Consider the following 127,872-nt stretch of genomic DNA (forward strand, 5'->3'; position numbering starts at 1 on the left):
GCGGGTGTCTACCTAGCACAGCTTCCTGGTGTGGGCGGGCAAATGTGTCTCTGTGCCCCTTACCCCCCACTCCCAGGCACTAACCTTGTGCTTCCATTGGCCATGATTATGGCTGACATGAGCAGTTCTCTGCACTGCCATTCTCAGCTGGGGAGAAGGGGAAAGGAAAGTGTGCAGAGCCACTTTCTCCCCAGCCAGGCGGAGCCTATTGGCCAGATCTGGACCACAGCTTGCCTGGAACCATCCTGAAAGGCTCAGGGCTCCTCTCCCACCCACATAGTGGGAGGCCAGTGCTGGCACGCCAGCCAACTCAGAAGGGGTTACAGGGTTGGAGTACTAGCCAGCAAAGGCTGTCTGAGGCAGGGTTGGGGGAGCCCCAAACCTCTGGCCTACAGGCCTTAGGTCCCCCACCCCATGTAAAACTTTCAGGCTGTGTCTACACAGGAGCCCATCCTCGAAAGAGTAAAGTCAAAAGCCAGAAATCGATATACCGGCTTTCAAAAGAACACGACCACACGGCAAAGGCGGATCGCAGTTCCGACCCACTCTTTCAAAGGCCCTGTCCGGTTATTTTGAAAGACAGCGTCCACATGTGTACGACCGCCCTTTTGAAAGAAGGGAGGCGGAGATGCTGCGGACCGGGTTGCATGGCCACTAAGCCAAGCCAGCTGCCACCTTAAAGGGCCCCCTCTCCAGTTCCCTCGCCCCGCACTAGTGGAGGCCTGCCGAGCTGCCAGGAGCAACACGGGACCCCAGCGCAGCAGCACCATGGCCGATGACACCCTGCTTCTCGCACTAGATGCAGACATCATGGGCACCATTGCCCACGTTGTCTGCACAGTCGCTGCAGCTGCCCCCCCACCCCGCCCTTGGGAGACAGAACATCTACCCTGAGGACATGGAGCCCACTCAGCCTGCACCCCGCACCCTGGCACCCCAGCGCCTGTGGAGCCACCCCAGCAGCATGGACTGCTGGGAGCGAATGGTTCTGGGGCATGGGATGATGCCACTTGGCTCCAGAACTTTCATATGAGTTGGGACACCTTCCAGGAGCTAAGTATCGGAGGGGTAGCCGTGTTAGTCTGGATCTGTAACAGCAACGAAGGGTCCTGTGGCACCTTATAGACCAACAGAAAAGTTGTGTCACTGGCTGGCACCTGCACTGAGGCATCAGGACACCGCCATGCAGCCTGCACTCCCCCTTGAGAAGCGAGTCGCAATTGCAGTATGAAAACTGGCCACCCCAGCCTCCTACCACTCAGTGGACCACCAGTTCGGGGTGGGCAAGGCCACTGTTGGAGTGGTGCTCATAGAGGTAAGCTGGGCCCAGGGCACACTCCCACCACAGGAAGGGGGCCCATGGGCACAGGGACCCCTCGGGGGTTGCCGGCCTGGGGGGGCCGGGTGGGGGTCGCTGGCTGGGAATACCCTGCCACACCCTCATGAGAGCACATGTCTTCCCTCCCATGCAGGTTGTTCGTGCCCTGAACACCGTGCTCCTGCACTGGGTCATCTGTGTTGGGGACCTGGATGCCATCATCAATGGTTTCTCCTCATTGGGGTTCCCAAACTTCTTTGCTGCCCTGGATGGGATGCACATCCCCATTTGTACCTCACCACCCAGCGCCGTCTGCTACATCAACCAGAAGGGCTACACTCGGTAGTCCTCCAGGCCCTGGTGGACCACAAAGGCTAGTGGGCTGGTTGAGGCAAACCCATGACACCAGGGTCTTCTGCAATTCCAACCTGTGCCAGTGTATGGAGGCCGGCACCTTCATCCCCCAGCGGGAGATGCCAGTTGGGGACACCACCATGCTGCTATGCATAGTTGCAGTTGCTGCATACCCCCTACTGCCGTGGCTGATGCGGCCCTATACTGGCCACCTCAACCCCAGGTCATCCAGCCGGGCCACGGGGAGCCGGGCGTCCCTGGAGATCGTCGAGATCCCCTCCAGTAAGTGCACAGCAGGGCCAGCACCCCAGCGGGCAGGACAGGGGGTGACAGTAGGCACCCACCACTTGTGGGACATTGTGCACCCCCACCTCGAGGCAGCAAGAAGGCACCGCCACTGCCCCTTGAAGCACCTGATGGCCCACTCGACCATGTGCCGGGCCTGGTTGAGGTGGGTGTTGAAGGTGGGAAGATGACCCCCCTCTTTCTCCCCCCATGCATCCACCCCCCTTCCATGTGCACCTCCACCACCACCACACCCATGCCTCACCCCCATGGGACCACGGGACACAATAAACTGTCCACGGGTCTGGGTGCTGGGTGGCGCAGACGGGTGCAGATGGGGTGTTCAGGACTGTGGCCAGCTGGGGTGTCTGGACCTAGGCCTCCAGGCCAGTGCCCAGTCCACTTGCAGGGGTGCCACCCCCTGTCCTGCCCGCCAGGGTGCTGGCCCTGCTGTGTACTTACTGGAGGGGATCTCGACGATCTCCGGGGACGCCTGGCTCCCCATGGCCCAGCTGGATGACCGTGAGGGGAAGTCAATGACGAGGTTGCCCTCCTTGCTGGACCAGTCCCAGGAGGTGTCTGCTCCATGGCTCGGGCTGGCTGGTCCTTGCTCTTGCAGCTCCTCTGGCTCACGCTGGTCTGCTGAGCTGTCCAGGATTGCTGTGGGTGGGGAGCTGTCCAGGGGCCCCAGGATGTGGCGTAGCTCCCGATAGTAGGGGTAGGTGGAGGGGGCTGCCCCTGAGCGCCTTCCCTCTTCCCGGACCCGGGCATAGCCCTTCTGGAGCTCCTTCACTTTGGTCTAGACTTGCTCCAGAGTTCACTCTGGGTGGCCTTGGCTGGTCAGTTCGCAGGCCAGGCGGGCAAAGGCAGCAGCATTCCTCTGCTTTACCCCATCTCCTGGAGGACCTCCTCCTCTTTCCAGAGGCCCAGGAGGTCCCGAAGGTCACAGTCCATCCAGGAGGGGCCCCTTTTCTTTTTTTCAGGGACGGACCCCTGGGAGCCCTGTGGGGACTTGGAGATGGGGCCCTGGGGCTTGGGAGACTGCCGGATGCTGGCCATGTGCCTGCTGGTGTCGTCAGGGGTGGCTGAGAGGGCGTGCTGCTTGGGGCTTGTGCTTTCACAGCTTGGCTGCTCTCAGCTTCCTGCCACAGGGTTTCTGGGTCCATGCGGCTGTGGAAGTATAAGATGTGACATTGTACATAAAAGAGTTACATTGTAAAGAGAAATTAAGTCACACTGATACAATGTTGCTTCTAAGCTCAAGAAGGGGAGGTTATGCTAATTTAAACAGAGCCTGGTGTGCCTGGAAAAGCAGGAACCAGAGCATTAGGTGCTAAACGGCAATTAATTAAGGTAACTAAGGAGTCATTGGCAGGGGATTGCTGAGGGTGATATGAAAATGAAGGTATGTAACTGGTCTCAGGGACTATATGGGGTGGGTGTGTGTCTGTTTTTTTTTCTTTTTTCCTTTGTCTATTAACTTGCCTTCTTGATCTGTATAAATTAAAAGACCTGAGCCCTGGGAGGGGGCTCACTTTTCTAAATGTATTAGCAGAGCAGCTTTGCTAATAAACAGAGTGGTCTGACAAATAATGAGTCTTGAGTCTAACTTTGACACGGCTTTAAGAGTGACTGGATGCGCGGGTCACAGAGCTCTGCCTGGGAGGACAGGGCACCTCCGCTCTTGGGCTGGGCACCATCGTGGAGGACTTCTCTTTCAAAAGAGCGGGCCATGGAGCGTCTACACGTGCCTTCTTTTGATGTTGTTTTTCGATGGGTGGTGCTATTCCTGTATGGGGTCGGGGTCCAGCTTTTGATGTCTGGGCTGTGTTCCTTCAATTTCAAATCGAAAGAGTGCATGGCACATGTAGACGTGCCCTTCGTTCTTTCGAAAAAGGGGCCGGTCTTTTCGAAATACTGTGCACGTGTAGACACACCCTCAGTCTTATTTCTCGTTCAGCCAAGCACTCAGATAAATGACTGATTACAATTTACAAGAGATAGTGCTGCCAGCTTTGTCAACTCAATGTGAGAACAGGCATGTGCATTTCACTGTTGTAGCCAGCATTACAAGATATTTAAGTTCCAGATGTGTGAAACATGAATGTGTCCATTCATGCTTCAACCACCATTCTAGAGCTCATGCAGCCATACTGATGACAGAATCTGCTTGATAAGAATCTAAGGCAGACTAGACTGATGCATGTTCATTTTCATTATCTAAATCATATACCACCACCACTTGATTTTATTTTTTGGTGGTTCAGGTGTTGCAATTTCCATATCGGAGCATGGCTGTTTTAAGACTTCTGAAAGTGTGCTACACACTTTGACCCTCTCAGATTTTGGATCTCTTTTCAGATTCTTAAAGCTTGGGTATTAAATGTTACAGGTATAGGTATTTTTAGGAATATCACATTGGTACCTTCTTCACGTTTTGTCAATTATGTAGTGAAGGTGTTCTTGGTATTGGACCATCATCCGAGACACTTATAACATGAAATATCTGGCAGAATGCAAGGTAAAAGAACAGGAGTCACAGTTTTCCCCTCGAGGAAAACAGTCACAAGTTTAATTAACTCTGACCTATGACTGCTCTTTCTCTACTGCTAACTTGCATGCAACAGTTGTATGGGGAAGGTTGAACAGATGGTGGATTATTTTACACAAATGCTGCATCCATGCAAGAGCAGTGGCTTTCCATGTATAGTGAGTTGAAGACCTCATGTTTGACCTGTATTTTTCTGAGTAACTTAGACAAGTGGATAAGTTTTTTATTTCTTGTAATGTCATCAATTTACTATACAGGGATTTTTGCAAATGTTTCACAAAATCAAATATGAAGTCTGTCCTAAACCAAACTGTAGAATTTTTTGTGTCTGCTTAGAAGGTAGCTTCAACAATATGATTATTGCTTTCCTGTCCCACTGTACAAACAAAATAAGTGCATTATAATTTCTTAGACAGACAGATTTTTAGAATATCGGTTTTTTAAATTTCTCAACAGATGTAAGAAACATGAGTGCAAGGAATCATCAAATGTTCATTACAACTGAAAGGACGAGTGACACAGGTATATCTATTGGCATTTTTATTCTGAGTGAACAGTTCTATCACAGTCTATAATATAACAATATTTATTATCTACTGTCAACAATTAAATACAAATGAATGCCAGTTTGAAATTCTGGTCTTTTATATTAAAAACACTTCATGATAGAAGGTATCATTTTGGAGTCACTTTAGAAGCCACAGATTTTTATTAATTTCACAAGTTATTTAATATGGTCCTTTTCCAGCTGTAATGTGTCAATGTCATAATCCCTGAATTGTTAGTAGGTAAACAATGTTCATAAAATTATTTGTATTGCCTTAGCATCTAGAAGCCCCATTGTGCTAGATCAGGGTGTGTAATAAGCAGTTCATGGCTGGGCTATGAAAAGCTTAATACTTGTGCATCCTCTTGCAGGTCCTGTTGGCTGCTGTCCCCTCTCCATTTGTCCCACTGCCACCATGGCCAGCTGGGCAGTCCTATCCCAGCCCCACTGCTGCCTCCAGCTGGACAGGTGGGCCAGCGGAGGCAACAGCTGGGTAACCAGCCACCCCAGCCCTGCAGAAACTGACCCTGCTCTGCTGGCCCCAGCTGGGTGGCCACTAGTGAAGCAGGTGCAGGTTATCCAAATTCCAGATAACCTGGCTTTTACTGTAGCAAGCTTTGCCTCATAAGGTAACCTAGTGTTTTGAGTCTTTTCAATCTCTCAAGCAAGCCCTCCTTACAAGGAACTCTAATTGAAGTCAATGGGAGACCTGTTTATTGAAGCCTGGCAGAATTGTGCCAGAAGTCTAAGCAGTTTCAATTGCATTTTAAATATTTGTCAGCTTTGAATTTAGCAAAAAATTATTGTATCAAATAATATATTTTTAGTAATCATCTACTTGTATTTTATACCTGCTCATTTGTAGTTTTTCAGGTACCTTATTTTAAGTACTGTAAAGTGTCAGAGATGTACATAATTTTTTTTACCACACCAATAAAGTTTGTGTTACTGCTGCAAATACCTCATAATCCAAGCTGTGACTCTGTGTTGAAAGCTAGACAACTCCTTTTGACTTCAGGATCCTCCTTGAAGGAGTGAATTTTTGAAAAGTGATTAAAATGAGAGGGTGGAGACTGAGTTCAGAAGGGGGTTCCAGGCATAGGCTACACGAAAGAAAGCACAAAGGAAGGTGTAGAAGAAGGGTATGAATAACACAAGTTCCTTGGGGTAAGCACTGTTATTCTGGTCCTTTACTGTGCACATGAAAAAACACATTTATACAGAAAATTCCCAGGATAATGGAGGCTTATTACTTGGCAAGAACGTAAAATTTTGTTGCTTTATTCCCTCCTGCAATACTACTGTAGTAAAAGTAATATATTGATAGAGCCATCTCTTGAAGAAAATGTTGAACTGAAAGCATGAGTCTTGCTAAATTCATTTAGGGTATTAGAATATAACTCACTAAAATGGGTAACATTGGTAATGGAACAAATATTTCTTTCAGGTTTTTAGTGTAGATGATGCTAAGTAATCAATTCATGAGTGGCAGAAGTCTATGGACCTCTGTATGTTTACTTAGTGGTCTCTTTTAATATATCTTCCTTGTCTGAAAGGAATCACTGTTAAAAGTTCAAGTTCAAAAAATGAGTATACCCATTTCTCCTCTCTCCCTTCTTTATCTTCTCCCTTTTCTGCCTGTCTGTTAGGTCTCTCCATGAACTCACTTTTTGTTCTTTTTCATCTGATCCTCCACATTCATTATTGCTTCCCTTGCTATTTTCTCCCCTTTTACTTACCCTCTTATACTGTCCTCATCCCCTATACAAAGAAATGAGAGAGACCCTGAAGGGAGGGTATTAGTGCATTGAAGTTGAGTTGTAGCAGGATGTGGTTGTGCATTCAGAGTCTAAAATTGATTTGCAGTACCATAATGTAACAGGCTGTGGCTGGGATTTTCAAAGGAGCCTAAGAAAGTTGGGTACTTAATTGTCTTAAACGTCCACCTCCCACAAGCTCATTTGAAAATCTCCATCTTTTACAAAGTGAAAGTAGAAATCCAGGAATGACATTTTATAGCCTGTGTTGTGTGCAATAGGAACTAATTCTGTTGTCCTTGAATTAAGATGGCTTCCCTGATAATCAAACTGTGTTTACTTCCACATGCTTTAAGCCAATATACCTCATAATGATGAATTAAATATAGCAGAAAACGTTTTCTGTTCTTGTGTTGGAAATTCAGTCTGACATATAACTGAATAACTGATTTCTACAATTCATCCCGTTCATATATAATGCATAACGGTTCACCTGACATCTTAGCGATGATACTGTTTCCTTAATTCATGGTTCATGACAAATATGCCTGAGTAGCTATGATTCAGGAATAACTAAAAGTACGCTGTAGCCTTTGTTTTTCTCTTAGAATTTATTAATATTCTAGCAAACTCAGTTTAAATTGAATATTATTTATGGCTCTGCAGTTTCTTAGTAGAGTCTAGGAACTGCAGTTATGGCTCTGTCCCCTGCAGTTCCTAAGTGGAGCTTAGGAGCTGCAGTCATGAACCAGAACTCCATTGTGATCCTTGTGTTAATTTTTGGTGTTGTCAATATCCTCGATTGACCAAGCAAGTTGTGAAATACACATATTGTAAAACTGTTTATGATGTCATTTGTAGCCATTCAGATCTCAGTTTATTTCAGTAGTTACTTCTGATTTTACACTAAATGAATGAAAATCAGATCCACTGAACAGAAGTTATTTTTAATGTTTGGCTATTTTCCTAATGTCTTCATAGCAAAATCATATGATTAAGCACAATACATATAGTCACCCTATGAATTAAGCTTTAGTTTTTGTGTCTAACTTATTAAAAATGTTTTTACACAGCTTGAAATTACTTTTTTATGTTAAAAATAGATAAACTGGTAGTTCATATGAAAAATGGTGTTTTCAGCCGGAAGTACAAACCTGTTGACTATAAACAACTACATTCACTTACTGAAGAAAAGAAAAAAGCATCTGTTAATATACAATTAAAGGTAAGCTATTTTTTATTTCTTATAGAATTCATTTTATAGGTATAATAATCTTCTATTAGCTGCTTCAGTTTGGGGCCCATTGTTAAGCACCAGGGCTGGTGACAGACTTTGCCAAACCCAGGGCAAACTGGGTGGGAGAAGCCAGGTCTTCAGCGGAAGAGATGGATTAGGGGCTAGCCCTCAGTGCTGTCTGGATCACACTGTGTGGAGCTCTAGAGGTGGTTTATAGGGTCCAGAGCTCTGGCTGCTGCTGCTGCTGCTGCTGCTGTAGTAGAGGTGGTAGCAGCCCAGAGTGTCAGGCCCTTTTTAAATCGCTGGACCCTAGGGCATCTGTCACCTTTGCCTCTCCCAAGAAGAGCTCTGTTAAGCACCACACACTGATATACTGATTTTCTGATTTGTCAACCTTGATTACTATTTTTGGTTCTCTGTGCCTTAAATATTGAGTATGTTCTGGTATGGCTATGATCTGAAGAAGTGAGTCTGTCCCATGAAAGCTCATCACCTAATAAATTATTTTGTAAGTCTTTAAAGTGCTACTGGACTGCTCTTTCTGACAAGAAGGCCTCTGACCCAACAAGCCTCCAGTCTATGGTGAGGGACAAAAAATGAATGGGAGGAGGAAAAAGGTTAACAGCCTGTTGTTGTTATCAGTGGTCACAGCACACTGAATTTGAAGGAGAACAATATGCTGATTTTGACGCATGAGGAAGGTTTTCATAAAAATCCTTCAAGTTCTGCATGGGAGAAATACAAAGGGTCTTAAGAAAGGTTGGGTTGTTGGGTAATAAAGGCTGGTGTCATTGTCAGAGCAGAGGTGAGGGCTGGCTACTTGATATCTAGATGTTCAGTAGACACAAATCATGAAAAATCTTTAAAAGTGAAAAGAAATACCTGTGTTTGTGGTGGAAATGCAGGCACTCATGGAGGGATACAAAGAAAAAGAGGTAGATAACTGTGATGAACCAAGTATTTGAGAATTCTAGCAGGGTTTTAAGTGGTTTTAAGAGTCAGATGGCATTTGATAAGACCAGAAAAGAGGCAGTGACCTTGTGTTTACTGCAATCAGAACCTGGGCCTAAATTTTAGCTTTCAGATGGAGAGTAAATATGAGCGATGTTCTTTGTGTAGGAAGAAGTGGCAATACTTTCACAAGACTGGATGTATCTAATTCCAGAATAATCACTCAGATGATGTGGTGATGAGGCATATGTAACATACAGGGGCTACGTCTACACGAGATGCTTTTCTCAGCAAAACTGGGCTTTTCTCGGGATAAACCGTGGAGCATCTTCACATAAATGTACATCGCCAGCAGCATTTTACCTGAATTGGGAGAGGTGTAATGCCTGTCTCGATAGTGTTCTGTCAACAAAACAGCCATGTAGATGCTGCGTGGCCCTTTTGTTAACAGAGTGGTCTTCTGGTTCACTAGGCAGCCCTGTTTGCAGAGCTTCTGGTCAGCCATTCTGTCAACAGAGGGCTGGGCAGTCTGGCTGCTCTCTGTCAACAGAGGGGATTGCTCTTTTGATCTGCTTTCATGGGTAGACGCAATCTGTCGACAGAAGATTTGCTGGGAAATCCCTTCTGACAGTGACTTGTGTCGACAGAGTCTTCTCATGTAGATGTAGCCAGGGAGGGCAGAGATTTGGTGAAAGGTTTTTGAGGACTTGTATATACTCTACTTAAACTTATCATGTAAGTGGGTAAGTGGTTTCTCTGAATTTGAAAACAGCATCAGCTGCTGTTAAACAAGGTTCATGTATAAATAAATAGCAATATCTTACTTTAAGACATATCTAGACAAACTAGGAATTCTGGCAAGTATGAAAAACATAAAAAAGAGAAAGTTAAACAAAATGTACTAGATATCAATATAGGATCATTTTCCCCAAAAAACCTAAAGTGGGTGTTTGGTACCATGTGTTTTGAGTGTCCTGTATGTTCTTTTCTTTTCTTTTTATTTTCTCTTTTTTATCTTTTTTACTTCCCATTCCTTTTCCTGAAATTTTTCCCCATCTCTACCTTAATGTGGTACTAAAATCAATAATTTAGTGTACAGCCCTACTCTGAAGAATGACTTTGTAAAAATCTTACTTTAAGACAGGTGTGGGAGTGTATATTTTAAATGTACTTTTCACAAAAATAAGATATTACTCTGAATACATAGCAGGCTGATCTGTAGATCAGGTAGATGCCGATGTTTTCAGTGGGTAAACTAAATTCTAATTCAATTGTGCAATCATAGTATGGTTTATTCTGGCTTCTGTTGTTAGGTCTGAATCATCTTATAAAGAGGATAAAAATGTAGATGAGTCCCTAGACCTCTTCCTTAACTGAAGCATTTCTTACAAATGCACTTGCCAAGTGGTTTGGTCTTTTCTATGGAGGGTCTACTAAGCCATACTATGTAACTGCTAAGCCACAATAAAACTTAAACATTGTTACATTTGGGTTCGTAAGGTTGATGAGACATAGATATTCTCTTGCACTGTGTTGTGCTTAATTTTGAATGTCTTTTTTGGTATTCAAGCTATTTGAAAATATTCTTGGTTTAATGAAATAAAGACTGTCCAGATGTACCCGGTTGGATTTTTTTTGCTTGCAAAAAACTTTGCATAAAAGGAAAAACTGTGCTGAAGAAAATATAGCAGACTCCATAATGTTTTTTTTTTTAAATCACCTTTTAAGAAAAGGACTTTTAATCTTGGAGAGAGGATATAGATACAGGTTGAACTTCTGTAATCCAGAACGCTCTCATCTGGCAACATCCACAATCCAGCATGATTTTACTTTACCTGACAACCATTTATCGTGTGTAGCCAAGTTTTATGTGGTTCCCATAAAGCTTAACAGCTACCAGTCCTGGCTCACAGTGTTCTGTGCTGCTATTTAGCTCTAATTTACCTCTAAATGTCTTATAAGTGCCCATTAAACAGTGGAAGTGTTGGTAATGTGCTAGATAATATTGATCTCCCATGGTCTGACAAATTCTCTTGTCTGGCACCAGTCAGGTCCCAAGAGTGCCAGCTGAGAGAGATTCAACCTGTACTATGGAGGACTCCTGTCTGCCATTCAAGCAAAAATGCTGCTAGTATTGTATGGGTTTCTCTTCTTTCTTTTTCAGTTGGTAATAGATTCTTTGGTACGAATAAGAGTGTAAGCTACAGAAAAACGTGGAAGTTAAACTTCCTTCTAAGAGTGTGGCTGATCTTTGTTTATAGGAGTTTTTACTGATTACCAGTAGGTGTGAAAATATCAAGGTAATGAATTAACAAATTTCAAAAGAAACAGACATCAATCATTCACTGTGATAGTTTGTTCCTGGTTAGACTATCATTACGTAGAGCACAAAAGAAAACTAAATCATAAAATAGATTACCCTCCCCTCCCACAAGAACATCCTGGCTGGGTCTACACATGCCCCTTCCTTTCAAAAGGGGCATGTTAATGAGCAGGTTGGAAATACGCTAATGAGGCACTGCAATGAATATGCAGCGCCTCATTAGCATAATGGTGGCCGCAGCGATTCGAAAGTGTGGCTTTTCGAATTGCACGCCATCTGTGTAGATGGGACCTTCCGAAAGGACCCCCAGTTTTCGAAAGGCCAATTGGAAGAAGGGCTTTCGAAAAGTGGGGGGGGTCCTTTCAGAAGGTCCCATCTCCACAGGTGGCGCGTGATTCGAAAAGCCTCACTTTTGAATCGCTGCGGCCGCCATTATGCTAATGAGACGCTGCATATTCATTGCAATGCCTCATTAGCATATTTCGAACCTGCTCATTGACATGCCCCTTTTGAAAGGAAGGGTCATGTGTAGAGCCAGCCCCTATGTTTTATATTGTTTTCTCATTTAACTGCAAGTCCAGTGGAAGGACAGTATGTCCCTTGTTTTCATCCCTCCTAACGTGGCCTGCTCATTGTCTGCCGAGACCTCACTCTCTACTCTGGATAAATCCCAATGTCCTGGAGGACCTTCCCTAGAGCTTCTGTGTGGGAGGGATGTGCCCAAGTGAGTGGATCTTGTCTGGCCATGCCTTTTCATGTTTAGCAAACGCAATGCCTGATTCTTCCTTGAGTGTCCCCGTGGGTGCTCCACGATAGGGGTCGGGCTCGCCCCGGCGCCGCAGGTTGGATCTTTTCAGCAGTTCCTGCTGGACCGCGCATGCGCCGGCGCGCACCGCTCCCTTGTGCGCTCCCGGCCGCGTGCGCGATCCGGTCCCCGCCAGTTCCTCTTTAACCGCCATCGGCTGCAGACGGAATCCACTCAGGCTACAGCCAGAGTTAGCGTATTTAATGTTTTTAAAGTGTTTAGAGCTTCTTTTTCAGTCTTTAGCTTAAGTTAGCTTGTTATTGTTTTCAAAAAAAAAAAAAAAAGTTTTACAGCCTTAGTAGCAAGCGGCGCAGCAGAGGCCCGGGGACGTAAGGCCATTAGGCCTCCTGCCGCGGCAGGCTGAGTCCAAGAGGGAAACAGGCACAGAGAAGGTGCTTAGTACCCTATTAACAACTCAAAGACTCACCACAATGTCCTCTTCAGGATTCAAAAAGTGTGAGTCATGCCGTGAAGCGATGCCTGCCTCCGATGGGCACAGAAATGCTCCTTCTGCGCAAAGCTCACAGCCAGAGCAAGGAAGGACGGAGAGATGCGGCTGAAAATGCTGCTCTTTGACAAGGCCCTCCAGCCAGACACGCCGGAGCGGCCTCAGCAGGAGGGACCCGCAGGGGCCCATAAAAGGAAAGCTGCTTCCCTAACCCCATCAGCGCAAAAACGGAGGAAGCTTTCACCAACCCGATCCCTGCCAGCAGCCACAGCGAGCGGGACGGGTGGAGCGCATAGCCCCCAGCCGCAGTCACAGCTGAGCGGCGGCAGTGCGGAGACGCACGTGGCAGAGGCTGAGCCTCCGATAATCAAACAGCCGCCCCGCACCATGGGCAGTGAGGCGGCCAGGCAAGCGCCGGAACCGGCGGCACCGCAGCTAGCGGCACCGACCCCCGGGGAACCGGCGGTGCAGAGCTTGCAGGCACGCGGCCTGCAGGCACCGGGGGAGACCACCCACGCGGCACCGCAGCGGAGTGTGCTGAGTGCGGCGCAGACAGCGGGGCCGAGATCCCCGACGCGGAACGGGGCAGAGCCAGCCCCACAGGGGAGGGGAAAAGCAGCACAGAAAACCTGGCACCGCAGCCCTTCTCCAGACAGGGCTGCAGGGCTACTCGCTCTAAGCCCTCCACTTATGCTGCGGACTCCAACGAGGCGGCAGGGGTCACCTCCAGTATACCTTGAGCCCTCATCCCCGTTCCTACAGCCAGCATCACCATGGCTCGGACCACCATCGCCCTTCCTGGGCTTTGAACCCCTGAAGTACTGCCACAAATCAGTCTCTCCATTATCTCAATCACCCAGACGATCTCGCTCCCCCAGACGCAGGGGGTATGCGCCTCCAGAGTGGTCCAGGTCTCCATCTCCGGAACAGTGCCCGTGTTGCCATGGTCGCCCCTATCATGCGGGGCATAGACACCATAGGCATACTCCCAGGAACAGATCCCCCAAGACGGTTCAATATCCCCGAGGGCAATCGCGGACGGGGACGGAAACGCAGATATCTCAGGGGGAGTTGATTCTGGACCCCCGAGATTTTCCCTCGCAAGTATCTAGCGAGAGGATGTATCACCGTCAACAGGATCCAGAGGGGTCCAGAGAGGCTTACCCTAGCGGTTCCTTGCTATCTTCCCGTGACGAGGCCACGGCCCCAGGGGATGTCCATGCTCTGGACGATCTCAAACAGTTCCAAGAGCTGTTTAAAAGGGTGGCCTTCATGCAAGGCATCCAAACAGCAGAGGTGCAGGAGAAACACCATAAGCTCCTTAAAAACCTGAGACCTCCGGCCTCTTCCAAAATAGCTATTCCACTGATGAAGCAATCATGGAGTCCGCCACCACAATATGGCAGACCCCTGCGTCCACTCCGCCTATAAACAAGAGAGCGGATAAGAAGTACCTCGTCCCGACGAAGGGTATGGAGTTCCTGTTCAGCCACCTGCAATCAAATTCTCTGGTGGTGGAATCGTCTCAACAGAGGTCGAAAACTTCTCAGTACAAGACAGGGGGAATGGACAAGATGCCAAGAAACTAGAGTTGTTCGGCAGAAAGGTCTACTCCTCTTCTACCCTACTGTTGAGAACGGCAAATTACGCAGCGCATCTAGCGAACCATAATTTTGACAACTACTCCAGGCTGACTTCCCTCATGGACTTGCTTCCAGAGGACACGAAGCCAGTGGTCAAGGCCATCGTGCAGGAAGGCTATGCAGCCTCAAGGACAGGAGTTCAGATCGCCCTAGACGTAGCGGATACGGCAGCATGCTCAACAGCTACGGCACTGGTCATGCGCAGGGAGTCCTGGCTCCAGACATCAGGTATCCCGAGGGATCTGCAGGCGAAGATTGTTGATCTCCTGTTTGACACGCAGAAGCTGTTTGCAGTATCAACCACAGCGTCCCCAGTACCACAGGGGCTACAAGCAAGGGCGACATCAACAGCACCAACAGTACAGAACTCCCAGGTGACGTTCTCAACAGAGCCGTGCGTCCTCGGGGCAGGGCCAAAGGCCACAAGTTTGACACACAGATGGAGGGCTGCACCATCACTACCATCGCGCAATGTCATCCGAAGCTACTATTCCACCATCGCCTCCGACCATTTTACGACCAGTGGCAAAAGATCACCACAGACAAATGGGTACTGGAGATCATAGCCACGGCTTACACGATTCCCTTCCAGTCGCTCCCACCGCCACGACCTCCACCCAGACCCCACCTAAAGGATGCCTCCCGCGAAGCGAGACTCAAGCAGGAGGTAGACCATCTTATGCTTATAGGGGCAGTGGAAAGAGTGCCAGAGCAACTTCGAGGGAAAGGGTTCTACTCAAGATACTTCCTCACAGAGAAAAAGACAGGAGGCTGGAGGCCCATCCTAGATCTTCGAGGCCTCAACCGGTACTTGCGCAAGCAACGCTTTCGGATGATCACAGTCGCCTCTATACTTATGGCACTGGACGATGGAGATTGGTTCACAGCCCTCGACTTACAAGACGCGTATTTCCACATAACTATTCACCCGGCTCACAGGCGTTTTCTCCGGTTTATGGTAGGCAAAGAACATTTTCAGTACAAGGTTCTGCCGTTCAGCCTCTCCTCGGCCCCCAGAGTCTTCACCAAGACCTTGGCAGTGGTGTCAGCCTACCTGCACAGACAGGGGGTGTTTATATTCCCATATCTGGAAAAAAAAAACAAAAACGACTGCCTACTGAAAGGGGCCTCAAAGGAGGAGGTACTTCGCATGATACGTGTCACAGCAGACACGTTGTCTTCGCTGGGCCTGGTCATCAATCTGGCAAAATCAAAGATAGAACCCGCACAGGACATAGAGTTCATAGGGGCACGTATAAATTCCATCACAGCAAGGGTTTATCTACCAGATGCCCGCTTTCGTGCCATTGGTTCCCTCGTGCAAGTCATCACCTTCAGCCCTACGGTGCCGGTTCTGACGTGCTTACAGCTGCTGGGCCACATGGCAGCAGTAACGTTTGTGGTACAGAACGCCCGATTGCATATGCGCAGCATGCAGCACTGTCTGGTGAGCGTCTACAAACCGGCAGCACACACCATCCACAGCGTGGTGTCGCCCACGACAGAGGTGTGCAGATCCCTGCAATGGTGGGTGAACCCCAAGAACATGCTAACAGGGGTGCCCTTTTCACCAACCACAAATATCTGTTCTTCTCACTACCGATGCCTCCCACACAGGGTGGGGAGCACACATGGGCGAAAAGGTGATGCAAGGACTGTGGTCCTCCATGGAACAGTCACTGCACATAAATATACTGGAGCTCAGAGCAGTGTTCAACGCCTGCAAACACTTTCGAGACCATATACAAGGCAAGTAGTCGGGATCAGTACAGACCATACCTCCACCATGTTTTATATAAATCAGCAAGGAGGAGCTCAGTCCCGTGCCTTATGTGCGGAAGCAGTCCAATTGTGTAACTGGTGCATCGTCAACAATATAACCTTGAAAGCCTTGTATTTACCAGGTGCTCACAATGCGAAGGCAGACCAGCTGAGCAGGCGCTTCGCACTCACACATGGGTGGCAGATCCGTTCCGATCTGCTACGACCGATTTTTCACGCATGGGGATTTCCCCAGATAGACCTGTTTGCCACTCAACACAATAAGAAGTGCCCACAATACTGCTCCAGGGCAGGACTGGGACGTGGGTCTCTGGGGGACGCATTCGCAATCTCGTGGAGGGGCCCCCTGCTCTGCGCCTGTACTCCCACAGTGCTTATCCACAAAGTCTTGCAGAAAGCCAGGAGAGAGAAAGCCCAAATGATCCTAGTAGTCCCAACGTGGGATCGAGAGCAGTGGTTCCACTTACTCCTGCGCATGTCGGACCATCCACCGATGCCCCTCCCGGTGGCGCCGGATCTGCTCACGCAAGCCCAGGGGTCCATAGTGCATCCACACCCCCGAGGCCTGTGACTGCAAGCATGGTTAATCCATGGCTCAGCTCCCTAGAGAGCACGTGTACGAAGGGAGTGCAACGAGTCCTAGAAAGTAGCAGGAGGACTTCCACCAGGAAGCCCTATAAGCAAAAATGGACTCGATTCACTGCATGGTGTTCTACCAAGAAATTAGCCCCCCTTGCTGCGCCTATACCTGTAATATTAGAGTATTTACTGGACCTCAAGAGAGGCGGACTCTCGCTATCCTCGTTGAAGGTCCACCTTGCCACTATATCGGCTTTCAGACATGAAGAGGAAGGGCACACGGTGTTTGCCCATCCCATGGTTACCAGGTTCCTCAAAGGGCTGGTAAACCTACACCCCCCTCGGAAACCGCTTCCACCTTCGTGGAGCTTGGACCTGGTGCTTAATGCGCTAACGGGACCACCGTTTGAACCCTTAGCCACAGTTTCCCTCCGTCTCCTTACGATAAAGATGACCTTCCTTCTTGCAATCACGTCAGCTTGCAGGGTGAGCGAGCTTGCGGCAGTTATGGGTACGCCACCCTGCACAGTAATTTCCAAGGAGGCGGTAACCTTATGGCTGCATCCAGCCTTTGTTCCCAAAGTTTCTTCAGAGTTTCATATTAACGAACCTATAGTTTTACCCTCGTTTATCCAAAGCCTCATAACTCCAACAAAGAGGCGCCCCTACAGCTCCTGGACGTGAGGAGGGCGCTGGCTTTCTATATAGACAGGACTAAGTCCTTCCAGAAAACGGATAGACTCCTAGTCTCTCTTGTTCCCAAATCAAAAGGAGAAGGTCTCTCTTCGCAGAGAATCTCGAAGCACATCGTATCCTGCATAAAAATGTGCTATGAACTTAGAAAGACTCCTTTACTGGCCCCGCCTAGGGCTCACTCCACTAGGGCGGTGGCGGCATCAACAGCCCTTTTGAAGGGCATTGCGCTAAAAGGCATTTGCAGAGCGGCGACCTGGGCATCCTATGACACCTTCGCCAAGCATTATGCCCTTCACAGGGTATTCCAAGAGGATACCCATCTCTCGACAGCGGTCCTCTCGGGGACAAGCTGCACATAAACCAATTACCCACCTCCTATCTTGGGTTACTGCTGGGTAGTCACCTATCGTGGAGCACCCACGGGGACACTCGAGGAAGAAAAAGAAGTTACTCACCGTGGTAATGATGGTTCTTCGAGATGTGTCCCTGTGGGTGCTCCACCACCCGCCCATCCTCCCCACTTCGGATCTCTGTTTAGTATTTTTCAGGAGCATCCGAGGCGGTTGGTTAAGGAACTGGCGGGGACCGGATCGCACACGCGGCCAGGAGCGCGCAAGGGAGCGGCGCGCGCCGGCGCATGTGCAGTCCGGCAGAAACTGCTGAAAAGATCCGACCTGGAGCGCCGGGGCGAGCCCGACACCTATCGTGGAGCACCCACGGGGACACATCTCGAAGAACCATCGTTACTACTGTGAGTAACTTCTCTTTTTGAGTCCTTAGGTGGTCAAACCCCCAAGGAATTCAATGGGAAATTTCCTCTAAGGATTGTAGGATCAGTCCCAAAATCCTGCTTAGAAGCTTCAGGATTTCTTTTTGTTTACAGTTCAGCATTTCAGTGAACAATCTCGATAATTGTGATACATTACTTAGAAAACTTTAAGCTCTTCTTTGAGTGTCCCCATGAGTGCTCCACCTTTGCGTGAGTCAGTGCTGCTGCGTCACTGACCATAGATTTGTAGGTAACAGTGTCCCTCTCTCGGCTTCCCACACGCACAGGACATAGGCATGAGATGCCTGTGACACTTACTGTGCACATGCTGACAGCCAGGTCCTCAGTTCTTCTCTGATCACGGTCGGCTTCGGTCGCAACAGCAGTCGCTCCCTCAGTTACCTGAAGAAAAAAGAAAAAGAAAAATTGTCAAATCAAATGAATAACATAACCTTCAAAGAGGAGGAAATAGCAGAGAAAAGCTGCAGATGTGGTTTCTCCCAACTGGCTGCAGTGTGGCTCTGCTACATAGTGCAGCCACCCTAATCAATTTCACTATGCTGACTCCCCAGGTTTTAAAAGTGTCACTTGTTGACTGTCATTTTCAGTTGCAGACTGAAACAACTACCTAAAACAAGCAGACAATGAGTGAAAGCCACGGAGGCAGCTTTCCCAAGCGGCTCCAGCCACCCTTAGCAGCTCCATTCCACAGCGCAGCCAGGCTAGTCAGTTTCACTCATGCCCAGCTTGCGGAGTTTTTGAAAAGTGCAGGAAGAAGGTCAAAGTAAGCCTGCAAAGTTTTGATTGAATTTGGATTTAGATTAAAGTTTAAATTGGAATTTAGCATCCCAGGCCTGCAAATATAAAGGGCATCCATTATGAAAAAATCCCTTTGCCGATTGTATCGCACCACATCGGTGGCCATCGTGCCACATCGGTAGCAATTATTGGTATCCCTGTACTGCAATCAAGAGCACTGAGGGTAGAGATCTGACTAGCACTTCTCAGGCTTGCAAGAGAGCCACAGCTTGGGCCCACCAGGAGATTCTTGATCTCGCTGCCATATGGGGAAACCAATCGGTGGCAAAGAAACTTTGGGTGGCCAAGAGAAACACGGCCATCTATAATCAGATGGTGTGCGAGATGGCCACCCGAGCTTACTCCCAAGACTCTAGGCAATGCTGGGTGAAGGTTAAAGAACTCCTTCAGGCCTATCAAAAAGTTTGGGAAGCCAACCAGCAGTCAGGGGTGGTTCCATGGACCTGCTGCTATTATCAACAGCTGCAAATGCTTATGGGGAGTGACCCTGGCATGGAGCCCAGACTGAATTATGACACTTGTGGAGGCCCTGGTGTGGAGTTTGGGGTGAGCCCGGAAAAGCAGGATGGTCTGAAGGAAGAGGGCAATGGAGAGGAAGAAAGGAGCAATGAGTAGAGGACAGAGGAAATTGTTCCAGACAGCCCAGGGCTCTTCACCATTGACCTGAAACCGGTCCCCTCCACAGTGGGCCCCTCCATGGCATTCCCTTCCAAACTGGGACCCTCCATGTGAGTGCCATCCATGCTGCTCACCTCCACGCTGGTCCCAGAGCCCCCTGGAGCAAGCAGTTCAGGTGAGTATTTATTCTGAATGCTCAGGTTGGGGGTGGGTATATCTATAGGGTTGTGCATAGGTACAGGTTTGCTAGCTGTGCCCCCCTGCCCCTCAGAACAGTGTGTTAGTGTTTCTTGGGGTGGAGCACATCCCCGTTTTTGGAGATCTCCTCGAAGGCCTATCCAGGCACTCTTGTATTTTTTTCATGAGGTTTTTGGGCAGAACTCACTTGTTGCAGCTTCCATGGTAGCACACCTTGCCACACCAGGCAACCAGATAGTGATCTGGTGTCCAGGCACCGCACAGCTTTTTAGCAAATTTTCCAGGCTTTTGGTCACACAGAAGGAGTAGCTGCTCTTTCTGCGTATCTGCTAGTTTTAGGAGGGTGATGTCTTCTTTGGCAATCTGCAGAAGCATGGGAATTCGTATCTGTGTTTTTTTTTTAACATGCTTCCTGCCCCCTATACATTTGCCTGCGGCAGCTGGCGAGTGCTCCGTTCCCCACTCTACAATGTGGTTTGCATGCTCTGTGGTGGGTCCCCTCCACCATGTCCCTCTCCAATCAGCATTTCTTTTCATTTTTCATGACTCCCCTGCACCACGCTGCTGCCGGGCTCTGCTGTGCTTTTCCCATCCTTTCTCCCTTTCCCCAGCATTTCTTTTCCACCATGTCTTTGTATTTTCCAGGACTACCTAGCACCATGTGGTTGCCGGGCTCTGCTGGGCATTTCTCGTCTCATGTTGTTAGCCGGTGGCCACACATGTCCCTTTCCCCCACCATTTCTTTGCATTTTCCAGGACTCCCCAGTGCCACACGCCTGCCATGCTCTGCTGCGTGTTTCCCCTCCCATGTCCCTTTCTAAGAACTATTTCTTTTCAGTTTTCAGGAATCCCCCAGGCCCTGCAGGGGATTCCTCTGCTGTGCTTTTCCCCTTCTATGTCCCTTTACATCCAGCCTTTCTTTGGATAATTTTTTTCTTTACATTATTTTTATTGTGCATCGAACCATGCTCCCCCATGCCCCTTCACCCCAGTCATCCATTTTTCACTGCCACAGGATGCCCAGCCAGGACACCTGGTGGCTGCCCCTGCTTTCCAGGCCTTCTCGTTCCCACCTAAAGAGGACAACTGCTTATAATTTACCATGTCCACAAAGCAGTGTGATGGATAAGTGATGGCAAGTGAAGTATTGTAAAATGCATGGTTACTGCCCCATCTTAATAACCCATGTGTCCTTCAAAAGTATACTTTCAGTGTTAGTACACAGAGGCCCATTCCTTGCACTTCAAAGCACATTATGTGAATTGTATCATAAATTTTGACCTTCATTTTCCAGACCTAGTACCCAGCATTGCAGAGAAGACCAGAAGATGTAAGAAATGCAAACAAGATCTGATCCTGCAGCACATGGAAAACACTGAGGGAGAGCACAAGAACCTGAGAAAGGATACTGCTCATTGATGTCACAGTACAGCTGTGTGGTGTCAGAGTCAAGTAAACTTTAACAAGAGAGTGCTTGACCTTCAGCAGCAGCAACAATCAAAGCAGACTGAGGTTGCATCAAAGCAGACTGAGGTCACAGTAAAGCAGACTGAGGTAGCAGCAAAAGCTCGTAATGGCTATTGCTGCGCAGACAGAGGTGCTGCACTCCCTGCTTCAGCTGCAGAGGGACTCCTAACCCAGCAGGGCAGCAGCTGATACCCACAGGCTGGAATTCCCTGAGGAGAGGTCACCCACCCACTGTTGTTGCAGTCCCTGCATGCAGGGAGGAAGGGCAAGGCTACCCTGCTCCTCCAGTCCCAAAGGCCACTGCAAATGACTCTTCAAGCACCCTTGAGAATCCTTCTTTTCCCAGCCACTTAAACCTCTCCTCCCCCCAAAATAAAATCATACCTTTGGGCTTGGTGTAATTTCTTGTCCTGCAGGAGTGGGGGGGGCGGGGAACTCCAAATAAAAGCAAGTGGGTTGGGGGAGGGTGGCCAGCGATACTCCCTGATCCACAGCAGACACGTAGCTGAGGGAACCGGGCAGATGGGGGGAAGGTGAGAGCCGCTGAAGGCACAAGTGGTTAATGATGCTCCCTGGTCCACAGCAGACACATGGCTGAGGAAACTGAGCAGATTGGGGGAGGGGGCACTGAAGACACAGTTGCCAGCCACATGCATTCTATTTACTGCAGCTTAACCCCTTCCCAACAAGTAAAAGCATTCATTCAGTATGGCATGGTATGATTTACTGGCATTATGGCAGAGAAATACATAGGTAGCATGTGTGCTACAGATCAGTCATAAAGCAGTTTTTTAAAGTGTCCCATATTGCTGCAGTCTGAGCGTGGCTACTAGCGGATGGCAGTGTAGACAGCTGTGAGTAAGCCCTGCCTATTGCCTCCGCTTCAGAATTCCAGAAAGACAGGAAAGTCTCCTGTCTTGATTCACATATGTTGTGCAGAATAGCACATGCCATAGTAACAGTAGGGACATTAGCTTCACAAACATCCAAACGGGTGAATAAGCATTTGAACCTTGCTTTTAAACTTCCAAATACTCATTCCACGATCGTTGTGCACCTGCTCAATCTGTGACTAAAGTTTTCCTTTCTGGGGACCAGGGCTCCTGCGTAGGGTTTCATCAGGCAGGGAAGCAGAGGGTAAGCAGGGTCACCCAATATAACAATGGGCATCTCCACATCTCCGATTTTGATTTTATGATCAGGGAAAAAAGTCCCATCCATGAGCTTTTGGTACAGTCCTGAATTTTGGAATATGTAAGCATCATGAACCCTCCCTGACCAACCAACATTGATGTTGGTAAAACAACCTTTATGATCTACCAACCTCTGCATCACCATGGAGAAGCACCTCTTTCAATTAATATACTCCAAGGCCAGGTGGGCTGGGGTCATGATGTGAATGTGCATGCCATCTATTGCCCCACTGCAGTTGGGAAAGCCCTGGGCAGCAAAGCCATCCATTATGGCCTGTGTATCTCCCAGGGTCACAGTCTTACTGAGGAGATGCCAACAGATTGCATGGGCCACCTCCATCACCGCAGACCCCACTGTAGATCTGCCCACCCTGAACTGATTTTCCATTAACCGGTAACTGTCGGGGATTGCAAACTTCCAAAGTGCCATCTTGCTTCTGAACCGTTAAAGCCTGCCTCATTTTGGTGGTGTTGTGCTTCAGGGCAGGCACCAGTGTATGACAAAGTTCCATAAAGGTGGACTTGTGCATGCAAAAGTTCCACACACACTGATGGTCGTCCCAGGACTCCAAAATGATGTGGTCCCACCAGTGTGTGCTGGTCTCTCGAGTCCAGAACAGCTGCTCCACAGTCAACAATGCAGTCATGGCAGCAAGCAGCTCTGAGTTCTTGGACCACAGTCGAGAGATTTGCTCCTCCAAACTATCCTCTTCATCATCATCATCCACAGCAGCAGCACCACCACCAGTAGGATAGCCAAGCATCATTGAGCTTTGGAATTGAAGGACAAATTGCATGACAGCCACTGTGGTTACCAAAACGATCTGTGCTATGAGTTGGGGCATTTGTGGATCTATGCTTGCACTGGAATGCTGCAGCCGGAAATGCCACGATCTCCAGTTCTTTTTTTGCTCGGTTAGTGATGCAGTGAGTTCTGTGACAGTGCTTGGAATTCTGCTATTCCAATGTGAAATGCCCACCAGCAACTGGGGCTAAGGCACTGTGTGATAAGTACCCACAATGCACTGCTCAAGCTGTTGAACTTGCATGGGGCAATGGAGACGTGGAGATTCATCACAGAAAAAAGTTGGGTCGAATTTCAGGAAGCTTCGTGGACACTTTATTCGAATTCATAATATTGAGGATAAATATTCAAATTTTATTAAATATCAAATTCCTGTCATAGTGTAGAGCTGGCTGCCCTCTCTGGGTCTGTTATAGGAGTAGGGGTTGGGACTGACAGAAGAAAGAAATACAAGCTCCAGTGATGGTAACTCACAAGATTGCCAAATTGTCTGTCTTGACAAAGGGGCCTTTGCTTTGAGCAGCCATGGCTGGAACAGTGGAACAGATATGTCATCTGACAAGTTGATCCTGTCTCAAGAATGTCAGCACTGTTGTACTGAAGTTAAGGATGGAAATAACAGATATAGTCCGCAGTCTCAGGGTTTAGATCATACTCTCAAGTTACAGACTTCACCCTGTAGTGTCTTACTGTCTAGCTTTCTGACCTCAATGGATGCAGAATTTTAATTACAATCTTATGCTTTCCTGACCAGCAGAGAACACAACACATACTTTGTCTGAGCATATAGCTCTATTCTGAATATTTTCTTATATTGTTCAGATTGTATTAAATAGCATATTAAATAAATTAATTGTGACCCAGTCCAGCAAAGCATTTGGAGAATATGAGCAATCATGTCATCCAAAGTCAATGGGTTGCTCAGTGTTAAACTGGAGGATGTAAAAAGTAGGGTACCTCAGGGGTCTGTCCTTGGTCTGTTACTAGACAATGTTTTCATTAACGTATTTGGATATTGGAGTAGAGGGGGCATTTATAAAATATGTGGATGACACCAACCTGAGTGGAGTGTGGTGCACTTTGGAGGACGGGATTAGAATTTGAAAGAAGCCTGATAAGTAGGAGAATGTGTCTAAAATCGACAATGTGAAATGCAATAGAAAAGTGGAATGTACTACACTTGGAGGCGAAAGTTAAATGCACAAATACAAAATGTGGAATAAATGGCTACATGGTGGCACTTCAGAAAAGGATCTAAGGACTAAAATGGTGCAGAGAAAAGCACTGTGTAGACAAGCCTTGCATGCATTAAATTAGTGCAATTCTCATTACAGGTTGAAACTCTTTTTTCCAGCATCCTTGCAACTTGGCCAGCCTCAAACTAGGGAATTTGCCAGACTGGGTGTGGTCATTGCTAGCCTCTGCTGCTGCTGCTGACTTTGGGGCTTTGCTCCAGCAGTAGCAGATTATATGAATTGACAGAGCAGGGGTGGAATGGTGCTCAGGGGACGTAGCACTTTAGAATTGTAGCACTGTAGAATCTGGCATTCTATGAGATTAAGGTAACTTCAGGTGTGTCTACACAGCAGCTTTATTTCAAAATAAGATATTCTGGAAAAACTATTATAGAATAGCTTATTTCAAATTAATGCAGCTACACACAAAAATGCATTTTGAAATAGCACTTAGGTATTTCAAAATACAGCATCTGCACACAGAGGACCTGTTGGGCTTTTACTTTTATCTATCACTGGATAGATACATTTTGTACTAGTTAAAAAGGGCAAAATTATATCTTACATTATCTTCCCTTGAAAAGAGCAATGAGGTTATAAATGACTTCCCTCCTCCCTCATGTGGACTCTTGTATCATTGGTCCAGTTGTGTACACAGGGAAGGAGAAGGAGAACAAGCACCTTATAGCAGGGATCTCAAACTCAGTTTACCTCAGGGCCAGTGCCAGTCCTCAAATCCTCCTAGTGGGCCAGCTGGCACTCCATTCTATCAGGGCCCTGGGGGTGGGGAGGGGCAGGGGTTTGCATGAATTTCCCCACCTCCACGCATATCCTGGCCTTTCCTGCTTCCCACACTCCAATGGCCTCAACCACCACAATTGGAAGCACAGCGGGACTAGAGCAGCTTCCAGCTGCTGGCCCCTTGCTGCTGCCTGAACATCCTTGTGGCCTAGGAAGATGTGTGAAGAGCCGTTCAGTCCATAGGATGGTTTGGGGCAGCCACCCCAGGCCCTGCAGTAGTTGTCCCAACTGTCCTGTGGACTGGACAGTCCCTCATACTCAGGTTACCTTGCTGGGCCCTGGGTGGAAGGGGACTGGCAGCAGGGTAGGGCAGTGGAAGCATTGGGGAAGCAGAGCAGCACAGCAGTCTCTGCTACATTCCACCACCATCTCCCAAGCCAACCCAGTCTCTCCGCTTCTCCATGGCGGGGTGAAGTAGAGTGCCCGAACCCCCTCCTGTTGTGGAGTGGAGCACAGTGAGCTTGGACATTCCACTTCTTCACGATGAAGTGGACTGATCAGGCTGGCCTAGGAGGTGGTAGCAGTCTGGAACAGAGGCTGCTTTGTTGCTCTGTTCTGCCATGGTGAGTTCATGGTGCAGGGGGGATGACCTCTGCCTCTACCCTGCACCTTTGATAATTCCTGAGGCTGTGTTCCTAAGGGAAGGGGGCTTAGGAGAAGGCATATAATGGGGGAAGAGGACAGAGCAGGGGCAGAAGGAGGCAGGGTGGGAGTTGAACAGAGGAAGTGCCCAGGGGACCCCCTCCAGGGCCAAAGAGACTCACTTTCCAGCCCACATGTAGGTTGGATTGTAGAACTGTTCAGGCGATAGACTGCCAATGGGCAGTGAGTTTGAGATCCCTGCCTTAGAACTTTTATTTCTCACTCTCATCCAAGTGGATTCTGAGTGGGTGAAATGAGCAGATCTCCACCCTACCTCATGTTTACCAGCTAGCATAACTGAACTAGACTCTTGCTAGTTGCAGATGAAGTTCAACTGGACAAGCGCGGGACCAGAGAAGGAACTGAAACCTGAAGTGGTATTTTCTTCCCTGGATTGTTCCTGTCACAATTATTGTTAATCTCTTACTAGGAAGTAGAGGCAATTTCTCAATTTAGATCAAAATGTTTCTCACTAGAGTTAATTGAAGAATGGAACTATTTTTTGTGAAAATTCTAAATAGTTATCTTTTTTGTTTTCCATATTTCCAATAGAAATGATTTTTCATTTATCAAAATTCTTTTAAAATTTTGAAGTAAAAAAAAATATTTTACAATGGCCAGGGCTGTGTGTCAACTTCCTATCTTCCTTCTTTTCTCTCTTTTCCTCCCTTCCCCCCACTTTTTCTTTTTTTTCATTCATTTGCCACTGAAAAAGGGGAGCATGAACTGAAAGGTTGGGTAGGGGAGTTCTTTTATTTAAAGGACTGACTTTTTTTATTTTCCTTTCTTTAATTTTCATCAAAAGAAAAAAAAGGGTGGGGGGAAACTAAATTAAAACATTCATGAAAATTTCCAAAGCCATTTTTTATAAGAAAAATTTGTTGAAATTTTAGTCAGCTTTATTCTTCAGAAAAATGTGCTCACAGAAGCATAAAGGTTCCTACAACCTAGTAGAAAAAGTGTATTTGGGAAGCCATTTTGTAAATATACAAAACTCATGTGAATACTAGTAAGAGTTTTTTTCTTTTTGGCTTTTCGCATAGGTAAAGAAAATAGAACAAACCTCAAAAACTAATAAAGAACAAATGCTTCTGAAACAGCATCATCAGATATGGTGGCAAGAGCACAAACGACTGAGTGAGAACTGGTAAGAACAGGTGAACTTCAGAAATTATAAAATAAATAAATGGGTAGTAAAAATGTTGGAATATACTGCTTGATTGAAAGGAAAAGATAAAATAATCACATTGTAGTAACAAATTTGAAAAGAGTGGGAGAACGTAACTACCCATATCTAAACTGAGGCTTTGTCTACACTTGCAATTGATCAGTAACACCTTTGTTGCTCACTGGTGCTTAAATCTCCCTCCCTCTTCCCAAACAACAAAAGTTTTGCCATGGCAAGTGCAAGTGTAAATGCTGCTTTGCCAGCAGGAGTGCTTTGTTGCTGAGAAAGCAAAAGCTGCTCGGAGGAAATGAGGAGGGGGTAAGAAGTATTTTGTTGGCAAAAATTCTGACAAACAGCACCCTCACCAACTTTTAGCAACAGAGCTGTGTCAGCACGGCCTTGTCACTAAAAACTGTGTAGTGTTGACATAATATTAGTGAGTTTGTAGATGATAAGAAGATAGCTGAAGGGGAGTTGTTCTGTCCTAGACTCATACTCACTGCCAAATATTAAGTTGTCAGTCAATAGCTGAGAGGCCTGAAACCTGCTAGAATATTGGCAAAACTTCATCCTAAAGCCTCGTATTATTAATTCTTTATAAATGGTTATATCCTGTCCTGAGATATGTTATGCAATTCACAAGTAGTTTGAAAAGGCTGGTAAGCTCATGTCTTATATCTGAAGGCAGATTTGGTCCTGATTAATAATTCTGAATAAGCTTTTTGTTCATGCTGCACCGCTAATGTACTGCAGAAGCTGTTTCTTCATTTTGTTGAGGTAAAATTCAAAAATATTATGTTTTTTCCCTTGAAATTACATATTTGATGCCTGCTAGATTTTGGATCTTTTTTTCCAAAAGTGTATAGACAACTTGAAGCCTGATCCTGCAAGCACTTTGTATACAATACTCAAGTAGAAATGGGCCCTTTAATGTTCTGAGGGGCTGCATGGACAGCCACCTTCTACTGATCAGTCATAGCACTCTTCTGTCCATGGGATGGTAGTTTCCATAGCCAACATCAGATCAGTTTTTAATCCTGCAAATCTCTTGCAGGAGAGCATAGGTTCACAATAGCTTCCCCTGCATCCCATGTTGAATGCAAAAGCGACTTTTTCCTATTTTTCTCTTGTTGAGCACCCTAAAGATAAGGCATCCTGCTGCAGTTACAGAACACTTTCAGTTTTGCCTTCCAAGGTTGCTAGAACTTTCTGTGACTGAATGATGAGTCGGAGTGGGGGGGTCTTACTAGGGATCCTAGAGAATCAGTGGGAGATGCCATGTCATCTGCAGAGAGACAACATACCTCCTGTACAATTCTGTGTGCCCAAGCCTTGCCCTCATCACTTACCAACAGGGAATTCCCACTGAGTTGCTGTGTCAGGGATCCCTCCCAACTGGGCTATCTCCAGGCATCGTCACCCCAGAAGAAAATCCAGAAGGCAAGTTGTCTTTTCTTTGACATAGCTATGGTGCCAGAGGGCCTGTTACATACCCTATGTTCTGCTGACTTGCCTAGTCTCAGTACCAATTCACCTATGCCATTCGATACAGAATCTTCCCCCATTTTAATGATGACATTAATTGTGTGTAGGGTTGTGGTTATTTTCCATCTTTATTTATATTAGTAAGAAGCTAGATTTTGCATAAGTCCCAATTATATATTTCAGGCACAAAGTGGATGCCGAAATTCAAACGTTCCTTGATGAAGGGAGCCTTGACTGTGAATTTTTTCTGGATATGTGGGACTTGGGTAAGAATTTTCATGTGATTTCTTGATTAATTTATGTGGCTTTTTAAAAAATGAATGTATACACCATTTCAGATAAAGATATATTATAGAAAAATGTAGCAATATTTTTCTTTTTTGAGAACGTTTTCTGTTTAATTGGCTACAGCACATACATTATCAAAGGAACGGGATGCATTTCAAACAAATACAGTAGAACCCATCTGGCAGCTGAGAGAGGATTTAAAATACAGACTGTACGAAATGCAGTGCTACCCTTCTCCAAAATCCTGCATGCAATATGAGTTTATTCCAGTCAAGGTGTTAGAGCAGGTTAGTAATTTCACTTTTGGCTATGTTTACACTAGCCAAAAACTTCAAAATGGCCATGCAAATGGCCAATTCAAAGTTTACTAATGAAGTGCTGAAATACATATTCAGCGCCTCATTAGCATGCGGGTGGCCACGGCACTTTGAAATTGACACGGCTCGCCGCCGTGTGGCTCATCCAGACGGGGCTCCTTTTCGAAAGGTCCCTGCCTACTTCCAAGTCCCCTTATTCCTATGAGCAGATGGGAATAAGGGGGCTTGGAAGTAGGTGGGGTCCTTTCAAAAAGGAGCCCCGTCTGGATGAGTCCCGCGGTGGTGAGCCGCATCAATTTTGAAGTTCCGCAGCCGCCTGCATGCTAATGAGGCGCCGAATATGTATTTCAGCACTTCATTGGTAAACTTCGAAATGGCCATTTGCATGGCCATTTCGAAGTTTTTGGTTAGTGTAGGCACGGCCTTTTGTGTTTCATTCTCATTTTGAATTTTACCTTTTCTTTTGCTTATTTTTTGGGGGAGGGAAATAAAATTTTCAAAACCTTTTAAAAGAAGTGTGAAATGTAACCTTAAGATGAATATTACTACCAGAAAAATTTGGCACCTATTCATTTTTGAGGCTATAGTCAACCTCAGTACTCCTGAGTACACTCACACTTATACCAGTGTAAATGTGGATTAATTCCAGGAAAGCTATACCTGTGTAAAACTGGTATATGGGAGGAGAAAATCAGGCTTTGTTTCTACATAAAAGTTGTGATATGAAGAATAAATCTTAACTGTTACTATTTTATAAATCTAGGTAGACTTTGTGAAGAAACAGCAGAAAACCATTTTAGAATTACTTAATCAAGAAAAAATGGCTTTGGAACAAGAACTTGAAGACTGTAAGGCTAAAGTAAGAGAGTGGTCACATTTCCAAATTTAATTAAAAGAACTCCACAAAATTAAAAAATTATTAGACCGCTAATAACTTGTTTTTTTGTCTAACAGCTATTAATATACTCTTTTGAAGAGAAAACTGGCTTTTTTCATGAAGTTCCTACACAGTTACTAGCCTTGGAATGCCCATACCCTGATTTGAAGTCTTCAATCCTTAATGAATTCCATAAGTTTGCTGATGAATATTGGTCTAGACTTCAAGAGATTGATAATCAGTTAGCAGCAATATCCAGGTAACAAAATCAGTTCTGATTCATTTTTGAGGGCAGGATAATGAACTGTGCTCTATTCTGTCATTTCCAGAGACTGTGATTGCTTTTAGCAAGAGCTTTATTTCCTTTGTTGAGTACAATATGAAGTTGACTCACTATTCAGTTCCATGGGATTAAATAGTCGATGACTGTTTGCACAGTTGAGAGACTTTCAGTTCTTTTCAAAAGAACTTGCCTGAAACGATAAGCAAAAGTCTTTATGGATTAATGAACCAACAGTATGACGTATAGCAAAAGTCATCTTCAGAGACTTTCCCCTAATATGGCTAGAAAGTCCTTTGAATATTTTATTTTGTATGGTAATTACTTCACGTTAGGGAAAAAAATTCACTTTCTTCCTTGGGAAATCTAAAGTATAAACCCTCATACATACAGCAGAGTCCAAATCTTTTCATGTAGTACAGATTATTGCATTGTGACTGAGTGACCATGAACACATATTATAAAAGCTATTTATAGTTTTAGTTTAGAATTATTTTACATAGCCCATTAAAAAAGAGTTACCATAGAATCAGCTGCCCCCCAAGAATAAGACTTTTTTAAGACTATCTTTTTGTTTTTGTGTTTGTACAGCACCTAGCTTGGTGGAGTCCTGGTCCATGGCTAAAAGTTATACAGGGTATGGTGTCACTAGAGGAGGTTTTGGAACTGATTGATAAACTTAACAGTAACAAGTCATTGGGACCTGATGGCATTCACCCAAGAGTTCTGAAAGATCTCAGATGTGAAATTGCAGAAATGTTAACTGCGGTTTGTAACCTATCCTTTAAATCAGCTTATGTACCCAGTGACTGGAAGATAGGTAATGTAATGGCAATATTTAAAAAGGGCTGTAGAGGTGATACGGGCAGTTGCAGGCCAATAAGTCTAATGTCTGTACCGGCAAATTAGTTGAAACTATAGTAAAGAGTAAAATTGTCGGACACATAGAAGAACATAATTTGTTGGGCAAAAGTCAATATGGTTTCTGTAATGAGAAATCTTATCTTACTATCTATTAGAGTTCTTTGAAGGGGCCAATAAACATGTGGCTAAGGGAGATCCAGTAGATACAGTGTACTTGACTTTCCAGAAAGCCTTTGACATGGTCCCTCACCAAAGTTGTCATGGGATAAGAGAGGAGATCCTTTCATGGATTGAGAACTGGTTAAAGGGGAGGAAACAGAGAGAGTAGGAATAAATAGTAAATTTGGAGAGGGGTAACTAGTGGTGTTCCCTAAGTCCTAGGACCAGTCCTATTCAACTTATTCTTAAATGATCTGGAGAAAGGGGTAAACTGTGAGGTGGCAAAGTTTGCAGATGATACTAAACTGCTCATGGTAGTTAAGACCAAAGCAGATTGTGAAGAACTTCAAAAAGATCTCACAAAACTGAGTGATTGGGCAACAAAATGGCAAATGAAATTTAATGTGGATAAATGTAAAGTAATGCACATGGGGGAAAAAATAGCCCCAACTATACATACAGTATGATGGGGGCTACTTTAGCTACAGCTAATCAGGAAAGAGATCTTGGAGTCATTGTGGATAGTTCTCTGAAAACATCCACACTGTTCAGCGGCAGTCAAAAAAAGCAAGCACGATGTTAGGAATCATTAAAAAGGGATAGAGAATAAGATGGAGAACATCTTATTGCCCTTATATATGCGTACAGATGTGGTCACCTCATCTCAAAAAAGATATATTGGCATTAGAGAAGGTTCAGAAAAGGGCTACTAAAATGATTAGGAGTTTGGAATTTTGGAATGGGTGTCGTATGAAAAGAGATTAAAGAGACTAGGATTTTTAGATTAGAAAAGAAGTGACTAAGGGGGGATATGATACAAGTATATAAAATTGAGTGGTGTGGAGAAAGTGAACAAGGAAAAAATATTTACTTGTTCCCATAATATCAGAACTAGAGGACACCAACTAAAATCAATGGGCAGCAGGTTTAAAACAAATAAAAGGAAATTCTTTACACAGAGTGCAGCCAACCTGTGGAACTCCTTGTCAGAGGAGGCTGTGAAGGCTAGGACTATAACAGAGTTTAGAAAAGAGTCAGATAAATTAATGAAGTTTATGTCCGTTAATGACTATTAGCCAGGATGGGTAAGGAATGGGGTCCCTAGTCTCTGTTTGTCAGAAACTGGAGATGGATGGCAGGGGCAAGATTGCTTGTTTGTTACCTGTTCAGTCCACTCCCTCTGGGCACCTGGCATTGGCCGCTATCGGCAAACAGTATACTAGCCTGGATGGACCTTTGGTCTAACCCATCATGGCAGTTCTTGTGTTCTTAGGTTTTTTACAGGCTACAGTAATAAAAATAGTAACAAAAATGGTGAGAATTGGCAAATATTGGTATTGTATAACTTTTATTAGAAATATTATTTTATGGGTAGTAAAAACACACTGTTTAATTACAATGCTCTAATTTTGTTTCAGACTTCCGACAACTATAAAACACTTTAGAAAGGTATTGCATACATGAACAATTACTGTGGTAAACTGGTGCATGAATCTAACCAGTGCTCTCATGCCAGGCTTTCCCACTGTTCATATGCATTCGGCTCATATGCCTTAATAGTTCGTTTGAACTAGTCCTGTTTCAGCAGGCTGCGTGTGAACAGTTAGAACACAGCAGGCTAGTGCACAGTAGGCTCAGACAGCAGCTTGCCATGGTCTTACTGTTGGTGTAGAGAAGCCCTAAGTTTACTGTCCTCTGACTTTGAGAACCCTGAAATACACTTACTGATTCTTAAAGTGTAGTTACCTGTTCATTCCAAACATAGTTCAGAACTACGTGTGGTCCCTCTTTTTTTATATAATATAGTGTGTGTGCACATGCATACTCACTCATGTATTTTGTATTTAGTTGTTTGCAGCCTCCAAGGAAAGGATAAAAGCTATCTGTCAGTAGATGGGTGAAAGAAATCTGTAAAAGGTAAATTGAGGCTCAGATGGCAACATGGCCATTATTCCTTTTATTGGTACAGTTAGAATACATGAGTGTTTATTCATGGTTTGGATCCTTAAGAAATTAAAAAATAAGCAAATTATTACAGATAATGCAAACTACCAAATTGCATAGTTGGAGAAATGGCGAATTATGAAATTGAGGCTACTGTAAATAGGTAGCATTTTGAACTTGAGACACAGGATTATGAGTTTTGTTAAATTCAACCCCCATTTTTACTGCTGCTGGAATATATTCTTTGTTGTAGAAAATCATAAAATAGGCCACAATTGGACTGCTGAGTTTGTAAATACCTTTTTACCTCAGCTTCTAGAGATAGAGTCAAATGTCTAAATTATCTAAATAACTGAAAAAAACCCCTGAGCTATTGAACTAGTGTATTTGCATATTCAAAACATGTGTCTTGTGCAGTGTCCTTTCAAATGAATAAAGTATCAAAGTATGTGAAGTAATTCTCTAGCCCAATTGCATAAGCCCATTAGTTGCATGTTTCTGGTACAACAATCAGCAATAATATGGTCTACGTGCTGGGCAAGTTGACATTTCATTCAGTGGTGTTGTTGCTGTCTATCTGTCTGCAGATTCAACAGTGCATGCAGTTTACATTGTCCTGAGTATTGTAAAGGGGGAGTATTGTAATCTGGGGATTATGAGTTAGACAGGGTAACTTCCCTTATGAGATATTTGTTTATGGTTTTTACAAGACATAAAGCTAGGGATTAACTCTTGGTAAATCTATTTCAGAGGAAGCTGCTGCCCGAGAGGACTTAAATACAGGACAATCGCTATATTTCAGTTCTGAAACACAATGGCCGTGTCTACACTAGCCAAAAACTTCGAAATGGCCATGCAAATTGCCATTTCGAAGTTTACCAATGAAACTAATGAAGTTTACTTATGAGCAGGTAGGAATAAAGGGACTTCGAAGTAGCCGGGGTCCTTTAGAAAAGGAGCCCCGTTTGGAAGAGCCGCGCGGCGGCGAGCCACGTCAATTTCGAAGTGCCACAGCTGCCCACATGCTAATGACGCGCTGAATATGTATTTCAGTGCTTCATTAGTAAACTTCAAAATGGCCATTTGCATGGCCATTTCGAAGTTTTTGGCTAGTGTAGACGTAGCCAATAATGGTTATAGACATTTATAGTGGAAGAATGATGTATATGGATCGAGCCCCACCCTTAAAATCTGGGTCAAGTTTTCACAGTGGTGAAAGTGTGTCTGATCTTGGCATCTGAGAGACATGGTATCTGGTTAACTATTATCTGTAGTGTACTTCTAACTCTCACATTTTAGGTGATAGCTTTGATTTTATGGAAGCTAGACGAAAACTATATGTTCCAGGTTATCCTGCCTGACTGTGCGCAACACACCTGGTTATGTCTACACTAGAATTTTGTAGACAAAACTGGGGTTTTGTCATCAAAACTTGTGGAGTATCTACACACAAAATGTGTGGTACTGACAGAAACTGTCAACAAAAAAGATGTGTAGATGCTCTGGGGGGCCCTTCTGACGACCGAGTGAATGAAAAGATCAGCCTGCTTTTATGTGTAGACGTGATGTGTCGCCAATAGTTTTTTGTCGGAACATCTCTGTAGACAGATACTTCTAGCGTAGATGTAGCCCTCACATATGTGAAAGGAAAATTATGAATCCCCAGGAGGCTGAATCATGTTTTCTCTGATGGTTTTTATATGAGACTATGAGGAACCTTGGCATTGAGCTGAGGAACTGGCAGATTTTAAAGTCTGTCTTTACCAAGAATGTACATGAATCTTTGTTTTTTGTTGGTTTTTTTTCTTCCTCTTCCTGCAAAATTGTTCTCTTAGCACTGTAAATTGTCAATTTATTCAATTATAGTAGCCTACAAATGCAGAATAATGTGAACAAGTACCTGTAGGAAAGTATGAAAGTATGAAAAGCTTTCTTTGTCTCCATTTTATGATGGCTTATTACTAGGGTTCAGATTGTTTCCAAACATGATTACAGCTATCATGATGGAAACACTTTGAGTCTATTAAAGATGGGCAAACTAATTGTAGCAAACAATTTTCTGATTAATTTGCCCTTTTTACTCTTTGAAATTTGACAAATACATGGTAGGATTGCAGATAAGTTGCAAACATTGTAGTAGAAATGCTTGTAGCCTATAGTTTTGCAAAATATTTGCCTAAAATATAGCATAAACTGGATATACTTCAAACAATATTATTTCTAGTCCCAGGCTTAATGGCTGTATTACTGTAAACGGGTGAGATCACTTAAGCTACGTCTACACAGCTGTGTCTACATGTGCACGCTACTTCGAAGTAGCAGCACGAACTTCGAAATAGCGCCCGTCGCAGCTACACGCGTCGGGCGCTATTTCGAAGTTAACTTCGACGTTAGGCAGCGAGACGTCGAAGTCGCTAACCTCATGAGGGGATCGGAATAGCGCCCTACTTCGACGTTGAACATCGAAGTAGGGACTGTGTAGACGATCCGCGTCCCGCAACGTCGAAATTGCCGGGTCCTCCATGGCGGCCGTCAGCTGGGGGGTTGAGAGATGCTGTCTCTCCAGCCCCTGCGGGGCTCTATGGTCACCGTGGGCAGCAGCCCTTAGCCCAGGGCTTCTGGCTGCTGCTGCGGCAGCTGGGGATCCATGCTGCAGGCATAGGGTCTGCAACCAGTTGTCAGCTCTGTGTATCTTGTGTTGTTTAGTGCAACTGTGTCTGGGAGGGGCCCTTTAAGGGAGCGGCTTGCTGTTGAGTCTGCCCTGTGACCCTGTCTGCAGCTGTGCCTGGCACCCTTATTTCGATGTGTGCTACTTTGGCGTGTAGACGTACCCTCGCAGCGCCTATTTCGATGTGGTGCCGTGCAACGTCGAAGTTGAACATCGACGTTGCCAGCCCTGGAGGACGTGTAGACGTTATTCATCGAAATAGCCTATTTCGATGTTGCTACATCTAAATAAGCTATTTCAATGTTGGCTTCACGTCTAGACGTAGCCCACGTGAACGCTACATCGAAGTAGCTTATTTCGATGTAGCAACATCAAAAAAGGCTATTTCGGTGAATAACGTCTACACGTCCTCCAGGGCTGGCAACGTCGAAGTTCAACGTTGACGTTGCGCAGCACCACATCGAAATAGGCGCTGCGAGGGAACGTCTACGCGCCAAAGTAGCACACATCAAAATAAGGGTGCCAGGAACAGCTGCAGACAGGGTCACAGGGCGGACTAGTGCTTCCGGGGCAACAGCTAGCCGCTCCCTTAAAGGGCCCCTTCCAGACACACGCAGCCTGCACAGCACGCGGTCTGCAGAGCCATAGGCACGCACACCTCGAGCGACGCGGTCATGGACCCCCAGCAGCAGCCAGAGGTCCACACAGCTGCCCCTGCAGGAGCAGTGCTCGCCCTGCTCGATGCCATGCAGGAGGCAGCTGAGCACCTCCTTGCCACAGAGGAGGAGCTGCCCGCAGGGGAGGAGGACTCAACCCCCAACCTTCAGCACCCCGCCACCCCCCCCGCCGCACACGCCACCGGCTGTGGAGCTACCCCACGAGCACCGACTGGTGGGAGCGGCTGGTGCTCGGAGAGTGGGACGACGACCGCTGGTTCCAGAACTTTCGGATGAGCCGGCAGACATTTCTGGAGCTATGCCAGTGGCTCACCCCCACACTCAGGCACCAGGACACCGCCATGTGGCGTGCCCTCAGCGTCGAGAAACGGGTCGGCATTGCTGTCTGGAAGCTGGCCACTCCAGACAGCTACTGATCCATGGGCCAGCAGTTTGGCGTCGGCAAGGCCGCCGTTGGGGCTGTCCTCATGGAGGTAAGAGGACCCACGGGGGGAGGGGGCGGGAGGCAGCCCTGGCAGGGGAGGGGAGGGGAGGGCCGCACACACCCTGCACACCCCTCATTGGTGCTCTCCCATGTGCTTCCCCTGCAGGTCGTCCACGCCATCAATGTCCTGCTCCTCCACAGGCTGATGAGACTTGGGGACCCAGATGCTGCCATCACAGGCTTTTCCACCCTGGGCTTCCCCAGTTGCTTTGGGGCTCTGGATGGGACTCACATCCCCATCCGCGCCCCGCAACACAGTGGAGGATGCTACATAAACCGGAAGGGCTACCACTCAGTGGTCCTCCAGGCCTTGGTGGACAACTGGGGCCATTTCCTGGACATTTATGTGGGCTGGCCTGGCACCACCCACGACGCCTGGGTATTCCGGAACTCGGGCCTGTGCTGCTGGCTGGAGGCAGGGACCTACATCCCCCAGTGGGAGATCCCTGTGGGGGACACCACCATGCCCCTCTGCGTCATCGCAGATGCGGCATACCCCTCCGGCCTTGGCTCATGCACCCGTACACGGGCCATCTGTCTGCCAACCAGGAGCGCTTCAACCAGCGCCTGAACCACGCGCGCCAGGTGGTGGAGCACACATTTGGGCGCCTCAAAGGGCGCTGGAGGTGTCTCCTCACCCGCCTTGATGCGGGCCTCACCAACATCCCCCAGATTATGGGTGCGTGCAGCGCCCTACACAAGCTGGTGGAGAGCAAGGGGGAGGCCTTCTTTCACGGCTGGGCTGTGGAGGCTGGCAGGGCTGATGTGCAGCCACCCGCTGCCCCCAGTCGCCAGGTGGACCCCAAAGGGACCCGGGTCCGGGAGGCCCTGCAGGCCCAGTTCGATGAGGCCGCGGGGTGAACACTGGCAGGCCCCCTACTGCACCCCCCCATCCTCCACAACACTCCCTGCCCCTACGCCCACACCACAGAGCACCCAAGAGCACCCCCCCCACTTTTCTTTTAAAAATAAAAGCAGACAGTGGTTTGTCAAATCAAACATCTTTACTACAACTCGTATTATTATTATTATTATTATTACTATTATAAATATTCTGAACAAGGCAAACTATGTACAGGGGAAATCAAACTGATAGGTATATATACATTATAAAAATCGGGATAACATGAAAGGGGAAGACAAGGAAGGGGAGAACTATTTACATGGGGGGGTAAGGATCAGCATAGTAATGGGTCACAAATACAAACTATTTACAAGAAAAGAACAATAAACTGGGGGGAATATATACAAAGGTGGGGGCCACGTCCTGGGCCCCACGCCCCTACAGTCCAGCACTGGGGGTGGGCGGCTGGGATCCCCGCCTTGGCCGCAGACCTGGCGGGGGCTGGCTGGGGGCCGGGTGGACCAGGAGATACGGCTGGCGAGTGTCAGCTGGCCCCAGGTCCCCCTCAGTGGAATGGCCCTCGGTGGCGGGTGGCGGTGCGACGGCGGACGGCGCAGCGGCTGGAGCAGTGGGTGGAGCCGGCAGGGCGGGCGCTGCGGCGGACGGCGCGGCCTGGGGGGCCAGGGAGTCCGCGATGCGGTTGAGGGTCCGCATTTAGGCCCCCCATGCCTCCTGGCGCCAGGCCAGCGCCCACTCCTGCAGGTGGAGGCAGCGTTCCTCCACCCGTAGCTGCTGCTCGGCGACCTCCAGCTGCTGACGGTGGAGGGCCAGCGGCTGGGGGTCCATCGCCGTCAGCTGGTGGTGCTGCGTCCGCCATCTTCCCTGCTGTGGGGCCGGTCAGTGCTCCGCCGAGGGACTGGCCTGGAGTGATGGCCCCGGAGGGCTTTCCGGGACCACTGACGCCTCGCCGGCGCTCTCCGGTCCTTCCGGTGGTGCAGCTGCAGAACACAGGAGGAGGGAAGAAAAGTGGAGACAGCCGTTTGTGTGGGCCCCGAGCTGTGGCCCTTGTCCCCCCACCCCTCTGCTGCAGGTTCCCCATCCTCGTCCCCGGGAGATGCTGCTGTGATGGGGTTCTGGGGTCCCCCTGCACTGCACCCCGTCCTCTGGCAGGAGTGACTCTCACTCAGCAGGTATGACAGGAGGTTTATTAGGCAACAGATGCCCAGTTTCTCACAGAAGTGACAGTACAGCAGTCAGAGACAGTCCTTCCAACCCGTCCTGGGGAGAAGACCCTGAGGGGTGCCCTTCTGGGGTGTAGCTTTCCCCCTCCTCAGGCTGGCTGCCTCCTAGCTCTCCCTTCCCCTAGCCTCTAACTGCCACCCCTGATTCAAAGCCAGCTCGGCTCCTCCCTCCTCTTTGTTCAGGGCAGAGGTGTAACCTGCCAGTTGTAGCCCCAGGATCATCCTTAGCCACTGGGAGCTATTCAGCTTGTTGCTCATATCTAGCCTGAGTCTCGCATTTGCACTTCCCCCCACTCCATCACATGCTGCTGCTGCTGCTGGGTGTCCGACCCCCTCCCCCCGGGGGACCCTAGAGGTTCTGCTCCCCCCAGCCCCGGGGATGGGGCATGGCACTGTCGTGCTGGGGGGGCAGGAGCTGATGCACTCCTGTGAGGGACATGCCACTGCTGTCCTTGGGGCCATGGTCATCTGGGCATGTGGAGGGCCCTGGTCATATCTATTACTCCCACCCCTCAACCCCGGGGGTGTGCACCGGGGGGGGTACATAACTGACAGTCCACTCCCACGGTCGGGGGACACCCGGGGGGTGGACGCCCAGCTGGAGCTCCTGGATGGGAGGATGATGTGGAGGCTGGCGTCACTGGAGGAGGAGTCCCTCTCCTCCTCCTCCTCCTCCGGTGCCCCGGGGGTGGTCTCCTGGGGGGGCCCCTGGGGTGCAGGGCTTGCCTCCGGGGCGGAGTCCGCCTCCGGGGCCTGCTGGGGCTCCTCGGCTGAGGTATCAAGAGTAGCCGGAGGGGAGGAGGTATGCCGGGGGCCCAGGATGGCCCTGAGCTCCCTGTAAAAGGGGCAAGTGACGGGGGCGGCCCCAGATCGGCCAGCCGCATCCCGGGCCCGGGCGTAACCCTGCCGCAGCTCCTTCACTTTACTCCGGACATGATCCAGAGTGTGGGCAGGGTGACCCCCAGCGGCCAGGCCCTCGGCCAGCCGAGCGAATGCATCCGCGTTCTGTCTCTTGCTCCCCATTACCTGGAGCACCTCCTCCTCGCTCCAGAGCCCCAGCAGGTCCCGAAGCTCAGCCTCCGTCCAGGAGGGGCCCCGCTGCCGCTTCCCCACCTGGCTGCTGGGCTGTGAGCCCTGGCTCCCCTTGGGGGGGTCCCCTGGGGGCGCTGGGGGCAGCCATCATGGCGAGTGGGGGTGTGTGTGGCTGCAGAGGAGCGTGCAGGCTAGCCACGTGTTACTGCTGCTGCCTGCACACTCTCTCAGCTTCCTGCACAGGAAGGAAGGCGGCGGGGAGCCTTAAGGGGCCGCTCCACGTGGCCACCATTGAGTTCAGGGGCTGGAGAGAGCGTCTCTCAACCCCTCAGCTGATGGCCTCCATGGAGGACCCCGCAATTTCGATGTTGCGGGACGCGCAACGACTACACGTTCCGTACTTCGACGTTGAACGTCGAAGTAGGGCGCTATTCCCATCCCCTCATGGGGTTAGCGACTTCAATGTCTCGCCGCCAAACGTCGATGTTAACTTCGAAATAGCGCCCAACACGTGTAGCCGTGACGGGCGCTATTTTGAAGTTGGTGCTGCTACTTCGAAGTAGCGTGCATGTATAGACGCGGCTTTACTGTGTTAGTCTTGGGCAGATACTCAAATTTGTGTATGAATATGAATATTCAAATCCAAAATCGCCACAAATCTTCCTGTGATGAAAACCCAGTATCTGAGGGAAAGTGAACAAAAAGGTCAAGAATGAACAGCAGTTTTTAAGGTTGACAAACAAGTGTTTTGCCTAGTTCTAGTGTAGCTCTATTGCTACACTATTGCAACCATGGTACAATCATAATTAGAGACGTGTACTACTGTTTCTACACAGCCATTTTTAATGTTCTAGTGCACTAGAAAATGCTCCTGTTATATAGGAGGGAAAATCAGGAAAGAAAAGCTGAACAAAAGCAACTTTTAGCCATTGGTCTTCATCCACTAGGGATGATTAAAACAATAAAATTCCCCATTCTGCTTCAAGTAATGTACCTTTGGGTTCTCTGCTTCAGGTGTGCGTGTCTTTGAGAGAGACTTTTTAGTAGCAGTGCCTGTTGGTCTGTGAGCCCTGGCTGTCTATATTGGAATAAAATGCCCGCAGTGTTATGCTTGTAAGATGCATGGACAATCTTTTTCATGGAAAAAGACAGTATGACATGTTTATTGAGAATACAATGTACAAAGCAGACGCATCATTCTCACTCACACACTCAGTGTTGTTTAAAGGTACCAGTTTGTGGCTTAGACTAATCTGATGGCCAGTTAGATTGGGCCTTAGGTGGGAAGCCAAGTTCTGTCATGATTCTGTTTCTCTGAGTCTGTTGCTTGTCAAGACAAACCCAAAGTACCATGCATGACAAGCCATCTTGTATAAGAATCCCTTCTTACGCAGACCTGTGGATGTTGCTGCATCTTGTAATCAACCACTTGGCAACATAATTAGTTACTTTGCAAACATATGTATATCTGGGGATTGTTTTCATTCTTATTTAACATCAGTCTACTGATGACTTTTCTGGATTCTGCCTGACCTTGTTTTCAAAAGGATGTCTTATCTTCACACACTGGGGCTATGCCTACACTACAGAGATCTTCTGAAATAAGCCTTTCCAGAAAATCTCTTCTGAAATAACTTTTTTAGAAAGAGAGCATCCACACACAAAAAAGTGGCTCGCGATCCACTCTTTCAAAAGAGAGCATCCACATAGCCTCTGCTCTCTTGAAAGAACAAGCCATGGAGCAAAAACTCAGGTGCCATGAGGACTGCTCTTTCTGAAGAAGGGCCCTGCAGAGCATCTGCACAAATATATATACTTTTTTCAAAAGAAGCTTTCGAAAAAAGGTCTTTCTGAAACGGGGAAGGAAGAACGATTTAGAAAGGAGTGCCAGGTTCTTTCGATTTACTTCCGAAAGAACACTTTTTGTGTGTAGGTGCTCTTTGGGATCTTTCAAAAGAGCCCCCGTCTTTCGAAAAATCTTCTTCTGAAAGAACTTGCTAGTGTAGATGCAGCCTGGGAGGGCTTACTTCTAACTTCAGGGTTGTCCATCTGCCCCTCACCCATCACCAAATACAATGGGCACAAATGGTAGTTCCTTAGCACTTCCAAGTCTCCAGCCCCTCCTCTGACTGTCTGGATGCTGTGCTTGCCTTCAGGCTAATCTCTTTCTAAACACTCACATTCTTCATTCACACAAACAAAAATTACGTAGTTGATTCACTCAAACAAGGATTACATGGATGCTTTTGTAAGAATAGATCTAATATAAATATTCTCAAGATTAAAGTAACTACTATGATTGCAAGTTTTCCATAATAAAAAATTCTTATGGAAAAGAGTAATCATAAGGGTAAAAGAATGGACCTCTAGAGGTACCTTCCAGCTGTATGAGCTACATATGTATATTTGTATATGTATGAACATCGTGAGTCTCATGGATCCTTCTGTTTTGTTCCTGCCTTGATGTCAATGACAGACACAGACACCTGCTTAATACAATTTTACCAACAGCACTAGGCTGCTCCTTCCTGCTAATCAGAAATGGTGGTTAGATGTTATCAGTAACCTAGTCTATATAATATAAGAACATAGCTACATCTACACTAGTCCAAATCTTCTAAATGGCAATGCAGATGGCCATTTTGAAGTTTACTACTAAAGCACTGAAATACATATTCAGCGCCTCATTAGAATGCCAGCAGCCATGGCACTTCGAAATTGGCGCGGCTCGTCCAGACGGGACTCATTTTCGAAAGGATCCCGGTAACTTCAAAATCTCCTTATTCCTCCCAGCAGGTAGGAATAAGGGGATTTCAAAGTTGCTGGGGTCCTTTCGAAAAGGAGCCCTGTCTGGATGAGCCATGCCAATTGCAAAGTGCCGTGACTGCCAGCGTTCTAATGAGGCGCTGAATATCTATTTCAGTGCTTCATTAGTAAACTTTGAAATGGCCATTTGCATAGCCATTTTGAAGTTTTGAGCTAGTGTAGACACGGCCCATATGAATGGCCATATTGGGTCATATAAAAGGCCCATCAAGCTCATTAACCTGTTTTCTACTCTGGCTGATTCCAGATGCCCCAGATGGAGTGAACAGAACAGGTAGTCATTGAATGATGCCTCTCCTGTCATCCATTTCTAGCCTCTGACAGAGTTTAGAAACACCGTTCCTGCCGATCCTGGCTAGTAGGTCTTGATGGACCTAACCTCCATGAATTTATCTAGCTCTTTTTTTGAACCTGTTAAAGCCCTGGTCTTCACAACATCCTCTGGCATGGAGTTCCACAGGCCTACCATGCACTTCATGAAGAAAATGTCCCTTTAGTTTGATTTAAATTTGCTACTCATAAATTTCATTTGGAGATTCCTAGTTCTTATGGGAACAAAAAAATAACTTTTCTGTATTAACTTTTTATATACCTGTCAAGATTTTATAGATCTCTATCATATCCCTGCTTAGTCACCTCTTTCTAAGCTGAAAAATCCCAGTCTTTTTAATCTTTCTTCTTATGGCAATATAACATGGATTATATTTGAGCATTTTGGGTCATAAAAGTTCATTTGTCTGTTTTTTCCTAAACTATTCTTACATCCTGACTGGCTAACAATTGCTTCATTTTGTTTTTATCATTCATGTGAGTATATCTTGAGCACATAAACTTCTCTGTTGCTGACTAGTTTTGTTACTGCTTTTCAGGTTTTCTTGCAGAAAACAGTGGAGTAGTCAAATCAGTGTTTCACAGTGCAGTAGAATTTCTGTTGTTTGTTTTAGGTCCTTGCATAGCATTAAATAAAATAATCATGCTCATTGAACATGCTTAGTGTACTGAGGACTGTTGTACCAGCCTATGTGGCCACAGTTGAGGACATCATCCTAATAGGCCGTGACTACACTAGCACCCCGCTTTTGAAAGGGGAATGCCAATGAGCCACTTCAGTAGATGTTAATGAGGCGCTGCCACGCATATTCAGTGCCTCATTAACATAATGGCAGTGGCGCGTGTTTCGAAAGTGCCACTTTCGAAACACACACCACCAGTGTAGATGGGGCCTTTTGAAAGGACCCTCCAGATTTTGAAAGCCCCTTCTTCCCAAAACCAAATGGGAAGGGGCTTTCTAAATCCGTGGGTCCTTTTGAAAGGCCCTGTGTACACTGGCGGCGTGCGTTTTGAAAGTGGCACTTTCAAAATGCATGCTGCCACTATTATGCTAATGATGTGCTGCATATGCCTGGCAGCTCCTCATTAACATCTACTGAACTAGCTTATTAGCATCCCCGTTTTGAAAGGGGGGTGCTCGTGTAGCTATGACCATGCTGTATATATGTAATTGGTAGTAAACATTCTGTTTAGCTTTTAGTTTTATCTTCCAAGTACTGATGGAGAGGGAGCAATCTGCATAATCATGGGTTGTTTGAAAGATATATTGAAATATAAATCCATTAAATTCAGTGAGGAGGCAAAAATGGACTTGAGGTCAGTGATATTTGTTCATGGCACACTTATTTTGAAACACATTTCTACATTATATTATCATTTCATGTGTTTCTGAATTACTTGTTAATGTAGACACTAAATTTACACTAATTAATACAGTAAGGTAATATATAAGTGGTGTTAGAATTTTATGGCATTAAATGTACTTTATACAAAGCAAGATGTGTTGTTTTCTAGTGTTTTGATTCCAAAACCTCTAATAACTCTTGGCACTTCCTTTGTTATGGAAGCATTAGCCTTAATTGGGTGAGTGATCATTAAATGCAAATATATCAAAGTTGTCATAGCAGATTTTTTTTTCTTTTCTGTTTTGAAAATGTTGTTTTCAATCTCTAATGGAGTATAAGAAAATTAAACAGCCATCTGTCACATTGCATGTTATTTTTTTAATTCACCTTAATACCTTTATTTTTATTAATGCATCTCCATATGACACATAAGCAATTAGTAACCCTATATACAAAATCAAAACAAAAAGCGGTCAAGTAGCACTTTAAAGACTAGCAAAATAGTATATTAGGTGATCTTCCGTGGGACAGATCCACTTCTTCAGACCATAGACAGACCAGAACAGACTCAATATTTAAGGCACAGAGAACCAAAAACAGTAAGCAAGGAGGACAAATCAGAAAAAGATAATCAAGGTGAGCAAATCAGAGAGTGGAGGGGTGCGGGGGGAGATCAAGAGTTAGATTAAGCCAAGTAAGCAGATGAGCTCCTATAGTGACTCAGAAAGTTCCCGTCCCGGTTTAAACCACATGTTAATGTGCCAAATTTGAATTTAAAAGCCAGCTCGGCTGTTACTCTTTGAAGAACTGTGCGAAAGTTCTTTTTCAGTAACACACATACATTTAGGTCATTAATAGAATGCCCCATTCCATTAAAATGTTGACTAACTGGTTTGTGGATCTGGAGTGTCTTTATGTCTGTTTTGTGCCCATTGACCCTTTGTCTAAGGGAGTTAGAAGTCTGTCCAATATACAAAGCATCTGGGCATTGTTGGCACATGATGGCATATATGATGTTAGCAGAGGAGCATGAGAAAGTGCCCGTGATTCTGTGAGTAACCTGGTTAGGTCCAGTGATAGTATTTTCAGAGAAGATATGTAGAGAAAGCTGGCAGCGGGCTTTGTTGCAAGGAAAGGTTCCAGGACTGGTATTCCTGGGATATAGACTGTGGCTGTTAGTGAGGATCCTCATAAGGTTGGGAGGTTGTCTGTAGGAGAGAACAGGCATGTCACCCAGGGCCTTCTGGAGTGTGGCATCCTGATTAAGGATAGGTTGTAGGTCTTTAATAATTCGGTGCAGTGGTCTGAGTTGGGGGCTGTAGGTGACGAGCAGTGGTGTTCTGTTCTTGGCTTTTTTGGGCCAATCTTGGAATAGCTGGTCTCTGGGTATTCGTCTGGCCCTGTTGATATTTGTTTTTTTACTTCTCCTGGTGCGTAATTCAGGTTTATGAATATTTGGTAAAGATCTTGTAGTTTTTGGTCTCTGTCAGTTGGATCAGAGCAAATGCAATTGTATCTAAGAGACTGACTGTAAACAATGGATCTAGTTATGCGTGCAGGATGCAAGCTAGAAGGGTGTCGGTAAGTATAGCGATCAGTAGGTTTTCGGTACAGTGTGGTACTGATCAGGCCATCCTTGATTAGTACTGTAGTGTCCAGGAAATGTATCTCTTGCATGTTGTAATCGAGGCATAAGTTGATGGTGGGGTGTAGATTGTTAAAGTCTCTGTGGAATTCTTTTAGAATCTCTGTACCATGGGTCCAAATCATAAAGATGTCCTCAATGTATCTTAAGTAGAGGAGGGGTAATAGGAGATGAGAGCTGAGGAATCGTTGTTCCAGGTCAGCCATAAATATATTAGCATATTGTGGGGCCATGCGGGTGCCCATAGCAGTTCCACTAATCTGGAGGTATAAATTGTCCTCACATCGGAAATGATTGTGTGTGAGAACAAAGTTACAGAGGTCAGACACCAGATTGGCTGTGGTGGCATCAGGAATGGTATTCCTGATTGCTTGTAATCCGTCATTATGTGGAATATTAGTGTACAGAGCCTCTACATCCATTGTGGCAAGGATGGCGTTATCAGGAACTTTTCTGATGTTTTGTAATTTCTTCAGGAGGTCAGTGGTATCTTGGATATAGCTGGGAGTATTGGGCTACGTCTACACTAGCCCCAAACTTCGAAATGGCCACGCAAATGGCCATTTCGAAGTTTACTAATGAAGCGCTGAAATACATATTCAGCGCTTCATTAGCATGTGGGCGGCCGCGGCACTTCGAAATTGACCCTCCTCGCTGCCGCATGCCTCGCCCCGATGGGGCTCCTTTTCAAAAGGACCCCACCTACTTCGAAGTCTCCTTATTCCCGGGAATAAGGGGACTTTGAAGTAGGCAGGGTCCTTTCGAAAAGGAGCCCTGTTGGGACGAGCCGCGCGGCGGTGAGAAGCGTCAATTTCGAAGTGCCGCGGCCGCATGCATGCTAATGAAGCGCTGAATATGTATTTCAGCGCTTCATTAGTAAACTTCGAAATGGCCATTTGAATGGCCATTTCGAAGTTTGAGGCTAGTGTAGACATGGCCTTGGTGGCATAGCGTTTGAGGAGGGAGTCCACGTAACTAGATAGTCCGCTGGTAAGGGTGCCAATACTCAAAATGATAGGGCGTCCAGGGTTTCCAAGTTTGTGGATTTTGGGAAGTAAATAGAATACTCCAGGCTGCGGCTCAGATGGTGTGTCTGAGTGAATGAGGTCCTGAGTAGCAGCAGGGCGTTCCTTCAGTAGTTCTTGTAATTTCCTTTAGAATTCCAAAGTGGGATCAACGGAGAGAGGTCTGTAAAATGTGGAGTTGGAGAGTTGTCTGGCTGCCTCCTGTTCATAGTCTGACTTATTCAGGATGACAACAGCACCCCCTTTGTCAGCTGGTTTGATTATGATGTCTGGGTTATTTTTGAGACTGTGGAGAGCATGGCGTTCAGCATAGTTGAGATTGTGTCTCATTTGGCATTGTTTGTGTATAATGTCAGACTGGGCACGGTTGCGGAAGCACTGTACGTAGAAATCCAGACGTTCACGACGACTATCAGGGGGAGTCCACAGAGTTCTTCTTCTTTTGTTGTTGGTGGGGGGGGGTCAAGAGAGTCAGACTGTTGTTCATCGGTGTGCTGGAAAAATTCCTTTAGACGGAGGCAGCCAAAGAAGGCTTCAAGGTCACCACAGAATTGTATTAAGTTCGTGGAGGAGGTAGGGCAGAAGGAAAGACCCCGGGATTAGTTATACAAAAATATTTTGTTTCTAATTCCATGCTCCCTTGCACCCTATATAATCAATTATATCTTTAAAAAGTAGGTATAAAATGCTATCAAGCAGAAACCTCACTCATGCTAACGTTGGTGTTTTTACACCAGTTTTGTTGTCACTGTCAGTCATCACTGGGTTTAAGTCTTGTAACTTTCTGTAAGATTTGTTTTGTCGCAGCTACTAGGTCTATATTGTTAGTATATAAGTTAATAAGAAATTGTTTACAGATACTATAAGTCTGTAAGAAATCCTGGTTGTTCCTTTGTAAAAGAAATTGCTGTCTCTGAAATCAGCTTTCCTTTGTGTGAGTGAGGAAAGTGTGAATGTGGTTATGTATGCAAATCAATCAGTTCCCAAAGCCAGTCTGTTTGGATAAGCAGCTACCAGCAGCACCTGGCCAGAGAATAGGAGCTGAGTCCTATGAAGAACCCACCTAAGAATGAGAAGAGGCTCTGTCAAGAGACAACCGAAGTCCCATCTGCTGTTAGCTGATGACTCATGGTCATAGGGCATCCTGGGGCAGTGGGACAGGACAAGAGGACTGAAACATATAAAAGGATCTGTGCAAAGCTATAAGGGAGTTCTTGCCATCCCCACTCTCCAGATTATTCTTGGCTGGTTGGGGAGGCAGGAGGAGACTCAGAGCCCTGTCCCTTTGCCCCTCCCATTCTGCTTAGTATGGATGGTACTAACTTGAGTACTATGCTGACAAGAGAAAGCAAGCTGACAGGAGGGTCATGTAATCAGCTCGCTGCCCTCGATTCATGACTGCAGCCATACACTGAGCTCACTATTCCTTGGCTTCCTTCACTGTCTCTATTTAACGCTTCACCTATATGAGTTTGCCTGCATAAGTGTATGAGTGCAGGGGTGTATGAGTGTATGTGGTTGTGTGCTTCAAAGCTAGTAACGCTCTTTCCTTTAATTCAACAGTGGCATTTAATAAAATTCATATGAGTGTAAATGAAAGTAAGGTAACAGGCCCCTTCAGCTGCCTGAGGTCAGCTGTATCAGTGCTCAAAGCCATTTTTAAATAGAGCTAGAAATGTACTGCCAGGTGTACAAGAACTCCATTCTAGCCCCTAAAGGAAAATGTTTGAATTGTGTTTCTTCCCGACTCAGTGGCTGTGTCTACACTAGCCCCAAACTTCGAAATGGCCACGTAAATGGCCATTTCGAAGTTTACTAATGAAGCGCTGAAATACATATTCAGTGCTTCATTAGCATGCGGGCAGCCGCGGTACTTCGAAATTGACGCGCCTCACCGCTGCGCGGCTTGTCCTGACGGGGCTCCTTTTCGAAAGGACCCCACCTACTTCGAAGTCCCCTTATTCCCATCAGCTCATGGGAATAAAGGGACTTCAAAATAGGCAGGGTCCTTTCGAAAAGGAGCCCCGTCAGGACAAGCCGCGCAGCGGTGAGGCGCGTCAATTTCGAAGTACCGCGGCTGCCCGCATGCTAATGAAGCGCTGAATATGTATTTCAGCGCTTCATTAGTAAACTTCGAAATGGCCATTTGTGTGGCCATTTCGAAGTTTGGGGCTTGTGTAGACGTAGCCAATAGGTGCCACAAATTGCATAGGCTGTGGCCACAGTTGGCCAAAACTTCAAAATGGCCATGCAAATAGCCATTTTGAAGATTACTAATGAGGCGCTGAATTGAATATTCAGCGCCTCATTAGCATTAGGACACTTCTGGCCATGGCACTTGGAAAGCACTGCTTGCGAAAGCGCGTGGCTTGGCGCAGCTACTACACGGGGGTCCTTTTCGAAAGGACCCTGCTCCTTTCGAAATCCCCTTATTCCGGATTTCGAAAGGAGCGGGGTCCTTTTGAAAAGGACCCCCATGGAGCCGCGCGCTATTGAAAGTGGTGCTTTCGAAGTGCCATGTCCGGAAGTGTCCTAATGCTAATGAGGTGCTGAATATTTAATTCAGCGCCTCATTAGTAATCTTCAAAATGGCCATTTGCATGGCTATTTTGGAGCTTTGGCCAAGTGTGGCCACAGCCACAGAGTCATGGAGAGGCAACAGAGTGCATCTACACAAAAAAGCAGATTGACAGAGCAATCCACTCTGTTGACAGACAGCAGCCACATTGCCCTGCCCTCTGTCGACAGAACGGCTGACTTGACTTTTTGAGGGATATCTCTGTGGAGACAAAAGCAGAGTTTTGTCGAGATTCTGTTGACAGAAGGCTTTATGAATGTAGACCAATGGTTCCCAAACTTTTTGGCATCACGCCCCACTTTTGATTACTGAGAAACCCTCATGTCCCGTCCCCCCCTTATCACAGGCCAGCCACCCCAGCTGCCTGTGAGCCACCTGCCTGAGCCCCTCCCCTCCCCAAAAGCCAGACACCACCAGCCCCTCATCTAACTCCATCCTCCTCCTCCCCCCACAACCTACACTCGCTCACCTTTGCAGGAGGCAGCTAGCTCCACGTGGGCCTTTGCCGGCTGCCTGCTTTTTATAGCGGCTGCGCCAGGTCGCCCATTGGAAATGGCAGGGGCTGAGAGCCAGAAGCAAAGGCCAGCTTTTTCTTTGGCTGGGGGGCACAAGTGAGGGGGGGCTGGGGAACCATGGTGTAAATGTTCCCAGAGTTCTTTTGACAGAAGGCCCCTTCTGTCGACAGAACTCTCCAGTGTAGACATAGCCATGGTGATTAAATTTGTGGTGGTACTAAGACTGCTATCAATTCTTATTTAGTTTTTTATTTTGTGTGTTACTGTCATGTCCAGATGCCGTAGTCGTGGATCAGAAGCCCACTGTGCAAGGCACTGTACACGACAAAAAATTAAAAAGCTCCTCACAGTGCATCCATTTTACATGTTTCACTTTGTCTCATTGATGCCTTACAACTCTTTCTCTGCATTGGGCATGCAAAGTCTTTATCCAAAAAACGATGAGAGTTTAAGGAGTCATAATAGGTTTATGCTATGTTTTGCACATAATATTCCAGAGTTTGAATAAACCACACGCCTTTTTGCCAAGTCGCATGTTTCTATGTGCATAATTGCTTTCATTGTCATCTCTCTTCCCCTGCCACCCTGCCATTTTCTTTCTTTCTTTTTTTTTTTTAATTTAAATTAGAATCTGTCTGCTAGTTCATTTCATACTCAGTTAAATTTTGCCGACTGGGGCTAGTTATGAATTCAGGTATTCTAAACTGTCTCAGAAATCATGCGATAAACATGTCTGGCCCTTTTAAAAAAAACCATACTTTTCTTTACTAGCGAAAACTATCTCAGACACCTCAGCTTAGTGAATGGAGATAAAATATTGCTACAACCGTCATTGTAGAGGAAATAACAGCTAGAAGTAGCATTTTTGAACAAATTATATTTCACTTGGAATCTTTTACATAATGTCATTTCTTAGGTTCTTTCACACACTTTAGCAACGAGTCTTCTTTCTCTCACAGTCATATTTTCTTTCTCTCTGTAATAGGCCTTTGGGATGCTGGAGGGACCCCTTAGGATCAGCACTACCCTATTCCAGAAAAATATCTTTGGAACAGAAAAATTTTCTCACTGAGAAAAAGGCTTTGGGGAAGCACTTTAGGGATTGGGGATATTAATAGGACCAAAACCAGAGGGACTAAAACCAGAGCTCTGGGAGCAAGATAGGGTTGACTGTTGGATACATTTTCTCAGTATCAGACCTTTTCTGAGAGCTGTTCTGGGAAATATGAAGGGTGCTTGGTACACACTGTCAGCTCTCCACAGATATGGACTCAGGATCATTCTAGACATCTTATGGTTTTTTTGCACCTCAGATGTGGCAATCCTAAAGCAATGAAGGCTGAAACGCTGCCTGCTTCTGTAGTGTCAGCTGGGTCCTTTATGTTTCTGGATACACTCTTGCTCTTCCATGAGGCCAACAGAACACAACAGGCTGGAAATTGGGATCTCCAGGGCAGCCAGAAGTGTAGTTCAGGTTACTGGTGAAGACTTTTGAGGAAAGACTCCAAATGTATGGGAACCCCAGCCCCTTCCACCAGAAAGGGATTGATATGGAAGAAGATAGGAGTGCTGACTGCTCGCCGCAGGGTTTGAGCATATAACCATCTGCTGTGTGTTTTTCTTCTTTGTTTATCTGTGTTTTTTGTTGCCTTACAAGCTTGAGATTGGGCAGCGGTTGAACTCGTTAAAGGAGGACCAAGACAAAGTCCAGAACAAAAAAACCCCCAAAAGTGTTTTTGTTTTGTTTTTTTCCCCCAAGAACAATTCACAGGCTTTGTTTCTTTTGTTTTGTTTATCTTAGTACACACTATTTCCTTTTTCTTATAAATCTAGTCATACCTAACCTCTGTATGAGCAACATTTTTGTACCTTCTGTGCACCTCAGCTGAGCATAATCTGACCGTGAAGGCAGAATTTGATTAGTATGTCATCCTGGTTTAAAAGATTGTAAATTACTATGTCTCACTGACTCTTTTTGTACCTTGGTCATGCCATTTTGGCCATGAAAGTTTATAAAATCAGTTGAAGTATGGCCTTAAACCATACTTAGATACTATAAATTCAGCTCATTGGTGCACAGATACAAAGTTAATGAATGTTGTAAGAGAACCAAGAGGGATACAAGTTCTTTCCTTCGTTTTCCCATATCGTTTCCCCATATTTTCCATCTGTTGTATATTATATTATGTTTTATTTTATATTTATATTATTGTAATGACTACAAGAAGAAGCAATATAGTTTTGTACTCTTTCACCATAGAGTGAAGTTAGAAAAAAAAAAAGTTCACTTTTACAAAGACGTGAGAGAGAGCCATATTTAGGAATGTCACTTAGGCTATGTCTACATTACAAAGATCTTTTGAAAGAAGCTCTTCTGGAAGATCTTTTCTGAAAGAACTTCTTTCGAAAGTCTACATCCACATGCAAAAAAGCACATCAGAAGGGTCATCTGCTCTTTCGAAAGCGTGTGTCCACACAGCCCCTCCTCTTTCTAAAGAACAGGCCAGGGATCAAAAAATCAGGTGCCATGAGGACTTCTCTTATGAAAAAAGGGCCCCGTGGAGTGTTTATACATGTTTTCTTCTGAAAGAAGGTTTTGAAAGGGGGCACTCTTCTTGAAATGGGAGTGGAAGAGAGCTTTTGAAAGGAGTGCCTCATTCTTTTGATTTACTTTCGAAAGAGTGCTTTTTGTGTGTAGACACTGTAGGATCTTTCGAAAGAACTTGCTGGTGTAGACTCAACCTGTCTGTAATTAAGATAATTTATGTACCTGTTTCCTCACCCTGCAGTGAGTTCCAGGAGGGAAGACCTCATTATCAGTGCATTATTCCTTTGATGTTAATAGGACTGCACTCAGGTGCAGAGGTATGCTCATTAGCCTACTGCAGTCAGGTCTTAGAAAAAGAAATCAACTGCAAATGTTACTATTTTCATATGTAATCAATTTAAAATTTAAAATTTATGCTTCATTTGATTGCTTACAGGGACTTTGGATGGAGTGAAGAAGATCACTGGGTTTATCAGACTGTTGTAAATCAGTATCCAAGTGACCTTCAGAGCAGAAGAACTCTGTACTTGGATATGCTACAAAGACATCTGCCTCACAAATCTAGGCATGATCTGGTCAGTGCTACTGCATATGCTAGACGGTTTCTTTTTAAAAATTGATTTAACAGAATAGTAAACGAACGCACTTTTATTACCAAGACTTAAGAGAAAATTTACTCATATTTTGTAATTAATTCAACTTATGGTTATAAATACAGTCAAGACTGAGCATCTGAGTTCATGCTTTATTTGCTCAGTTACCTGTAAATGAATTCTGAAAAAATGTATCACCTCTGCAAAACAAGAGATGTGGCATTTTTCTAAATCCATCTGCTCTTCTGGACAATGCAACGACAAATCTAGCATGTTAGGATAGTTTGTGCTTAAAGGTGTTTACGTGCACACCAAACTATCATGGCTCTTGCCTCCCTGTTCTCTTCTTATGAGTAGACACAATGGCTGTGTCTACACTAGCAAGTTATTTCAAAAGATTTTTCAAAAGAAGAGGGCTCTTTTGAAAGATTCAGCGGAGTATCTACATGCAGAAAGCATTATTTTGAAAATAAATCAAAAGAATGCGGCACTCCTTTCGAATTCGCTCTTCCTTTTCTGTTTCAGGAAGAGCTCCACCTTTCGAAAGCTTCTTTCCAAACATGTAGACACTCTGCAGGCCCTTTTTATCCCCGAAAGAGCAATCTTCACGGTGTGTGATTTTTCGATCCCTGGCTTGTTCTTTCGAAAGAGCAGGGGCAGTGTGGACACTCTCTTTCGAAAGAGCAGATCGCTTTTTTGATCCACTCTTGTGTGCGGATGCCCTCTTTGAAAGAAGTTCTTTCAGAAGATCTCTGTAGTGCAGACATAGCCCATATGTATTGTTACAGTGTCAGGGACCAATCATTCTAACTATTCCAAGGCATGCAGTTGAGGGGGAAAAGAGAGAAGGTTACCCTGAACCTTGAAAAGGGTATGTTTTACTGAAAACAGATGCTGCTGAAAGTGCCTTCAATAAGTAAACATAATTCCTTACAAATGGATTGCTGGGAAGTTTTGTATTGTATAGTGTGGCAGGGACAGGGTGAAGGGCCCCTCAGAAGGAGCCCAAACAAGCAGAAGGGCCTGCAGCGCAATGACAGGCAGCTGGGTGGGAGATGGCTCAGCCTAATTAAAGGCAGCTGGCCCCAATGACTGGGCCATAAGAGGCCTTTAAAACCCTTCACAGAGGGAAGGACAAAGAGAGAGAGAGAGAGAGGTGAGCAGAAAGATGCAAGGAGACAGGAGCAGAGAGAGAGAGAGAGAGAGAGAGAGAGAACGAGAACGAGAACGAGAACGAGAACGAGAACGAACAGGTTTGAGAAGAGCAGAGGAGAGCAGCAGGAACACCAGAAATCACAGAGTGAGAGCTGGAGCTTCCACAGATCAAGAGTGAGGACTCGTGACTGCTATGGCCTGGAGAAGGTACCGGGGGGCATTGTCTGGGGAAGTGGCCCAGGGAGAAGAGCTGCTGTGCCAGGGGCTAAGGGAGTTAGCTCCTCCCACTGGCAGCTGCACAGGGTCCCTGGGCTGGAACCCAGCATGAGTGGGTGGGGGCTGGGTTCCCCCCAGACCAACCCTTGCCAAAGGGCAACAGGACCCTTAAGTGATCCTAATGGACTGAACAGAGGCCAGAGACCCAGGAATAGGACTGACTTTGTCACAATACCAGTTCACGGAATCCTGTAAATCTTTTCAGGGCACAGTGCAAAATGTGCAAAAAGTGAGCCTCTTTTTTTACCCCTGCATGTTCTTGGGCAGCGAAACAGAAGGATGCTCAATCCATCTAAGAATCTGTTGTGAATTTTCAAAGCTTCTCCTGCTCCTAGGAACTGAGCTTGAAGATACAAGGAGAGAGCATGGGCCTTGTGTCAAATAAATCAAAATAAAATGTTTGTCTGGTTTTAGGCCTCCCATTCTTGAAAGTCTCAATTTTTAACAAATCCAAAACTACTGGATTATAATCCAGTTTGGATTCATTATGGTCTTAACCAACTATATTTCACCATTCTAAATATAGAAATGTTACAACAGTATTAAAACTAATTCTTAAAATAGTTACATAATATTAGCATAACTAAACGGGGTTTATTTAATACCTGCATTAATGATTGGCAGCCTATTTTAGAAGGTTGTATATTTTTTCTTTTTTGAATGTTTGGCAGGTGTGAAATTGGCATAAATTAAGCTTTATGAAACACAGCTAAGTAACAGTAAAATTAGATAGAAGGGTGTGAATAATGAACTAAAATATGGTTGGTTTTAACATATTGGAGCTTTCAGATCCTTATTTTTTAATTTGTTGAATGTTTTCCTTTTTCTTCCTAAGAGTTGGTGCCTGGTTTGGTACTTGTATCTACTTTCAAATGGGAATGCTTATCAAATATTATGTCATTGTGTGGATAAATGTGAAGCATTAGTATTATTTACATGATTGTTCTTAGAGATCTTGAGAGATATGGGGTCCTATTATTGTAGGAATGGAATATACGCAGAGTAAGATATGGCCCCTCTCCCAGAAGATTTTACAATCTGAGGATCTGATTCCATTAGTCATCGTCACACCATTACGCCTTAATACGATAGTAGTCCTGTTGATTTTAATGGGTTTTTGTGAAATAAGGCCCTGATCCTGTTCACATTAAAGTCTCTCAATTTGCCTCATCTATTCAAGGCTACAGTGGGTGAAAAGATGTAATGGGACTGTTTGTATACTCTTTGAGGAGATTTAAGACTCATCTTCTCTTTTTTTACATAGATTGTTGGCAGTGGGAGAACCAGAATGTATTCTTACTATTTTATGGATTGAGTTAAAACATGTGGAAACGAACAGCTTCCCTTCTTTTGGATTAAATGTAAAAGAGTTAAGCTCCTTTATGGAACCAGATAGCTGAAACAGCAGCTTCCAAGGGCTCGTATCTGCAGAGGGGTTTTGCTGGCATTGTTTGTGAAGATGTGGTGTCAGTGGAAGATGAGCATTAAGACCAGGGAAGCATAGCTAGAAATGGAGGGGAAAGCCAAGGATATAGACTAAATAAATGCTGAGAGCATAGCCTGGAGAAAAGCCTAAGGAAAATCCCTATGGCTGGATGCTCACAGTTCAAAGCCTTTTTCATCATAAAAAAACCCCAAAACTGTACCCTATTTGTTCGATTCCTTTTGCGTTCAGAGAATCAGGATTTTGTACACTTTTGTAAATAAAAGGGATTACATCTGTTACTTGTCTCATCGTCAATTTCTCCTTCTCATCAAAACAGTCTGCAGGACCCTGAATTTTGGCTAACAGCAGAGGTCAAAATAGGGTAATAGTAGATTTCACATTAGAAGAAATAGTGAGGCAAATTAAAATCTCTTTTCTACTACATTATTGCAACTCTGTTGACTTCAGGGGAGCTATTATACCACAAAGGAGAACAAAATTTTTTTTTAACTAAGGGCCTAATCTTGCAAGCTGTTGAGTACCTCCTGTGAAGTCATGTGCATACTCAAATTCTGTTGAAGTTAGGAAAATTGAGGGTACTGATTACCTTCATCACCTTCCAAAATCAGAACCTCCATTTTCAAGTCCATGGGAATATCATTAATTTACTTCAAACCTCACAAGTCATTAATATTGTCTAGAATTATTTGTTGTTTTATCTATTGTTTTACATTTTTTTGAAATGTTACTTTTTAGGTTGTTCATGAAAAAGCTTGGGACCGGTATCGTTTTGCTAGGAATCAACACAGAGCTTTGATTCTAAACTGGGCTCAGGCAAGAAAAGCCTTTTTACTGAAAGCGGTAATGACTGTTGCAGAAGCCTGTGCTGCTCATGAGACAGAAATGATGTTGGCTAATAATAGAAGAAAGCAACAGGAAGTCTGTGCTGATCTGAAAGGAAAGGTAGGTTCAGTTATAAGACCACACATGAGTATTTTGGTAGGAGTATTCTTGTCTGTTCAAAATTAACCCCCAAACAAAAAATCTTGCTTAAGGTATAGTAGTTTTCGGAGAAAAAAAAATCCAAAATGGAGATTGATTTGTCATATTCTTGTTCTTAATAGTCTGATTTAGTCCTTCCGGGGAGCATTTTATTATAAGAAAAATATGTACCTGTATGTGAGTGAAGAAGAATGTGATATTTTGACAGATATTTGTAATTTTTTTTATCTCTCTATTCTTCTTTCGCGAGCCTTGAACTGCAAGTGACTTTGAGGTTACTGGTTTATACCTGAGTTCCTGTTTGACTTCTTTGGAACTCATGAATGCTTGAACAGCTTTGCAAAGTTATTTGTCCTGCTAAATGTTACTTAAAAATACATATTGAGCACCTTAGCTATTTTAAGTCAGATCTGGCCCTTCAAGACTAGGTACATATCAGTAATAACCTTAAAATGAACAAAGATGAAAGTTTTCATGTCAGAACTTCACCTTCCTTTCCTAAGTGTCTTTTTTTTGCTATTGCCGTACTTCATTATTACAGTAAACTCTTTCGTATCTGGCATTGTATTATCTGGAATGCTAAAATAACCAGCATTTTAACCATAAATAAATTTTAGTTATGATTCCGTAAGTACAGTATAATGAAAGTAAATACAAATAAATACAGCAAATACAAGTTTACAGCGACAATACTGCTGTAGTTGACAAATAATGTACTCTGCATACATTTTTGTTTGTTTCATAATATCTACTCTTGTTTTTCTTTAGTGTTATGCATTGTTAGGTATACCTTTTTACTATACAGAATATTTGAATGTCTGGCACCTCCTGATCCTGGGGCTGTCAGGTATGAAAGAGTTTATTGTATAACTTTAAAGCTGTATCTACACTAGCAATGTGAATTGCTTAATAAGATTGAGAGATTAGATAAGATGATTTAACGTACAAAGGGGCTACAAGTGGGAATACTTGGAGCCAGGTTGAGAACAAATGGGTTAAGATTATAGGAAAAACCTAGAATAATAGCCATGTGGGGAGAAATAAAATGGTTATAGGATCAAACATCCCAAAGACACAGGAGGCTATTCAGGAAACCCATGGCCTTGGAGCCACCACACTGGCTTTTATACTCCTTAACCTTGAGGATAGGATAAGAAGCAATGGGTTTAAATTGCAACAAGGGAGGTTTAGGCTGGACATTAGGAAAGCTTCCTGTCAGGGATGTTGAGCACTGGAATAAAATGCCGAGGTAGATTGTGGAGATTAAGAGCAGGTTAAACAAAAACCTGTCAGGGATGGTCTAGGTCAGGGATGGGCAATACACTGGAGATGTTTTGCCAGAATAGGCCTTGGCAGGTAGGGTTGCCACATTTTTGGGCAGTGTTTGCAGGGATCCTCAGCTGAAGGGGGACAGGGAGAGGAAAACCAGCAGCCCTGTGGCCGGGAGGCTGCCACAATTGGGATCACTGGGTGGCGGAGAAGGGAAAAAAACCAGAAGCACCACAGCTGGGAAGCTGCTCCACTGGGAGGCTATTGCCGGGCTGGGGCACCCTGCATCCCAGCTGGCTCCTAACTGCAGGGCTGCCGGGTTTCCCCCACTCCCACAGCTGGGGTGTCTGTGGCTCAGGCTGATGTCAGGGCTCTGTGCCTCAGCTACAGAGCTGCCAGGGTTCCCCTCTCCCCCTGCTGAGGTTCCTGTGGCTGGGAGTCATCTGGGGCACAGAACCCCACTGACAGCCCCAGCCTCAAGAAACCTGTCTGGGGCAGGGAATTTCTGTGACAAGTTCTGCAGTGGGACGTCTGGCAACCCTATTGGCAGCCACCGGCACTTTATTTACTTGTGTGTCCACAGGTACTGCCGCTTGCAGCTCCTGCTGGCCAAGGATCACTGTTCCTGGCCAATGGGAGCTGTGGGAAGTGTACAGACTAGGCACCATTTCTCACAGCTTCCATTGGTTGGGAATGGCGATCTGTGAAAGAAGGAGCTGCCAGCAGCTGAACTTGTTCACACACTGGTAAATAAACTACTGGCAGCCTACCTAGGGCTAATCTTGGTAAGCTACATACAACCCCATGGCCACTTATTGCTCACCACTGGTCTAGATGGTGCCTGGTCCTGTCATTACAGCAGGAAACCAGACTTGATGAACTCTTGAGGTCCTTTCCAGTTCTATGAGTCTAGTGTCTCCTTTTACAAATACAAAAAAATTACAGATTTTTCCCAGAATTTAATTTGGAAGTCAAATTGTTGTTTTGGACTTTTTGTGTAATTGAGATCAATGTATAAGCAAAATGCAAGTTTAATTATCAGATGCTACCTTGTTAACCAGATTCACACATTACTGTCAGGGATTTTTCATCCCTCAGGCATTATCGTCCCCGTGGGCCAGGGGAAACAAGCCTTTGAGCCATTAATATCACCACAGGGGCAGGTAGACCCTAAAAAGTACATAGGCTGCCATTTTGCGCGCTTAGTAACGGTCACTCTGTGTCAGTTGGTTTTACCGGTAACCTGAACTCACAGACATTTCAAATCATGAATTTCAAAATCCAGGCACCTCATTGGTCCAAGGTGAGGTAGCTCCTGGAGAGGGACCTGGTTGAGAACAGGCCCCTCAGAACATTCATATGATAATGAACTCATGAATAATTCATAAGTATAGGACATATAAGGCGGCGCCCCGCAGCACTGGGGGGTCAGCCAGCCAGTGAGTCAGTCAGTCAGCCCAGTCCAGTCGGCACCTGCTCGCCCAGTAGAAGACTTTGCGAAGAGCTCCTGAGCTGAGGAGAGCTCCTGTCTCCTGAGCCTGCAGCGCTGCAGCCACCCAGCAGAGTCCGCTCTGCTGAGACAGGCTACTTGAAATCACTTTACTTGAAATCACTCTCACTAAAAGAGCTTAGGCAGTGTATTCTGAGGTGATTCAGGTGAGGGACGAACTGGCTTCACCCTTAGGGTGAAGTACTGCGCCCGCACCCTTTAGCACCCAGAGACTGCCGAAAAAATCACTGCGGCATCTTCGATCCAGCCGCCGACAACAGGCCGAGAGCGGACGGGGAGTGGGGCAAACTGGCCCCATCAATAGGGTGGGGTACTGCGCCCATTCCCACTGAGGCCTAAAGCCTGCAACTCGCGCAGCACCATCGACCTCGCTGTCACCGCCTCAGCCTTCCATCACCGGACGCAGCCACTTCAACGGACCAAACTACAGGACACGTAAAATCCCCACGCCCCAGGATATTAACTTTATAACTTAAACCGGGCCACGTGGTATATTTACCACAACATAGCTTAAAGCTAATTTCTAATTATTATTCGGGGCTGCACACCTGCTTAACAACCCCATAGTTGAAAGTTTGTTAGTTAGGATTTTATTGTTATACTCTCTCTCTCTCTCTCTTTATAACCCTTTCTTCCCTGTTTCTCTCTTTCCCCATCCTCTCCAGTCCCCGCTGAAAGAATCAGTGGGAAAGGAACCTTGTCAGGCTGGTCCGCAAGGGATCCGATAGGGTAACCTAATCAGTTGCCCAGGGTATATGAGGGGGGCAAACTAAAACTTACCCCTTGTAACCTGGAGAAAACAAAAAGAGCTCACTAAACCTTTTGTCCTTGTGTCTAGCAAGGAAAGTCTCTCATAGACTTCATCAATGGAATCCTTAATGACATTTGTTGTAAGTTTTTAAATTATAGATAAGTTAGTATATAGTGTTATAGTTTAATTGTTGTATTGTTAGTTTGACTATTACTGTTTGTGCTAATAAATATAATCCTTGTTTAATTCTACCCTCCTCTCCGTGCTTCACCCTTCCCTTTAGCCAATAGGCCAGCTCCTGCCCTACCAGTGATCAGTTTCCCCCGGTCTCTCCCTTCACATCTACACTGTGCTCCAGGCCCCACTTCCGGAGGTGGGTGGGGTTGGTCTGCAGAGGGGCGGAGCGGCACACCGCCAGTTGGTGGGGCCTGCTGCCGACTCCTCTGTGCCCTCGCTCGAAGCCCCGTGAGGGATCCGACGGATTGCTGGTGCGGGGTCAGCGGGGGGTCGTTTCTCCCCCGCGATTCTGCCCGCGCTGTCAATTACCTGTTTCAGAAATTGTTTGTATCACAAAGGCCATGTCTGCACTTTTGAAAAACTTCGAAGTGGCCATGGTAATGGCCAAATCGAAGAATACTGATGAGGCGCTGAAATGAATATTCAGCACCTCATTAACATGCCGCTAGATGCAGCACTTTAGGGCTATGTCTACACGTGAAGCCTACATCGAAGTAGCCTATTTCGATGTGGCGACATCAAAATAGGCTATTTCGATGAATAACATCTACACGTCCTCCAGGGCTGGCAACGTCAATGTTGAACATCGACGTTGCGCAGCACCACATCGAAATAGGTGCAGCGAGGGAACGTCTACACGCCACAGTAGCACACATCGAAATAAGGGTGCCAGGCACAGCTGCAGACAGGGTCACAGGGTGGACTCAACAGCCAGCCGCTCCCTTAAAGGGCCCCTCCCAGACAGACTTGCACTAAACAGCACAAGATACACAGAGCCGACAACGAGTTGCAGACCCTGTGCATGCAGCATGAATCCCCCGCTGCAGCAGCAGCAGCCAGAAGCCCTGGGCTAAGGGCTGCTGCATACGGTGACCATAGAGCCCCGCACGGGCTGGAGAGACAGCGTCTCTTAACCCCCCAGCTGATGGCTGCCATGGAGGACCCCACAATTTCGACGTTGCGGGACGCGGATCATCTACACGGTCCCTACTTCGACGTTGAACGTCGAAGTAGGGCGCTATTCCGATCCCCTCATGAGGTTAGCGACTTCGACGTCTCGCCGCCTAACGTCGAAGTTAACTTCGAAATAGCGCCCAACGCGTGTAGCCGCGACGGGCGCTATTTCGAAGTTAGTGCCGCTACTTCGAAGTAGCGTGCACGTGTAGACACAGCTTAGAAGTGCCATGGCCAGCAGCATGCTAATGAGGTGCTGAATATTCATTTCAGTGCTTCATTAGTATTCTTCGATTTGGCTATTACCATGGGCATTTCGAAGTTTTTTGTAAGTGTAGACATAGCCAAATAGACATATGCTACGTCTACACTAGCACACTTCGTCGAAGTAGCCTATTTTGAAGTAAGAATATCAAAATAGGCTATTTCGACACATGTCATCTACACGTCCTCCAGGGCTGGTGCCGTCGACATTCAACGTCGAAGTAGCGACAGGGAATGTCGAAAGGAGCTGCCCCAGAAGGAAATGCGGAGCGTCCACGCACACAAGCACTCTCCATTGAAATAAGGGGCCAGCAAAGCCTGCAGACGGGGTCACAGGCTGGACTAGCCCTTCTGGGGCAAGAGCAAGCTGCTCCCTTAAAGGCCCCCTCCCAGACACACTCGGCCTGCACAGCACGAGGTCCACAGCCGACAACTGGTTGCAGACCCCACGCACAGAGCATGTACCCCCAGCCGCAGCAGCAGCAGCCAGAAGCCCTGGGCTAAGGGCTGCTGCATGCAGCGACCATAGAGCCCTGGGCTGGACAGAGCATCTCTCAATGCCTCAGCTGATGGCCGCCATGGAGGACCCCGCTATTTTGAGATAGCAGGACGCGGGTTGTCTACACACGCCCTACGTCAATGTTGAATGTCAAAGTAGGGTACTATTCCCGTCTTGGGATAGGAATAGCAATTTCGACATCTCTCCACCTAATGTCGATTTCAACGTCGAAATAGCGCACGGCACATGTAGATGCGACGCGTGCTATTTCGACATTGTGCCAGCTGCTTTGAAGTAGCTGGCTAGTGTACACGCACCCAGAGAGATTATTTCCAGTAAATTGTTCTGCTTCTGGTGATTGTTATGTCATTAATAGCACACAGCTGCAAACACAGTGAATGTTACTTCACTGTTGGACCTATCACCATTGCACACCTAACCCGCTCATAAGAGTAGCAAGAAATAAGTCTCAGTAGCAGATGAGGGAACTTGATGTCGTGCACTTCTCCTTTCCTGCCTCTTGGCAGTGTAAGTCAGACTGTTCTAGAGCTTCAGGTGCTACATACAGAATGTTAATGTTATCTTGGCTGTGGGGGAATGGTAGATCTGGAAAGTGCGTAAAGGAGTCAGAGTGAAACTGCATTGAGATTATTACATACTTAGTTCCTCAAAGATTTTTAGGGCCCTAACTCATTATTTAAATGGAAGTTAAGAGTTTAATCTGAGCCAGAGAGAAACTAAAAGTTTGGGTGAGAAAATTAGTGAGCTGATAAAGTTTTTTTTAAGCATTTTGCAAAATTCAGAGTAGGAACTAAGAATATGTCTGTTCCCTTCTTCCTATGATTGAGCTGAACCCTCTGTGCAGATTCAGAAAACTTGGGTAAAAGGGAAAACGGAAGCTTTACAGATATAGTCACATATTTTCCTCACATTGTTTGCCAAGTTTATAGAAAGTGAAGTGTAGTTTTCTTCTGAAAATTGACAGTACAGTTTTATGGAGTCTGATGACAGCTTTTAATGTACTTTTTCCTTTTAAAATTGTAGACACGGTGAATCAGAATATTTGTGCAGAGAGTTTGTCAAGGACAGAGAGATTTTACGTTTGGGCTGCATCTACACTGAGCCATACGGCTGGCAGCTTGACGTAAATGAGCGGTCTCAAAAATGCAAAGACCCACTCATTTGCATATTCACATGACTAAGTTGCATGAAATTGCTCTGCCAGCAGAGGCTGCTGCTGGCAGAAAACAAGAAGTGTAGAAGTGGTTCTAATGGCAAAAACCCCCTCTGTCAACAGCCCCTTATCCTTGATTTTTTTCCAGGCATAAGAGGCTGCTGACAGGGGGGTTTTGCTGTCACAACCATATCTACGCTGCTTGTTTTCTGCTGGCAGCAGCCTCTGCCGGTAGGGAGACCTCACATGAATGTGCAGACGATCCATGTGAATATGCAAACACCAGACATTTGCATTTTCGAGTCCACTCATTTACATCAAGCTGCCGGCACTACAGGTCATTGAAGCCTTGAAGTCTTTTTCCAAAGTAAGCATATTTACCTAGAGCAAAACGGGGAGGGGATACGCTTCGAAAAAGTAACACAGGATCAAAAGAATTGTTCACACAGTTACAGAAGGACATACACAAGATTTTACTGGTTCAAGAAGTAGCAAGCATTAAAAGAAGTGATACAGGCAGACACATTTTAGGTGTACATGTGTGCAAATCTTTGAGACAGCCAGCCTACATAGGCTGCGTCTACACGTGCACACTACTTCAAAGTAGCGGCTCCAACTTCAAAATAGCGCCCGTCACAGCTACACGTGTTGGGCGCTATTTCGAAGTTGAAATCGCCGTTAGGCGGCGAGACGTCGAAGTCGCTAACCCCATGAGGGAATGGGAATAGCGCCCTACTTCGAAGTTGAACGTCGAAGTAGGGCACGTGTAGACGATCCGCATCCCACAACATCAAAATAGCAGGGTCCGCCATGGCGGCCATCAGCTGAGGGGTTGAGAGACGGTCTCTCTCCAGCCCCTGCGGGGCTCTATGCTCACCGTGTGCAGCAGCCCTTAGCCCAGGGTTTCTGGCTGCTGCTGCGGCAGCTGGGGATCCATGCTGCATGCACAGGATCTGCAACCAGTTGTCGGCTCTGTGGATCTTGTGTTGTTTAGTGCAAGTGTGTCTGGGAGGGGCCCTTTAAGGGAGCAGCTTGCTGTTGAGTCCGCCCTGTGACCCTGTCTGCAGCTGTTCCTGGCACCCTTATTTCGATGTGTGCTACTTTGGCGTGTAGACGTTCCCTTGCAGCGCCTATTTCGATGTGGTGCTGCCCAACATCGAAGTTGAACGTCGACGTTGCCAGCCCTGGAGGACGTGTAGACGTTATTCATCGAAATAGACTATTTCAATGTCGCTACATCGAAATAAGCTATTTCGATGTAGTGTGCACGTGTAGACATAGCCATAGTGTGTAAGCATGCCAATAAAAACTTTGTCATTTCTTGTGTCAGGAACAAAAATGTTCTTCTCTATAAAAACAACATTGACAGAAAAAAGAGGAAGTACAAGGACAGGCCATGAAAGCTGACATATATTGGTACATTGTCTTGAGCTAAGATGCTGTTACATACTTTCAGCTCCAAGGAACTGAGACTGGTCTGCATTTTACTGAGTGTTTTATAGCTACCAAACTATGACTTGTTTCCTTAAAGAGCGTGAACAGTCCCATGCTGACTCTTTGCTCTGTGTGTCTAAATAAGATTAAGTCTTCAGAGAAAGATCGAATTCTCCTTTATTTGTTAAAGAGTCATGTGTTTTAATGCAACTGTAATATAACCTGAAATTAAAAGGCAGCACAAAGTCATGTAAAGGAATATTTTTTATACAACACATGATTAATATGTGGAACCCTCGAATGCCAAATATCATAGCCAAGAGTGCAGCAGAATTATGTCTGTCTAGATAATGAAAACAACCAGTTATATTAATAGAATAAAAGTACAAGTAATGTAAACTTTCATCCTTCAAAGCCCAAGTTAACTGGCTGAAAACTGTTGCAAGTTAGAATTAAGTTTCCCTATGAACAGATTATTCCGTAATTAATTTTTTCCAAAGATTATAATGTCACTGACCGTACTCAGAAACAGAATACTGGACTAAGTGGACCACTTGTCTGAGTTGTTATGGCAACTTTTAGGTAATGACTTCAGATGTGATATCTAAGTCCCACAGAATGAAATAATCACTACCCTCCAGGGGATGCAGACTTAAGTGGCTTGCCCCAGGGCATTGAATCTGGTCTCCTAGGCTGTGAGCCTAACAATTGAACCATCCTTTCACCTTAACTCCCATTGTCTGTAAAGAATGTTTGTACAGGTGAAACAAAGGACAGAGTTTTGCCCTGGAATTGGAGCTTAATTAACCATTCTGATGATTATGCAGGATAGAACAGAATCCAGGTCTTCAGCTGTATTTACTGCAGAGCTAAAACTTAAAAACAAAACAAAAACAAAGAACAAAAAACCACTGAAGTAAACAGATTAAAATGTTTTATTTAAGTAAATGTTTCAAAGAAAGTTATTGCATGTGCAAGTTTACAGCAAAGGTAAAGTGAATCCAGGACGACAAGGGTGAGCTAACAGGAAACAACAAAGCATAGCACAGTAAAAGCAATAAGGATAATCCGCCTTGTCATGGATGAATGTAGATGGGCTTTTAAAACTCTGTCTGTAAATGTCCTTGTGGGCACCAACCATAAAGTAAAAAAGAGTCTTAGTCTCCGGCAAAGTTCATAGGCTCATGGGTGGAGCATGGCCTGCAATGTGATGAGTCCTAAGTCCTCTTTGGTCTGGTGGTTTTCCTGTAACAAGAAACATAGTGCATTGGATAAGGAAGCAGATGCTTCCCCAGACCTTGTACCTCGTTGATAATATTGCTTTGGTTTGGTGCCAAGTACATAGTCCATCTGAGGAGGCTGTGGGCACCTTCCCTGACCTTGGTCCTCGTTGGTGGTCTTGGTCGTCTGTGTCCCTCATGGACGATCTCCTCTGGTGCCTGTGGAAAGATACAAAGCCAGTAGGAGAAAGAAGTGGATGATGCCCTGGGCTGCATCCGTCCTAGGTGTGTGACCTCATGTCTCTTGGTAGCGAAGTCCATAGTCCATCAGAGAAGGTGGAGGTGCTTTCCCTGACCAGGTGCCTCATTAGTGTTCTCTGTCACCTCTTGGCATCCCTTGTCAGTGATCTCATCCTTCACCATGATCATATCTTTTGTTGTGAGTCTCATGGTTGGGCTGTCTGTTTGGTGAGTCTGATGTGGAAGGGTGAGTGGTCTGTATCACTAGAGGAGGTGGATGGCTCCTTGGCTGCATCTCTCTCGTATTTTTACAAGAATAACAATTAACGAAACTATACTCTAGCTTTTGGAAACAACTCCTATTTTGGGTGCTTGGGAGATCTTTTTACGTAACATTCATTCATTTCATTCCTTCTTGTTCATCGTAGTCTTTACTTAAAACCTTTTAGCTGCTCCTCAAAGTAATACATGTAGAGTTAAAGAAGAGAAAAAACAAGGGGGTGAAGAGTGGGGTGTGAGAAAGAACATACACTCATTTGCACATCCTTATTTTTAAAAAGAAATGAAAAATACCAAATTCCTAATATTTTGTATATAATCTATTTTTAAAGTAAGTCAGGGTGCAACCAGTTTTGCAGAACTTTGTCTCAAAAAAGCGTTTTTATCTTCTTCTACTTACAAAATATTTGAGACTAAGGGATTTAACCTTCCATTAATAAAATACCAATTTGTGTGCATAACTTCCATTAGCTTTACTAGAAATTATCTATGTAAATCCCTGCACATTGATAAGACACTAGATCTTTAATTTTGTAATTTCCTCTCCATTTCCTTCCTTTTTTTTTCTTGCAAATTTTTCTTCTTCCACTTTTTGGACTGGAGGGAGGCATTCAGGCAAGAGACATAATTCAGCACATACAACTTCTGTTTGAAATATTTATTACTGAATTGTACTGCAAGTGAAGAGGCTGCACTACTGATAAAGAAAAGCACTCTTTTATGTGTTTTCTATGTTAATCTTCTAGTGATCTCAGTTAGACTTCACTCTTTGGCCTATAGTATTGTAGATGTGAAGCAATGACCTTCTATATAAAGAGATTAAAACTTCTGTCAAATTCAGTAAATCAGCTGTGTTACATTATGTGACTGGTTGGAACTGAGTTGAGAAGAATAGCCTAACTGAAAACCTCATTTTGTATCCTATAATCACTTAGTTCATACACTTGAATAACTTTTCTTTATCACCTTTTATGTACATTTTGATTAATTCTTGTCTTCAGAAATCCTCAGAGTTTGATGGCTCCAAAATAGTCTCTTTTCCAAAAATGGAATTCCTGTGATCCTGAGGCTGAATTCCTGATCTTAAAAGTATGAAGAGAAAACTTATTAACTGCTTTCGGATGTCCCAAAGCCTGGGAGGCCCCACAAAATCTAATATCCCTGGGTTCCCCACAAGAGTTAATCCAGCTTTGCCTCCTAGGCTTCACAGTGAGCCAAAAGGAGGGGTTCAGAGTGTGGGAGATAGGTGTTGATTGAGAATGTGGGATGACGGGGTTTGTGCTCCAGCTGGAGGTGCAGACTTAGGTGGTGTTGGAGATGAGCTGTTTGTGGTACAGGAGAAGGCTCCAGGGTGGGGCCAAGAGCTATTGAGGCTACGTCTACACTACCAGATAAGTTTGATTTTATAATGCTGGGTTTTATAAATTTGATTTTGGTTATCCTCACTTCCCACGAAGTCGAGTTAGTGCTGCCATGCTAGAGTGATAATATAACATCAACTGTTGCAGCAGTGCATTGTGGGAATCTATCCCAGAGTTCCCTCAGTCCCGCATTCTTTGCCCCCCCTCACACCCTGCTGCACCCCCACCTCTGGCAGCACTCACCTTGCTGCCTGGGTCCCGGGTCCCTGCAGTTTGCGGGAGCTGGGAAACTGACCAATGCTGGTGTGCCTGGCTTGGGGGGAGCCAGGAGACAGGTACAGCAAGGAGCCAGGTGCTGCGCTGGTCAGTTTCCTGGCTCTCTCCAGTGGCGGGCAGCTGGGAGCCAGGTTCAACAGCACCAGTCAGCCTCTGGAGGCTAATGAATGCAATTTAAAGTCATGGCGCTTCCACACCAGCCTTCATTCGAATTTCTAAATTTGAACTTGACACTAAACCCACCCAGTTCTGACAATATTATGCTATTGCTATTAGTGGTCCCTAAATCAAGCTAATGATGTTTACAGTGAAGAGTTTTATATCATAGTATAGACATAGCCTGAGTGTGGGAGTGGGCTCCAGCCAGGAGTTTAGGATGGGAAGGTGGGTGAGATGCTGTGGGAAGGAGTTGAAGGCAGGGGGTTGGGGTGTGGGTCTGGGTGGGAGTTAGGGTGCAGGAACAGGCTCAGGATAGGAGATCTGAGTATGGGTCTGGGAGGGGCCTTGGGGCTGCGGCAGGGGATTGGGGTGTGGGGTGATTACCTGGAACAGCTTGCCTTTAGTAGCATTGGCCTCAGGCCAGGAAGGAAACAAGTGGATCTATGCACTATCCTGAGCTTGCCCGCAGGCATTGCCTACCACAGCACAATTCCCCCCCCCCATGAACGCTGTGGGGATGGAGGCAACATGACGGAAGTGCATGGACTGAGCTTCCTGGGACTCATGGCTCTAGCTGGGAGAAGGGGAATGGAAGCGCAGGGAGCTGCGCCCCACACCCCAACCAGGTAGTGTCAGATAATGCTCAGGAGCTTTAGCGTCTGCAATCCAGGACTCTGGGCTAAGCAGGGCCTTGCAAAGAGATCTGGACTTTTGGAGGCCCAGGGATATTTTGTGGGGCCCTGGCTGTCGTGCCTAAAGCCCCTTTCTCAATCCAGCCTTGGTTTTCACTTGCAACCATTTACATCCTACTTTTTGTACTTAATAAGAACACTTCTGTGTATTATCAGGCCGAGTGTAAATAACTGTTATCCGGGGAGGTGAGAGCAACCACTGTGCTTATCTCTTTCATTGATAAAGGGGGCATCCCTCCTTCTGAGCTTTCTCTGTGTAAATCTTTTACACGGAGTGAGGTGGATTTATTTGAGGTTTTGGTCCCACTTGAGAGTTGGCTTCCTGTATCCTGAGCCTGCCAGCACTGAATTGGTTCAGCATCTCTTTTGCTCTACATGGAGTGGTAGCCCCAGCTCTGTGGTGTGTCTGGGGGAAACCAGGGGATCTAGCCCACAAGCCAGGGTGTTGGGGAGCCCCAGAGAGCCGGAAGGCAGGTATCCATAGCATGATCAGCACAGCAGGGAACAACCCCTAGGAGACGTCTGTGATTCAACCCCTCAAACTCCTAGCTACTGCAGATAATTTTTTTCTTGTAAGTATCAACTACTGCTTTCTGATCAAACAAATTCAGGGTAGTCTGGTGTCCATTTGCTATCAGATTGCCTAGTCAAAAAAGGAACCTGACTGGCTTCAGTCAGCACCACCAACTCAGCCATTAAAAGTCCAGTCAGCAGCACAACAGCAGGCGAGGGTTAAGGCAGGATCCTTGTCTGCCGTTGCTGTACATGCTCCAGGAAGCCACCAGGTCCCTACAGTCCCTAGATGCAGGGAGGTTCCAGGTGCTGGCCCCAATATGAATACTGGCTCCACAGCTCCCACTGGCTAGGAAATGAAACCACAGGGAGCTTCAAGGGTGGCACCATTAGGTGCTGCATACACTAGGGGCCACCAGGATTGGTGACCACTTCCCGGGAGCTGCAGTAAGTGCCTTTGGGATGTTGCGCCCCAACTCCCTGTCCCAGCCCAGAGTTCCCACCAGTATCCACACTCCCTCCCAGAGCCCACACCCTGCAAACACACCCCACACCAACCCCCTGCCTCAACCCTGAGGTCTGTCCTGCATCCCAAATCTCTCAATCCCAGCCCCACCCCAAAGCCCACACACCAAGTCAGACCCCTCACCTCCCACCATACCTCTAAAGTGTATTTTTAAATAAACTCAATTCAGTTTCCTCCCTTCCATTGGTGTTCAGGAGATAGGCTGAAAGAATGAGTGCTTGGAAAAGAGTGCCTTGCTTATTAAAGTTCAGCAGTCCGGGCTAATAAGCAAGTTTTCTGTTTTCTTAGTATTTATGTTAACGTAATTTCTTCTGAGAAACACTATCACTTTGCGGGCAGAGCAGACCCAGTGCATTTTACTGCCTTACAGTGAACTCATAAAATATGTCCATGCCCTTCTGGACGTTTTGACCATTTCTAGACATGCCACTTTTTCTGAAAGTGGCGTGCAAATAAACGGCCCAAAAATGCTAATGAGGTGCAGCTGTAAATTTCCATTGCCTTTTTAGCATACAGTCACATGATTGAGAGTCTAGAAGAAGCTCTTCTGGATTCCTAAACAGTGTGTAGAGGCGCAGCCCCTGGGGGATCTCCTGGAAGGAAATCCTTCTTCCGGAAGCCCCTTCTTCCTGAAAATTGTTCCCCCAGGGGCTGTGCCTCTACATGCTGTTTTGGAGTTCGGAAGAGCTTCTTCTGGACTCTGAATCATGTGATCATATGCTTATGAGGCACCAGAAATTTACATCCACGCCTCATTAACATTTTTCGGGCCATTTATTAGCATGCTGCTTTTGGAAAAAGTGACGTGTAGAAATGGCCTTGGTCTTGGTCTTGGTCTTTCTGCCCCATTTCTCCTGCATTATTGTATACCTTTCTATTTTTGCTTCCTCTTCATATGAATGGCATGCTTCCAGACTAACCCCACTTTGCATCAATCTGTTGATCTCTCCTCCTACTTGGAGAAGGGAATGACGTAATGGACTAACTGAGTGGCTCAGAGCTAGGAAGAAATTGGTGCTGTTTCTTGTGTATCAGGCTAGGTGGATCTACGCTCTATTTGTAATTTGGAGCTAACTCTGCTTAGAAAATAGACCTTGTGTGATACAACATTAGAATCGTAGTTTAGTAGAAAATACCATAGGGAGTTCTTTCAAAATAGTGTTTTGCCACTGAAATAAAACTATCCATTCAGTTAGGTACACGATAAAATGATGTTATTGCTGTTCATACTTTTGAAAGGAATTATGTAACTTTAAATGTTAGTAAGGTATTTTTCATTTGCAATCTATAATATTCAAGTAATAAAATGAAAATAAATATGTATCCATTCTTTTCAGCAAAGTGATCTAATAACTCACCTGGCAAAAACTCCTTTCACTGTTTAAAAACAAATGTATTTGAAAAGCCTTATTATTAAAACCTATGAGTTTACTGTTGTCAATGGCTTCACTGCTAAATGTGATCATTTGTGAAACAGGCAGTAAGGGAGCCAGTTTTCAGTGAATTTTAATATTAAACAATCAGAGTTGTTTAATATTTAAACTGAACATTTAGTGTTTACACAGTAAAGTCCATGTTCTGATTTTGTACTAATAAAAATGAAGAAGTGTGATCGAAACCCTGCTGTGGCTGGTGAACTTTGGGGCAAGGTGGGTGTAGTAGAAACCTCAGATGCTCCCCAACCCTGCAATTTCCCCTTTAACCTCAGACCTCTGGAAGTCCTTTAGCCATCCCCCGAATTCCCATGCTTCTTATTCCTGGCTACTAAGTTTCCCTCCTCCTCTCTCCTTTCACCCTTATTCCTCTTTTCTCCCTACACCATGGGGCTTATGCTATGCTCCCTCTCCGTCATCCACCAACAGCCCTAAACCCCAAGATGTGTCCCCTCCCAAATCTCTAGGTCTTTCCCTGCCTTGTGCTGGGTTTGGAACTGACAGATTTCTTGTCCTCTGGTGGTTCTTCTTCTGCCTCTATAGTCTTCCTGCTTCCCCACAGCCCCTCATGGCTTCATGTAAATTCCTGCTCCAGCTTTTCTTCTCCTGCAGACTCAGCAGTCAAGCTCTGAATACGAGAAAAGCCACCAAGATTTTGAGTGGGGCTTGAAGTGAGTGCTGGATTCACTGCTTAAACCACAGGATACATTGATAGTAGGGTACTCTAAACTGCTCTGAGTAGACTCCACATAGGACAGATTGGTCACACCTACATGGACACTTAGCGCTATGCTAATGAGCTTTTTGAAATTGCAAATGGTTGCCCATTTGCAAACTTGCACGGCTAATCACCATAGCCACATGAGATTATACTGTTGGCAGATGGGAGTGCTGGCAGCACAGAGGCCGTGTGGACACGCCTCTGCTGGCAAAATTCCCTTTTGTCGCCAGCCCCTTATGCCTCATTAACGTAGTGCTGTTGGCCTTAGAGTGTAGCACTTTAGGGTCCTCATAGCCTGTGACTTGGACTAAACCCCCAAGCCTTACATCATATCAGATCTTGATGGGATAATAGGTGCATATGCTGTAGGGGCAGTGGAGGAGAACACCCTGAGGCTGTCACTAAATGTGAGTCATGAACAAACTGTCTTTGCTGTGTTCGTGATTCATATTTAGTAGTTCTCACTTGCACATGTGCGCTCTTTGAATACTTTGGAGGGATGCTACTAACACACTCTATACACAAGCTGCCACTGGCAAGATCACCTTATTTTTTCAGTCTTCTGTACTCTAAGATAAACCTACTTAATGGTTCAGGGCTGTTGTCTGGAAGTTTTTTCATCAGATCACCATGTTACTTCAGGAGAAAAACCTGGAAATTCAAAATCAGGCCATCACATTAAAACAACTGAACATTGTATGGAAATATGCACGAGGAGGCCTCTAATGCTCCATCTCACTGATTGCATTCTTTCTTATTTTTATTACAGGAATGGCTACAGACTCCAAAGTAGGACTGGGGCTCTCCAGTGCTAGGTATTATATTAGCATTCAGTAAAACACAGTTTGTAATGCAGAGACAGATGCAATTTGGTTTCAGTAAGGTGGCAGTATACTGCAGGTTCTGCCTTCTTGGCCCAGCATCGCTGGGACCTGATCAATCCTGAACCAGGGATCTGCCAGAGCAGGAGATGCCACTGGCTCCCAGGCTCCACGCTGGTGGCAGCAGAGGGGTTGGCATTAACTAAACAGGGACTAGGGTGGGGAGCATGCCAGAGAAGAGGTAGGTCAGCTGTGGAGCATTTCCCCACAAACCTCTCTCTCCCTCCACTTCATTGATCTAGAGCCCCCAAAATGTTATTTGCAGCATTGTGGAAGCTCTGGAGTTGCTGAACGTGGGGCTCAGCTTTTCCACATCAGTACTCCAGCTTTGGAGCACCACTGCTACAGAAGTCCATACTACAGAAGTCCAAAAGTTCAATCTATATATCCTTGTATGACCATGGAGTAAAGTAGACTAAGGTGGGAATGGACATGAAGAAAAGAATTTGAAAAACAACAGTTACAAATGGTACGTAACCATCTTTTTCCAATGGATCCACATGAGGTCTGTTGCCACAGGGGCGGTGACTGAATCCCAACCACCGCCACATCTAACAGATAGGGTTGCCAATCCTCCAGCAATGACCTGGAGTATCTAGAAATTAAAGATTAATCTTTAGTTAAAGATTATGTCATGTGATGAAGTCTCTAGGAATACATCCAACCACAAATTGTCAACTCTACAGGTGGTGGCAATGTGGGGCAAAATTGAAGGCTTTGGGCTTTAGCTCCATGCAGTTGTCCTGTAACCTGATCCCCACCACCCAGGGCTGAGGTCCAAGGGCTTTGGTCCCAAATGGTGGGACTCAGGATTTGGCTTCAGCCCTGCCCTAGCTAATCTAAACCAGTCTTGGAGACTCCATTAAAATGGCTCACAATATGTGTTCCCTCTAATTTTTTCACTAAAAAAATTACGAATAAGGGTTCTTTCGAAAACAGGGTTTCTTTTCGAAAGAGCCCCATCTACAATTCTTTTTTTCTTTTGAAAGTATCTCTTATGAAAAGAGACTGTGTAATGAAGTGCAAGATATGTAAATTAGCATTTCATTTTCATTTCTGATTTCCTTCATTTGCCTTCCTTTTTCGAAAGAGGAATGCAAGTGTAGACATAGCTTGTATGGTACATCATGAGTGTCACATGATAGTAGGTATTTTATGTAAAATGTGGTCTGGACAAGGAGAATGTGGAGGCAGAAACTTTTAACTCCCTTATGGCAATAGCGAAATACAGTTTAATGTTGAAATTTGGTTCAACAAACTAAAACATTTGTTTTGAGAATGTTAAATTATTTTGATCAATAAATTGTGAGTGAAACATTTTAATACTGTATTTCCAATTTGGATTCTGTAGAAACATTAACATTTAAACATTTTATCCTGTTTTGGAATGAAAAACAAAGGCTGAAATTCAGATTTCCCAAAGGACAGAAATTCCAAATTTTGCTCACCTGCATTAAGGAGTTAATACTTAAATATTAGACCACCGTATCTCATTATCATACATGGATATAGTAGACAGACATCTTACTGAAACCGAACTTCATCTGTGTTTACTTTGCAAACTGTCTAGCAGTATGTTTGTTTGTTTGTTTGTTTGCTTTTCTGTCTTTTTATATTTTTTTCATGTTCAAATTGAAGTAGTGGAGTTCTTCTGTTTAGGTTACTCCTCTCCTGCTTGTGGGGGGAAGAAGAAAGATGAGTATTGCTGCTCTGCTCTTGAGAATTCGTATACACTTAAGCAAAATGTCCAGGATTTCATCGTCTAGAAAATATTTATTTTCTGCCATTCTAGAACAGTACCTTCTTTTCTTCTTCCAAATGACATGACTGCATTTTACCATAGCTTTCTAGTCCTATTAGCTCCCTGTTGTGCAGCAAAAGTAATTTTATATTTTAAATTATGTACATTCAGACTGAACCAAAAAACAATGGCTTTAAAATGTAAGCTACTTTTTTTTTATCATCATCACCAGTTTTCTGATTACATTCAGTTTCCACAGAGCTGTGAATCTCTATCCTTAACAAGTGCTGGGCAGTAGAAAAATCATTATACAGCTTATAATAAAGAAAAACTGTTAAAAAGAGTGTGTGAGCGGAGTGGGAAAGAGGAAATTGAATTTATTTGAAACATAGGTTCTTTGCAATCATGTTGATTTTTGTCATGAATTGGAGAAAAAAATTTGATGCCATTTTGGGTCATAGAATTTAGAGATGGGACCAGGGAGTAACTTGGGGTATCAGCTGGTCCATTTCTTTCCAATGTGTTTGTTCTCTATAATACCATCTTTAACCTTTGTCTTAAGTGCTCAGCCAGTCAGAATTTTGTCTTTCAGAGGTCTGATTTTATTAAAAAAGTTTTCTGTAACCCTGTGTAACCAATCCATGTAAATCCTTCCCTGTATGCAAAAAATTATTTTCCTCTGATGGCCTCGCATGCTAATTTATGACCCTTTTATTGGCAGTAGGGTCTCAACTTTATGACCACACAAAATCAAGCATCCTTGCCCCAGCTCTCTTTTGAGGCTCCCCCGCTGCTCGGTCCATCTCACCTCTCTCCATCGGTCGCTCACTCACTCGCTCACTCATTTTTAGAAGGTTTGGAAGAGTCCTTTTTGACCTGGTATTCAGTTGAAAACAGTGCACAGGGACACCCTAGTTGTAAGTCTCAACAGTTTTCTGGGGTAGATCTTGCCATTCGACAAAATGATTGGAATTCTCTCTCTCACACACGGCATAACCAGAGATTATGTGATATAAAGTTGGAATATTGTCAGTGATTCCTACATGTATGTGTGTTTTGGTTTGTTTTTCTTCAATTGATGAGCTCTGTGATTTTTTTTTTCACTCAGTGGTCAACCCTCTCCTAGTCTATTCCTGTTCTTCCACTTTAGTTCTCAGTACCCATCCCTATGTAGCAAAACCACTGATTTCACCACATTTGAGGCCTGCTCTAGCCCTTGCTTTCATTTCATCTAGTGTGATCACCATCCAAGTTGACAGGCAAAATGAGATACATATAGAAGTCTAACAGAATGTTAATAAAAATCCAATGAAGTATAATACCTCTTAAGAAATATTGTATTCAGGAAAACGGAAATGACATACTTGGTATATGCCTGCCTACATCCTTGTACAAACCAACGATTCATGGTTGAAGGATATGTTTCTAATGCAGGGATAAGTATGAAAAAATTAAATTAAATGAGATTTAGCAACACATTTGCTTAAAAAGGAACCATTCTGAATGTTTCTTCAGTAGTCTCAAAATTAAATTACATGTGAGTCTTGTAGATCTAAAGCTGAAGTTTTTCATTCCAGTTCAGCAAATTCCAGTCATGCTATTTTTCTGAGAATTTAGATTTACTTAGTCTCTTCCAGTAGTTTATCTTAGCCCTAACATAAAAGTAATATTATCAGGTTGGTAATGTCAGCATTAACAGGCTTCATTCATTCACTGTCTATTGTAAGTAAGTAAGTTTTAAAGTCTTCTTCTGTTTCCTTGTTTCCTTCTTTCTTCTCAGGATGACTTGAATAAGACCATGTCCTTCACTGTCTCATTTTAAAAACAATCATGTTTCATCTTACTAAAGACTACATAAAGCAACCAAAACTATTAACCTTTTTATTTTATAGTCCTATCCTGTTAAAACAGCTGAAAAGATCATTTATCATTTCTTTTAAAAATACTCTTTCACTTAGACCCTGTATTACACATTTCCATCAAGGTAGAATATATAACTAAGCTCCAGAAAAGAGTGTCTTAGAATGTAAATTCTGGCACCTTTACTATAAGTTTCTACCAAGTGTTGCTATAATGATTTTTACCTAATCCTTTTCCTTCATTATTATGATTTCACACATCATTTCAGATACACTGGTTTAGAACTGTAATTAGCTGTTTTTCATTAAGAAGGATACTATAAACTTTTTCTAGGCCATTATTTCTTCCGTTGACATTTTGCTTGGAAGCCTATCTACTCTAGAGTATTGCTCTTTTATTGATTTTTTTGCACACCAACTGATTATCCTATTCTTGTGCAGCTCAGAAATACTGTAATCAGATTCTCATTCTGTCTCCATGAGACATCCCCAAACCCCTGGGCTTTCGAGGTGGGATCTATCTCATAAACATCTGTTAATAGCATTTTCTACTCAAGTCTTCAGATGTTAAGCTTTTTTCAAGCTGAGCAAACTCTTGTAACATCACATTACTTAGACTCCCTCTAGTGTGAAATTTACTATCAGGATATCATAATGAAGGTGAGTTATAAAATAAATGTGGCTTGGTGAAACTTAACTGTTTTAGCTTCTGAATAGTAACAGAGAGGTAGCTGTGTTAGTCTCTACTCCAACAAAACAAAGCAGCAGAAATGTAGCACTTTAAAGACTAGCAAAACGATTTATTTGGTGATGAGCTTTCGTGGGACAGACTTGATATTTATAATATCTCTCTTTTGTTATTAATTAATTTGTGGTTGAGTGTTACTGCCATTCCTTGGCCCTCTCCAGAAATTCCACAATACTAAGACAAATAGTTACTTTTGCCACTCTCTGTAATGGATCTTGTTTGGTTATCTTGCTCTGACAATGTCCCTGAGTGTGGAACAGACTGCCTGGGCTGATTCACAAATTCATGGCCCTCTAGAGCCCTCTTAAAGATGGTCTTCTGAGGTGCCTACAAGAAAACTAGATGACTGTGGTTCTGTTTCTTCTGCCATTGGGGCAATGGGAGTTTTGCCACTGACTTCAATAGGAGCAGGGATCAATCATAAATCACCGATTTCTTTTATTTACCTTGTAAATAAACTGCTTTACAAAGAGGGTTGAGGTCAGATGTTGGATGAGACTAGCACAGGAATATTGGTATGCAAGCTGGGAACTGGTGTGGGAGAAAGATGTTCCTGGTAGTTCATTTGTCTATCATGTTGTGGTTACACCTGTTACATTTTTAAATATGTTTCTGGTACCCAAGCCAAGGATAATTTTATCAGGAAACTTCCTAGATCATTGATCATTCAATACCAATTTCCCAATTACTTCCTTTCATTCACATTGTCCCCTCAGCATACATACAGCACATATTGGCTACGTCTGCACTGGGACGTTACATCGAAATAGCTTATTTCGACGTAGCGAAATCGAAATAAGCTATTTTGACGAGTAGCATCCACAGATCCTCCAGGGCTGGTGCCTTCAACGTCGACGTAGGACAGCACTACTTCAAAATAGGCGCTGCAGGGGAGCATCTACACACACAAGCAGCCCCAATCGAAATACGGGTGCCAGGAAAAGCTGCGGACAGGGTCACAGGGTGGACTAGCACTTCTGGGGCAACAGCAAGCCGCTCCCTTAAAGAGCTCCTCCCAGACACACTCAGCCTGCACAGCATGCGGTCTGCAGAGCCCACAAGCACTCGCACCCCGTGCAAGCAGCATGGACCCCCAGCAGCAGCAGCAGTGGACAGAGGCCCACACACCTGCCCCTGGAACAGTGGCCGCCCTGCTCGGTGCCATGGAAGAGGCAGCTCAGCATCTTCTACTAGAAGAAGATGAGCTGTCCTCAGGGGATGAAGAAGCAGCCGCAGACCATGCAGGCCTCCCGGTCTCCCGCCGCCGGACACGCTGCCAGGTATGGAGGTACCCCACTAGCACAGACTGGTGGGAGTGGCTGGTGCTTGGGGAGTGGGACAATGACCGCTGGCTCCGGAATTTCTGGATGAGCAGGCAGACGTTCCTGGAGCTCTGCCAGTGGCTCACCCCTGCCTTGTGGCACCAGGACACCCCCATGCAACATGTCCTCACCGTCGAGAAATGGGTCGGCATTGCTGTCTGGAAGCTGGCCGATCCAGACAGCTACCAATCCAAAGGACAGCAGTTCGCTGTGGGCAAGGCAACCATCAGGGATGTCGTCATGGAGGTAAGGGGAGACCAGGGAAGGGGGGAGCTCGGGAGGAGGGGGACCCCGGGGGGGGGAAACTGGGAGGGGAGGGGGAGCCCGGGGGGAGGGCCAGACACACCCTGCACGCTCCTCATGGGTGTTCTCATGTCCTTCCCCTGCAGGTGGGCCGCATAATGAATGCCCTGCTGCTCCATAGGCTCGTGCGGCTTGGGGACCCGGATGTGGCCATCGTGGGGTTTGCCAGCATGGGGTTCCCTAATTGCTTTGGGGCTCTGGATGGGACCCACATCCCCATCCCTGCCCCGGAGCACAGCGGAGGACGCTTCCTGAATAGGAAGGGCTACCATTCCATGGTTCTCCAGGCCATGGTGGACAGCCGGGGCCGCTTCTTAGACATATATGTTGGCTGGCCTGGAAGCACCCACGATGCCTGGGTGTTGAGGAACTTGGGCCTGTGCCGCCGGCTGGAGGCGGGGACCTACATCCCGCAGTGGGAGATACCTCTGGGGGACACCACCGTGCCCCTTTGCCTCATCGCAGATGCGGTGTACCCCCTGTGGCCCTGGCTCATGTGCCCCTACATGGGCCACCTCAGTGCCAGCCAGGAGCAGTTCAACACTCGCTTGAACCATGCATGCCAGGTGGTCGAGAGGACTTTTGGCCGCCTCAAAGGCCTCTGGAGGTGTCTCCTCACCTGCCTGCATGCAGGGTTCCCCAACATCCCCCAGGTTGTGGGAGCGTGCTGCACACAACTCCACAACCTGGTAGAGAGCAAGAGGGAGGCATTTGTGCAGGGCTGGGCTGTGGAGGCTGGCAGGGCCTATGCCTAGCCACCTGCTGCCCCCAGTCACCAAGTCGACCCTGAGAGGACCAGGGTCCGGGAGGCCTTGTGGGTCCATTTTGACCAGGCTGTGGGGTGAACGCTGGCAGGGCCAACTGGTGAACCACCCACGCCCTCCACAACACTACCTGCCCCCACGCCCACACCAATGAGCACCGAAGAGCACGCACCACCACACATTTGTTTTGTTGTAAATAAACCAAACCTTTCTGAAAACAAAATGATGAACTTTTACATTAATGGGGAACTATGTACATTGGGGCGGGGGACAAGGCAACTATGTACAATTAATGGGGGGGAATATGTACAAAGGGAGATCTGGGGGGCCCAGTCCTTGGGCTCCTTTGCCTCTACTGTTCAGTGCCCGGTGGCGGGAGGGACGTGACCCATGTCTGGGCCAGAGGCCCCGCTGATGCTGGGTGGGGGCTGGAAGAACTGGCAGGTATGGCCAGGCTGGTTCCTGAGGCCCACGGTCCCCCTCTGTGGCAGGCTCCAGGACAGGTGGAGGGAGGCTCAGAGGGACGGCGGCTGGAGCAGCAGGGGGTGCCACGTGCTCAGCAATCCACTCGAATGTCCTCATGAAGGACCCCCAAGCCTCCTGGCTCCAGGCCAGTGCTCGCTCCTGCAAGTGGAGCCAGCGCTTCTCTACGTGCAGGCGGTGCTCCGAAACCTCCACTTGACACTGGAGGGTGGCGAGGATCTGGGGATCAGCAGACACCCATGGATGGCTCTGGCGGTGTCAGGCTCGTCCTGGGGCTGGTCCCTGCTCTGCCATTGGGCTGCCCTGTTGCGATGGCCCTGATGGGCTGTCCGGCACAACAGATGCATCGCCTGTGCTGTCGAGGCCCTCAGATGGTGTGGCTGCGGAACAGAGGGGGGAAGAGTGGAGACAGACGTTAGTCTGGGCCCTGACCCGCGGCCCATGTCCCCCCACCCCTCTGCTGCTGGTTCCCCATCCCCTGTCCCCCAGAGATGCTGATGATGGGTGTGGTATCCTTCTGAGGTTCTGCTCCCCCCATTCCCAGGGATGGGGCATGGTGCTGTTCTGGGGTGCAGGTGCTGACGGGCTCTGAGGGACGTGCCACTGCTGTCCTCAGGGCCATGGTCTGGCTGGGTGTGTGGAGGGCTCTGGTCATGTCCCTTGTCCCTGCCCCTGAACCTGGGGGTGTGCACCCAGGGTACATACTTGACGGTCCACTCCCACGGTCAGGGGACACCCATTGGGCGGACTCCCTGCTGGAGCTGCAGGAGGGGAGGTTGATGAGGAGCCCCCCGTCGCTGAAGCCCTCCTCCTCCTCCTCTGCTGTCTCAGGGGTGGGCTCCTCTGTGGGCCCCAGGAGTGCAGGGCTGGCCTCCGGGCCAGACTCCAGCTCTGGGTCCTGCTGGGGCTCATCAGCCGAGGTGTCAAGAGTGGCCGGGGGGGAGGTGGTGTACTGGGGATCCAGGATCTCCCTGAGCGCCCTGTAAAAGGGGCAAGCGGCAGGGGTGGCCTCAGACTGGCTGGCCGTGTCCCGGGTCCGGGTGTAACCCTGCCGCAGCTCCTTGACCTTACTCCTGACATGGTCAGGAGTGCAGACAGGGTGACCCCAGGCAGCCAGACCCTTGGCCAGCTGGGCGAACACGTCTGTGTTCCGCCATTTGCTCCCCATTACCTGGAGCACCTCCTCCTCACCCGAGAGCCCCAGCAGGTCCCAGATCTCAGCATCTGACCAGGAGGGGCCCCGCTGCGTCTTCCCCCGCTGGCTGGATGGCTGGGAGCCCTGGGTCCCCTTGGGAGGGGTGCCCTGTGGGTGCTTGGGGGGCTGGCTGGCTGTCATGGGTGCTGGGTAGTGGATCGGGGCGTTTGGAGGACGTGCAGGCTGTGCACGTGTCTGTGCTGCTGCCTGCACACTCTCAGCTTCCTGCCACAGGAAATAAGGGGGTGGGGAGCTTTAAGGGGCTGCTGCACGTGGAGACCAGAGAGCTCAGGGGCTGGACAGAGCGTCTCTCAACTCCTCAGGTGATGGCTGCCATGGAGGACCCTGCTATTTCGACATTGCGGGACATGGATTGTCTACACATGCCCTACTTCGATGTTCAACGTCGAAGTAAGGCGCTATTCCCATCTTCTGATGGGGATAGCGATTTCGACATCTCGCCACCTTACGTCAATTTCAACTTCAAAATAGCTCTCAGCACATGTAGATGCGGTGGGCGCTATTTCAAAGTTGGCCTGGCTATTTCAAAATAGCCAGCTAGTGTAGACGCGGCTATTATGAAAATGGGTAAATCAACCCTGCCAAGGCAATTCTGTAATCCAGTGTTAAATAGTTCTGCTCTTTTTGGTTCAGATTGTTTGCAAGCAATTTTTAGGAGAAATTATATAAGTTACTCCTATAACCTTTACATAGGAACTTCAGGTGAATGATTTATATGCAATATATATATTCCAGTGGAATTAATCATATTTAGTTCTCTTTTAATAAAAAAATTGAAATGATTCATCATTGATGCTTAGCATTTTTAATAGTACAGTACTTATGTATAAGAGTTAGTTATGTTAATGCATCATTTGTCATTAACAGTAAATCACAAAGCCAGGTGTCTAATGAGTTGCATAAATACTAAGACTGGCCCCCTGGTAATTTAGGTGCTTAGCACACCTCCAGATCAGATACTTTAAGGGTTTACTTTTGTTTTTTGTTTGTTTGGAGAATGACACTATTTAGTTTGTTTTTTCAGCTGAAGTTATTTCTTGAATTATGCCGCGATAAAACAGACGGTATGATAATTGAGAGTCTCTTAAGAGACATTCTTAAAAGTTTTGGGAAGAAGGGCCATGAAAAGTAACAAGTGTACTCTGAGAATATTGCAGTGATATTTTTCTTTTCAAAGTTTACAGTTGTGAATTCCAACCTAATGTGTCATTGTGCTAGTAATTTAAAAGAAAATATCTTCATACCTGCCTACTGCTGAAGTGCAGCCATCCTCTCCTACCTGCTGTGTATTTGCTACCTCTGCTCACATGCTCTCATACACACATACACTTTCTCTCTCCTTTTCTCTCCACGTCACTCTCATAGTCACAGGCAGAAATATGCTCATTCTTTTTTCCCACCCCGATTCCTGGTAAAGCAACTTGTAGTTCTGGCCCACCAAGGAAGAGCAAACTGTTTCATAAGAGGGGAAAAGAAAGAGACCAGAGCCCCAGCTCCTTCACAGTTCCTTTGCCCTACCTTTTCCACTGCTGCCCACGTCCTCCTTCCTTTGCACAAAAAACACAAGTAGCTCAAGCCTCCCTAGTTCCTACTCTCTTCCAGATTATTACTGACGAAGTTCAGTATGACTTTCACACTCCCCTCAGACTACTTTGGCCACCCTTTTCCCCAACTCTCTTCTCCTTCTCCGTGGTGTAAGAAGTCCTGTGACGCCCAGCCCTTGGCCTAGGGCGAGGCAGCCACCACAAGGGTTATAACACCGGCCCGCACTCAGTTGGGGCGGTCAGCAGTTCCCAGTACAATACAATACAGGCCCCAGCCCTCAGTCTAGGGCAGGGCAGGAGTTCTCAATAGCAATACGGTACCGGCCCAGCCCTCAGTTCAGGGCGGGACAGCAGTTCACAATAATAGTACAATTCTGGCCCGGCCCTCAGTCCAGGGCAGGACAACACAAGGGTTTAACACAGGCCCAGCCCTCAGTTTGGGGCGGGGCAACAGCACAAGGGTTTGAGCACAGGCCCAGTGCGGGCTGGCCCTGTCAAGGAGGGGGTAGGGGGTCGCAGGCCCTCCCACTCCACTGCGACCCGGCCCGGGGCCCTGGGGGTCACTCACACACGACCACGGCAGTGGGGATCCAGGCCACAACACACTGCCATGGGTTCGGGAGCGTCATTCCCCGGGCCACTTCCTACCTCTCCCTCCGCTGGCGGAAGGTCCAAGTCCATCTGGTCGGAGGGTCCCTCTAGGTCCGCCTCCTCCAGGTCGTCTACCTTTGGGGGCTCCGGCCAGTCGCTCATATCAATGTCATTGGGATAGTCGGGCGGCAGTAGCACAGGGGACCCAAGACGATCGTGGGACTGAGGGCTGTAGGGATCCGCTGGGACTCTGGGGCAGACCGCTCCTGGTGCTCCTTCCAAGGCGGGCGGTCTCCGCCGGCGTGAAGGTCCTGGCAGGTTTGGGAAGTCTGGGTAGTCCCCCTGGGGCATCTGGATCCGGGGTTGTTCGGAGCCGCTGGGGGCTTGCTCCTCCGGCCTGGCCGGGCAGCAACAGGCCCTCTGCCCTTGGTGCCGGGGAGCTTGTGCAGGCGCGTCCTCCCTGCCCGGAGGCCCAGGCTTTAATGGGTCCTGAGCCCTGCCCTTGGCTCTTCTAGCCCTGGGCCCCACCCTCTGAGGGGCGGGCCTCTGGTATTCTGGCCCCGGACCTGCCCACCAGGGCCTCTGTGCAGCCTCCTCTGCCTCTGAGTCTGCAGGAGGCCATACTGACTCACTACAGTGGTCATAAATATTAAAAGTTTCTTATCTGCTCTCCGATCCTCCACTTGACCCAGTGACCCCAACTCATCCCATATCCTGATTTCTCTCTCACACCTATCCTCATCACTCTTTCCCCTAACCTCTCAGTCTTATCTAGTTTTTCCTTCACAATAAAAACTTGCTGTCATTTCCCATCTTAAAAATATGTACCCTTGACTTCAGTTGTTCTCTTCCCACTGCCCTGCTTCTCCAACCTTTGCCCAGTCTCCTTTCTCATCTCTAAGCTAATTGAATACACCATCTACAATTGCTGTCTGGAGTTCATCTCCACCAATTCCATCCTAGACAACTGTCTGTCTGTCTTTTATCCCTTGTGCTCAACAGAAACCGCTCTTTCTAACATCTGTAATACCTCTTCTTAGCCAAAACTCAGAATTAGTATTCCATCTTCAACCTGCTAACCACCTCTGACATAGTCATGAAGTCTTGTCCTCCCGTGACTGCCATGATTCTGTCATCTCCTGGTTCTCCTCCTGCTTCTCTAATTGCTCCTTCAGTCTGATCCTCTTCTTTTGCCCTTCATTTTTTGTGGATGTTCCAGAGGGCTCTGAGTTTAGTCCCTTTCTCTTCTTTCTGCACACCTTCTCTCTTGGTAATCTTATCAGGAAACACCAGTTGAAACACTATCTTTATGTGCATGAAATTTATAGAGCTAGATCTGGAATACAGAAATATCTCCTTCATAAACTAAACCCTCAGTCTCTCTGGGATCTTCTTATGGGTGCCTAGCTTATCAGCTCAAGCTCAACATGCTTAACCTCTGACTTCCAAGTCTTCCTGCTACATTGTTTCTTGATCACTGTGGATAAAATCACCATCCTACTATCACTCAGTCCTGTATCATGTTTAAATCTGACTTTTCGCCAAGTCCTCACATATATTCACAGGTTGTAAGGCTGACCGGAACCAGTGTGATTATGTAATCTTGTGGTCTGGACATAGTTCACCAGGGTTAGCCCCAGTGGACCATTGGTGCTTTATTTACCTTTCAGTCTGCAGGTGCAGCCACTTGCAGCTCCTCTTGGTCCTAGATCACCACTTCTAGCCAAAAGGAGCTGCAGGAAGTAGCACTCTTGAACTAGATCTTTTAAAATACATGGATTCAGGTTATCTGGATCTGATGATTTAAACATACCTAACTTCAGTAGCTTTTGTCTGAATCCTCCTCAGATGGAAAGAGAGTTATCCTCTGGTATGACTACATCTGTTCTTCCCTAAAATGCAGGACTGAAATATTTATTGAACACTGCTGCCTTTTCTGCATTATTATAGATAATTCTACCATTCCCATCTGCTAATGGACCAGAACCGTTGGTAGAATTCATTTTTTCCCAATGTATTTAACCAAACTCTTTTTTTATTGCCCTATTCAGACTTGCAGCATGGCTTCAGGAAAATGGTACAGTACACAACCCAGGCTTTGTCTAATTCTTGCCAATTCTCTGTGTAGTATCTCTAAGATATAGCCTTTCCTACCCTTCCATACTACTAAAACTCTTGGTCGGGTTCTCATCATATTATTCTTATCATTGGCCTTGATAAAAGCCAACTTTCACCAGTTATATCCATTCAGAATGACACTGCAAAAATCATTTTCCTCACATTTCACTTTCAACATGTACTTGTTCCCTTTGCATCCCTCCACTGGCTTTCTCTGCTCTCTTGCATCTGACATAAGTCACTTCTCTTCACTTTCGCCATGCAGTAGAGATGAAACCAAAGACAACAATGTAGTGTAGGCATATAGTTGTCCAAGGCTGAGACAAGGAGCAGGAATAAGAAACCTGTGGCCCACAGGCTGGATCCAGACTCCAGCTTTCCTTGATCCAGTTCCTGAGGCTCAGGAAGCACCAGGGAGTCGGCCCTGAAGCCACTGCATGCTGCAGCTCTGCCAGTGTGGGGGGAGGAAGTGGCTTTGTGTGCTTCCATTTCCCCTCCATCCATTGGCTGGTGGGTAGGGCAGCTCATGGAAGCTAGCATGCAGGCTTTTACCCTGCTGCTCCCTTTGGGTGGTTCCTGCAAGTACAGGGCTGTATGGAGCTGTGTTCCCCCTGGACCTATGCGAAGTGAGAAGCCCACTCTCCTGCCCTCTTCGTCCCTCCCAGATCCCTACCTGTATTCCACTCCCCATACCCCACCCCCAGCCTGTTGTTCCATCCTCTCTCTCTCCCTCCCAGATCCCCCACCTCAGCATGCTCCTGTGCTGTAACTCCACCCTAACCCTGTACCACCTACTATCAGAGCCCACTCCCCATCAGCACAGTGAATCCCTCATTTTGGCCCCACTCCAGACCCTGGGAGGCCTGGGTCCCCAGAAGAGTTAATCTGGCCCTAGGAGGAAGCCTTGACCCTCTAGCTCATCCCAAAACTGGGATGCAGTGCAAGGTGAGTCCAGTCACCCCAAGTAGTATGAGTGAGGTGACTGTCTCTCTCCCCAACACTTTTCATTTAGGGTTCACATCAGTGTTGGGTTTATTCTTCTGTGTGTGTGTCGGGGTGGGGGCGGTACTCAACCCAAAAAAGGCTTCCCAACCTCAACATACAGCCTCAGCCATCAGCTGGCCGGATTTAGAAAGTTGATATATAAGATTACCAGAAGATGATCAGGACATCAGCCAAAAGAATTAAGGCAGCAACAGCATGAAAGCAAGCCCTACACTAGCAGAGGTAACACAGTCAAGAAGTCAGACTGATTCAAAGGCCAACACACTTGAGGGATCACAATGACTAACAGGCTACAATGGGCTGGTGCTAAAGGCTATGTCTTTAGGGTGGGCTGTATACTAGTAAATTCTTGCCCCAGCATGTCAACAACCTTTGCATAAAGGACACAACAAAAACTGTTAAAGAAGAGATATAAAAACCTACTTGGCAGTGGTGGGGAGGAGCACAGATTGCAGGAGGAAAGAATTTGGAGGAGTCATCAGAAAATCAGACATTGTGCACATGGCTAGAATGCTAGCTGCAGTTTCAGCATCTCTGAATAGCTCTTTTTACTATGAGCCAGTGGAGTTTTACAAGCTTGGTGTCCTGTCACGTTATTACTGAGCACACGGTACATGAAACAACTATGCAGCAGCAAAATAAATTCCTATCTACCAAAATGATTTTGACTATTACATTTCTTAATCATCCCACATTGAGGCTTTTTATGTTCCATGTTGTTATATCTGGTATAATTTCTCTGGAGTCATTTAATGCTAAATCTTCACTTTCTGACAGATGGAGAAGACAGGAATGGTTTAGGCATTTGCAAAATCTCATTGGTTTGGTTTTTCCTCTACAGACTCCAAACTGGGGTATTTTTGGTGCCTTGCTGTAATGGGGAGGTGGGTTTGGATAAATTATTTCAGTTATGGCATGTGTGTGCTTTTTGGTATTATTATTTTATAACTGAGATTTTATTGTGTTGCTCCTATAGGCTGAGCCGCACAAGCAATGAGGCTGTGGCAATGCTAGCCCCTGCCTCAGAAGGAACATGGTAATAAGCTACTTCAGCAGATGCTAATGAGGCACTGACATAAATATGCACTGCCTCATTAGCATAATGGCAGCTGCATGCGTTTCAAAAGTGCTGCTTTCAAACCGCACCCCACCCGTGTAAACAGGGCCTCTCAAAAGGAGCCCCAGAGTTTTAAACCACCTTCTTCCCATTTGGTTTTGGGAAGAAGGGGCTTTTGAAATCCCGGGGTCCTTTCGAAAAGTCCTGTCTACATGGGCGGCCTGCGTTTCAAAAGCGGCACTTTCGAAAGACATGCAGCTGCCATTATGTTAATGAGGTGCTGCATATTCATGGCAGTGCCTCATTAGCATCTGCCGAAGTGGCTTATTACCATTTCCCTTCCGAAGGCGAGGTCTAGTGTAGCCATGGCCTGAGAGAGCAGTGTATAAAGCTGCTGTTTGTGATATGTGCAGGAAGCAGCATGCAGCACCAGGGAGATTCCTCTGTTTGTCTGCATGGGGTCTCTGGGCCCCTTTCTGAAACTCAGTGGGGTTTTTGGTTGGCTAGCCCCAGTACCAAAATGAAGGGGATGGGCCAATGAGAAATCAGGATCCTGAAATTGGCAGTCCCCAGGAAAAATGGGGAGAGGCCAGTGCTCCAGATCAGGCTGACAGCCTGGGCGAGGTAATGAGGGAGTTGTGTGTGTGTGGTGGGGGTGTTTCTGTCCCCCAGATGAGCTGGAATTGCCTGGGTCAGACACAGGGGCTGAGCTAAGGAGAAAGCTGGGGTCTCAGCTGGGGAATAGTGCCAAGCCAGCCAGAGGGAACCAGAGACACAGAGAGCAGATCCGTGCTGAGACAAGAGCCACAGCCATGCAGCCAGAGGGACTAAAGAAACACACTGAGAGCTGGAGGCAGCAGCAGCAGACAGTGGAGCTGTAGCTGGAACATGGTGTGGTGAGCAGCTAGGGAAGAGTGAAGGGGAGGAGATCTGGATAGACGGCCCACTGCAGGGAGAAGCTACCAGCCAAGAGGCCTTGCTTGCAGGAGAATCTTAATCTCAATAGGGGAATGAAAGGTGGGTAAGAAGACTGATGCTGGGGAACAGGGTCCAAGCCACCCAGCACCTGAAGGCCTGTGGCTACCACCAGAGTAAGCGTCCAGCCTGCAGCATCCCTGCAGCACACCCAGGGCCTGAGAAGGAAGCCTGGGGCTTAAAAGGAACAGACTGTGACCTGCCCTTGCATTCCAGAGACGCCGTTTGTGGTGTTCCAGTGACACAGAGCAGAGTGACATGTTTTCCTTCAACCATTCACATTTGTTCCTTGTTCTTTTTAAAATTTGATTTCTCTTTAATAAGTTGTATTTGCTTTGAACTGTATGTAAGGATCAGTGGTACAGAAAAGCATCCAGTGCAGAGAGAGCATCCCGGTGTGGCGATGCCCTAGCTCCTGCCCTAGGTGACCACAGCAAGATTGGGGGTCAAGTCCCCCACGAATCCTGGGATCAGCCTTATTGGAGTTTCAAGGACTGTGCCATAAAGGAGAGTGGAAGGGGAGCCCTTGAGGTCAGGGTGATGGAAATGGGGATTCTGATCCTTTCGCTAGCCCATTTTACCAGGGTCGAAAGGCCAGCAAAGTTCTGCTCAGTAGTAGAACCATGGCTCCTCTTACATGTAGCAGTGTTGTGTGGGGGAAGAAAATACATAGGGAGGAGTACAGGGTCCAGGAAAGGTGTGGGATTGGGGGGAGAAAAAAATTATGAAGATATTAGACATCCCAAACTGCTGCACTCAGAGCTTCTTTATCCTTTAGCCTCCTTCCACCTGACCCCAGAAGTTCACATCCCTTCTCCTCCAGAATCCTCCATCACCACGTCCCAAAAGTCCATCTGGGAAATGCACATGCAGACACATTCACCTTTGTGTGCTGCTTTTCCTTCCAGAGTCAATATTTGTAGGGGCTTGTGCCCCCTCTTGGACCAAGCTCGGGGATGGGGAGCAGTGCGCTAGGAGGGAGGAATGAATTAGTCCTCCTTCACTTTTTGCTCTCTCTGGCTCCTCTTGCTGTTTTCTTTGGTAGCCATCTGGTGTATCCAATTTTAAAATTCTACTACAGTATGGGCAGAACTGAGACTGGCTTCATGGCAGGTTGTTTGATCTGTTGATAATCACAGAGATGGCATGGCAAACCTGCTAAGCAAATTTGAGGGGCTCTGTGTGTTGTCCCACATTTCCCCTTTTGGGTTTCTGACTTTTCCACAAAATTAATAGGATACCAGTGATGTTATGAACTTTCCTGGAAAATTTGGAACTGATGAAACATACTGTTTGAAATTTTTCACATTACAGACCGACAAACAAAAATGATGTCAAGTTGAATGTAGGGCCTCGCTTTGCTTGGCCAATAGTAGTAGTTAGCAGTAGTGAGTGCTTTTTGTGGGTGGGGGGGGAGAACAAAAAACAAAACAACAAAAAAAACCCACTGGCAGTAGAGTAGTATTTAAAGCAGTACGTGGTGATTAATGAAATAAAAGTATGCATATCATATAAGATAAAGGCTAATATTTTTAAAGCACCTAAATTACGTAAGAGCCTCAACCCCATTTCCAAAAGTAACTTAGGCATTTGGGAGCCCAAGTATCATTGATAGTCTAACTTTCTGTGTGTGATTTTTTTCTTAAATAATACACGAATGGATGGAGAATGACTGACTTATTTACTAAGTGAAACTAACATTTATTAAATAATGTTACATCGCTGACTGAATCAGAAAACCTAACTGATAAATGGAGTCCTGTTTCTTCACTATATTGAATTCTCATGGCTACAGTGTTATACTTACCTGATGGACTGAACAAGAAGATTCTCAACTTTTTACTTCAGGTTTTACAGTGGAGAGCTCACCAGGAGGAGACAGCCAGACTGGAAGCTGCTATAGCTGCCAGAAGAAGAGAAAAGGAAGATGAAAAAGAAAAGATACAGAAAGAAAGAGAGATGATTCGGAGAGCAGAGGAAAAAGAAAAAGTACGTAAAATATGGTATCTTGATTAATTAACATTTAATTATTTTTAGAAGTTTTAATAATTTCAATCCTTTATATTATTACAGATAGTTGTTTTGGTACTAGTATAGAGATCAGCAAGGGTTTGGTGGAATTTTGCCAATACCCATTTCTGTTTCAAAGCTGTATGTATATGAACAGCTGTTGTTCTACTTTCTCATTTTCTGAAATGACATAGACATATACTCTATGGCTGCCACTCAGTCTCAAGAAAATCAGTGCAGAAACTACTGCATTTCTAACTGTCTGACAGATTTATGTGATCGAGTAATATGCCAAAGACCACTGAAGTACCAAAGCTGCAGCAAGATATGCTGCATTGCAGCAAATGAGCCTCACAACATATTGGCTACAATGTAGCACACTGCACTTAGAGGAACACAGGGAACTTACAAACAGGCTTCCAAGAACAGGTGCACATAAGTAGTAACTTTTATGACAGCAGGCGTGTATAGATCCACTTTTATAAACAGACATTTGACTGGGACATGTGTGCAGTGTTGTTGCCCTTTTGGTCCCAGGTTATTAGACAAGGTCCTATATTTTATTGGACCAGCTTCTGCTAATAACAGAGAGAAGCTTTTGAGTTTACATAGAACTCTTCTTCAAGTCTGGGAAATGTAGTTCTGAGTACCCCAAGGTGGAACAGATTTTTTTTTAAACAAAAAAGTGTCAAGTAGCACTTTAAAGACTAACAAAATAATTTATTAGGTGATGAGCTTTTGTGGGACAGACCCACTTCTTCAGACCATAGCCATACCACAACAGATTCAATATTTAATGCGCAGAGAACCAAAAACAGTAATCAAGGTGGACAAATCAGAAAAAAAATTATCAAGGTGAGCAAATCAGAGAGTAGAGGGGCGAGGGTGGGGTGTGTATCAAGAATTAGATTAAGCCAAGTATGCAAACGAGCCCCTATCGTGACCCAGAAAATTCCAATTTAGGTTCAAACCACTTGTTAATGTGTCAAATTTGAATATGAAAGAGAGTTCAGCAGCCTCTCTTTGAAGGGTGTTGTGAAAATTTCTCTTCAGTAACACGCAAACTCTTAAGTCATTAACAGAATGGCTCACTCCATGAAAATGCCAACTAACAGGTTTGTGAATCAGGAGTGTTGTTATGTCTGTTTTGTGCCCATTAACTCTTTATCTAAGAGAATTTGAAGTCTATCCAATATACAAAGCATCTGGGCATTGTTGGCACATGGTGGCATATATGATGTTAGTTGAGGAACATGAGAATGTGCCCATGATTCTGTGAATAACCTGGTTAGGTCCAGAAATGGTATCTCCAGAAAAGATCTTTATGATTTGGATGCATGGTATAGAGACTCTAGAAGAATTCCACATAGACTTTAACAATCTACACCCCACCATCAACTTATGCCTCAATTACTCCACACAAGAGATACATTTCCTGGACACTACAATACAAATCAAGGATGGCCTGATCAGTACCACTGTACTGGAAACCTACTGATAGCTATACTTACCTACACCCTTCTAGCTTCCATCCTACACACACAGCCATATTCATTGTTTACAGTCAAGCCCTTGGGTACAATCGTATTTGCTCTGATCCTACTGACAGAGACCAAAAACTACCAAATATTCATAAACGTGAATTACCCACCAGGAGAAATAAAAAAACAAAGCAACAGGGCCAGATGAATACCAGAGACCAGCTACTCCAAGATAAGCCCCAAAAAGCCAAGAATAGAGCACCACTGTTCATCAGCTAGTTGGTCAGCCTCCAACTCAAACCCACTGCAACAAATTATTAAAGACTTACAACCTATCCTTAATCCGGATGTCACACTCCAGAAGGCCCTAGGTGACAGGCCTGTTCTCTCCTACAGACAACCTCCCAACCTTATGAGGATTCTCACCAACAGTCACAGTCTATACTGCAGGAACACCAGTCCTGGGACTTTTCCATGCAACAAAGCCCACTGCCAGCTTTGTCCACATATCTATTCTGGTGATACCGTCACTGGACCTAACCAGGTTAGTCACAGAATCACAGGCACATTCTCATGTTCCTCAGCTAAGATCATATATGCCATCATGTGCCAACAATGCCCAGATGCTTTGTATTTTGGACACACTTCAAACTCTCTTAAACAAAGAGTTAATGGGCACAAAACAGACATAAAGCACTCCTGATCCACAAACCTGTCAGCCAGCACTTTATTGGAGTGAGCCATTCTGTTAATGACGTAAGAGTCTGCGTGTTACTGAAGAAAAATTTTCACAACACCTGTCAAAGAGAGGCTGCTGAACTCTGTTTCATATTCAAATTTGACACATTAACACATGGTTTGAACCGAGATTGGAATTTTCTGAGTCACTATAGGGGCTCGTTTGCATACTTGACTTAATCTAATTCTTGATCCCCCCACTCCACCCTTCTGCCCCTCTACTCTCTGATTTGCTCACCTTGATAATTTTTTTTCTGATTTGTCCACCTTGATTACTGTTTTTGGTTCTCTATGCCTTAAATATTGAGTCTGTTGTGGTATGGCTATGGTCTGAAGAAGTGGGTCTGTCCCACGACAGCTCACCTAATAAATTATTTTGTTAGTCTTTAAAGTGCTACTTGACTCTTTTTCGTTTTGATAGTATATAGACTAGCACGGCTTTCTCTCTGTTAGTATTCAACATGTAAGAAACTACATTTAAATTTTTTTTTAGCATACCTTCTTAACACATATTTCCAGGTAGAGTAGTCCATTAACACTTCTCAGTCAAGGATTTCCTTGAAGGAAACATGCACAGCACTTTCAAGAGATGTACCTAGGACCTCAAGTTCATAACTTCGCTAGACACTAAAAATCCTGGACTGAATAGAGGCCCTGGAATTATGGTTTATTATAACAATCTGTAATCCAAAAACAGCAAAAAGTCCTGTGGCACCTTATAGAGTAACAGATATTTTGGAGCATAAGGTTTTGTGGGCAAAGATGCGCTTTGTCAGATGCAAGCGGGTCTTTGGTGACGAAATGTTATGCTCCAAAATATCTTTTAGTCTATAAAGCGCCACAGGACTTCAGACTGTTTTTGAAGATACAGATTAACTCGGCTACCTCTCTGAATCTGTAATCCCGTTAACTTCCCCACATCCCTTCCCCATGACTGGAGAGGTGTTGATGGGCCAATTCATTTTGAATGGTCCCATGAAATATGTGTTAATTACTTAGGCTAAACAGTTTTATTCCACCTGGTATTTAACTGTAACTCCCCGGATATGTTTGCACTGGTGCTGGGCTCATGCCAGCTGACTCCAGCTCCCAAGGCTCTGGTTAGGGCTGTGTCATTGCTGTGTAGTTGTTCATGCTGGGGCCGCAGCCCAAACTATGGCACCCTCAGACCTCATTGCAGTGAAACAGGCTTTGTGCACACTGGCACTGAGCAACGAAGCTTTTGTCTTTCACAGGGAAAGCTCTCCTGCTGAGAAAACAAATGCTGCTTGTAGAGAGTGGAAGTTTTTGGTCTGCAAAAGTGCCAACAAACTGTGTTTACATTGCCTGACTTTTAGCGACACACCTTTATTGATATAGCCATGTCACTAAAAGCTATGTAGTACAGACGTACCCTTGCAAGTGGGCTGTGGGCTCAGAGTTCCTCCCCTCTCCTTGTGCTCCAGCCTTGCTCCTCTGCCTCGCAAGATTGGAGTGTCAGTGCTGGCTTCCTTCTTGGGAGGGGTGGGAAGAAAAAAGCCCTGAGCCTCACCAGTTCTGGCTCATGCGGGGGGCTGCCAGGGAGTGGGATGGGGTGAGGATGGGGGTCTGGCTGTGAAGTAGGGTGCTGGAGTGGGCTGCAGGTGAGACCTACAGTTCTGGCTCATGCGGAGAGCAAATGGCTCTGCATGTTGCCACTCCCCTCCCACAGCCAGGGGAACAGCAGTGCGCAGACATGCTGCCTGCATGCTTTGCTTGCTGCTCCCATTGGCCGCGATTCTGGAATTGCAGCCAGTAGGAGCAGCAGGAGGCCTGGGAATGCCTGGGAGTGGCAGGGAGGTGTGTGTGAAGTGATGTAAGTCCCCTCCATCCCTCTCATGCCCAGGCCCTGCACCCACATCCCCCTCTGGCTCCCCCCACTTGCAGAGGCCCTGCACCCCAGCCTGCTCTTGTACCCTCTTCCTGGCCATGCTCTGCACCCTCCCCCTAGCCAAACTCGCCACCCCCAGCCTGCTCTTACATCCTCCCTTGCTACTGCATCACCCCTCTCTTTTCCACCTCCCCCCCCACCAGATCATGCAGCTTCGCCCTGGTCACACACAGGGCCCTCCCTTGCTCCTGCATCCTTTTTCCTGGCCAGACACCCTAACCTCAGTCCATTGCTGCACTTTCCAGATCCCCAACTCTCGGCTCTCTCCTGCACCCTCCTTCCAGGTCAGACACCCCACCTGCAGCCCACTCCAGCACCCTACCTCACAGCCAGACCCCCATCCTCACCCCATCCCACTCCCTGGCAGCCCCCCTCCTACACAATGAGCCCCTCATTTTAGGCCTCACTCCAGAGCCTGAGTTGGGGAGCTCACAAAATCTACTAACCTCATGACCCCAAAAGAGTTAATCTGGCCCATGGGAAGCCCTGAACTTTGATCCTCCTGGCCTCCTCCTCTCCCATCCCCTCCCATGAGACTGGAGTGCCAGGGGAGTGAGGTATCTCAGTTGGGGGCCATATCAGTGAGTGTTGAGGGGGAAAGATTGGCCCCCACTAATTGTTTTTGTGTGGATCAGTTGCCCCTGACCCCAGAAAGATTCTCCACCTGTGTCATAAATAAAGAAAACATTGAAATCTTTTGTATTGGATATAAATAAATATTTTACTGCATCTAATGGCTCTATTTCGAAATAGGCTCTATTGTGTGCAGACACTCGATTTCAAAATACATGAGCGCTTTTTTAAAATGAATTTTGTGTGTAGCTGCACTATTTCAAAGTAACCTATTCCAGAATACCTCTTACAGAATAGCTTATTCAGGAATAACGCTGCTGTGTAGGCATAGGCTAATATATTTAGAGATAACCATGGGCATTTTGTCATCATGAGGTCTGCAGAAATGTTTGTCTTGAGTGTAGGGAGCCACGGGCCAAAAAGTTTGAAAACTACTGCCTTAGCCTAAGATTCCAGAGTCTGAGTCAGCTGAAAAAGGCCAACCACCATTGTCTAACTGTGGTGTGAACATATCCTCTGAGTAACATTTCCTAAGAACTGAAGAAGAGCTTCATGTAAACTGGACAGCTTCTCTCTCTCCAATAAAAACTGGTTCAGTGTATAATATTACCTCACCTACCTTGCCTATTTATTGGGAAATAACATTGTTCTAAATAAAGTCTAAACATACTTTGTGGAAAAACTTTGAAGAATAAGATTGTTACTACTTATAGAAAAATCTGCTTATGTGTCACATACTAGCTATACTTCTCCCCATTAGCTTTTATTATTAATGTAATTTATACAAAACAGGAACCTTTCAATTTTGAGAATTTACCTGTATTTTACTTGTTCCTTATTTTGAAATCTTAAACTCAAAGACTAACAGTCACAATTAGTTTCTGTGGAATTTGTTATATTAAAAATGCATAATTATTATTTCAGATCAGTAATAAACAGCTGGAACAGATGAATGTTTATGGGTTGATCCTGCATGCACTTCAGCAGATGAATAACTTTACTCATGAATCAGAGAGGTAGCCATGTTAGTCTGTAGCTTTGAGAACAACAAGAAGGCTTGTGGCACCTTATAGATGAACAGATATTTTGGAGCATAAGCTTTCATGGGCAAAGACCCGCTTCATCAGATACATGAGTGCGGAGTGGTTTCAGAGGGGTGTTTAAAGAGTGCGGTCCCAGTAAAAGGGAGGGCCAGAGCTGACATGGTCTCTTCAGCAAGGTGGAAATGGCCCAGTGTCAATAGTACTTCTCAAAAGAGGAAAAAACAAGTCAGATCAGACAGAGGATGTGAGCCTTTGTCAGAGTCTAATGGGGAGATATTAACACCCAGAGCAGAGAAGCTGCCTTTGTAAGCTGCGAGCCACTCCCAGTCTCTGTTTAATCCTGTGCAGATAAGCAGTGGTCACATAAATACCACCCTATACCGAAAACCCACAGACCGCTATGTTTATCTCCACGCCTCCAACTTCCATATAGGGCATACTACACGATCCATTGTTTACAGCCAGGCACTAAGGTACAACCGTATTTGCTCTGATCCATCAGACAGAGACAACCATCTACAAGACAACCATCTACAAGACCTTTACCAAGCTTTCCTCAAACTACAATACCCACCTAAGGAAGTGAGGAAACAGATTGATAGAGCCAGACCGGTACCCAGAAGCCACCTACTACAAGACAGGCCTTGCAAGGAAAACAAGAGAACACTAGTGACCATCACATACAGCCCCCACCTAAGGCCTCTCCAGCGCATCATCAGTTATCTGCAACCCATCCTGAACAATGATCTTTCACTCTCACAGACCTTGGGAGGCAGGCCTGTCCTCGCCTACAGACAGCCTGCCAACCTTAAACAAATCCTCACCAGCCACTACAAATCACAAACCAGTGACTCTAGGCCTGGAACCAACCCCTGCAACAGTCCTCTCTGCCAACTCTGCTCACATATTTACACCAGTGACATCATCACAGGACCTAACACCAACTATACCATCAGGGGCTCCTTTACCTGCACATCTACTAATATAATATATGCCATATGTGTCAGCAATGCCCCACTGCAATTTCAATTGGCCAAACTGGACAGTCTCTCTGTAAAAGAATAAATGGACATAAATCAGACATTGGGAACAGTAATGTACAGAAGCCTGTGGAAGAACAGTTTAATCTCCCTGGACAGTCAGGCTACGTCTACATGTGCCCCAAACTTCGAAATGGCCATGCAAATGGCCATTTTGAAGTTTACTAATGAAGCGCTGAAATGCATATTCAGCGCTTCATTAACATGCGGGCAGCTGTGGCACTTCGAAATTGATGTGGCTCGTCGCCACACGGCTCATCCAGACGGGGCTCCTTTTTGAAAGGACCCCGCCTACTTCGAAGTCCCCTTATTCCCATGAGCTCATGGGAATAAGGGGACTTCGAAGTAGCCGGGGTCCTTTCGAAAAGGAGCCCCGTCTCGATGAGCTGCGCGGCGACGAGCCGCGTCAATTTCAAAGTGCTGTGGCCACCCGCATGCTAATGAAGCGCTGAATATGCATTTCAGCGTTTCATTAGTAAACTTCAAAATGGCCATTTGCGTGGCCATTTTGAAGTTTGGGTCTCGTGTAGACACGGCCTCAGTAGCAGATTTAAGGGTAACAGTCCTGAAAAAAAGAGATTTCAAAAATCAAATGGAGAGAGAAATCTCTGAACTGCAATTTATTTGCAAATTTGACTCCATCAACCAAGGATTAAACAGAGACTGGGAGTGGCCCACAGCTTACAAAGGCAGCTTCTCTGCTCTGGGTGTTAATATCTCCCCATTAGCTGCTGACAAAGGCTCACATCCCCCATCTGATCTGACTTGTTTTTTCCTCTTTTGATAAGTACTATTGATACTGGGCCATTTCCACCCTGCTGAATAGATCTTGGAAGCTCTGACCCTCCATTTTACTGAGACCCCACTCTTTAAATACCCCTCTGAAACCACACACCCCACTCGTGCATCAGATGAAGCGGGTCTTTGCCCACTAAAGCTTATGCTCCAAAATATCTTTTAGTCTATAAGGTGCCACAAGACTTCTTGTTTTACTCATGAAAATTGTCTCATTAATTTATGTGAGACTAGTGGTGTTGATGTGTTTGCAGGATTGGGCCGCTGAAGAGCAGGTTTTTACGTATACATTTCATGGAAGCAAAGAGTTAAAGGTGTGTGTTGGCGGGGGAATGAATAGAATCAGACAGAGAGAATGGTTTCAAAATTGAATATTTTTATGATGCATATTTGAAGGATTTCATTTAGTCAAGGTACTCCAGCCCACAAATTAACAGTTGATCAGCCAGTGGAGAATTCTGTGGAATTCTTCAGAGACTTTACCAATCTGTACCCCACCATCAACTTCATCTTTGACCACTCCAACAAGAGATGCATTTCCTGGACACTACACTACAAATCACTGATGGCCAGAGTCTACAGAGAGAATGTTTGGAACTAATATTTGTATTCAAATTCGATACATTAACACTTGATTTGAACAGGGACAGCAATTACCTGACCCATTGTAAGGACTCTTTCACACAGTTGGATGTTTGACCAAACACTTAACTTCCCCCACCCCTCACCCTCCTCTTTCTGCTCTTCTATCTGATTTGCCAACCTTGATAACAATTTTTCTGATTGTCAACCCTGATAACAATTTTTTGACCTCTGTGCTTTATATATTGAATCTGTTCTGGTAAGGCTGTAGATCTGAAGAAGTGGGTCTGTCCCACGAAAGCTCATCACCTAATAAATTATTTTGTTAGTCTTTAAAGTGCTACTGGACCGCTTTTTTTGTTTTGATAGAATACAGATTAATATGCCTAGCTCTCTGTTACTATTCAACATTAATGGGAATGACAGTAAGCTCTGTTCCTGCCCCCTCTAAGAGTGTGACTCGGGGAGTTAGGCTGCAGAAAAGCCTTTTTCTTCTCTTCCTTGATGTTTGAAGTCCACTCTCTTTCAGGCCATCTGTCCATATTGCAGTAGTGTTCTGGAAAACAAGATTTGTTAAAACAAAAGGGAATATGGCAGTAAAGCAAAATAATGGTTTATGAAGTTGAGCAATATAGGGATCCTTTAGCTTAGTTACAGATAAAAGAAAACCTAAGTCTTTAGAAGGTCATCTTATCAAATCCTCTTTAGGCCTGACAAAGCCTTTCCCTATTGTGCCCCAAGAAATTTCCCCTTATCTCTTATTTACAATTAATTATCATGTCTGTGTGACCATACCAACAATTCCACACAGGAGTATTTGAACAAGAGTGCTGTCTAAAGAAACTGCTAATCTTGCGTAAAGCCATACAGGCTTTACTCTGGGAGGTTTCCACACTTTCCTATCTCCAAGAGCACCCTGATCTTTACTTTCACCAGTTGAAGTGATGATGAATTTAATTTGCATGGCCATAATTCTTTGCAGGGTTAGGTCATGCCCACATACAGGATGTATCTAGTTTCCTTTCTACCTGTCTCAATTTCATCATGATCAAAACAAAAAGTAGTCAAGTAGTACTTTAAAGACTAGCAAAATAGTTTATTAGGTGAGCTTTTGTGAGACAGACCCACTTCTTCAGACCATAGCCAGACCAGAACAGACTCAATATTTAAGACACAGAGAACCAAAAACAGTAAGCAAGGAGGACAAATCAGAAAAAGATAATCAAGGTGAGCAAATCAGAGAGTGGAGGGGTGGGGGGGAAGATCAAGAATTAGATTGAGCCAAGTATGCAGACGAGCCCCTATAGTGACTCAGAAAGTTCCCATCATGAATTTTGCAATTACATTAAATGTAAATTATTGCCCGACTCTGTTCCCTCTGTCATACTATGTCATATTTAGTCAGTCTTCAAAGTGCTACTGGACTGCTTTTTTGTTTTGATACTATGTCTAAAAATAGAATGAATGCAATGACTGAAGAGACTGGCATGTAGTTAGTATAACAAGGAGACAAAAGCACTTGAAAAAATATTTTTCTTCTTGTCTCATATCCCGTAAGTTTGTCTTTTTTCATTCTGAGAAATTATTTTCAATTGTGGTTATGAAGTCATATTTATAAGCATGTAAAATATGCACTTGAACAAAATCCTGGTCCTGTTGAAATCCATGTACGTTTTACCTTTGACTTGAATGAGACAGGATTAGATGTACACTGTGCAGGCATGTTCTAGTGATTTTCTGTTTAGACATTTTAATCATGTATCAAAAATGTACAAGAGGAATTTTTCAAGATTCTCTGTACTGCATGGTTACTGCATTTTTTCATATTGGCTCTGGCAGATGTTTTCTAATATGTTCCCAGAGGCTATGTTGTTATTGCTTGTAGGTACTGGTTTAGTCTTTTCAAATCACAGACTTCTGCTGACATAATTGTTGGTCATAGGTATGAAGAGGCAAGAACCATGACTTACATAATGTGCCAAAAATGCTCCTAGCATAGACCCAAAGCATGATTTATACCAATTTATTTTGCTCTGGAGAAATGCTTTTTACTAACATAGTACATTTGTGTTGCATTAACTGACATTTCAGGGGTTATCTGAGAAATTGTCTTTACTGGTGGCCTTGGCTATCTAGTTTTTATTTTCTCCCCTGTCACAGGAGGAGTGGTTGAGTCACTGGGTAGGTTGCATCACATATTTAATTACAATCTAGTTTGTCTTTGTTTTTATTTGAAGATTTTCAGCAGTCTATCTGTATGTTTTAGTTTGTTCTTCCTATCTGTCTTTTCTTAGGCTGTGTTGCTTGATGGTAGGAGAACATAAAACCACAGAGGAACAAAAAAAGAGGCAGGTGGGGGCAGGCATTCAGTTGTCACTGTCAGCATCATTTTTAAGTACAGATGGACCTCTTTAATCTGGCAGACTCCAGAATTGACCAGGACCAGATGAGAGAATTTACCAGACATTGGGACATCAATGTTTTCTAGCACATTACCAACACTTCCATTGCTTACTGAGATTTTAGAAGTGATTTAGGGGTAAATTACAGCTGAATAACAGCACAGAACAAAAAAGCAGCCATGTAGCACTTTAAAGACTAACAAAATACATTATTAGGTGATGAACTTTCGTGGAGCAGACCCACTTGTTCAGATCAGGAGATAGAACACAGAGCCAGGACTGGTGGCTGGAAACAAACTTTATGGAACCACAGGAAACTTGGCCTCCCCCATGATAAGTGGTCATCCAACTACCTGAAATCATGCTGGATTATGGATGTTGCCAAATGACAGAGTTCTGGTTAGACAGCTTCAAAATGTATAGAACAATCTTCACCACCAGGAACCAAACACAGCTAAACAAAATACTTTACCATTTATACCAAATAGAGCACACACACTATTTGATGGTATTGATATCCTGTGTTGCAGTTCAGTGTCCTGGAGGGATGCTTCTTTCAATGTTCATTGTATCTGATTTTGCACAGCAGCAAAAAAGTTTATGATCCACAAAGTTCTAAGATATGTCTGCATACTCCACAGATTGCACTGCTACTGGCACACTGAATATTCCCACAAAAAGGAGAATGGGCAATATGCTATTAAATCTATATATCCTATTTTTGACACTTTCACTACAGTGCTGTATTGTTCAGTGTTGCCATACAGTGTGCTGTCCCAGGGTATTTGACTAGGACAAAATAATAACTTCCAGAGTTACTAAATGCTGTTCAAAGCAGCCACTGGGTGAGGTAATATCTTTGATTGGACAAACTTCTGTTGGTGACAAAGACAAGCTTTTGAGCTTCTACAGAGCTTGTCTTCTGTAAGGAGCATATGCTAATTTTCTTCACCATTGAAATTCCAGTTCTGTACCTAAATTTGCAATACTGTTGTCTGTTGCTTTCATCTTTATTTGGCGTTACCAGTCAGGCCAAAAGCAGTATCAGTGAGGACATGTCTGACTCTAAGAATCTGCAGAAAGCCCATCCACCTTCTTTTGTTATTTCCTGGGATGTCTGCATTTTGTAATTGCTGTAGTTGAATAGAACTGATGAAAAGGGCTATAATAACTATAAAAATTATACACTGGTAGTTGTGTCATAGCTCTCACCCTATATTCCTTGTTTCTTCCCTGGAGGACTGCCACTTGGAACTAATCTCAATACAAACTGGAAATGAAGTGCTCTGATGGCCATGTATTTTGTTTTCTTGCTGCCTGGTAGAGTGAGCAATAATGGCGTCCGTAGTTGCTGTTATTGGAGAGGATGGAAAAAGAAAGAACTACAGGAAATATACCAGTTAGGAATTTTTGTGTTAATGCATTGGAGTTCCACAAAATTCTTCAGCTCCTACTAAATCACTGGTTCCCAAACTTTTCAGCACCATGCTCTCCTTTTGATTTTTGAGAAACCTTCACACCCCCTCGCCCCCTCTTATTTGCCATCATGCAATCCCCCTTTTAACAAAAAAATTCAATTTTTAATATACAATAAACATAAAAACTTGATATGAAAATGTTATTTAAAATTAAAATTAAACACAAATAGTTTTCCTTGGCCCCGGCAGGTGGCTGGTGCAGCCCCACCTGGCCAGCTGATAGAGCTGCCTGCACCAGCCACCTGCCCACCTGAGACCTGTGCTGCCAGAGCCACCTGCCCAAGCCCCACACCGCTGAGTCCAGCCATCCGCTCACCCACCAGCTGCTTGCCCCAGCTGTGGGCCAGCCACCCGAGCTGCCTGCCCAAGCCCCACGCTGCCCGTGCCAGCCAGCCACCCACCCACCAGCCTGAGCCACCTGAGCCCTGCGATGCTGGGGGCCAGCCGCCCAAGCCCCATGAATCCTGCAAGCTCGCAGGCTGCCTGAGCCCCATAAGCCGCCCGCCCGCACCCCTCCCCTTCCACAAAGCCAGGTATCACCAGCTCCCCTGCTGTTACTCCATCCCGATTCCCTTACCTGAGCCAGGCACCCCAGCCCCATATCTAATCCCATCCTCCTCCTCCCCCTCCCAACCCACACTCACTCAGATTTGCATATGGGTTTTCGCTGGCTGTCTGGTTTTTATAGCATCAGCATCTGGTCACCCATGTAAAATGGCAGGGGCTGAGAGCCAGAAGCAAAGGCCAGCTCTTTCTTTGGGTGGGAGGAATAATGGGGGGGGGGAGCTGGGTCACCTCACGCCCCCCCGGAATTTCTTCATATCCCCCATTTTTGGAAACTGTGTACTAAATCTTAGAACTAATTTCTGCAGCTTCCCATTTACAGTGTAGATTGTTAATGTTTCTTATCAACATAGGCAAATATACTACTCCTAAAATGTACATATTATTACAAAATCCAAGATGTCAGGTTTTCCCTGACATGTTCCTAGCTCTGCTGGCCTGTATCATCATTTATAAGTGTTTTGCTTTTTTAATCTGTATATTTCATTCATACAAATTCCAGGTGAGAAAATATTGGGCAGAAAAACAACACAAGTGGCAAGAAATGGAAGAGAAAGATCTACAGCGTCTGGCAGAACTGAAGAAATTTATGATTGAACAAGCAACTAAAGATAAAGAAAGGTATTCAAACAAACAAACAAACAAACTCCGAAAAGCAAATAGGCGATCATCAGTGCCACTAGGCTGCTTTTTTGTTTTTTAGGCAAGAAAGCGTAACTCTTCCTGATGTGATTTGTTTAATTGCCTCTAATTTAGGATAAATTGATTGGTTTTTTTTCCTTTAAAATTTTCTGTTATGCAATGACGCCCCTTCTTTCATACAGTTACAAGTGGGAAATAGAACCCAATAGCAACATAGTTCCCTGGACCAATTTGTAAAAACAACAAGAAGTCCTGTGGTACCTTATAGACTGACAGGTATTTTGGAACATAAACCTCTGTGGGCAAAGGCCCACTTCATCAGATGCAAAACACTCAAAAATACTATTACTGTTGAAAATTTAGACATAGTATTTACATACGTAACATTGTATTTACAATATGATTCTTGATGTTTATTGTGTTCCTATATAATAATATGTCATGCCTAAGAAGGGTTTCAGTAGATCTGGGAAAATTCCCCCACCCAAAGAGGAATATTGTAGAATTTTCAGCATAGAGAAAACTGAAAATCTTGGTTTTAGTTTCCCCACAAATTTGGAATCAATACAGTTCAAACACAGAAGAGGCAAAAACGTCTGACATGCATTGCAATTTATTACTTTGATATGAAAGGCAACTCTGCTCTAAGGATTGGGGTTCTCTGTGGACCAGGGGTCTGGTCCATTTTCCAGAATGGGAAGAAAGCCAGGAACCATTTTAAAAACCAGGCTATTTATTCAAAAATCCTTTCTTTGTCTGGTGGGGCCTGGGGAATTCAATTGGATTTAGTATATTCTCACCTTTCAGGGGTCTGGCATCTCTGGAGATGCTAAAACCTGAGTGAATTTGTCCAATCATGCCCTCACTCCTGCTATTCTCCTATTTATCCTTCCCGTGAAAATTCAAACAATTTCACAATAAAATTCAAGTGCATTTCAATACAATGAACTCTAAAAATGTTTAGTTAGACCATACTGAATTAGTTTTATTTCAATAAATTTCGTTCCAGATGTTTACAAAACAAAAAAGTGGTCATGTGACAGTTTAAAGAATAACAGAATAATTTGTGAGGTGATGAGCTTTCATGGGGCAGACCCACTTCTTGTCAGACTGTCATAGTATGAGTCTGTTCTGTCCTCTGTTCCACATCCTCACTGTTACATATATTTATTTGTGACCTCTTTAACATACTTGCGGTGGCATTTCATTTAACTCACTACACTTAAGCCATTAATCTTGTACTTTACCTAAGGCCATGAATGTTTGGGACTGAGATCCAGTTGAAATTACTGCCTGTGCCTGAGGCTATGTAAGGGTCAAGGGCAGAGACTGTATTCTGTTTTGCAGCAATAGTTAAAAAACAGAGAAAAACAAGGTGGGTATATTGAAACTGTTGTTTTAATTCTGTGCCATAAGAAGACCCTTCTACAATGGGGTGATCTGGCAATGGCAGCTGTGTCAATGATACAGCCTCATTCCAGTGATTGTGTGGTGTGAAACAGTCACATAATACACCAGAATCTAGTCTTTGTATTAATGAGCAATCTACTATCCATTAAAAAGATATATAAGCAGAGCATGAGTTACTTTCTAATGTGGTTTTAAAAGCTATAGCTATTTGATTGTACAACATCATACAATAGCAGAGGATTAAGTTATTAACTTATATAAAATAAACAAATGACACAATTCAGTTAAGAAATAATAGCAATAAGATTATCAATCAAAAGTAAGTAAATGTTCACCTTTACGTTTGCCAGACTTGTCATATTAGACAAAATAAAACAGTGTAAGGAAAGGAAAAACTACTTACTGTTTACTTATTGTTTGTTGAGAATACTCATTCTTTGTGATTGCATAGTGCCTTTCATCTTCAGACTTCTTCATAAACAATAATCAAAGAAAGAAAGAGAAATGTTACTGTTATTATGTACTGTAGTGCTGCATATGTGATGTGTGGTTCTCTATAGTATGTCAAGCTAAAATGAAATCCATGCCCCAATGAGCTCACAATCAAGTGTCGCTACTGTGAAGACATAGGTATGTTCTTAATTACAGGCAGCAGTAGTCCCAGAGTCTTTGTAGAATTGGACTTTAAAAAACTAAATAGGGGGACGATATAAAGCAATTCAATATTAGACACAACACAGCAAGTGGTATGTTGAATAGTGATGTAGCATTTTAAAGACTAACACAACAATTTATAAGGTGAGCTTTTGTGGGACAGACCCACTTCTTCAGAAAACACATTTGATTTTGGGAAGAAGGGGCTTTTGAAATCCAGGGAGTCCTTTTGAAGGCCCCCATCTATACCAGTGGCGTACATTTCAAAAGCAGCACTTTCGAAACACACGGCTGCCATTATGCTAATGAGACACCACATATGCATGGCAGCGCCTCATTAGCATCTGCCAAAGTGGCTCATTAGCATCCCCCTTTTGAAAAGGGGGTACTAGTGTAGCCATGGCCATTGAGAGGGAGAAGGGCTAGATAGGTCTCTTTCAACTCAAACATGGATCACCCAGCCACTGTGTTAAAACTACATTCTAGAGCAGCGGTTCACAAACTTTTTGGCATCATGCCCCTGCTTTTGATTTTTGAGAAACCCTCATGCCCCCCACCTCTTCTGTAGCATCATCCAACCCCACCTTTTTAACAAAAAATTCAATCTGTAATTTAAAATAAACACAAAAACTTGATATAAAAATGTTACTTATAATTAAAAATAAGCCCAAATAGTTTTTCTCAGCCCCTTGAGGGTGCCTGGTGCAGCCCCAGCTGGCCAGCTGCCTGAGCCCCAGGCCAGCCACCAGAGCTGCCCGCACCAGCTGCCCACCTGCCTGAGCCCTATGCTGCCAGAGCTGCTCCCCCTGAGCCCCTTGCTGTGGTGCCAGCCACCTGCCAGCCTGCCTGCCAGCCACCTGAGCCCCACACTGCCAGGACCAGCCGCCCACCCCTGGTGTGGGCCAGCCACTCAAGCTGCCCAACCAAGCCCCAGGCTGCCAGAGCCAGCTGCCTGCCTGCCATCCCAAGCTGCCCAAGCCCCATGCTGCTGGAGCCAGCCACCCAAGCCCCACATTGCTGGGGCCAGCCACCTGCCTGCCAGCCCAAGCCCCATGCTGCCGGGGCCAGTTGCCCAAGCCCCATGCTGCTGGGGCCAGCCGCCTGTCTGCCTGCCCAAGCCCCGTGAGCCACCCACCTGAGCACCTCCCATCCCACAAAGCCAGGCACCACCAACCACCCACTCTTACCCCATCCACCTCACCTGAGCCAGGCACCCCAGCCCCCCATCTAACCCCATCCCCCTCCTCCTTTCCCGCTCAACCCACACTCACTCACATTTGCAGAAGGCAGCTACCTCCACATGGGTCTTTGCCAGCTGCCTGCTTTTTATAACAGCTGTGCTGGGTCATCCACATAAAATGGCAGGGCTGAGATCCAGAAGCAAAGGCTGGCTCTTTCTTCGGGTGGGGGGTGATGGGGAAGCTGGATTGCCTTGCACCCACCCCAGAATTTCTTCAAGCCCCCACAAGGGGACACGCCCCCAGTTTGGGAAACCATGTCCTAGAGGTTTATTTGTGTGCTCTAGGTGTTTGTGTTGCAAAGCATGAGTAAGCCAGATTTACAGCTTCTTTGAATTTCTAGAGTGTGCCAGTGACTCTGACCACAAATAAGGGCTTTTTTCCTTTTAGCAACTAAGTACTTCTCTTTTAGAGCTTATTGAGGGTGTAATTTCTGGCTTTATGAAGAAATGTAAAATTATTGCTGCAATCTTTAAAACAAAAAGAAAAATCAGTATTGTGGGTTAGTGACAGTTATTCCTACCTCATTTGATAATTCTGTGTTCTGATAGAAAATCAAAGAGTAGTTCATTGCAGCAGACTGCTGAATCATTTGAAGGGCTAAATTTTTGATAGTCACAGAGAGGTAGCCTGTGTTAGTCTGTATCTTTACAAAACAAACCAGCAGTCATGTAGCACTTCAAAGACTAACAAAATAATTTATTAGGTGATGCGCTTTCACGGGGCTTACCCACTTCTTCAGACCTGGAATTAAATCTTTTGATGTTTATTCTACACAAATGCTCTGAAAAGACTAGAAATTAAAGGCATGTGAAAGAGATTAAAGAGCAATATTGCACAGCTACTGGTGACTAAAGTGTAATAGTCTTATTTAATTTTTTAAGGACGATTGTAGTTCTTTGTTTTGTAAGTAATAGAGTCTGTTGCATGGTAGGCATTCCACAGTGATTGAGAGAGCCTCTGACCATTAATATAGAAACCTAATAAAAATAGTTCAATTGGAGGCTGAGTTGCATACACTTATGTACTCACATTTGCACAGAGAACTGTATTTACATAAACTTCTGAGACAAATTGGTGCAGGTTATCCTTACAGACTTCGAATAGCATTGTTCTTTATGGGAAGCAAGAGGAACCACTTGTGGAGTAATGCGTTACTCAGTATCAACAAGGGTATCAGCGTCTGGTCAACTGAAAGTGCAAATGGATACTTGTATGTGCAAATGCTGTATCGATTTCCCTGTGTACATATAGGGCTGTATCCTCAGCTCATGAAAATTGTCATAGTTCTGTTAACTTCAGTTGACAATTTATACCAGTTGAGGATTTGGCCCATACATTTTGTGGAAGCCAGCAAGAGGCTACTTCTGAAAAACCTGGTCTAACGTGATTTTTTTAAAAGTTTTAAAAAGTTTTAAATGTTTTTTAAAGTCCCATGTATCCAGCGACTTAGCACCGTCATACAAGTCAGTCTTTGCCCATGAAAGCTTGTGCTCCAAAACATCTGTTAGTCTATAAGGTGCCACAAGACTTGTTTTTGAAGATGCAGACTAACTTGGCTTTCTGTCTGATACAAGTCAGTATAGAAACATCTTCAGGGCTTCCGTCCTTTTGTCTAACTGTTAAGTAGACACTACATGGACCTATCGCACAAATGACTTATTTATTATAATCACAGTAACAAACAATAACTGATTATAGTCTGGGAAAAAACTTGTATTACAAACATTTTTAAGAGTTCTTTTAAAACTTTTATGACAGACATGTTAATATTTTTCTCCTGAATAGTCATGAGACAATGTCTGAAAGCGGCATTTTAATGAAGTTATGCTTATCAGAAATTACATAAGTGTGTAACCACAGGACTTCAAAAGGTAGCTCTGCTGAAACTAATTAGCCAAACTCATTTGTCAGCTTGTTGCTTATTGGAACTGTTATTTACTGGGATACTTAATGTAAAAATTGAGTATTAAAACTTTAAAATGTTTTCCTGTAAAATTAAAGTTTACTTTGAAATAACAGTAGTTAGTCTTACTAAATATAATATAGTAATTATAACAAAAGTATTATAGTATCACATAAATACTGTGAAGGTAAAGCAAAATGAAACACTTAAAGCCAAGTATAAAATATTTATTAGGTTGTTCTAAACATGGAATACTATTTGCAACTGAGAATATGTTTACAAATTATAAACTCCTTCCTAGTGTGTATGTAGCTTTCATATCGTCACTCTTATCCTGTGACCAGGGAGTTAAAGATCTTTATTACTTTGGCTCCCAATTGGACACTGCGAGTAACATGATCATCTTCTTTCTTCTTCTTATGAGCTAGGAGTGCCACTTCCTCAACACTTTCAGCACTTGCTTGGTCAGAAAACAAGAAACACACACTTTGGGCACAATATACTATTGGTTTATACATTATGTAATTATTTACATGTGTGCAAAGTGAATGCAAATTTCATGTAAGAATCTACCAATCTGATGTGATAGTGTTTCACATTACTTTTATACATGTGTAAATGATACAATGGGGAAAGTCAGTTAGAATTATTTTGGTAGGTCACAATAACTTCCAATTCATATTTTATATCACTAAGTTATTTTAGAAAAAAATAGAGTAGTCCATGCAGTTAAAGCTACATGAAAGACTTTCAGTAAAATACTATTTTATCATTTGCCATTTTTAATACAAAACCAACAATTCTTAATTTTTACCAAGAAATTTTCTTGTCATTTCACTACATGCAAAAAGCAGATTAGGCTTTTGCCTTGAGACAAAATTTTGCTGAGTCCTGTGAGTCTGAACCTGTTTAAAGTACAGTAACAGCAAAGACAGATTTTGAGGTTGTCTTGTGCATTCCTGAGTTACATTGTACCATTTTCTTGGGACTTTTGTAACTGCCTGGTTAAGTGGCTGCTTGATCTCAATCCTTGCAATTTACACTACAAGTTACACTCTCCTTTGAGCTTCATAAGGTAGTAAAATATTTGAATCATTATCTTGTCAAACATTAGCTTTAATAAAAATCTCCCCTCTAGTTCTTTTATTTTACCACTTCAAGAAGTGCTTCTTACTGTATATCCCCAAATGAAATTGAGGGAGGGTGTGTGTGTTTGTCTGTCCCATGAATACCTAATACTATCTCACGAAAACAGACAAAGAGCCTAATACTACCTCATGCAAAACAGATTTCTGCTGTTAAGGTAAGTCAGTTCAATGCCTTTGGTTACTTCTGCAAGTAGCAAATTAAAAGGCTTATTGAATGGAAGGATAGTCTCAGAGAGATAGCCATGTTAGTCTGTAACTTCACAAAACAATGCAAGCTGTCCAGTATCATCTTAAAGACTAACAATTTTAAGCTCATTACCTTATAATGTTTGCTTTATTTTGTGACTGTTTGCTTTATTTTGTGAATGGAGGGAGTTAGTTTGGGGAGAGTCATGTTTTTGCTGCCATCTATGGATGTCAGAGCGCATTTCTTTTAAGGTTGTTAGTGAAGAATATGAAATAATAATAATAATAAATTAGAAAGTATTGGACAAAATTAGGATCCATAAGTACATTATGATAATTATCCATTTTTCAAACACTAGTTAAATAAGTTAGTACAATAGGTTCATTTGGAGGAAACCTCGTGTTATTTAATGAGACAGATATAAAGAATTTCACCCTGCTTTTCAAGCAGAAACATTAAAACTACAGTTTCAGATAGAACTTGCACAATGTTTTCATCATCTATATGTTCTCTGTTGTACAGAGTTAAGTTTAGACAAGAACTGTTGGAAAAGCACCTGATGGAGAGAAAAGAACGGGCCCTTCAAGAAGCCCATGAGGAAGAAGAAAGAGAGAGACGTCTTGAAGCCCTCAGACAACAGGTGATTTTGTTTCCTATGTAGATACATAAGCCATATTAAAATTACATTAAAATAACACATTACAAAATCAATCCCTCAGCAGTCAAGGAATGAAAAATTTGAAGATTTTATAGTAATAGAGTCAACTTTTTCATATCTGGCATTCTATTATCCAGAACTCTCAAATAATCAGCATTTTAACCATAAGTAAATTGTACTTGTTTCCATAAGTACAGTAAATATAAATAAAAACATCAAACAGTGTAAGTTTACAGTGTACAATACTACTGTTGTATATAAGCAGGCTATCATATAGATAGCATGACACCTGTGCTTCAGTATCTGCATTGGCTACTTATGAGCTTACAGACAAATTTTAAGGTTTAGGTTTTGCCCTAGGTCATAAACAATCACTCAGACTCTGCCTTGCACTTCCTGGCTACGTCTACACGTGAAGCCAACATCGAAATAGCTTATTTCGATGTAGCAACGTCTACACGTCCTCCAGGGCTGGCAACGTCGATGTTCAACTTCGACGTTGCGCGGCACCACATCAAAATAGGCGCTGTGAGGGTATGTCTACACGCCAAAGTAGCACACATCGAAATAAGGGTGCCAGGCACAGCTGCAGACAGGGTCACAGGGCGGACTCAACAGCAAGCCGCTCCCTTAAAGGGCCCCTCCCAGACACAGTTGCACTAAACAACACAAGATACACAGAGCCGACAACTGGTTGCAGACCCTGTGCCTGCAGTATGGATCCCCAGCTGCCGCAGCAGCAGCCAGAAGCCCTGGGCTAAGGGCTGCTGCCCACGGTGACCATAGAGCCCCGCAGGGGCTGGAGAGAGAGCATCTCTGAACCCCCCAGCTGATGGCCGCCATGGAGGACCCGGCAATTTCGACGTTGCAGGGCGCGGATCGTCTACACGGTCCCTACTTCGATGTTGAACGTCGAAGTAGGGCACTATTCCGATCCCCTCATGAGGTTAGGGACTTCGACGTCTTGCCGCCTAACGTTGAAGTTAACTTCGAAATAGCGTCTGACGCATGTAGCTGCGACGGGCGCTATTTCGAAGTTAGTGCCGCTACTTCGAAGTAGCGTGCACGTGTAGACACAGCTCCTATGGCCCAGTGCAGAGCATGTGTTGGGGGTGTGGTCATAATAAGAGTGAATACATTTGCATCTGCATACATTTTTGTTTCTCAATGTCTACTCTTGTTTTTCTTTAGTGTTATGCATTGTTAGGTATACCTGTGTATTATCCAGAATATTTAACTATCTGGCAAACTCCTGGTTCTGGGGCTGAAAGAGTTTACTGTATTACTTCTGCCACATTATAACACCTGTCACATTTTTTACTTTAGACGACATGAGTATTAACATATTAAATGACACAGTGGAATCTGTTGACATTTGGATGTGAATAGTCATTAATTTCTCTGGCTTGGGAGCCTTTTCTTTTCTTCTTCTTCTTTTACTGTTCCTTATAGTTTTCAGTCCTGTGTAGAGGCATGAGACTTATCTGAACCACTTAAGCCCTGAAGATGAGTGAAAGTGGTACATAGGCCCTGGGTTGATTCTCCTTATAGGGTTGAGTTTAACTCTATGAAGTTTGTGCAGTTCATGAAAAAACTTTATTCCAGTCAGCACTTATCCAAGGTTGCCAAGTTAAATTTACAGTGATAACTTTCTTTATTTCTTTTCCTTATGTTTGAATATATAGCTTTGAAACATTTATGTTACATTCAATTTTTTTAAATTTAATTTCCCAGAGTTGTTTTTTATCACCAAACAATAAAAGAGAATTCCAGTACGTGAGATTTTTGTGATGCACTGCTGGAGGTGCAGCACAGAATACGCAAGCCAAAGTCTGGGTGGGGAACAGTTTTCCCTGTAAGCTGAGCTCTTGGGCAGCCATCCATGAGAGATTCAGATGCCGCCCAGCTGATTAGCAATGCGTCCACAGCCTCCACAGCAGGCAGCATGTGTTTCCACAGGAGGTGCACATCCACACATGCCTTCGTGCACATAACAAAATTTCATTATGCCCAGGGGTGGAAAAATTAGAGGGAACACTGGTGGGGAACAGGGAGAAGGTGATTTAAACCACATTTGTTTCTTTAAAGTTATGGGCTATTCTGGAAGCCAAACAGCACCCAGTGTAACATAGATAGCTTCAGTGATACAGTGGCTTCCCCAGTGTAGCCTGTGGTTTGCAATGCAAGCCAGAATGACCACAGTAGAATTCACTCCATAGGAAGCGCAAGTCAGAGTCTGAGTGATTGTTTATGACCTAGGGCAAAACCTAAACCTTAACATTTGACTGTAAGCTCATAAGTAGCCAATGCAGATACTGAAGCACAGGTGTCATGCTATCTACATGATAGCCTGCTTACCAACTCTGGCTATGCTGAGGAAAAATAAATTGATGAGACTTCACAATCAACAGTCTTGACAGTTGAAAGCCTTGACAATTCTTTTGGTTCCAAAGAAGCCTTGATGACCTATGGCCTCCTTACTGCAAGAAGGCAGCAAAGTCTCCAGTGTTGGGGAGACATTATCACCAATAAAAGCTATGGAACAGAAGAAATTCTTAGAGCTTGCAAAGATTGAGCAGCGACCAAACATCTTCTGGAAGGCAAGCTATAATTAGTAGGCCCTGGAACAAAGATGGCTGGCTGTGAACTTACAGACAATTTTTAAGGTTTAAGTTTTACCTAGACTGCCCTAAATGGCCTGGGATCTGCCTGCCTGGGAGACTCTTGCTCTCACAGTTGTGATCAGCAGCAATTTACCAGGTCTCCCTCAATAGGCTTGACAGGGCTTCCTCTGGATGGGCCTGAAGGCTCTACTATTCTCTTGCAAAGAGCATAGGTTTACTGACTGTCAGGGCATGCTGCATTGCCCATTTGTTTTATCTAGCATTTGACACTTTGAGGTAAGAGAAATGGATACATGTACATGTTTATGTGGTGATGATTACTTTTTGTCATTTTAAATATTTGGCAGACCATGCATGTTTTGCAAATGAGCACTTCTTATTTATCCTAAATAAAATAAAAGTAAAATAAATAATAAAATACTGAGATTCCAGGTCCTTTCTTGACTTCCCAAGAGCAAGATATGGTTTGTGTCTTCTCAGCACCAGATATTGGCATCCATGAAGAAACATTCATGGATTCAAAGAGAGGCTTCTATGGATGAGCAGTTTTGACCTAAGGAGACTGAACTAAAAACAAGGTTGATTTGCTGCCAACATCTTTAGTATTTCACATAGAGACCTGGATTGTGATAGATTGTGAGAACAGATGTTCAGAACTGTGAAGAAATGCAGAACAAACTACTTCAATGCAAGAAGGAGTCTACAGGAGCCTGTTGTTCACTGAAGTGGACAATGATCTCTGCATAAGCTATAATCAGTAGGTTATTTCTTTTGTGAGTGCCTGTTTTGACATTTTGGACGAGTCAGTTCAGTTCAGATAAGTCAGGGGATCTATAGGGTATTATCCCTTAGCAGCTATTTCTGCTCAACTAGATTCTACTATTATGTTCTGCCTGAAGTCATTTAGGATAGCTTTTGAAGAGGACATATCTGCGTATTTCTGACAGTCCAAAAGCTGATCCCTTTTTTTACTTGAACTTAGTGCTTACAAGACTGATAACACCATGTTCAGGACTCCTGACAAACTTATACAGCTTGTTTGAATTTCTGTTGCATTTTAATGAATCATTTTACCTACTACCTAAAGCTCCAGTCAGTACTGTTCCAACTGAGAAGCTTAAGCAAAGCTATCCATTGTGCATAGCTACACATATCTTTCTTCAGGACTACTCTTTTTTGATTTGGAATCTCACCCTCCTGTCCTGAAAGATCAGCTCTGCAATCATTGTTTAGTTAACCCTTCTCAGCCCACCTCCTGGGGGAATGTATTGCTAGTTCCTCTCTTAAATAGCTAATTTACTAGTTGTACTGAAAGGAAAGTATTGGAGAAAGAGGAGTTATTTGTCAATAACTCTCTTGTTTTGGTCCTGCATTTCTACATTTCTCACCTTCTCTGTCACCCCTCCCTCCACATCCCTGCTTCTTCCTAGTTTTCTGAGATTGTTGGATTCTGTGGAAGGAATTGAGGGGGTAGATGAGGTCACATACCATTTTTATAGCCTGGAGACCAATCATTTAGGCCCACAAAGGTTGCACTGCTTTTCACAGTAGTTGAGAGTTTGTCAAGGGCATGTTTACATCTCACAAATGTAGAGCTGCTCAAGAAATACGTACAAAGATGACTGTTATTGGTAAGGAAATTTTCTCACCTCCGGTCCATCTCACTCCAACTGCATTCCAGACAGATAGTATCAACTGTTTCACTAATAAATATTTTCATGTAATGTTTTTAGGTTGCTATTGTTGCAGAAATTGACCCAGCTAGAATGATGGCTGATACAGTGGCTTCTAAAGCTAAAATAGGCATTGGAACTGAAGAAGAATTTGTTCTCCAAAGACCACTGTTTACATTGAATACATACACTGAACAGCAGGTAATTGTCTATCGCTTATACTCTGTGTGGAAATGAATACTCCATTAACAGGAAGATTAATAATACAAAGTTATTGTCACGTATGAAACCAAAAACACTGAAAATAAATTTGACACATCTAGTTAATATTTTTAAAAATAAAAATTATAACCTTTGACTTGTATCATGTATTTCTCTAAGGGTTGCTGTTCTTCTTTCCTCTGTTCTGTTTAGTCTTATGTTAAATATTTAGAGTAAATACCTGCCCTTACAGAAACCTATGTCAAATGATAGTCACTGCTGGGTAGGTAACTATCAAATCCTATGCAGTAGATATCCTTCAATGAAATGACAAATTATTTCATTGTCTGTGATGGGTCCTCTACAATTCAAACTCTTCATACATTAAAAATCACTATCTGGCTAGTTTTGAGGTGATAGTAAATGAAAGATCATTTGGCATAGGATGTATGGAAAAGGAATACAGCCTCCTCAGGTGTAAAGGCAAAACACCATATTGAAATAATGATACTCTTTCTCTCAGGCTGTGTCTACACTAGCCCCCTTCTTTGAAGGTGGCATGGTAATCAGCCCAAGTGGGGAATAGCAACAAGGTGCTGTGATGCATATGCGGCACCTTAGTAGGCTAATTTTCTCCATGGGCACTTCGGAATTAGCAACTTTGATGTGCCAGCAAGCCGTGCAGCCATGGGCACTTCAAAGTATCCATGCAACTTCAAAGTGCTCTTTCTCTCCAAAACTTTTGGAAGTAAGGGCACTTTGAAGTTGCGCAGGTACTTCGAAGTACCTGCGGTTACACAACTTGCCAGCCCTTCTAAGTTGCTAATTTCAAATGCCTGTGAGGAAAATTAGCCTAATGAGGTGCTGCATATGCATCGGAGCACCTCATTGCTGTTGCCCACTTGGGTTGATTACCATGCCCGCTTTGAAGAAGGGGGCTAGTGTAAACACAGTCTCAGTTTCTCTCAGATTACTGGGGACATTCCTAGTTATTCTTGAATTAGAAATTAAATGGTAGTACAAAAATATTATTGGTTGATTTATTTTTTTCCCAAAAGACAATAACCATAAGTTGAAAAAAAACACTATCCATGCTCTAGAATAATGAAGTGGAAAGTCCAATTAAAAATGTAGGTATGCTATTGATATAATTGCAAGGTATAACTTTTACTCCTGCATCTGCTCAGTATGTGATCCTGTTAGTTAAGACTGCTAGATTCTTTCCATTATGAGACCTATTTTCAGTTTCTTCTAACTTTGCCAAATTTTAAGTGTTCAGATTGGAATTCTCAAGGTTGAGGGTGGCATGAGCTGTACCTTTTTTTTAAGTTTCAGCAGCAATGGTTCAGCTCCTTCCAAGAACAAAACAAAGGAAAAATAAGTTGCTTTGCCTTTGGGGGAAAAAAAAATGGAACTGTCTAAATGAAGCTGAGATATGCTGCAAAAATATACCATCATGAAATTAGAGGTTGTGCATACAGGTGGACTGAGATTAGATTACATGGGCAATGTTAATTTTGTCATTTCCTAACTTTTGGGTCTTTGATTTTCCATCTGTAATGTTATTGTAACAAAGGCTTTTGTGTAATATATATAGATACAAAATATATATTACATTTTTGAGGAAGTATTGCTACTGATATTTTGTTTCTCTTCATCATTATGATATTTTATTTTAACAGATCATTTCTGATCCTAGAGTTCGTGTTGAGCTAGCTCTTCGAGAAGCTGGACTTCACAAAACTCTTTATGCTAAAGAGATTTTACCTAAAATTTCTCCACTGAAACTTCCAAGAAGGGACATGGAATCTCAAGTCTTTAAAATGTAGACACCAGCATGGATCTCAGAACTCTTTGACTATTGTCTGGACTATAATACAAAAAGGTTTAATAAACTTATTTAATTTAGATAACTTTATGAATTTAGGATGCTTCATAGAACTATTAATTCTTAGTCAGCACAGTCATTTAAAAAGAAATTTGTTTCCTGTGCAGCGTGCCATAGACCATTTAATACTCCCCCACAGTCCTGAATAGAGTTTGTCATGTTCTGTTCTTTAAGAATGGTTTACTGAGACTGTAATACAATTTTCTAGAGCCAAATCACCCGCTATGTAGAAGCTTTAGGGGGAGTCTCTGTGCACAGAAATTTCTGGCATGATTCCCACATAGCATCATGTCTGGGATGGGGTTTCCCCACATGATAAACACTGTGGGGTCTAACCCAAAACTGGTGGATCTCTGGGGATCTGTGGGAGGCATGGGCCATCAGCATGTCCCTTCACTGGTTCTGATCCTTGGAAGTCTCCTCCCCATTACCTGGCAGCATGCTTCCTTTGCAGCTACACTTGTAGGTATTCTCCCCTTGTGCCCACACTAGTACCGAAGGATTCTCAAGAAATGCTGTGGGAAAGGTTATATAATCTGGGATCATGCCCACAGATTTACCCCTTTTCAGCTTCCTCCAGTGGAGGCTGTGGAGAGGGCTTCACTGGGTGTGAGTACTGAGTCTCTTCCTGGCACCAGATAAGCAAAATTTTGAAGAAATATTTTTGTGTTCATTGACAGCACAAATCTAAAGTCACTTTGCAAAGTAGTCCCTGTAGATGACAATATAGTACATAGCTGCATTCCACATAATTTTCATTTGAGGCTATATTACTCAAAAATTTGATTTATTTTTTAAATTGTAGCTATCTCATTATCATAAATGCTTCTATTATTCCTTCATAATTATAAGAGGAAAGTTAACCTTTCTCTAAAATTAGAAACCAATTTGCTGCATCGTGTTTACTGCAAGTCAGTCATCCAAACAATTTCATTTTCCAACTTAGTCCTTCAGAATACATTATAAAATTGGAAATAACATCTTAGCACTAAGACCTGTATTTTGGTATTAAAAATCGGTATATGTTTCATTTTCATTGAAGGGAAATTGAACAGTAGTTTATGTGATTCTTCACTTTTTCTAGCCTTTCATAATGTGTGTAACCCGTATGAAAACAAGAAGTATTAAATATGCAGCTAACAATTTAAGCACAATGTTTGCATATGACTGAGAATACAGTATCTTTATTTAGTTTTACATTACTTGTTAAATGCTATCTACAAATTGAAATTTCTTACTCAGCCTTACATAAAATATATACAATGTTTGGATCATACTGTATTAAGAGACAATACATATTAGAATAAAATTAGAATGTATGGAGTTCCCTACCAATTGGGTTGTGTATGTCCATAATCATCATCTCTCAATGCCTCAGTTGTTAATTGTACATTCACAGTCCCCTACTGAGTACGAAGTACTTCCCAACTACGTAGATGAGAAACTAAGGCACAGCATAGAGTAAGCAACTCATACATATTCACACTAGCTGTCTGCAGCTGAGCCAAGAACTGAACAGGGGTCCTTGGTGGCCTAGTCCAGTGTCTTAGTCATTTCTTCCTATTCACAGTGTCTAGATACTCCTATTTTTAAAATATTATGCATGAAATGTTTGGATTTGACTACTGAGTATTTGTGCCTAACCTACAATTCTGTGTTTACTTGTGCATGGATAAATCATAGAATCATAGAAATGTAGTCCAGTCCCCTGCATGCAAGCAGGACTAAGTAATATCTAGACCAGCGTTTCTCCGTGTGGGAGTTGAGAACAGATTTGAGGGAGTGGGAGATTTCTTACAAGTGCTTGTAAAAAAAGAACATTGGCGTACAAGGTCAAAGTTTATTTTTAAGAGTCTTACTGTCATGACAGCCTATTTTTGAGTAGATCCATTGTTTACAGTCAAGCCCTTAGGTACAATTAAATTTGCTCTGATCTTACTGACAGAGACAAAAAACTACAGGATCTTTACCAAATATTCATAAACCTGAATTACCCACCAGGTAATAAAAATAAAATAAAAAAAACCAAATTGACAGGGCAAGACGAATACCCAGAGACCAGCTACTCCAAGATAGGCCCCAAAAAAGCCAAGAACAGAACACCACTGGTCATCACCTACAGCCCCCAACTCAAACCACTGCAGGGCATTATTAAAGACTTACAACCTATCCTTAATCAGGATGTCATGCTCCAGAAAGCCCTAGGTGACAGGCCTGTTCTCTCCTACAGACAACCTTCCAACCTTATGCGGATTCTCAGCAACAGCCACAGTCTATACATCAGGAACACCAGTCCTGGGACTTTTCCTTGCAGCAAAGCCCGCTGCCAGCTTTGTCCACATATCTATTCTGGTGATACCGTCACTGGACCTAACCAGGTTAGTCACAGAATCACAGGCACATTCTCATGTTCCTCAACTAGCATCCTATATGCCATCCTGTGCCAACAATGCCCAGATGTTTTGTATATTGGACAGACTTCAAACTCTCTTAGACAAAGAGTTAAGGGGCACAAAACAGACATAAAAACACTCCTGATCCACAAACTGGTCAGCCAACATTTTAACGGAGTGAGCTATTCTGCTAATGACTAAAGAGTTTGCATCTTACGGAACTGGAATTTTCACACTACTTTGGAAAGAGAGGCTGCTGAACTCTCTGTTATATTCAAATTCGGCACATTAATACATGGTTTGAACCAGGATGCAAATTTTCTAGGTCATTATAAGGGGTCTTTTGCATATTTGGCTTAATCTAATTCTTGACTCTCCCCCCACCCGCCGACCCTCTACTCTCTGATTGGCTCACCTTGATAATTTTTTTTTCTGATTTTGTCAACCTTGATTACTACTTTTAGTTCTCTATGCCTTAAATATTGAGTCTGTTGTGGTATGGCTATGATCTGAAGAAGTGGGTATATCCCACAAATGCTCACCTAATAAATTATTTTGTTAGTCTTTAAAGTGCTACTTGACTGCTTTTTTGTTTTGATAGTATACAGACTAGCATGGCTTTCTCTCTTTTACTATTTTTGAGTAAGAAATTTTTCTGGTAATACAAGAAATGAAATTACTGAATATATTTGCTTAAGTTTTAAATACTAGTTTATTAACTCTGGTGGACCAGTATTCAAAATTTACTTAATAACATTAAAGTAGTAGTTCTCAATTTGTTTTTCAAATCTTAGGATGGATGCTCACAATTTTTTTTAGTCCACAAAAGTTGAGAATGGCTGGTTTAGATAGGTGTTTGTGTGAACTGTTTGTAAATACCTCCAATGATAGTGATTTCACAACCTCCCTATGTAATTTGTTCGAGAATTTAACTATCTTTAGAGTTAGGCAATTGTTTCTAATGTCTAACCTAAATCTTCCTTTCTGCAATATTTCTCTTTACTTCTTGTCCTATACTAAGTGATTAAAGAGAACCTTCCCCTTCAGAGCCATCATTTATGTAGTTGAAAACAGTTACAATGTCCTTGTTCCATCTTCTCCAGACTAAACAAACCTCAATTTTTTCAATCTTTTTTGAAAGCCATGTTTTCTAGACCTTTAACTATTTTTGTTGCTCTCCCCTGAGCTTTTTTGCAATTTGTCCGCATCTTTCTTTGAAGTGTGATGCCCAGAACTGGACACAATAATTCAGTTGAGTTCTTACCAGTGCTGAGTACCATGATAGAATTCTCTTGTTTTGCGTTTAGAAACCCGACTGATACATCATTTGTGGGTTTTGCAGCAGTTTTATATTTAGTTTGTGATCTACTGTAACCCCCAGATCCTTTTAAACAGTACTCCTTCCTATGCAATCTTTCCTATTTTGTCTTTGTGTAACTGAGTAGTCCTTCGTAAGTGCAGTATATTGCATTTCTCATTATTGCATTTCATCCCATTTACTTCAGACCACTTTTCGAGTTTGTCAAGATCAGTTTGAATTCTAATCCCATTCTCTAAAGCACTTGTAACTCTCCCAGCTAGGTATCATCTGCAAACTTCAGAAGTGTACTCTCTATGCCATCATCCTAATAATTTGTGATGTTATTAAATTGAAGTGGACCTGTAATGGATATTTATGAGACCCCCATGAGACATGTCCTTCCAGCTTGATTGTGAGCCATTGATAATTACTCTCTGAATATGCTTTTCCAACCAGTTGTGCACTCACATTATAGTAGGTTCATCTACACTAGATTTCTCTCATTTTCTAATGAGAAAATCACGTGAGATAGTAACAAAAGTAGAGCTGTCACTCAATTACAAGTTAACACCTGCAATTAACTGAAAACAAAACTAATGCATTAGTCATGTAGCTCAGAGCCAGGAAGGGCCATGCACAGCTCCAGAGGTGGCAGAAGTGGGGCTGAAGCCCCAGCCCTGAGCTCTGTGGGAGGTGCTGGGGTTGAAGTCCTAGCCTGGAGCTCTATGGGCAGCAGCAGCAACAGCAACAGCAGCAGACCAGTGATGGTCTGAGGAGTCCTGGGGTGTGGCTGAAGCCCAAAGCCCTGAGCAGGTCTGAAGCCTGGAGTTCTGTGCCCCAAGCTTCTTACACCAAACCCCCCATAGCTGAAGATAGGAGGGTCACAATAGTTTTTTTTTAAATCTAAATGGGGTTTGCCAGCACAGGAAGTTTGAGAAACACTGCCATAGAGAATAGGGGCCTGGTGAGCACAGCCTCCATGTACATGCCTCTCCTCCCTTGCTGCAAAGAAATGTTCTCTAGCTAAAGAAAGTTATGTAAAATTATTAATCATAATCCTGCAGCCGTAAGTTCAGCTTTCACGAGGTGAACTGAAATACAGTTTCTTTTCTACCGCTCAAATATTTGCAATAAGTATAATAATATAAAGTAAGTCCTGTGCACTCCAGTCTCTGTTGTGATTGAAATCAATATATCTGAAAATAAAGAAGACATCCACAAGTATTGTATGGCTGTGTCTACACTAGCCCCAAACTTCGAAATGGCCACGCAGATGGCCATTTCGAAGTTTACTAATGAAGCGCTGAAATGCATATTCAGCGCTTCATTAGCATGCGGGTGGCCGCGGCGCTTCGAAATTGACGTGGCTCGCTGCCACGTGGCTCGTCCCAACGGGGCTCCTTTTCGAAAGGACCCCGCCTACTTCGAAGTCACCTTATTCCCATCTGCTCATGGGAATAAGGGGACTTCGAAGTAGCCAGGGTCCTTTCGAAAAGGAGCCCCATCAGGACTAGCTGTGCGGCAGCAAGCCGCGCCAATTTCAAAGCTCCGTGGCCGCCCGCATGCTAATGAAGCGCTGAATATGTATTTCAGCGCTTCATTAGTAAACTTCGAAATGGCCATTTGAAGTTTGGGGCTAGTGTAGATGTAGCCTATAAGCGGTATTCTGTTTTTTAACAGTGCGATTAATTGAAAGCTTTAGTAATGCTCAGATATATCATATCAGTTGCTTTTCCCCATCTACAAAATGTTGCCCTGTCAAACAAGAAAATTAGATTGCTTTGACATGATTTTTTTCACAGTCCATGCTCTCTGTTACTTTCTCACTGTATTTTCTTCTAGGTACTTACAAATTGAACGCTTTCTTGGTTGCTCCATTGTCTTTCTAGGTACCAATGTTAAATTGATGGATCTAAAATTCCCTGGGTTGTCCTTAATCTCCTTTTTATAGCTCAGTACTGTATTTGCCCATTAATGTTTTTTTTTTCTGTGTACACTGTGTACAGTTGGTTGAGTCCTAAAGCTCCTCAGGGAGGAGTCTAGCCTTGTGTCTCATCTATTGTAGTCTCAAAGGGATTTAGTTTGCATGTTTTGAGTTTCCAAGTCCCTTTGGGGTCCAAAAAAGCCCTGGGCCTCAAGCAGTCATTTATTTTCTTTGTGATTAAGAGTGGCCCAGAATGCATCTGCAGTAAAGAAAAATGTTGTCACAACATTACCACCTCTTACTCCTTCATAAATGCTGAGGAAAACAAATGTTAAAATGAAGCAGAGAGACTGATATTATGGCAACAGTCTGTGACTGTTTGTTTCAGTTATTCCACAGGTAATTCAGTTTTTTTTCCCTGGAATAAATGACTGCAACACCATAGGGGCTCGTCTGCATGCTTGGCTCAGTCTAATTCTTGATCTTCCCCCCCACCCCTCCACTCTCTGATTTGCTCACCTTGATTATCTTTTTCTGATTTGTCCTCCGTGCTTACTGTTTTTGGTTCTCTGTGCCTTAAATATTGAGTCTGTTCTGGTCTGGCTATGGTCTGAAGAAGTGGGTCTGTCCCACGAAAGCTCACCTAATAAACTATTTTGCTAGTCTTTAAAGTGCTGCTTGACTGCTTTTTGCCTTAAAATCAAGATTGCTGTGCCCAGGTTATACTAACAGAATTCGACCCATTTGTTGATAGTGTATGTGATCATTTAAAGCTATTTCTGTCTGCAGGGGAACATGGAGGGGATCCACACAAGGGACAATGACTCCAAACATTTTGCCTGCAATGAGCATAGATAGAAAATGTTTTCAGGTATGCTGGCGGGTGTATGCACAGTAGCAGTAATTGCTACACTCTGTAGCATTGTGCAGCATTCTCTTCTGCCAACACTGCCTGTGTGGACGGGAGCAGGGCAGCACCATCTCATTCAGCAAAGTTCCCAGAGGGTACTAGCTAGAGCAGGTTGAATGGTTTTTGATTAAATGGAAATTTTCACACTAATTTCTTGTAGAATCAAACATCCTCCCATGATAGAATGTCCAGTTTTCAGGTTTTCTGACATATTTTAATTGAACTCCCCCAAGATTTCTGTGAAATTTTAATGAAAAAAAAATAAAAGGCTTTCAAATGCAACATTTTTACAGGAAATAAAATGTTCCCCAGCCTGCTCTAGTATGATAGTTCCTACCAACACTGCTAACTTTCTCTCCTCTTGTACTTGGGAAGGACAAGGTATAGAAGTCTGTGCATGAGTATAAGAAATCTGAGAGAGAGACATTAAATACTGCCCAGACTGGCCCTTAGTGTGACATTGGTGCATTTGAGTCTGTGATAGTTTGTTGTTGTCATCACTGATTTGCTGCACTTCTGTAAAGAGAGTTTTTTTCTAAGCCGGAGAACAACTTATTTTCTACAGTGAAGTCTTGTAATGTGCTCTATTTCTAGGAATAAAAAATGTAGCCAGTCAATAAATAGCTGAAATGTTAATCAGTGATGAAACGCTGAGCATCCAACTGGCACAGAACCAAATATTGTGCATATGCCCACATATACTTTCTCTGTCTTTTACCATTTGCAGGCAAAAAGAAAAGTATGTTGTGATGCAAGTTTTAATGATCCTTTCCAAAAACAGAAAGGCCTTTGCAGTCATGGTTGATGTTTTGAAACTGAGCTAAGAGACGTGGTTTTCTGATGTCTGCAAACTGTTAGCTGAAAGCAATATAGAGTATCAAACACATTGCATTTGTAACAGAGAAATCATTTTATTTTCATCATTAAGCTGAAGGTAAACAGAGAAAAGATGGTTCTTGCTTACCACAAAGAACTCTGCACAAAGGAAGAATTCACTATAATTGTTTAGAAAACCGTTACTTAATGATTAAACTAAACTATAACATTCTCCCCATATTGATTTTGAGGATAAATAAATTATTGCATACACTTTGATAGTGTGGTTTTAGATATCTCCTGGAAGAAATTATAATAGATGGTACAGAGGTCACTGCAATAGTCTTTAGCCTCTGCAGAACTGAGTTCAAATTCTAGCTTAAATTCCAATTGAAAAACTGTTTTCAATGGCCTAATTTCTATTCCTATCAGATACTTGTCCATGTCCCATTATCCATTCGCAATCTTAAACTCAGTATATGACCAAGACTGAAAAATATGGACCAATCAGGTTGGAGATGATTCTCCTGTCAGTGTTTAAAAACCTCCCTAGGTATGCCATGACCCACCTTGGAAGCCTATTCCTGAGCTGATCTAACCTCACAGTTAGAAAGTTTTTCCTAAATGTAACCTAACAATCCCTCGTTGCAAATTAAGCCCATTCGTTCTTGTCCTGCCTTCAGTGGACCTCTGATTTCATGGTTACTTCCTTCAAATTGCTTTCCACCATCAGACTTACTACCAGTCACTCCCTGTTGGTCAGAATCAAGGATACAATGTCAGTCATACTACTTATTTCCCCCGCAACTACCTGGAACAAAAAGTTGTCCTCAGTACATTTCAGGAATTTACTAGAAATTTTGTGTTTTATCAGGTTACTTTTCTGGGAGCAGGATCAAGCCAAAAGGTATCACAGATGAGTAAGTTAATTAATTAAGAGAGCAATAAAGGAAGCCTGAAGAGCACTGATCCGTTCTAAGCCTGGCTCTGGCAAGTGCTACTAATCTCACTTCCATTAACAGTAAATTGAAACACATTTTTAAGCCATTGAAACAAACCTTGAGAATTATTCCCCAAATACTTGGATGGTGCTACATGGGCACAGTATTTCTGTGCAGACTAATTGGTTTATAGGGCTGGCAATGGAATATGAAACCATTTGGCCCTAAATTCCCCGTTTGATTTGAGTGTATTTTAGTATTTGAAGCAAGATACAGTAAAATTTCTTTAATCCGGCAAGTCCGGGACCAGACAGGTGCAGATTACCAAATTTTCCAGATTGCTGGAGATCACCATAACCCCCCACCCCGTTGTGGCTCACACCCCTGCGCGCAGCTGCAGCTCACCAACCTGCACATCCACAGCTTCTTCACCGCCCTGGTGCTCTCGTAACTTCTTCACCACCCCACCCTTCACCACTCCTGGACATCTCCAGCTTCACCACACCCTTACTCCCCAGCTCCAATCCCATCTCCGTCTCCCCTGCAGTCCTAACCCACCCCAGGCTTAACCCCCTGCCCCCATCACCCAGCCCCAACCTATCACGCAAGCCCCTCATGTACCTTGGGGGACTACTGTATGCTGGACCATCACATTTTGCTGGATTATCTCCGTAAATGGGACTATTTTTGCCAGATGCCAGATTAAAGGAATTTTACTGAATTGCTTTGTTGTTGCCTATATAGAATCAGTTGGTCGTCACTGTACAACGCCTTCTGGATAAGTCTCAGCCTCCCAACAATATCCCACAATTGACATTAATTTTAATTAAAACTGTGCCAAATTAAGAAATTTGGACTTGTACCACAGCATGTAAAATATGCAGAAACAATATACATACAAACACAGTGTGTTTAATATCATGTCATTTAGAGGATTCACACTGACCATCTCAGCAGAGAATGTAAGAGCAGCCATATTGTGTCAGGCCCACCGTCCATCGCTCCCAGTATCCTATCTTCTAACAGTGGGCCATGCCAGGTGCTTCAAATGGAATGGTCAGAATGAAATGATGTAATAATCCAGCTTCTGCCATTCACTCCCAGCTTCTGGCAGTTAGAGGATGAGGACACGCAGAGTTCGGAGTTAGATCGCTGACCATCTTGGCTAATAGCCGTTGACAAACCTATCCCCCATGAACTTATAAATTC

General features: G+C 44.6%; 1 protein-coding gene across 1 annotated transcript; it reads left to right on the top strand.

Annotated features, from left to right (window-relative positions):
* The first annotated feature begins 4,471 nt into the window (after window positions 1-4,471).
* Window positions 4,472-118,460, top strand: CCDC148 (coiled-coil domain containing 148). The gene is made up of 15 exons (XM_075000982.1): window positions 4,472-4,478; window positions 4,965-5,030; window positions 7,916-8,037; window positions 26,867-26,970; window positions 28,660-28,742; window positions 28,888-29,051; window positions 29,845-29,940; window positions 30,036-30,217; window positions 53,401-53,539; window positions 57,171-57,377; window positions 91,384-91,524; window positions 104,653-104,771; window positions 111,858-111,975; window positions 116,351-116,491; window positions 118,174-118,460. Exons 1-15 carry the CDS (start codon window positions 4,472-4,474, stop codon window positions 118,318-118,320), a joined length of 1,836 nt encoding a protein of 611 aa, XP_074857083.1. The 3' UTR covers window positions 118,321-118,460.
* Window positions 118,461-127,872: the final 9,412 nt, after the last annotated feature.

This window comes from Carettochelys insculpta, chromosome 8, assembly GCF_033958435.1.
Source record: "Carettochelys insculpta isolate YL-2023 chromosome 8, ASM3395843v1, whole genome shotgun sequence".
In the NCBI taxonomy this organism is placed as follows: Eukaryota; Metazoa; Chordata; order Testudines; family Carettochelyidae; genus Carettochelys; species Carettochelys insculpta.

Excerpts from the sequence above, each read along its gene's own strand:
- CCDC148 (XM_075000982.1), top strand. Across the intron at positions 8,038-26,866 it reads CTGTTAATATACAATTAAAG|GTAAAGAAAATAGAACAAAC; the intron begins GTAAGCTATTTT and ends CTTTTCGCATAG. Across the intron at positions 26,971-28,659 it reads AAACGACTGAGTGAGAACTG|GCACAAAGTGGATGCCGAAA; the intron begins GTAAGAACAGGT and ends TATATATTTCAG.